This window comes from Lynx canadensis, chromosome C1, assembly GCF_007474595.2.
Source record: "Lynx canadensis isolate LIC74 chromosome C1, mLynCan4.pri.v2, whole genome shotgun sequence".
NCBI classification, from domain to species: domain Eukaryota; kingdom Metazoa; phylum Chordata; class Mammalia; order Carnivora; family Felidae; genus Lynx; species Lynx canadensis.
Window position 1 is genome coordinate 212,339,559 of NC_044310.1, and position 125,005 is coordinate 212,464,563.

General features: G+C 44.7%; 1 protein-coding gene and 1 long non-coding RNA gene across 9 annotated transcripts; one reads left to right on the plus strand and one right to left on the minus strand.

Moving 5' to 3' along the window:
* Positions 1-1,519: 1,519 nt before the first annotated feature.
* Positions 1,520-8,319, minus strand: LOC115521694. 7 transcript variants are annotated; one of them, XR_004344044.1, is made up of 5 exons: positions 6,263-7,043; positions 4,979-5,285; positions 4,267-4,690; positions 2,817-3,005; positions 1,523-2,508 (listed from the first exon to the last, which is right to left on the minus strand). It is a non-coding gene; the product is annotated as an uncharacterized LOC115521694 (long non-coding RNA). The 7 variants fall into 7 exon arrangements; XR_003971141.1 differs by having other exon boundaries at positions 1,520-3,005; XR_004344045.1 differs by lacking the exons at positions 1,523-2,508; positions 2,817-3,005 and adding an exon at positions 8,115-8,319 and having other exon boundaries at positions 3,961-4,690; positions 6,263-6,823.
* A 22,538-nt stretch (positions 8,320-30,857) lies between these two features.
* CAB39 (calcium binding protein 39) lies at positions 30,858-118,730 on the plus strand. Of its 2 annotated transcripts, none has more exons than XM_030327044.1 (9): positions 30,858-30,991; positions 67,823-67,978; positions 93,883-94,047; positions 96,187-96,305; positions 101,213-101,381; positions 108,492-108,551; positions 111,372-111,437; positions 115,394-115,537; positions 116,144-118,730. In XM_030327044.1, the coding sequence occupies exons 2-9, from the start codon at positions 67,865-67,867 to the stop codon at positions 116,330-116,332; spliced, it is 1,026 nt and encodes a 341-aa protein (XP_030182904.1). In that variant the 5' UTR covers positions 30,858-30,991; positions 67,823-67,864; the 3' UTR covers positions 116,333-118,730. The 2 variants fall into 2 exon arrangements, with proteins under 2 accessions (XP_030182904.1, XP_030182905.1); XM_030327045.1 differs by lacking the exon at positions 30,858-30,991 and adding an exon at positions 31,700-31,827.
* The last annotated feature ends 6,275 nt before the right edge of the window (positions 118,731-125,005 follow it).

Consider the following 125,005-nt stretch of genomic DNA (forward strand, 5'->3'; position numbering starts at 1 on the left):
AGGTTCCGACCCACAGTGTCCCAGGCTGTGAAGTCCAAAGCCAAGCTTACACGGCAGACGGTCAAAGCCCCAGATGGCCCCTCCTCGGGTCTCTTTTAGCACAAAGGGAATCAGCCCCACACTGTCACAGAGCACAGGCGGTTCACCACCGGGTACTCACTTCAGACTGTCCCCAGGCTGTCCCTGTACCCCTAGGAAGGGGCCGGAATTATCCAGGGAACTATCCAAGGGAATTCCTTCCCCCTTTGCTGCCATGGACTGGCCAGGGTGTTTCGCAACCAGCCACCGATGACAACGAGCGGGTGGCAGGGGCCACCTCTGCCTTCCCCATGACCCTGGCTGAGATGAGCACAGGGTGGCCTTGAAGGGGGATTCACACAGAGGGGATGGCCTCAGCTCCCCGATGGAGGTCGTTGGCGGGGGAGGCGGGAGCGAGCAGGAGAGGTTACCAGCCACACGCTCAGCAGCTCGGATCTGTGTCACATGGGTTGGCAGAGTTTCTGTCCTCTCCCCCCACACACTTCCTTCCTAATTCTCTGCCCAGTGCAAGGGGTTCGGGGGAACATTTCCAACCAACTACAGCCTGAGAAAGCACACGGCTTTTCAGAAAGCTGATGTGAGTTGCTGGTGAAGAGAACCAGCACTGGAGTGCTGAGTGCTGACCCCTCCTAGCTGAGGGGTCAATTTACTTGAGCTCTCTGAGCCTCAGTTTCCCGAGCTGTCAAATGGTGATAATATCAGTGACCATCTTGCAGTGCTGCTCAGAGGACTGAATGAGAAACTCTGTATCATGCACTTAACACGGGGCTTGGCAGCTGCCAGGACCTCAATTTTTTTTTTTTTAATTTTTTTTTTCAACGTTTATTTATTTTTGGGACAGAGAGAGACAGAGCATGAATGGGCGAGGGGCAGAGAGAGAGGGAGACACAGAATCGGAAACAGGCTCCAGGCTCCGAGCCATCAGCCCAGAGCCCGACGCGGGGCTTGAACTCACGGACCGCGAGATCGTGACCTGGCTGAAGTCGGACGCTTAACCGACTGCGCCACCCAGGCGCCCCACCAGGACCTCAATTAACGTGAGCCACTGCTGTTGTCCCGGCTAAGAGTGGCAGCTAAAGAGTCGTGGGCTCCCCACACCCTCCTCATGGAGAACCTGGCTCTCTGCGCAGACCTGCAGGTCAGCACATCAGCAATAACTGCTTTGAGGGTCACTGTCCCCAAAGCTGTCTTATTTCTCCTCCCTCCGTTGGCCTCAGCGTTGAAACTGCCCCACAGAGCGTCAGGCAGCGTCTCAGATCGCAGGACTCTGCACACAGCTGCTGGGAGCAGGGCGCCTGGGTGGCTCAGTGGGTTGAGCGACTGGCTTCGGCTCAGGTCATGATCTCACGGTTCATGGGTTCAAGTCCCACGTCGGGATCTATGCTGGCAGCGTGAAGCCTGGAAACTGCTTTGGCTTTTGTGTCTCCCTCGCTCTCAGCCCCTCCCCTGCTCACGCTCTGTCTCTGTCTCTTTCAAAACTAAAAAAATAAATATTAAAAAAATTAAAAAATTATTTTAAAAAAGTAAATATTAAAAAAAACCTGTAGAGCAGGTTGGGGTGTGAGGGGCTAGCACGGGCCTGTTTCGAGGTGTGTTTGGGAGTGGGGCAGAGGGACGACTGGCCTGATTGCCCACAGAACTCCAGATAAGGAGGGGCCCTTGTTGGGTCAGCAACCCGGGCTCCCCCACCCCAGCCCCATGAGGCCCAGCACCCCAACACGTAGGCCTCCTCAGGCCCCCGCATCAACATTTCCTGGCCTTAGTTTCTGCGTCTGCAAAGTAGGTACTATCTCTTCAGATCGTGGTTAAGATCAAATGAGACAACACGTACAAACCCCTCCAAACTGTGTCAGGTATGGCTGCTGTATCTGTGTGCTAGGGCCACCATAGCAAAGGACCACGGACGTGGTGGGTGGCCTAAACTACAGAGATTTATGTCTCATGATTCTGAGGCTGGGAGTCCGAGATCAGGATGTCAGCACGGATGGTTTCTTCTAAGGCTTCTCTCCTGGGCTCGTGGTTGGGCATCTTCCTGTTGTGTCTTCACATCGTCTTCCTTCTCTGCATTCTGGGTCCCTAATCAGTTCTTCTTACGAGGACACCAGTCATATTGGATCCGGGCCCACACTACTGACCTCCTTTTAACTTAACTACCTCTCCAAAGACCCATATCAAAATACGGTTCACATTCGGAGGTCCTGGGGTTAGGACTTCAACATGCAAACTGGGGGGGACACAAGTCAGCCCAGAACAGCTGGTGCTTAGGACACATAGCTATTAATTCCAGTCAGCAAATGCTTTCTCTATGCCAGAAATGCTTCCAGGCTTTTAGAAAGGCATTAAAGAACAAAGCAGACCCAGACTCTTATCTGTGTGGGGCTTCGTCCTGGGGGTGGGGAGAAAGGCATAGACATCACACAGCCAACACAACGTAAGTAAACCGTATGGTGTCCTGGAAGGTGATCAATTCTATGAAATTTTAAAAAAAGAGAGAGCAAGGTGAGAGGACTCCGGAAATAAGGGTTGAAATTTTGAACAGTCAAGGTAGGCCTTGTTCAGGCAACATTTGACAAAACCTTCAGTGAGGATTTGATCTGTTATTCCTAGGAAATCATAGCAGATTCATTGGGCTGTGAACCCCCTCATCTCTGCTCGCCAGCCCCCCACACCCACAGCTCTAGTATCAGAGAAGAAAAGGTGCCCCTGCGACAAAAGATCTGACTTTGGCCCTTGACTCTGTTCCTTGTTAGCTGTGCGATACAAGGCAAGTCACTCACCTTCTCTAAACCTGCGATCCCATACCTTCGGGCCATCACCTCCGTGCGGTGGGGTCAGGGAAGAGGCCCAACCATCCATGGGCCAGGCTGCTCTGGGGCTGGGGTAGGTGCTGAGATTTCAGAGGGAGCTACCAGACTTTGCATAGGAAGAGCTGTGTCTCAGTGAGGACTGTGTTCAGCTGCAGAGAACTGAAAACCAGAGAGTAACAAGGCCTTAAACAAAGAAGAGATTTTTTTTTTTTAAACTCACACAGCAAAGTTAAGTTTGGAGTTGGCAGTCAACAAACAGTTGGTGCTGTTGTGAAAGGGTGTCAGCCAGACTCCTTGTCCCTTCCTCCTCCAGCACACTTTAGCACCTGACTTCTCTCCTCATGGGTGAAAGATGGCTGCTGTGCCTCCAGGCATCCAATCTGTCTTCTAGGAAGGCAAAAAGGGATAGGGTGAAGTCAGCAGTCAGAGGCCAAGGGCTGACAAACATGCCAGATGAGTCATTTCTTTTTTTAATATCTCCCCGCCGACTTCCTTCTTATTCCATTGGGCAGAACTGGGTCAACGTGGCCACCACTAGCTACAAAGGATCCAAGGAAGCATTTTACCTGGGCACATGGCTACCCCCCCAACCCCAGTCAGGGTCCCGCTGGTAGGAAGAAGGGGAAACTAGACATTGGGTAGATGTCTGGCACACTGCTCTCAGCAGAGCTTGGTACGGTGAGGATGGGTGATGCACCAGACCCCTGCCGAGGCCAGGACTGGAGCCAACAGGCTGGCCCGGGACCACCCCCACCAGCAGCAGTGGCCCCAGAACTGGCAGGAGAGTCCAGAGTTGGGAGGGCAGAGCCTGGGGCCGCGGGTCTAGAGAGCCTGCCTGGCATGAGCAGGCCAGGGGTAGGTAGATTTTTTCCCTTCTCCAACAATGTGCCCTATCCTCCCATTTACACAGGGGGCCCCTGTGGGCCAGCGTCCACGGCTCCCATCCTACAGACTGGCGTCCTCTTATCGCTCACACATACTCGTCACGGGGGCTCCCTGATGCTGTGAGCATGGGACTAATGGGTGAGGGGTGGAGATCACCCCGGATCGCTGCTTCTCAAAGGTCTTCCCTCTCCATTCTGCCCAAGAAGGAATGCGAAGCTGGGAGACGGGGTCTGTGTGCTAGTTTTATTGTTATTCCTTGGGAATCGGGGCCAGCTTGCACTTGCTGAGGCCTTTCGCGGACAGGCCATTCTATGTTCCACCAATTCCCAAGGCTGGGACGTACAAGCAAGGCGTTGCGCTGGAAAGGGGATGAAGGCAGTTATGTAGGGAGAGGAACCCCAAAGTCATATATCAATGGATGCTGCTGCTGGGCATGTGGGCCACCTAGCAGGCTGCAGGGAAGGAAGGTTCTTGCTGCCGTTAGCTTATGCTGAGCCATTTATGAAAGGGCACGGGGAGCTCACCCTCACCACACCTTCTCAGGAAGCGCTCCGGAGCCCCCCTGCTCATGCTCATTGTGCTCCATTCCCCAGAAGGTTCCAGCACACCCGCAGTTCAAGAAACGTCCTGACCAGGCTTGCATTCGCAACTGTCTCAGAGACTGTGAAAGCCGGGGCTGGTGGCCCGGGAGGGAAGACCCCAGAGTGGAGAGAGATGAGAAGATGGGGCACCAGACAGGACATTCCGGGGACAGGGACTGTGTTAGTGGGCTAAGGCCACCATGACAGGCATCACAGACTGGGAGGCTGGAACAACTGAAATTTGTGTCCTGGAGGTTTACAAGTTCAAGATCATGTCTGCAGGGTTGGTTGCTTCAGAAGCCTCTCTCCTTGGCTTGTAGCTGGCCATCTTCTCCCGTGTCCCTAGATGATCTTCTGTCTGCGGGTGTCCAAGGACTCCTGTCATAATGGATTAGGGCCCACCCTCCTTTTAACAGAATTACCTCTTTAAAAATCCTGTCTCCAAATACACTCACATTGTGAGGTGCTCTAACACGAAACTGGGGGGGGGAGGGGGACACAGCTCAGCCCATAAGAAAAACCATCCGATGTGAGTGGGGTGGACACTGTGTGGGAGAGAGTAGGGGACACTGAGGAGGCTGCCCAGCTCCCCGGCCCCCGCTAGTGCCGCCACCTGGGTCCTCCCCGCTCCACCCACAACTCCCAAGGTGCCACTTTGCTCCTTACCTCTCACACCAGCCCCGGCGCCTTCTAAGGCAAGATTAGCTTTTCAAACAACCTCCAAGGCTTAATGTCAGCACCCGCTCTTTGCTTGCGGTGACTGATGGAGGGACCTTCAGGCAAGGTCAGCAAGGAGGCTGGCACGGGGTGCAGTGGGTGAAGATAGGGCTTTCTGCTTGCTCCTGCCCCAATACCCCAGGAAGGTGCCTGCCCAGGCCTCCGTCCCAGTTGGGTTTGCCCCGTGGCGGTCACAGCTTGCTGGCCCGGGGAATGTTCTGACCTGCCTCTGGCCACGCTGCCAGAGCCCACGGATCTGGAAGGGGAATGAGGAAGCAGAAGAGGAAGCAGTGTCAGGAAGGAGAGGGAGGGGAAGGGCAGGGGCTCCCCCTTCCCTCATGCCTGGCCCCTGCGGGACTGGGGAGCCCATACGAGAGACGTTATCTCTGCTGGGAGCCATACCCCCTGCCCAGCTCAGCCCTGGGTGACCTGCTCTGCCTCTGGTGACCCGGGCAAAGCACACTGTTCCTGCACACACTCGTGCTTTCTGAAATTTGAGGAGGCCAGGGGGGTAAGGGGGGGTGGGTCCTGCACAGCCCAGGCCCAGCTGGTCGGGCTAATTTTAGGTTTTTCCCCAGCCTGACAGAGGCCCACTAATCTCCATCCGCCTAGAGAATGCACATTGATCAGATGCTGCCTTCACTCATGGTGTCCCGCACACCCAGCCTGCAAGAAAGCACCTTCCTCTATCTAATTTCGATCCCTCTTTTGCCTGCCCCGACTCCACCCCTCCAAAGAACGTTGCCTTGACCACCACCTCCCAAAGAGCGCTCTCCTCTCCCAGTGCCTGGGGTAACTGCAGATTTGAAGGCACAGTGGAGCCCTGTGTTCGCAGCACTGGCACGTACCGGGCCCCAAACAAGCACTAGGTAGTGTGGGTGGAATGAATGAATGAATGAATGACCACCTTATTACACAGTGGCATCGTGTGCTATGTAGAGGTTAGGTCTAAAGTGAGAGAATAAGTTGTGAAGAGCTCAAAGTTTAAATCACCCTTGAAACTCCAACAGGAAGGCATAAATCTCTCGGTAAGTCCAATGGGACCATATTGCCTCCACAAGACCTGTCTCCTCAGACAAGCCCCCCCCCACTCCCCATAAAACCTAAGGATAGGGACCTAGTACTCCCCCGACTCCCCCACAGACCCCAAGATGTCTTCCCAAGGCTTTGGGGCTGACAGGTGCTTTACAGGGATTCTCAGGGTTTATGCGACATGTCCCCCAAAGAACTCACGTCTAGGAATCTTAAAAATAAGAGGCTCTCCATTCTCTTTCATGTTCCTCCAGGGGCTGCTCCTCCGTTGCCATGGCAGCCAGGGCAGGGTCTGGTAGCTCCTCAGAAGGTCCAACCGGCCGAGGATGAAGCCAGTGAGAGGCACAGAGGTGGCCCCAGGGCAGACAGCAGAAAATGGAAACCTGTCGTGAACAGCCACTATGCCCAAGTTTTAAAGAGCCCCGAGGTATAGGGGAAACACTGCACCTTGAGGCACAAGAAGGGAAGTCCTCGGCTAGAGCCCAAAACTGCCAGCCACGAGAGGACAGCTGTTCCTCTTACCTTACCCAGATAGTATTTTCCCCACCTTTTTACTCGACAATTTCCAAACATAGAGAACAACGGAAAGAACATACATACAACCACTTGTGAAGCCTCCATCCAGATGCAACAACTGCTGACCTTTTGCCCTCGTCTCCATCCACCCACCTGTATTTGAAACGTCTGATGACGTGTTGTAGACATGGTGACCCAGCAGCCCTCATTGCCTTACGTGGCGTCTCCGAAGAATTGTCCGTTCTCCTGCAGAATCGCAAAACCAAGTGTAATGGGTATTTGAATCACAACAACAACAACAGCAGCTTGTAACTAATGCTTTTTCTAAGTCAACAAGCTTGGCATGGCTAGGAAAATAAGGGAGGGTCAGTGATTGCGGAGTAAAATCATGCCAACCCAAGCCTGGGTTTGTCCTCAAAAACTTCTCAATCGGGTGCTCATCACAGAAGAACAAGCGAGCTTTTCAGCTCTGCCGGACGTCTACCCAGGAAGCCTCTAGGTATATAGTTAACAACAAGCCTGAAAGTCACGTATTTTACACTTCCCGGAATAATGTTTCGTGAAACTGGGGCTATTCAACAAATGTATGCTGATCACATAGCAGGTGCTTAATAAGTCCAAGTGCAAATCGCCTTGGGGAAGTGTCAAATCTTTGGAGCCCACCATCTGGGTCTGCAGGAGGCTGGCCCAGCCTCAGCCAGCCCCAACTGGGCCTCGGAAGAATGGCCTCTACGTACTCAAAGAGGGTCCTTTTGGTCCCATTGGACACCAGCTCTAGTGGCTCTAAGACCTCCTTAGCCATCCCCAATCCTTTCTTTTCTTCGTATCTCACCCCTAATTTATTTGTGGCCAGTATCTACTTTCTCACCATGGGTTAGTCTTACTTCCCCAACCGGAGTCTAACACCTTCCCCTCTTCCCGCTGCAGCTCAGAGCTCTTTAGCCAGGGTTCCTTACGGACTCCAGGCGGGCAAAGACCAGAATCACCGCAGAGTCCCTGACTCCTGGCATGCCACGTACTATGCTTAACCCCTTCCAAACTCAATCTCATTTAATCCTCACAAAACCCTATGGCCGAGTCCTAGCATGATCCCCGGTTTATAGATGAGGAAACTGAGGCTCAGAGAGATGAACAGAAGTCACACAACCAGTAAGGAGCAGAGGCAGAATCTGAACCGGCCACTCAGGAGCCAAGTCCCAGATTTTTAGCCACTAGGTGCCAGAGATGGGACGTAGGGCAAAGGGGACTGCGTGGGTTCCCATGCCGATGGGTGTGGCTTGGGGTGAGGGAGCAGCCGGTTGAGGCTCAGGTGGACAGAGCCGCTTTGTCACCGTCGCCATGGTTCTCTGTTCCGAGCGTGAGTCGTGCATCCTACAGAAAGAGTCCCACAGAGTAAGGGACTCAGTTTCCTCTGCTAGCTTTCCCTCTATAAATACTCAGGACACACGGTCAGTTGTGAGAAGTGCAACTTGCTTCTCCCTTATCATCGCCCCTCCACCCCACCGAGCAAATGTCCCAGGGGAGGGCCTCAACCCACCCATTTGTGTCCCCTGTACAACTTCAGGGATCACAGTCAGGTTGTGTCCTGAGATCCTGGCATCGTCTCCAGCAGGAAGGGCTTCTCCACAGCAGAGGACCGCAGGTAGAGACCCCACATTCTTCCACAATCTGTAGGACAGCTGTGTGGGTCACAAGGGAGGCCAGAAAAGGAGCAGAGCTGGTGGCACCTGAGAGGAGAGAATAAAAGGCTGCCCCAACAGACTCCTTCATTGTTTGACTCATTCGTTACTCAGAAAATGCGAAGAAGGAAACAAAGAGATCTCAGCCCTTTTCCTCAGACAGCCAAACCAAATCTCTTTTTTTTGTTTTTTTTCTTTTGAGCAAGAACTTTGTATTTGTACACGAGGAATGGATGCGTAGCAAAGTATGCCATTAGCTTAAAAAACATTAATAAGAACTTGAACTTCCACCTTGGTCTGTGCTCCATCTGCCTGGGGACACTTTAAGATTTCTTGTGGAAGTTAAATCAAGAAAAACATCTAGGTGCCATTCAGCTTCTATAGAGGAAAAAAATCGCCTTGCAAGTCAAGCTATTGCCTTGAAAAAGAGGTTCTAAATTACTTGATCTCTCCCTGCCCTCCCTCCAACTTAGCTTTTAACAAAACGTGCTCTCCCCATCCTGTGTAGAAACCCCCTCCAGCCCAGGAAAAAGCAGAACAAAGCCTGAGCAAAGCAGGTGGGGGTGGGAGGGAGGGTACAAAGCAACCTCATATATGTCCCAGTCAGTGGGAGGTGTATAGGGTCTAACAAGAGCCAGGTGATAGTAGAGGGGAACCCTTCTCCGCCACCAGCCCTACCCCACCCCTGCTCACTACTCCCTGGTCAAGTCTCTGGGGAGACGATACTCATAGCTGCCTGGGATGCGGCCACATCTATGTCACCCTGAGGGTTAGGAGAACCTCAGCTCCGGTTTCAGCTCTGAAAGCCACGCTTGGATCCTGGGCTGCACGTGGGCTGGACTTCGAAGGAACTACAGTGTAGACGGGGAGCTTCTCAGCGGGGGACAATGCAACAGGGGAGTTCGGGTGCAAGCAGACGCCTAACGGAACCAAGTGCAAGCTCCAGGCTGACCACACAGGGGCCCGTGGCCCCGGCAGGAGCGAGGTACGACGAGCCAGAGGTGCGACGCTGCTGGGAGCACTGCGGAGCCACAGATGGTCTCTGAGGACGCAGCAGCTGGTGTTCAAGGTCATCGCCCCTGACCCTGCAGAGCTGGCCTGGGGATGGGTGGGCATCTTTGCATAAAGGCCAAGAGGCTCCCAGAACAAAAGCAGCCCAGATCTTGGCCCCAGGGCTCTCGGGCTTCAGCGTCACATGAGCACCTCTGATGAGCTGAGGCTGTCCCAAATGAAGATCTGTGCGGGAAGGCGCTCAGAGGGAAAGTCACCGTGAGGACGGTGGGGACAGGTCTCAGGGCCCAGGTTCAACACAAGGGCTTTCAACAACCCGGCTTCCCCCCTGGAGTGGCTTTCAGAGACAGTGGCTGAGTATGAGGCTGTAAACTGAACATTCAGGAAGCTGAGGGTGGGGCTCTTCTGCCGTCTGAGCTCAAAGCGGAGTAAGGGCATCATCCCAGGCGAGAACAAGGAGGTCTTCTTCCACCCAGCGCCTTTTCCCAGCAGCAACTCCCCATGGAGGGGGCAGGAGCGGCGGCAGCCAAAGTGAGCAGTCGGACTGACGTCTCCATCCGCTTTCCCCTGACACTGGGGATCCTGTGCCGTCTGGAGTGCGTGTATCCAGGTCCTGGCCCCCTCTGTCCCTCTGCCGACCAAGATCCCGAGCCCCTCTCCCGTCACAGACCGGAATCCCAAAGTGCCATAGTTCTGCGGTCCAGTGTGAGTGCCCGCAGAGGGGCCTGGCTGTCCAGCTGCTGGGAGAGGGGGCCACATCCCCCCTTCTGGTCCTGTACTGAGGCCCCACACAAGAGTGAGCACCTGTGTGTCACCCTGCGGTGCCCACCCCCAGAGAGGGACACCTGTGGCTTCAGGCCCTTCATTCACCCGATCAGTACCCGCCAGCCTGGGCCCGTGACCCACAGCCACTGCAGCACACCCACATCCAGAAGCCTGCCCCCCCTGCGGGCAGGTGAGCCAAGCACACACCGGGCTGTTCTTCCCTTCCATCCTTTGCTTGCGATCCCCTCTCTCCTCTTCCTACCCAGATTTGCCTGGCTGATGCTCAGAGATGTAGCTTAAGCACGTCTGGACTGGCTCCAGAGAGCCGTCTCTGAATCCCTAGTGTGGGTTCAACTTCCGCACTTGCTACGACCTTGCTTCTAGTATGTCATTCGTTCCTCTAAGGGATACTTAAGTACCTACTACGCACCTGCCCCAGGTCCCGGGGATGCAGCGGTGAACAAAAGAACCGAAAGCTACCTTCTCGTGTGTGTGAGGGAGACAAAACAATAAGTAAGGAAGTAAGCTACGTGGCCATGTCAGAGTTAAAGTTCTATAAAGATAAACAAAGTAGCAAAGGGGATGAGGCCGGAGAGATCAGTTATGGGCGCGTCTCTCTCACCGTGTGCTCCCAGAGGAAAGGCATTTGGTTGTGTTTCCCTTCTACCTTGCCAGGCACCCTACTGAGTGGTCCTCTCTCCCAGCGTTGCCATACGCGTGGCCATTTGCCCCTTGAGACCCCAGAGATCCCTGGGTGTCTGGACCTGTGCCTCTCCCTCCCCAGACAACCCAACGAGTCTCCCAGGAGCAAGGGCCCAAGAAAGTCAAAGCAAGGCTTCTCCCCGGATCCCAGGACCACCCGAGGAAACTCTGCCAATTCAGGCCTTCTTGAAACCAACTCTGAGGATTGGGCCAATGTCATTTCTGTGAGCCCTCAAAGAAGAGGAGTTCAGGCAAAGAATCAATCCAAATTCTGAATCACGATGCAGTAGTGACAGCCAGATGACTAGCAGACAGCCCTGCCCAGATAACTTCAGAGGAACCATAATCCACTCAGAGACCCTGGCTCTGGTCATGGGGAAAAGAAGCCAACTTTAGTGCTGTTTTCTAGAAGTTTCTTTTTCATGGTTTATTTTTTTTTAATCAGTTAGGCTAGAAATGGGTATCATTTCCTTCCAGGCCACAGCTCACATAGGCAGCTTGTGTTTCAGGAGATCCCTCTCCAGTTTTCCCATGGATTGTCCCTGGCCCAACGTGACCTAATCATCTTCTCCTGGGGATGTGGAAGTGAGTCCCGAGTTCCAGAGGTGCTGCGGCTTTTCGGAAGCTAGCTCGTGGGCAGTGCAGCTGGGAGGTGACATGTGTCAGTGCCGCACGTGAGGCAAAGCTCCACAAGCCGTCAAGGGGACCGTGGCACAAGTGTGTAGAGAGGTGGGGGCTGTGAGAGAATGACAGACACAGAGAGATGGAGAGGTGGAGAGAGACAGAGAGAGGGAGAGAGAGACAGAGACAGACTGGGTCTGGTATGTGCTGGGATACGTGCAGTGGTAAAGGCACACCCAGAAGGGGGGCACGTGGCTCTGCCTCAGGACGCCAGACAGGTAAAGCTTCCTGGCAGAGAGGTGACGCCCGAGGTGAGCACTGAAGGTGAGTAAGAATAAGGCAGGGACGGAAGCGGAAAAGGGAGTTTCAGGCTGTGTGTATCAAAATGCAGAGGCATGAGGCATCACGCCATGTGCTGGGAAGCCCAGAGGGTCTGGAATGACTAGGCAGGGAGTAAGACAAAAGAAAGAGCAGGAACTGAGACCCGAGGGCACATATGTCATCCCGAGGAACTTGGCTTTGGTGGCCAGCCATGCGGCCGTGTTCATGGGGCAGCTAGAGATATAATCTACAGGTGATAGAATAATTTTTTAAACCTTAGAAGCAGTATCAGGGCTGAAGATATATATCAAAGCACTGACACCATAGAGGTCATAGAAATTCTAACGTGGATGAGAAAGGAGGCAGGGTGTGAAAGAAAAGAGTACCACACTGAGCACAGAACCCTGAGGAGTCAAGACTCAGGTCTCAAGACCCTGAGCCTCCATCAGGGAGTCTCAGAAGCACTGGTTAGTGAGTAGAAGGACTGCCAGACAAGACAGAGGCTACCTTGGAAGCCAAGGAAGTGGGAAGCCCCAAGAATGAGATCATGGTCACCATGTCGAATCAACAAAGCAGTCCAGAGAGAGAGGGAATGAAATGTGTCCAGTGGGCTTGATGATCTGGAACTCATTGGAGACCTCTGTAAACAGTCATAGAGGCAGAGTGGATGGGGAGTGACTGAGTGGTGAGGGACTTCTACCCAGTGGAGATGGCTGTTCTATTAAGCTCAGGGCAAAAGGAGAGGAAAGAGGAAGTACAAGGTCAAAGGAAGGTGCTTGTGGGGAGTGGGCGGGGGCTTGGGCCTGTTTCCAGGTGGAGGGTAAGTGGGGAGAGGTTGAAGACATCAGAGGGCAATAAGAGTGGATGGGGTAAATTCTGGAGGCACCAGAGGAAACAGGATCGAGTGTGTTGGTAGAAGGGCTGGACTTGACCAGAGACAAGGGAGGGTGGGGGGGCCTGTGTGACACACAGAGGAAACACATAGTTCATAGCAGGGTGAACACTGGAGAGAAATATTAATAAGAACTGGCCTGAAGAACCTGACCCTTTCCACAAGGAGTCCAAAATAACTGCCCAATTCCAAATCAATGGCTCCCTCTTACCACCACCCCAGGAATGAGGAAGGATCAGGGTTGGGCTCAGAATATGAGCAGTTTGTATCAGACATTTCAGGCATGGAATAGTTCTAGGTGACGACCAGATATTTTGGGCGTGGATAGTTCTAGGCCCAAGCTTTGGAGATGGTATGGTGCTGAAACGGAGCAGAGGTAAGAGTCATTGGAATTGAGGAGATCAAAGAAATCTGAGGCTAGGCTCCTGAATAGGCGTACCGGGTAGGAATGATATTCAGCTGCAAGCAATAGAAAATGACTACAGAGGCTTACGTGAACACAGGATATACATAACAGGAAGTCCAGAAGTGGACAGTTGTTAATGATGACAGGGTGATCTCGGTCATTTATTTCCTCATGGTTCAAAGGTGGCTGCCCCTGCCCCAGCCTTCACATGTGCAGTCAAGAAGAGAAGAAAGAGAAAAGGTGGTACCAGTCATAACAATGATAGGTGTTCCCTGTTATTAGGAAAGCAAAAGCATTTCCAGAAGACATTGCTTCACCGCCCCCGCCCCCCCCCCCCCACCCGGAGATCCCTGCCTAGCTCTCCTTGAGAAAACAGTCACATGGTCTTCCCTGGCTACAAGAGAACTGGGCCAACTGGGAATGAGACTGCCACGATAGATTTAAATCCTGGGGGCTGGGCACACGGCTGCATGGAACTAAATTCAAGGAAGAAGCAGGGACTGGATATTGGTTAGGCAAGGGTGAGCTCCATTGCAACGGGTCTTGTCCTGCTCCAGAGGGGTAGGACTCAGGCCAGTGAGGGGCAGGATCAGAAGGAGAGTAACAGGAAGGTAGTCAGAGGCCAGAGCTTCAGGGTCCTTGGACTCCATGCCCAAGTTTACTTTGTGCTCGAGGGGGAGCTCTCAGCAGGTGCACTCAGGGAGGTAGACGAGCCAGCCTCGGTAGATGTAGTGGGGTGGGGGAGGGGGGTGGGAACGATCATGGCACCCGTTTGGGTGCCAAACTGCCCTGTCCCCCGTACTCTCTTTAGGCCTCTGGGCCCCCCAGAGATGGGCAACACAGGATGCGTGTTATACTGCTCTGTGCGCGAGCAAAGTCAAGACCCTGTGGCATACCATGGGAGGGGGCTCGGGTCAGGTCAGTCCTCCGCAGGCTTCAGTGTCCCATCCCTCCAGCCCCTTCTGCATGCCTTGTGGTCCTCACCATGGTCCTCTCATTGGATGCTGGGCTTCTTGCCCAGCTACCCTGAGGCTCCTGTAACAGTATTCAGGTTCCATGCCCCAGCAATGCTGAGTAAGAGCTTCCCAGGACTCCTGCCTCCACCCCGTCCCCGGGGCCCTCGGGTCCCACTAGAAGAATAGACACAGAAACAGAGGGAAAGACCATGGGCGAGACACTGGCCGTGAGGGGCCAATGAGGGTGGGAGGGCAAAGCTGACTCCGTTTCCAGCCTGGGTGACCCATCCTGCAGGCCATGGCAGTCCAGGGGAGTTGGGAAGCGTTGGCATCCCAGTGTGTGGCCTGGACATGAGGCTTTGTCTCAGATCAGCCTGACAGCGAGTAGATGAGCCCCTCTTACTGAGCTCCTCCTGCCCCTCTGCCCTGTATCCATTTCACCAAATGTGTCCTGCACCCTCTAGCCACAGGGCCTTTGTACAAGCTGTCTGTCAGTCTTCCTGGAATACTCCTCCCCACACTGTTTTCCAAGTTAACTCCCACTCTTCCTTTTGACCCTGCTTAAATATCTCTTCCTAAGAATGTCTCTCCTGACCCTTTGATCAGTTCTTTCTCTGTTTTCCCTCATAGGAACATGTGATTCTATATTGGTTAAGGGAATTACCATCAGCTACTGAGTCAAATCTGAGGTCTCAGTGAGCAAGCACAACAGAGGTTTATTTCTCCTAACCATAAAGTTCCATGTGGGGCGGGTAGCCCTCCTTGATCCTGTAGCTATGCCGTTTGGAACACCCAGTGCCCAAGGTCATCAAGCAGAGCAAAGAGAGTTGAAACTGACATCCCAGCTCTCAAAGTCTTTCCACGGAGGCCCCACACAGCACATCTATTGAAGGTTCTTGACCAGCATTAATCACATGGCCCCAACCTAAACTGTAAAGGGGCTGGGAAAAGGAGGGGAAAACAGAATATTTGGGGAACACTGTCTCTGTGCAGCTTTTTCTAAGAAGCATTTTTTTAATGTTTATTTATTTTTGAGAGAGAGAGAGAGAGAGACAGAGACGGAGCATGAGTGGGGGAGGGGCAGAGAGAGAGGAAAACACAATCCAAAACACAACTCTGAGCTGTCTGCACAGAGCCCGACGCGGGGCTCGAACCCACAAACCATGAAATCATGAACTGAGCCAAAGTCAGATGCTTAACGGAATGAACTACCCAGGTGCTCCTTCCTGAGAAATTTTTATTTATTATTTTTATTTTTTTAATACTTATTTATTTGACAGAGAGAAAGAGAGCAAGCACGTAGGGGAGGGGCAGAAAGAGAGAGGGAGAGAGAGAATCCCGAGCAAGCGCTGCACTTCAAGCCCAACACGGTGCTCGAACTCACGAACTGTGAGATCATGACCCGAGCCGAATTCAAGAGTCGGACGCTTACCTGACTGAGCCATCCCCCCAAATTCCTGAGGATCTTTTGTTACCGTTGTCATTTCACATCTGGCTGCAAGCTTCTGAGATGCCATCGATGGCCCTTGCTAGGCTATGAACCCCACGAAGGCAGGAACTGTGTGTGTTGATTGCCGTTCGTCTTCAGAGCATCTGTACAGAGTAGCTGTTCACTAAATACGAATGAACAAATGGGCGAATAAAGCCAGACAAGCAGACGACGTGCGCCGCAGATGGGCGTTCGCATCTGGAGACACCAAGCCTCGACTCGCAGGGGTGAAGTTGAGGTAGGGAGAGGAGCAGCGGCTCATTGAGACAGAGAGGAGCAGGGAGATCTGATAAGCGGAGGCGTGAGTGGATTATCCCGGCAGCTTCCAGCTCCCTAAATCCGATTTGGTTAATCTCCTTGCTGTGCTGTGGCCCCTGGCTGCCTGGGAGCTGGGGAAGTTTGCGTGGCCTTTGCCGACACCCACTCCTTCCCCTCCGACGCAACGCCACCAAAAATAATGTAGCCGCGGCCAGCGGAATGGTCTCTATAATTAGGCGCCGTGCAGAGGGGAAGCGGTCACCAAAAGTCAGTTAGTTGTTTCAGCTCAGTTAGCTGTCAGGCCAACTTAAAGGGGAGACTCTGTTTTCCAGGACAGGTGGCTTAGACCCTGGTCCCTGACTACTGGCAGGCAGGGGTTGGGGGGGGAGGAAACTGCTCAGGGAAACAAAGCCTGCAAACCTCTGGAGAGGCAGTGAACCCTAGAACAATCTGAACTCAGCTCTGCCTCTTGTTAGCTCTGTGGTTCTGGCCACCTTACCCATCGTCTCCGAAAAAATCTTTGTCATCAGTTTGAACATGTACTCCCCCCCTCCCCCCGCCCCGCACTTTAACACCTCTGAAATTCAGATGCAATTTGCAATCAGTGACAGGTTACCCTATAGATGATTGTGGGTTGTTGTTGTTGTGTTTTTTTTTTAACGTTACATAAAGTAATGGTGAGTCTAACGCCAAGGTGTGCTGGATTTAATGAAATATGGTATTTCCGTTTTATTTTTGGATCAACAAGCACATGGGCAAAGCCTGTGGCACGGGACCTGAACATACTAGACACTCAAGAAAAATTTGCTATTTTAACCCTATTACTTCAGCATATGTAAAACGTCTTCGGGGGCACCTGCGTGGCTCAGTCAATTAACTCTTCATTTTGGCTCAGGTCGTGATCTTGTGGTTCATGAGATCAAGTCCCACATCGGGTTCTGTGCTGACAGTGCAGAGCCTGCTTGGGATTCTTTCTCTCCCTCTCTCTGCCCTTCCCTCACTCTCTCTCTCTCTCTCAAAATAAATTAACTTAAAAAAAAAAAGTCTTGGGGCGCCTGGGTGGCGCAGTCGGTTAAGCGTCCGACTTCAGCCAGGTCACGATCTTGCGGTCCGTGAGTTCGAGCCCCGCGTCAGGCTCTGGGCTGATGGCTCAGAGCCTGGAGCCTGTTTCCGATTCTGTGTCCCCCTCTCTCTCTGCCCCTCGCCCGTTCATGCTCTGTCTCTCTCTGTCCCAAAAATAAATAAACGTTGAAAAAAAAAATTAAAAAAAAAAAAAAAGTCTTCCAAGTCTCTGTGAATTGTTTGACTCCTAGCCTCAGGCTCTGTATGAGCCTTAGGAGGTATCCTTGCAAGACTTGGGTGATGTGCCCTGACTTTGCAGGTGAGACTAGAGTAAAGGCTGGAAGATTGAGGGAGGGGAAGGGCAGAGAGAATTTAGCAAGAGGAAATACTAAAGGTGAAATATTAATCAATCACCTCGTTGAAACCCTACAATGGCAATTTAAATGTAAAAGATGCTGGTTCCAAGCCCGGGAATGGCAAAGAATGAAGCCTGGTGACTGACTCAGCCAGGGGCAAAGAACATCTAGAACAATAATCCTCAGCCTCAGAGAGCCAGTCCTGAAAGAATCAAGAAACCATGAACTTTGATTATTGTAAAGTTGGCAGCTGAAAACATACGAGCTTTTCTTTTCTTTTTTCCTTTTAATGGGAAAGCTAGAGCCCATTGCTCGGTACAAAGCTCCTGACTGATTCTCAAAGAAATGAAAAAACACTATTAGGTTTATGGAAATAGATCTGGAAAGAATGCCTGAATTTACCTCAGCTTAGAATCCAGCCGGTTCCCCCACTTACTGCCACCCCACCCCCCTCCACAAGTGATTTGTTCAATTTGGGTTGTATCAATTTTATTTTTTTAATGTTTATTTATTTTTGCGAGAGAGTGAGAGAGAGGGCGCACGTGGGTTAGGGGCAGAGAGGGAGACACAGAATCCGAAGCAGGCTCCAGGTTCTGAACTGTCAGCACAGAGCCCGACGCGGGGCTTGAACCCACGAACGTGAGATCGTGACCTGAGCCGAAGTCCCGACGCTCAACCGAGCCACTCAGGTGCCCCTGTATCAATTTTGTTAAAATTTTGTTAGTGTGTGAATAGCTGGGTATTTGTACTTGAGTTTAACGTTTGAACGTTTCATTTGGTTTTTGAAATGCTTTTTTTTTTTTTTTAACGTTTTATTTATTTTTGAGACAGAGAGAGACAGAGCATGAACGGGGGAGGGGCAGAGAGAGAGGGAGACACAGAATGGGAAACAGGCTCCAGGCTCCGAGCCATCAGCCCAGAGCCCGACGCGGGGCTCGAACTCACGGACCGCGAGATCGTGACCTGGCTGAAGTCGGACGCTTAACCGACTGCGCCACCCAGGCGCCCCTGAAATGCTTTTTACAAAAAGATTTCGTTTCTTAATGGGGTGGGGTAATATTTAGAGTTAAAATCAAGGTCTGATCTGTATGGATCTGAGGAAGTTCTCTGCAGGATGCAAAGTGTTTACGGTTTTGCAGGTCTCAGTTACAAGAATCAGGGGAGGACGTTAGACCATCAAGATAAATAAGCTTACCAAGAAATTCGTGTAAGTAGTGACTCAGGATGCTCATTATTTGGAGGAAAGGGAATTATTAATGAATCACTCTAGGGGTAGAACTGCCAATTGTTACGTTACCTTTGTGGCTGAACAGAGCCCAGTGAAAATGCTCGGTTTTGTACATGATTCACCATACGGTTATGTAAGTGGGGCCAATTCTGCTCAAGGAAAGTATAAAGTTGTATGAGAGGATGATAGAGAAGACAGATCACACAAAAACGCAGAACTGAGTTTCTGATCATAAGATAGCTTGGCAAGTAAAAAAAAAAAATTAAAAAAAAAAAAAAATGGGGCGCCTGGGTGGCGCAGTCGGTTAAGCGTCCGACTTCAGCCAGGTCACGATCTCGCGGTCCGGGAGTTCGAGCCCCGCGTCGGGCTCTGGGCTGACGGCTCGGAGCCTGGAGCCTGTTTCCCATTCTGTGTCTCCCTCTCTCTCTGCCCCTCCCCCGTTCATGCTCTGTCTCTCTCTGTCCCAAAATAAATAAACGTTGAAAAAAAAAAAAATTAAAAAAAAAAAAAAAAGATAGCTTGGCAAGTAACAACATGTTTGTAAATATTTTCTATGATGTAACATGTGCTTTAATTGAATCAAGATGCCTTTTCTTTGGAGATAATTTGTGTTAAAACAGTCAGTCATGGAACTTACGTTTGAAATGCTGAGATGGAAAATGGGCTGTTTTAATGTAATTTTAATTGAAAACATTCCATGTTAGGGTTAATCTCCTTGGTAACTTTGATGGGCACACGCAATGATTATTGGTGAACTCAATGGGATTTTACGTATTTAGCTGTATCTCATCTACCCACAACCTGGCCTGTCTTCTGGGGTGGTTTGTGGTGAAATCACCATAAAATAGGCCTGGCCATCTGAACCCTTGGGATCGACCCAAGCTTACAAACAGACAACAGACACTTTTTAAAAACATTTTTTAACGTTTATTTATTTTTTGAGCGAGAGACAGAGTGTGAGCGGGGGAGGGGCAGAGAGAGAGGGAGACACAGAATCCGAAGCAGACTCCAGGCTCTGAGCGGTCAGTACAGAGCCCGACGCGGGGTTCGAACTCATGAACCGCAAGATCATGACCTGAGCCAAAGTCTGCTACTTAACCGACTGAGCCACCCAGACGCCCCGACAATAGACACTTTTAATGAACATGTTACATTGTTGATACTTTATATATTTTGAAAGTAATTTTTTATCTCCTTTAATTTGAAACTTGCTTACTGCTTAGTCAGTAGCTCTCCCTCAGCTCGTTCCTGTAACGGCTGGAAATGTACTGGCGGGATCCTGGGGGTGGCTGGGAAAGCGCGCAGAGAATTTGGAATTGCTCGGGCTGGATGCGCTGGGGTGTGCAGAAGCCGCGTGGAGACTGTGACTATATACATGGATCCTCAGCCTGGAAGAAATCAAGCTCCAGTTTGATCAATTTGATCTGGGCCATCTCCAGTGCATTTCACGCACCTTATATACTGTTACGTCCTGTTCCTCAGCCGCTGTGGCGATCCAAATAACATCTCCTGCATGATCTTAAAATAGCTGAAGAGATTCCGCTCCCTCTTGGGGGTCCTGCTGGCAGGTGGGGGCCGGATGCCAAGTCTGTGAGCTGCGTCCTCACTGCACCAATCCGGGCATGTGCCATGGTGCACTGTCATCCAGAGTGTGCCTGAATGGGGAAGAGCCTGTCTTCTGCACCATTCTAGGTCTGAACAATCCTTTCTGGAAGAAGTGAGCCTAACCCACAGTGGCTGGCAGCTTCCCCGAGCTCTCTCCCTGAGAAGGCTGAACTCCAGCCAAGGCTTCTGCTTGAGTGTGGGCCTGGATGGCCCTGATCCCTGATGCTTCTTCTCCTTCCAGAAGGTAAGCCAGGGCTCACACTGGGAGAGGCCACTGATCGCCCTTCCATGGGAGGTCGGGTATGCCTCCACTGGGGCTTGCCTCACCTGACACACTCAACTCATTGTTTTTGGTAGGGGATGGACGAGGCAGAAGACGGCAGGTTGATGGAGAGCTACGTCTCCTTGCATTCCTGACCAGCCCAGCATGAACTGGCTGGGGAAGGGGCAGTGGTTTCTTACGGAAGTATTATAGGCCACCTCCTGCTGTACCTTGCTCACATTTCCACACATTCATGCTTGCTCTCACACAGGCTCATTCACCTGTATGTGCTTCACACTCACACGTCCTCACCACCGAATGGGCAAGCCACCCAAGGGAACCACGCATGGCACATTCCTCAGCTTAATAGATGCTCCTTTGCATCTATCCCCTGTTAGCCCCCAAGGATAATATCATTCGTCAGGCATTAAGACCCATCCCTCTAACCCTAAAACCCAGGGCAGAAAGGATCTGGCTACCTCTGGAATTGCAGGTAACTATAATCTTTGTGGTGACGGATGGCAGGGTGTCCAAGAGACTTCTGAACTCTGGTCCACACCAATACGGGCAGACAGCACAGATGAGTCCTTGCGACTGGAGGCCCCACTGCTCCTGGCCCCATCTAACCATGAACCCCTGGCCAGTGCCCTCTCCCCCACATATATATTCAAAATACTTGAGGTCACCACAACCAGGTTTCTTCAGTCAAACAGCAAACCCAGGAATAATAAAAATTCTCTGTTTACTATAGGTATCCAAAAACTCACTTTTCCATTACCACCTTGTCAATGGACCTTCTCAAAATAAAAGGAAAATTATTTGGACCCCAAAGTGAGCCAAAATTCCTCAGGAAACCATGGGTCTGCTCTCCTCTGTCCTCAAGACTGCCCCAACTCAGGGGTGCCTGGGTGGCTCAGTCGGTTAAGCATCCGACTTTGGCTCAGGTCATGACCTCATGGTTTATGGGTTCGAGCCCCCGTGTGGGGCTCTGTGCTGACAGCTCAGAGCCTGGAACATGCTTGGGATTCTGTATCTCCCTCTCTCTCTGCCCCTCCCCTGCTTGTGCTCTGTCTTTCTCTCCCTCCTTCTCTCTCTCTCTCTCTCTCTCAAAAATAAATAACCATTAAAAAAATTAAAAAAGACGGTCCTAACTCAGCCCACCCATGTCTGCCTGACTTAGAAGCTTCCCAACCATGTATTTGGGCCACCATGTTGCTAGAGAACTTTTGCTCTTAAGCCTGTTTTTCGAAGACTCTAGTTCTACGTGCCGCCAATTTGTGTCCTGGGGCTTTACGGCTTGGAGAGATGAACTCAGTGGAAACTGGCATTGGTGGGCCTTGAAGGCTGACCACTGTGGCTTGAAACAACTCTAAGAGGCAGGCAAACTTAGCCCCGGCCACTTGGAGTGGGCACTTGACTTTCAGTGATGGGCATTTTCAAACAGCTAGCCTAGGCCATCACTCAACGAAAACCTTGTGGTACCATCCCAAACAACAGGAACCAGCTGAGGGCACCCTAACTTGAAAAGATCCTCTGTTGTGGAAAAAAAGGTGTGGCTAAGCACTCTTAGAACATGATCAGGCACCAGCAACAGAGTGTTGCCTGCAGCAGCCCCTGGACAAGGTCCTGCAGTACAGAATTCCAAGGTGCAGGGGATATGGGAAGTTTCCTCTGCCATTGCTACCCTTCCAGCATGTTCCTTGGGGAACAGAGCACAAGTATGTGTTGCTGCCAGGACCCCAACCCAGAAGGACCCAGATGTCAGGTCTTTCTTCTGGCAGAATATACTTAGGTCAAGGTGAGGCCCAGAAAGCCCCTAGAGCCTCCTTTATCCATCTCAGATGCCCCAGGCCCCAAAAACCTGAACCCCCATCATGTCTTAGGCTCTTGAATCGCTGGTGTTATGGGTGACATCATCAAGATAATGAGCATGATCTCCAGGACCAGAGCCCCATTTCCAGCCATCATAGCCCTGCTCATCAAGGTTGAGTTCCAGTTCACGGGGCCTCAGTTGGCACCTCAATTCTGGAGGCATCGGTCAAAGCCTAATATGTGCCAATCCATTCCTCTGTCCCTCACTTTTGTTAAAAGATTAAGTGAGCCAGACCCCAGAGAGGTCCTACCATTGTTCTATGCAGCCCTGATTTTCAGCCAGATTCCATTCTGCTCAGTGTGTGTTTGTGTGGTTCTAGTCATTAAATAGCTTTAATATGACCACTGGCTACATGTCATATGGTCAAGCATGACCCATTCTCTTACCCTGCCTCTGGTGAGTTTTCTGGCTCTGCCTGTCTCTATATAATACAGAACACACTCTGCCCAGTGAGTATAGATTCTCTAGCACTGTGAGATGCCTCCTGAGCACAGAGAATATGCAAGGGCCCCGAGAATTCTCAGGGGCTCCCTGGATATCACTGGCCCCGGGACCTCACTCCAGACATGCTCCCTTCACTGAGGGGAGTCCGATATCTGACACGTCAAAGAAAAAACTACCACACATGTCTAGAGCCTTCAGGCTACTAGAGAGATGATTCCAGAACGGTGGTTTCTAACCCTTCTCTGCGACATGCCCCTGCTGAAATTGGGAAGGCCACTTTCTGATTCCTGTAAAGTTGCAGAGGTGGCGAATCCTGTCGCATGCTGCCTTCAAACACCCCTGACTATGCACATTCTACCCAGGGAAGTGGAGCCTTCCCCGCCTGCCCCCATCCCCCAACAAGAAGAGGGATGGGAGGGGTTGGGGCTTGTTAAAGGCTTGCATTTTATTAACTTTTTTGGCCAGTCTTATCCCCTGGACTTTCCCTCTTTGGGGCTTCCGCTCCCCCCAGCTTATAGAGCTGCCCCCTGGCATTTGTGTGTTTCAGGGTCACCCCTGACCTTCATACTGGCCACCATGACAGCTTCCCAGACTCGAGTGGCTCTGCGCTCTGTCCGGCACCTGTCTGGACTGCGACCTCAGCTGCCTCAATGTCATTTCCTCTTTCCTTTAAAGGTGTAACTGGGTGTGTCTGCCCCTGGCTCAGCTCAGAAGCATGTCAAGCTGATTTCTTTCTGTCTCCCTTCTACAACTCCACCAGGACCCAAAGTATCTAGGGCCACGCGTCCTTCTCTCAGCTTACTCACATCTTGAACTGTTGAAAGGGTGGTTGTCAACAGGGTTAAGTCACAGTGGGGCTGAGTAGAGTCTCGGGGGTAGTCGCAGTAGTTGCTTCAGTGGGACAGTCAGGGGTGAGGCGCAGGCTGGCACCAAAGGGAGGTCTTCCTGGGGCTGCAACAGAGAGAAGTCACCTGATAATTAAGAAGATGTTTTTTATTCTGGCTATTGCAGTAAAAAGCACATTAACGAGGAACATCTCAAAGAAAAGGAAGGAGGCCTAGAATTTTATAGAGACAGGTAAACGAGGGGTCATCTTGGAATGTTATGGGAATCACAAGGAAGGATGGAGATGAGACCCCTTTTGGAAATTCTGAGGGGAGCGTGGCCCTTTGTGGTCAGCTGGTTCGCCATTTCCAAAACACAAAAGGTTGGGAGGTGGGGTGGGGGCGGGGATCTCTTAACCATTGTGGCTGAGGGCACACCGGGCTCAGATAAAGTTCAACATTGTCAGAACCACCTTTTGATCAAGATGAAAGTCATTTGGCACTGAATAACTCAGTAATCATACACCTCCCAAGCGGGATGAAGCAAGGCCTAAGAAAGAGTTCCTCCGAGACTCCTGCCGGGGTTGTTCCTGTAAAATCGGTGAGCCGTCTCTTGAGAGGTGGGGCAAATTGGGTCAATGGCTTCAGAGTCCTAGAGATCAGACATCTTCAAAAAGGGATGCCCCAAATAGAGAAATAATACTATAGTAGTCCTATTAGAGTTAGGAGCCAGGAGTTAAATCTTGAGAATTAACCAGCCCAGTGGACTCCGGGGGTCAACAGAAGAAAATCTAGCAATATCCCTTCTTGAGTTTCTCAAAGCTAAGATGTCCATAGTCTTCAAAAGCACATGGGACCCAAGCGTTTTGTCAGACTTCCCTCGCGGCTCAGCAGCAGCTTGTCAAGGGACAATTCCAGCCCATGCATGGTCTGCTGCGGTGTGCTGGACCCCTTGAGGTTGATGCCAAGTTATGGGGCTTTAGCTCACGGGCCTTCTTCAGATTCTGGAGGAAAGGCCAGCTACAAGGCAACCTAACGTGCCTCGAGGACATTCGCCCTACAATGCAGCTGATTGCAAGTACTTTCGGGGAAGCGTCAGGGAAAACAAACAACAAGAAACTATCTGCGATGACAAAATAAAATGTCTGTAGTTAACCTATTACTGACAATTTTCAAAAGTGTACTATCCCTTGGGAGTCCATAACAAGAACAGTACAACAGACAAGGACATTGGCTGTCGATGTGGCACGCAAACCAAAATAATAAACTCAATCCAGACAAACTTGTAGACAAAATATATCAATGAACATAATGCCTTACTGTATTCTCCAAAAGGAGCAGATGTTGTATGTAATTCATAAAAATGGAAGAACATCATCTTCACAGAGAAAATAAATCTGCAGATATAACATTGAATAATCCTGACATAATATTCCATGAATTTACTCAACATACAGATAGAATACACTAAGAACATATAAAGAATGTCAAGTAGAGATACTCTGGAAATCTGGAATAAGTTCTAAACATTGGCCTGCGAATATAACGCCACAGTTAAGTGATGTGAGTTCCTGTTGGAAACCACCACCAGAAGAGACGCTAGATTCAAATTAAGCAAGTTGTAAGCAAATCACCATTTGGAGAAATATCTGAAATTCTAACTGACCACATCGACCTTGGTCGTCTACTATTAGCTACAGCAGCACCAAAAATGTCAGGGCCAGCAAGGCCATTGGTAAAGTTCTGGGAATCCCCCGCACAACATACGGTTCTAGAAACCTGACCATACCGATTTAACCCAGGACAGGCTAAGCAGCATCTCTTCCTATACAACTCATCAAGAACAAGCATCAAGTAAACCCAACTCTCCCTAGCATTTCTCTTCTTTTTTTAATTTTTTTAACGTTTATTTATTTATTTTTGAGACAGAGAGAGACAGAGCATGAATGGGGGAGGGTCAGAGAGAGGGAGACACAGAATCTGAAACAGGCTCCAGGCTCTGAGCCGTCAGCACAGAGCCTGACGCGGGGCTCGAACTCACGGACCGCGAGATCGTGACCTGAGCCGAAGTTGGCCGCTTAACCGACTGAGCCACCCCGGCGCCCTAGCATTTCTCTTCTTAAGAACAAATGGAAAAGAACAAATCATTTGTGGTTTTTCCCTTGGGAAAGCTCAAGAGACCGTTTTAGGTGCAAAAGGTATCACTTAGATTCAACTTGGGGAAGGCAAAATATTAAACGTCGTCAGGAGATTTGAACACCTGAATAAGGTAGGATCATGCATTCCTAAGAAATAAGACCGTGGTGATCATTTTGCAACATACACATGTATCTAATCGCATTGTGCCCCTTAAACTTATGTATATGTCAATAATATCTTAATAAAGCTGAGGAAAAATTGCAGTGAAAAAAATTCTCTTCTAAACCTCTAAGCTCTTGCTAAGTGAAATTAGTCAGAGAAAGACAAATATCGTATGACTTCACTCATATGAGGACTTGAAGATACAAAACAGATGAACATAAGGGAAGGGAAGCAAAACTAATATAAAAACAGGGAGGGGGACAAAACAGAAGAGACTCTTAAATATAGAGAACAAACAGAGGGTTGCTGGAGGGGTTGTAGGAGGGGGGATGGGCTAAATGGATAAGGGGCATTAAGGAAGGAATCTACCCCTGAAATCATTGTTGCACCATATGCTAACTAACCTGGATGTAAATTTTTTAAAAAGCATAAAAAAGGAAAACTCTAAGCTCTGTATACTGAGCTATTCATATGCACTACCCCAAATTCACTGTGCTTTCCTGCTTTCATGGTATTCGCATGATTTTCCTGGAACATTCACCCCCATCTTCAACTGCCTAGATCTTATTTATGCTTCAGGTCTCAGCCTACTGTAATTGCCAGTTTTCTTGTGTGTCTCTCCTGGGCTATAAGCTCATTGAGAGCAGGGACCGTGGATGGTTCAGTGTTTCATTCCCATTGCTTATGCTCAGTAATTATATGCTTCCAAAAAGCCTTTGTTGAATAACTAAGGTTTCATTGAGATTTAGAGCGGGTTTGCTGGGTATGAGGGTGTGGAGAGGGTGGGTGGATGGGAGGAGCAGTTACCCAGGAAAGTCACAGAGTTCAAGTCTCAAAGGGAGAGTCTGGCCACTGCAGAGACTATGGTAGGGCCAATCAAGCAGTTGTTGAAGGGGAAGGGAAGTGAAGGTCACTGGGGCGGACCATACGAGGAGACTATGATCCAACATATTTAGATGAGTGGCACTTATGTTGCCCAGGAGAAGAAGTCAGGCATGGGGTGGGGTGGAGAGGAAGCTGTGAGTCAGGCTCCAAAGTCCTTTCACAGATGATATGATGAAGGCTAGGGAGGTGCCTTCATCTGATGGCCCAGCTTCAACAGAGGAGAGGAAGAGAAATGAAAGTGACAAGACATTTACACAGGACCGTCACTGACTGATTTTCCTTGAACATGATGACCCTGCCTTATGATCCTGAGATCTGTAGACACTGCACAGGAAGGTGGGGGTGGGAGGGGGAGGGGAGGGGGGGGGCTGTGAACGGGGTTTCAAGATGAAGACATAGAAGAATTTCCCAGAAAGAGGTTGTGCCTACAAAGAAATATATTCATAGAAAGGGCTTTCCAGAAGGCTCTATGGAAGGATTGAGAAGGTGTCTCCCAGCTAAATTCAAGCAGTCAAATGACATGACTCCTTCCACTTGGGCTTCGGAATTTGTTACAAACCCCTGCTCCAGAAATATCTGCCATCTTGCCACTGCAGTGGGTTTATTCCAGTTAAGAGATTAATCCGGAACCCTGCTCTGACCCTTGAAACAAAGGAATCAAACCCCTTCATATGGGATTATCCACCCCCCTACATTCTTTTATTCTGTGGGAAGTTGGGTCTTGAGTTGGTTTTGCAGAATGTGAGGACACCAAAGGCCTTCCTTTGGGACTCCAGTTAAAATCGCAAACAAACAAACAAAAATGCTATGGGGGTAAAGTCCTCATGCAACAAAGTTTCAAAATTAGATAAAACTTGAGACTGCTGGACACCTCCCTCCCACTGTTACCAGAGCAAAGCAAAGAGAGAGCTCCCGGAACCAGCCACTCCCCGGGTCCAGGGCTTGCTCTGGACTGCTTGTCAGCTTATTTCTCTGTGAGCAGAGACAGTCCCTAGACAGCTATGGCCTTTCTAAGGGCTTCTTAATTGTCTTTGGTTGGGGTGGACTCTGCTTTTAACATACTGTCATTGTACTTCTATTTCATACCTCTTTGTTTAGATTTTTCATATATATTCACTAGCAAGATTAGTATAGTTTTCGTGTGTGTGTGTGTGTGTGTGTGTTGCATTAACGGAGGTTTGGGTATCAAAACGATGAACAAGAGTAAAAATAATCGCCATCTTCACCCATTCTACCCCCAACTTGTTTGAAATGTAGGCTCATGGTCCCCACCCTAGACCAATGGAATCAGTGTGCATTTTGCCAAGATCTCCTGAGAATGCGTGTGGACGTTACCGTTTGAGAAGCTGCCCCAGGCCTTTTGCATGTACTCAAAATTGTCCCTCACGCGATCTCAGTGCAAGCAATCTGGCTTTTCAACCAGTACCTCCTTCTTTCCGGTTCACTCCCCTTACTGTGCTGATTCCGACAATCCTTTCATCCATCATTCCATTGATCCGACCACTTTTACAGGGTCCCTCCCCTACCACTGCCCCTGCCACCCCCACCCCAGTTTTCTCACTCCCCTCTTATCTGGTTTGGATTCAACGGCTGGCCATTGTCACTATTACTTCTTTGCATATATCCTCTCCTTTCTTTCCCTTTCTCTCTCCATGGAGTTAGCTGACGAAAACAGAAAACAACCCCGGTTGAATCCTACTCCCCACCTTCCTGTGCCTGCACCTTCCCAGCACAACGTGCCTGGTGAAAAACACAGAATAACCCTGCCGTCTGATCCTTGTTTACACCTTCTCCTCTTCCCTCCAGTTTCCAACACCTCCTCCCTCTCCACACTCCAAGCTGATGACCTTGCTTCCTGTTTCCCTGAGAAAAGAGAAGCTCTTAGAAGGACAAGTCCACATGTTCTGGCCCTTTGTCCAACTGGCTCCCTGCCCCTGGGCCCACACTCTGCCTGCCCTCTGTTACTGCCAGTGAACACCTGTCTCGCTGGGATCCAAGGCCAGAACTTCTCTTCTTGCTCGCTCAAGAAAGCTCTCCAGAAAATGCCCCCGGTCCCACATACCCATTTGGTAGTGAGGGAAAACTTGGTAATGCAAGTTTTCCCTCACTACCAAATCATTCCCATCAGCACGCAAACAGGTTAAATGAATTATGCAAAATGCAATAAAACAACAACAAAATCTGCTTCGATCCTATATTCCCTTCCAACTATCACCCTAATCCTCTGCTCATCCTCGGGGGAAAAACTTCATGGAAAAGTTGTCTATACGCGTGATCCCTTTCTACAGTCCCATTCTTTCCAGAGATCTTCCTAGATCTCATTCTTCCTAGAAACCACTCCAGTCAGACTTTCCCACCCATCTCTGCTTCAAGAGCGCTTACCAAGGCCACTAGTTACCTCTGTGGTGCTGATGCCCATGTCCAAATCACCAACACTAACCTTACTTGAACCATTAGCTGCTATGGCGGCATCAGTCCATCCTCTATCCTTGGGCTTCTAGCACATGATGCTTTCCTCAGTCTCCCATGGCACCCTTGCTCCTTTCTTCAGAATCCTTTGCTGGTTCCTTGTTATCTCCCCGACTGACCTCTCAGCATTGGGGGCCTCAGGCTCATCCCTGACCTTACGCTTCATTAACACTTCCCAAATGTTCTCATTGAGTCCTCAGATTTTACCTATTCTAAGGACTCCCAAAATTCTATTTCCAGCCTGGACCTCTCCCCCAAGCCCCAGACTTCTATATCCGGTTCCAACTTGGGTGTCTAACAGGCAGCTCAAAGTTAACATGCCCCCAAATGGATTCCCAAGTTCCTCCCTTCCCGTCTGCTTTTATTTAAGTCTTCCTCACTTTACCAATTGCATCTTCCAGTTGCTTGAGAAAAGAAAAACTTTAGGAATCAGCAAAAATCTGTCAGTGCTCCCTTCTAAATGTGTCTAGAACTTGACTACTTCTTTATTTTTTCAGTGCTACCACCCTGGACTGAGCCTGCCTTCTCTCTCTCTCTTAATATTTATTAATTTTGAGAGAGAGAGAGAGAGAGAGAGAGAGAGAGAGAGAGAGAAAGAAAGAAGGTCCCAAGCAGGCTCTGTGCTGTCAGCACAGAGACCGGACGCAGGGCTCCAACCCACAAACCGTGAGATCATGACCTGAGCCAAAATCAAGAGTCGGATGCTTAACCGACCCAGCCACCCAGGTGCCCCCTGTCTTCTTTTGACTAGATTATTTCAAAAGCCTTCTAACCAGTCTCTTGAAGTGTGCAAAATGAAATAAAACTTAAAAAAAAAAAATCTGCTTTGGCCCTATCAACTATCGCCCCAGTTCAGTCTCTTGGCTGAAACCCTCGGACCCTTTAGGCTAGTCTCTACAGCCGTCTGAAATGTCAGATCATGACTTTCTCTGCGGAAAACCCTTCAAATAGTTTCACATCTCTAGTAGAGTAAAAACCGAAGTCCTCACTGTGTTCTATTTGGCCCCCATTCTCTCCTTCTCTCTCCCCTCTCCCCTCCCTCAGTGCGTTTGCCTTGCTGGACTCCCTGTTGTCCCACCTCAGGGCCTTCATCCTTGCTGTTCCCTCTGCCTTTCCATAACACGAAGCCCACAGCATGCCCTGTCTTCAAGCAGCTTCTCCTTGCAGGAGTGCTGTAACAATATCTTCCGTTCTCTCCCCTCCTTAGCTTCTCCATAGCACTGGAAACATCCAATGACATATATGTGCTGGTTTATTTGTTTATTGGATGTCTCAGGAGCAGGGACTGTTTCGTTCACTGGCCACCATCGAGAATAGCGAATAACAAAGCTTTTAGCAGAAACAAGGCTTTGTGAAGAGTTGAGGAAGTGGTCGTAGAAAGCGGACGTAGGATTCCTCCGGGAAGAGAGCCGAGACCGACAAGAAGGGCTGAGCACCAACATTTAAAGTGGCAGGGGAAAGACCTCCGGTCCTCCGCTGCTGCTGTTTTTTTCTCGGCGTCCCCCTCTGCTTCGGCCTAGGGGCCGACTCCGGTGGCTCGAGTCCGCCCGGCCGCCCGGGGGCGCCCGAGGCTGGAGGGGGCGTTGCGGCACCGCCCGACGTCGCGCCCTCGGCGGCTGCGCAGTGCGTACGTCAAAGCCGGGCTCGGGCCGGGAGCGGGGAGCGGCGCGGCCTGGGAGAGACTGAGCTTCCAGAAGCCGGCTAAAAGGCGAAGGCGAAGGCGGCGCCGGGCCCCGCAGCAGCAGCCGCAGCCGCAGCCCGAGCGAGCGAGCGCAGCAGTGCGGCGGCCGCCGCGGGAGCCCCTGGGCCGCCGTCCGCCCGCTCAGCCGCCGCCGCCGCTGCCGCGGGAGCCCGTCGCCGGGAGCAGGAGCAGGCGGAAGACAACGGAGGGGCCGAGCGCCCGTGCCGCCCCGCGGGGACCGAGCGAGCAGCCCGAGGCGGCGGCGGCCGAGGACGGGGACGGCGACGACGCGGAGGCGGAGAGGGAGCCGCCCGGCGCAGCCCCGTGAGTGACCCCCGGCCCGGCCCTGCTCGCGGCGCGGACGCCCGCCCGGCTTCCGCCTGCCCCGGCCCGTCACCGGCCCCGGGCTGCCTCCATTTTCTCGGGTGGCGGAGGCGGCGGGCCCGGCTCGGCCCGCCCTCCCGGCTGGGCTGGGCTCGGCCCGGCCCGGCCCGGCCCGGGCCCCTCGCGGAGCCTTCCCTCCCTTGCTCTCGCCGTCGCCGGCGCCCAGAGGCCTGCGGCCGGAGCTCTGGGAGCCCGGTGCTCTCCTGCCACCCCTCCGCGGTTCTCTGGCAGGGATGGCGGGTGGGGGCGGCCGCGGCCGGAGCCGGGAGGGCAGGGAGGTGCGGGCCGGGCCAGCTGTCACTCCCACCGCGCACGGGCTCCTGGCCCCTGGTAAACTTCCTGTTATGGGGCGGCAGGCAGCATCTTTGTGATCTTCATTTCGGGAAAATGCCTAACTGATTTCTGGTTAGGAATTGTGCGGCCAGAGCCTTCCCGAGTTCGGTTGAACCAGGCTGAGCGCTGCACTGCGTGCAGGTGCCGTAGTCGGTCCGCGCCGGAGGGATTCAAAGGTGAACAGGGGCCCACGGTCCCCTCCCCCCGAGGAGCTCACTTTCTGGTGTGGGAGATAAGACCAGTACACAAATAACCTCGGTACCAGGAAGGAGGTGATAAGTCCTGTGAAAGAACTACAAAGTGCTAGGAAGGCACCCAGGGATGACCGAACCGATCGATCACTTCCGCCTAGCAGAAATCTGGAAGGCTTCCTGGGCGAGGTGGTGCTAAGCAGAGTCTTGAAGGCTTATGGGGTTTAGGAGAGGACGGCTGGGCAAGAGACGGTACGTGGAGGGGCAGCAAACTAGAGGACAAAGATAAAAAGGCATAGTCTAGAAGTAGTGGATAATTCAGTTGCCTATGACCATGTTGGGGAGTTAAGGATAGGCTAAAGAGGTATTTGGGGGCCAGATCCGTGAATACTGTAGACGAGCTGTTTGAACGGCATTCTAAGGTAAACCTGGAGCTCATTTCTCAGTGACTCATGAGCCCGGAAATGTAAGCTAGGAGATACTAAAGGCGTTCTTGTGAAAGAAAGAGGAGGCCCAGTAAAGAGTTGACATTCTGTGCCTTGAATGTAACGCAGTTTGAGATCGATTTTGACAGCTACAAATAAATTCATGTTCAAGCTAAGAGAAGTACCTTTTGCAGAAAGCTTCACTAGATATCAGGTGCTTAAGAGGTATTGGAAAGATGTGTATAAAATAAGGTTGTCTGCACCTAGGCATTTCTGTAGGCAGTTCACTAAGATGCATCAAAACTTCTTCCACTGTGTAGTATGAGGTGGCTACGCTTTGGAATTACTGAGCTGATCATAACGTCTTTGAAGTGGCATTTGTGTAAAGCAATCTAAATTGATATTTAAAAAAAAATCAGATTGTTACTAATATTCTGGGATGGCAAGTTGGACATAGAACCTATTTAGAAAAAGGTAAACATTCCTTTATTAGTTTTTAGTTATGAAAATGTAGGAGAGTGAGACGTGAAAATCTAGTGTGATTGTGTACATTTTTTCCCCAAATTACTGGCAAATAGCTGTATTTGAAGTCTGGAATATGATCTGTTGAAGAAGCTTAGGACCCGTGTTGGTTTTGTAAACACTTACTTGTTGTTTGCTTATAGGACAATTGAATGTCAACTTTTTCAGTTAAAAAAACTTGTAAAATGCAGTTAAGTACTAGAAAATTTTTAAAAATTATCTTCTGTAACCTTAACCACTTAGATTTGGTTACTGTTAACATTTTTGCATATTTTTTTCAGTCTTTTTGTGCTTGTTTTTTCTTTGTGTGATGAAATAAAAACTGCATATATATATAATAGAGAGAGAGAGAGAGAGAGAGAGATTTTATTAAAATTTTTTGTCATTAAATATCTTTATGTAAAAATATTTTTACCCAAGTAAGGGAAGTCTTAAATGTATTATTTTTTTTTTCTGACAAGTTGCACTATTTATCTCAGATCAAATGCAGTAGTCATGCTTAATAACTGCTACTGTGGGCAGAACTTTTTCTAAAGGCGTTTTGTTTGGAGTATATTTATTAACTTCTTTGTAGGATTTGGATCCTATTGTTGAATAAAGAAAGATTTTATTATTTGGGGTGTGTGTTGTCGTCAGATATGGAAGAGATCACACATCTCTGCTGTATGAGTGTATGAATTTTTTTTAAAGGCACTATAAAAAGATTATTTTCTTAGCTGGTATAATATCTCCCTTACACAGTGATACACTCCCCATCCCAGCACTGCCCCCCCCCCAAATAGTCTTTATGCTGGGTCTGTCCATATAAGTTAACTACTTTTTGATCATGATATCACAGAGACTTAGTCTGTATATATTTAGTTCTTCTGTTGGTGTTCTTCAGTAAAGTACAGAATTTGGTGAAATAATTTGCTGCTATAACAAAAGGGACTTTTTTCTTTTTTTTAATTTCAAGACCCTTCAAGTTAGTTCCTTTGCGTTTCAGACTGCAGGTTCTCGTTTAAAACAGTTTTTTTTTTCCCTTTTGCTTTACATTCTAAAATGTATTAATGAGGTCTCTGCTTCTGTTTCATATAAAGTGAGATGTTGAGTTGGGTTTTATAAATTTTCATAAAGTTAATATAAAAATAGTTAAGAAAGTCTAATGTAAGTATGGGGTTTTGTTTTATAACTTGGTTTTATTTGAATCTTTATTTTTATATTCCAAATGTATATACCACAAAGCACCCTTTATTACTTTTGAATATTTACTAAAGTTTTTTTTCTTTTGATCAACTTTGGTAGGTTGCAGATTTCTGTAATTACTGCCACGCTTACCAAAGAGTCTTTTTTCCAGGAGGGATTGATTTCTGATCATTCCCGGTTTTGCCATCTGCCGTAAAAATACAGACAAATCCAAATCCACACCCAGCACACAGAATATAAAATCCAGTATAGGGTAAAATTTCACTTCAGGAAGTGTCTTCTGGTTACCTTTCTGGTGGTATTTCTGTTTTAAAAATCCATTTTCTTTTTTTCCATGGCTCCTTTTGATTTGGAATTTCATGGATGTTGTCTGGTGTTACAGAAATAGGAATGTGTTAGGTGGATTAGTATGGATCATAGCAAAATGGTAAAACTTTGTTGTGTTACCAGATTGTGGGAAAGAGCAAATCTCTGAACCTCCAGGTTAGGTTGCTTGTGACTTGTTTTATTATTACTGAGGTGTGAAGATCTTGTATTTGTGTGAATGCAGATCAAGCCGAGTAGCCTAAAAATGGCATAAAGATTTAGTCATCAGTCTATAGTTTGGTTGTTACTGGAGAGAAGCCTGGTGTTGGGGCCATCCTTAATTAAAGGAGGAACTGAGCTGTACGAGCGCTCTTCCTTTGTGTGTCTCACCCTTCGATGCTATCTGACTGGACCCTCGTCACTGCCTTTATCAGTCCAGAGTATGGCGGCAGAGCAAAGTGAGACAAGCGTTTCCACCGCCAGCGTTTGTGGAGTAGACCCGTCCGGCGGTAAGCGTGAAATGTTTGTTCTGCTTCTGTTTCTCAGGCCTTCCAAGGATGGGGAGCAGAGTTACTATAGAATGGGTGACAGATGCTAGACTGATAGTGATAAAATGAAGCTTAACAGGTGGTTGCCATTAGCATTTTGTTTTGGGATTTGTGTGTGTGTGCGCGTGTGTATGCGTCCTTCTCTACCTTCCTGAGCTTCCTGGCTCCACTGTGCTTTTAACATCTCTCTTGAGATAGAAGGGGTGAGGGGATGGAGGAGTTGTGCCTTATTAGCATCTGTGATGTTAAGCTGGCAGAGGAAGGAAGAATGGCATGCGGAGAATTGCAAGAGGTCAGTCAGGTGTAAAGTGGCCCCAGAGGAGGGAGGTAGACGCTCTGGCCATTTAATTGGCAGCGTCCGGCACGTACCTCTTCGCATGATTCTTAATACACTGTGTCTAACTTCACACTTTGATACTGAAAGTATAGTGTTGTATATTTGGGTTTGCTTGTTTGTATGTATATATGCATTTCCATGTGCGTAGTTACAAAGACTGAGAAAATCTAGTTAACCAATGTTTAGTGGCAGTCTCATTTTTTTTTTTAGAATTGTTCCCTGTGAACATTACTCAGAAGATCAATTGTTGATGACTAAGGAAGTATGATCATGTTAAAACATCACATTACTTTGACTATTTTGATGAAATGTTTGAGAAACAAAATATACATTTTGTTGCTTGATCTTAATTAAGTTGCTACTTTATAACTTTGTCTAATAGCTTGGTCTTCTAGTACCGTTAACGTGTTACTCATGGTTCTCTCCCTCCACAGTGGGTTCCGTATCAGCTGTATCTGGGCACGAGGAAGAAATAGCATGAGCACATTTCTTTTTACATGCCTATAGTTAAAGCCCACTCTGGGATTTATGGAATTCTGAGAGGCAGTATTACTAGTGGTTAAAAGCACTGACAGACTCCCTGCAACCAGACTCCCTGGGTTGTTGAACCCTCGCCCATCCTGCGGGCTCTGTAACTTTAGGCAAGTTCCTTGACTTCTCTGTAGCTTAGATTTCTTGGACAGGTGTAATATAGCCCATACGTGAGAAAACCATAGGGGAATTAAATTAGGTACCGCATCTCAAGTGCTCAGAACAGGGCCTGGCGAATAAAAAGCACTGGACACAGTAAGTTTTGTGATGATGCTGATGCCAAACTTGTTGCAGGGGGAAGAAACCTGAGCATTTTAGAGACCCTGCGGTCAGAATAGTTCTTTCTGCAGACGGGAACACAGGCCCACTATAACTAGAGTCGTGTGTGGCTAACTTTGAGCAGTAACCCGTGGGGCTTTCTGCAAAGTGGAGTCACTTGCTCAGGGTCCTGTGACTTACTAGACACAGGGCTGATCCTGGAGCCTGGCTCTGTTCATTCTTTATCCAGTTTGCTTGAAAGAAACTAAGTTCTATACTTTATGCAGCACTGTCTTCTTTAAACCTTTTCACTAACATTTACAAAGATTGTATTCACGTATTACATGCTCTTTGGCGAATAATCCCTTTTCAAAGGTGTGTGTTCATGTTTAAAATTGTGATGCAGCGGGCAAGTCTTTAGGGGGTGGTTGTATGAAGTTAAAAGTTGGAATAGACAAAGAATCAAGGGAGATGGACAAAATAGATCGGGGGAGAAAATTACCATTTGAGTACCATTGAGTGTTGCACAAACCTCTGAGGTAGGTAGTGTTGTCCCCTAGCATCATTACAGATGGGAAGTGAAAGTTGAGGGCCTTGTCCAAGGTCGCACAGGCACTGCACAGTTGAGCTAGCATTCAAACCTAGATTTGCCTCACTTCAAAATGTGTGCTCCTTGGAATGCGGTATGACTCTCCGTTTTATTTTCTTCTACAGAGTCTTAGTTTTTTTGCTGACCATTCTTGATTTAGTACTTTAGAATTAAGTTTGTAAATATAGCCTAATGAGGCTTTTAATAGGTTTCCAGACAGTAGCCACCTGTTATAATACAAAATGAGATGGTTTGTTCTACATGCTCTGGTTGTATGGAGTTGTGAGTTGATTAGTGGTTTATAGTTTTAGTTAGGCCAGTAGGTGGTGTTTATTTTTCATGGTAGCCTTGTAGAGAGATGGGAGGCCCTTGTTACAGCGGGCAACACAGAAGCCTGGGCATTGGAAGGCCTGGGCTGGGTCCTGACTCAGTGTCTAATCAGTTCACTCTGGGCAAGCTATTCCACCTCTCGGCCTTTCCAGTCATGCCATTGTTACGCTGAGAGGATCAGACTGAGAACCCTTGTCTCTTTTGCTCTTTTTTTTTTTTTTTCCCCTCTTCATTTTAGTGAGAGGGTGGTAGGGAGAGGGGCAGAGGGACAGGGAGAGAGAGAGACAGAGAGAGAATGAGAATGTTAAGCAGGCTCCACACTGAGCGTGGAGCTTGATCCCACGAAATCGGGAGATGGGTACTCAACCGACTGAGACACCCAGGTGCCCCTCTTTGGCCCTTATTTTCAGTGATCCTATGTGTAAACTTTCTGACTTGCCTTTTTTTCCTGTACCAGGTACCTCTCCTTTTGCCTTTGGTCTTGAAGTCAGTTTCTTTATGAGGGCTTTATGGCATGTACCCACGCTTTAACATTTTTCTCTTCTGGTTGGTCAGGTGCCTAGTGCTATTTCACAGTACGGTAGTTCTCTGCTTCAGGTAATGTAACATCACAATATGTTTTTAAATTTTCTACTTTTGTACTTACAAATAAATGGCTAAGAACTAATGTTATCTGGTGGTAAAATACAAGCTTAGTAAGTCTAATGATTAACAAATTCTCAAGTGCTTCACATCAGATTTTATAGTCAACTTTTTTTTTTTTTTTTATTTTGGGACAGAGAGAGACAGAACATGAACGGGGGAGGGGCAGAGAGAGAGGGAGACACAGAATCGGAAACAGGCTCCAGGCTCCGAGCCATCAGCCCAGAGCCTGACGCGGGGCTCGAACTCACGGACCGCGAGATCGTGACCTGGCTGAAGTCGGACGCTTAACCGACTGCGCCACCCAGGCGCCCCTATAGTCAACTTTTAAATATATATGCTGTGGAGTTCTAGGAGCTCTTTGCTTTGGGAAAAAGAAAAATATTAATCAGAGACGATGGAGGTGGAAAAGAAAGGACCAAAATGTAGAATCAAATTTGAAGATGTGAAGAACAGGCTTAAGATAGTATTCTTTGGCTATAATCGATACTAAAGATAATATTCTTTGGCTATAATTGATACTAATCCTCTAAGAAAGGTGGTGTGCCGGTTTAGATCGGGGGATTACTTCCAGCCCAGGGTTCTATCATTGGCAGGAGATGGCAGACATATTTGCCACCCCTGAGCATTCATAACTCCTGAACATCTGTTATGAACTAATTTGTTCCACAAGAAGTTTCTGTAGCCCATTATGCTGGGTCCTGTTCTGTATACCAGTCTCAAAGTGTTCCTAGTCTAGGTAAACAACTCTTCCCCTCTTTGCCGGCATGTTATCATCAGCCAGTTCGTTCACTTCTAGATTCTCTAAGTCGTGAGACAGAAACTCAGGTCACTATCAAGACTTTTGCAGATCTGGACTGTCTCTTCACAGTATGGTTTTATTCTCTATTCGGTGTTCGTGTGTGAGTTTTAAGTTTTTCCTGTGTATGTAAGTTTTGTACAATAGATTGTAATTTATTTGAATTGCAGATTTTTAAAATCTCTTTTCATATCTCTTCTCTTCCTTCTTCCCCCACCCTGTGTTTTCATAGTGTAACACATTATTTGGTAATGTTTATTAAGTGATACAGCTGTGTGATATTCTGATAAAACTGTTCAGAGATGAAAGACTAACCAAAACACAATTTTCTGTGTATTTTATTTATCTCTGCTATGTTTGTGCTTATTTTTGAAGGTTTACGTACTGTAACAACTGAACTTTCTTAGAGATCGATCTCCCTTTTCCAGATCAGCTCACTTAAAACAGCGTTTCCCAAATTCTGTTTTGTAGAACACTAGTCTTATGAGAGAGTAGTAGTTGGGAGAAGTTTCAGAATGAAGTTTAAGTTTGGGAAAACACTAGGTTAAAAACAGTTAATCGGATTTTAATTTTTGGTAGTAATTGTGTTACTGTTTTTCTGCAGAGCTTGTCACAGTTTTTAGTAATGTGCATTGTGGCTGTCCACAAAGGAAATATAATGTGCAGTATTTCCCAATTTGCCAAATTTGTTTACAAGAACCCCCCCCCCCAACCTCCTAGGAAATACTCCCCTCAAAGTCTTGAAGGAGGGTTCTTTTGGAACACAATTTGAGAAAGCTTCTTATATACATACTTTTTACATATCCATACATAGTATGGAATTCAAAGCATTTACTTTTTGATTGGGATGATTACTTATATGAGGTTTGGAATCCAACTAAGATTGGAATAATTTGATTTTCAGTTTTGTTAAGTAAAAGAATAAACACTCTAGATAAGTTTTTGTTTTTTTTTTTTAAACCTCAACCCATGTGAGAAATTACATTTTCGATCAGTGACCCAGTACCATACATGAACACACTGTCAAAACTGAGAAGGAAGTTTCATGAAACAATACTTAGGCCTTCCTGTGTATGATGTGTTCGAATATTTTTCATTCTGCTTTATTTTTTAATGTATGCTATGAGCTACTAAAGTAATGTACCATGTAATTTGAGAAACACTGTGAAATGACATGAGTTTATAAATGCCTCAGATGCTGTTGTGAGAAGGCAGTGGAGAGACTTAAAAAGCTAAAGCTCGGCATAGAGATAAGAAGAGGGGCTCTAGCCTTGGAACTCCTGGATTTAGATTCTGGTTGTGTTTTCTTGGGCGGGGTGTTTAATCCCCATGCTGCTTCAGCTTTCCCATCTGTAAAGTAGCAAGAATAGAACCCATGCATTAAGTAGTTGTGAAGATTCAGGGAGGAATGCTCTGCAGCATGTGTTCGATGTGCTCCGAGTGCCCAGTCCATTTAGCTTTTCTGATAACTGAAGCTCTGAGACTCTGCTACAACATACACGTTCTCACAAATATTTTAAGCCTTTGAACGTGTTAAAGCGGACTCTATGTGAACATCGACTCTTTTGATCTGTAGCTAGATGTATCATTCATTGTGATATCAACCTTCTGGAATAGTTTTAAACTAGTCAAAAGGACCCACTTAGAGTTGTTTTGCCTCATAGTTGCAAATGGACTCATAATTGCTGAACTTTATGCTATATTACTGTTATTTTTTAAACCATTCTTTTTAAGCAATATCTTAAAGGTAGAATACGTTCTCTTTATAACAGGTCATTAAATACAAATATGAACATACCCACATCAATGATTAATTTAGCATTCCTATAATTTTGGTCACTAACGGAAGAACAAGGCAAGGCAAAAGTTGCCTTTTCTTGTTTTATGCCAGTTTTTAAAATTCTCCATCCTTAATATTTTACATTGCTATTGGGAGTTTAATTTTGTGTCCTGACCTAAGAAAAGGGGCATTTATAGGAGATTAACAATGGTGGGTGCCAGATCTAGTTTGCAGACTGTTCACTGTTCTGAACATAGCTGGCTGCCTCCTACATTTATGTAACCTGCTGAGACATCTGCATTGTCTGTCCCTGTTTCTTTTATTGCCTATTTGTCCTGAGTAGGGAAATGTCCTGGAGTTGCTGAAATGAGAGGTTCTGATTGGCGTCGTTGAGGTATACCACCAGTTCAGTGTTAGGCAGCATAAAGATTATCTACTTGTGTAAGCAAAAACGAAGTAAAAAGAATAAATAATTGCTAACATAACACACCTATGTTACCTGCTGGTATCACGTTGACCTCTCTGTTAACCTAATTTAATCCCATAATAACCCTGTTTTCATCCCCATATTTTCAGGTGAGTAAATGGAGAAAAAAGAAGCTAGATAATTGACCTGAAGTCCTACATCTAGGTTTGAAACCCTGGTCCCAGAGTGTGCCCTTGTAACCCACCACTATGTTGCCTCCACCACAAGGTACTGGAATGTAGAATTATCCTGGAACACAGGAAATTTCTGTAACAGAAACATGAGGTCAAGTCTTCTGGTCAGGATGTGTGAGATCCTAGGACGCTGAGAGAATGTTCACATCACTGATTGGCTATCAGTTGTCTTTTTTTTTTTTTTTTTTAATGTTTTATTTATTGAGAGAGAGAAAGAGAGAGGCAGAGGCAGAGAGAATCCCAAGCTGGCTCCAGGCTGTCAGCACAGAGCCTGACACAGGGCTCAATGACCTGAGCCGAAGTCAAGAGTCGGATGCTTAAGTGACTGAACCGCGCAGGTGCCCCTGCCTGTCAGTGACCTTTGAGGACTTGTGAAGACAGGGAGATTAGAGAGAGGAAGATTAGAGACACTAATGTACTGTTTTTCCAAAAAAGGGAAAGGTGGAATCCACAAATCATAGAGACCGAAATTGATGTTGATTGCTGACATATTCCAGAAGGGAGTGAGTCATTAGCAAAGTGTTGATTTCTAGAAGCTACAAAACAGAGTTTATTAACTATTTCCTTTTGTAATAGAATTCTAAGTGTCTTGGATAAGGATGTAGGCAGGATACAGATGTCTGTAAAGATAGTTTCATTCATATTTGAGATTATCTGAAAAATGTACAAGTGTATAAGTTGGAATATTTTCTAGGATTTGAAGTCATTTTGATGTTTTTCCAAGATCATTTTACTTATGTTCGTTGCATTAGAATATAAGCTGTATATTATGCTCTTCTGAAGTACTGTAGAGCACATTAGGCACAAATTCAGTGGCCCACATCCTCTGTGCCTTGCCTTCTCAAGTAGACACAAAGGAGCTAGAACTGGTAACAGCTTCCTGGGATGTACACACAGCAAAGTAAATACTTTCTAGCTTTATATTGTTAAGATTATTCATCCCTGTTCTTTACAGTTGCTCATAACCCATTTGTTTACTCAAGAGCTAGTCTTGCCCTTATTCCTGAACACTAACTACATGGTGTGTGATTAGAAGCTGCCTCCTTGGGAAGAGGGCTGGACAATAGAGCATTCCTCCTCCACACAAGGTAAAACCTTATGGGGGATGGTGGTGAGGGTGAGGCATGTTAGTTTTTCCTTGTTTATGTTATTTTACACTTAAATATAGTGAAAGGAAGACAGAGAGATGAGGGTGCTTAGCATAGGATGTTGTATACAGACGCTCTGTGGGTGTGTGAAAAGGGCAAAACTATCTTTTACAGAGGCTTTCGTTGTCGAAAGGAGGAAGAAATAAGAAAGAGGAGAAACAAGACAGAGGAGTGCCTCCAGAAAGAATTGACCAGAGAAACTACTGGCTCTCAATGAGTGTGTCATGTGTGACTTTGAAAGATCTAATGATGAAAGTGGAACTGGTTGCTTTTCAGAACTGTCTTAGGAAGTAGAGCACTTGAATAGGTTATTAATCATGGAAGGTATTAGATACAGGTTAAAAGGCCATGGCCTCCGAACCAAAAAAGGGAGTGGAGCTCTGGACCTGGATGATACAGAAAGTGTAAGTTCTCTTTAAAATTTTAAAGAGATTTTTCAATAAATGATCTCATTTATTCTAGATCCTAGAAGAATAATACCAAAAGATAAAAAAGTCATGTTTCAAAACTGGCAAAAACTCTTACAAACCTGATAGAATATAAGAATGGCAACTTGATAAGACATTGCAAAGGAAGGATACTATGTTTCAATTTCACCTAGGGAAGTAGTCATGAAAATCCTAAGTAAAACACCAGCAAATTATTAAATAGGCAGTTCTCTTCCTTTAAGAAGATAGGTAACAGGTAACGCTTGCTATTTACTGCGCGCCAGGCATTTTTCTAATTATTTCAGTCCTCCCAACAGCCCTGACAAAGAGGTGGTTATTAGTGTTATTAGCCTCATTTTACAGATGAAGGAATTTAGACCAAGAGGTAAAATAATCTGCCCGAGGATAAATGGGTAGTAAGTCACACAGCCTGGGGTTTCAAACCCTCAGGGTACGTTGGGGTCCAGCACCAGTGTATATGGCACCCTTGTGCTGTGTCATCTCAGTATGCGCCAGGATACCAGTGCTAATTTACCAGTTCTTGATTATGAGCTCTTCAAAAGCTGGTAGGAGATTAAAGAGTATCTGTCTTAAACCAACAGCAAACAACCTGCCAATGGGAAAACTGTGGTAGAATCCCCCTTGAAATAAGAAGGTGACATAGGCATGTCCAGTAACACTTCTGATGCTCAGTATCAACCGGACCGATGCTGGAAAACATCGAGTAGAATGTATAACTGTTAGGAAAAACCGGCAGAAAATAGCAATACATGCAGATGTTACAGTCTTAAACCTAGGAAAACCAGAATCAACTGAAAAACTAAGTTTGGTAAGGTAGCTGTATACCACATAAAGATATTTAAAATTGGTAGCATTTGTTTTTCTTTCCTGCAGTATCCAGTTGTAAAAATATTAGGGGGCTCCTGGGTGGCTCAGTCGATTAAGCATCCGACTCTTGATCTTGGCTCAGGTCATGATCTCATGGTTGTGGGATTGAGCCCAGTATCGGGCTCCACACTGGGCATGGATTGCTTAGGATTTGCTTAGGATTCTCTCTCCTTCTGCCCCTCCCCTGCTTGTGTATATTATATATTAGGAGAAAAATCTCATACAACAAACAATGAAATGCCTAAGATGGGCAGGATCTCTATGAAGAAAACTACAAACTTAATTGAGTGGAAAGAAGATGTAAGAATGGAGAGTTACCATGTTTTTGAATGTGAAGACTGAATGAATGTTAGGAAGCAAGAAAATTGCCCAAGTTAGCTTACTGTTGGCCAGAGAGTAAAGTCATATCTTTAAAAAGTTAACTTAGGGAGTTTAGTGAAAGGTGTATATGTACCTACTAGGTGAGTGAGATCACACATCAGTGGGGAAAGAGGAAGGATTATTTAGCAGATTTTTTGATAATTGGTTATTCTTTGGGAAAATCAATCGGAAAATTGATGGAAGAATGAGTTTAAAAACATAAATTAGAAGAACATTTATGTGAATATTTATAGACCTTTGGATGAGGAAGTAGGCTTATTTCCATTGCTATCAAGTGATCAAAAGGCAAACAAACAAACAAACAAAAAAACACCAAGATAAATGTGTGAAAAAAAGTTTGCATGATCATAGACAAAGGGTTAATATTTAGCTCAGTATAGCAAAAGCTTGTTCAAACTGGCAACTGCTGTTTACTAGTAAATGCTACCTTGGATGTTTAATCATGTTAAAATTTTAAGTCATGCTATCATTTTATAATCAGGGAAATGTTTTGCCCAAGAGGTATATACCTCTCTTCTAAATGGCAGAACTGGGGTTCCAACTTGGGTCTGGTAAGAGCCTATCCTCTTAACCCTTGAAGCATGCTGTTTTTCAAACATGTCAAAGACTCAAACACTGGATAAATAAACAGCCAATTCAGGTAGTGGCTAAATAAAAGAAATACAAATAAACAATGAGGGGGATGTTAATTGAGATTTTTTTTTTTTAAGTGGTAATGCTTATGTTAGTAGGGATGCATTGAGAGGGAGAGTAAGGCAATTTCATATGCTGCCCATTTGGCTTTTCTGTGAAATATTTTGGTCCAGCATATATCCAGATTCTTAAGATATTCCTTTCATGTAAGCCAGAAGATAAAATAACACGTATTTGTTTTTCATCCTCACGGCAAGTGATCTCCAGCATCTCGAAACAGACAAAAAAATCCAGGTATTTTATTGGTTGTGGTGATGGCTGCACAACTCTGAACTATTGAAACTATTGAATTGTATACTTCAAGCGAATTGTGTGGTATGTAAATTATTGTCAGTAAAGCTGTTATTTTAAATTAGCTATTGGGTGAAAGAAGAAAATGGAGTTTGCTTCTCTGAATCATTGAATTGTTAAAGATATTCAAAATTAGATTCTTCCAATTGATGTTGCACTGATTTATTGGAATGCCCTATCTGATGCAGCACCATAAACCTAAAGAAGGTGAAATTAGTGCTGAGGATATCCTCCTAGTGGTCAAAGTAGAGACAGCTGGAAGCCTAGTGAAGTCATCTCTTAGCAGGGAGCTCAGAAGGTTTATGGTTTCAGGTTTATCAAAGTCATTCCTAAGATCATGTGCTTGGATGTTAGGAGACACATTACACCTAACCTTTATTTAAAACTCATGTGTGTGCACAAACGCACCTCTCACTGTTGATTTTCCTTTAGTATCCTACCTTGTGAAGATGATGTGAAGATGGCCCTTGTTCTGTAGGGGCAAACATGAACTGTATTTCTTGTAATTTTCCAATACAAGGGTACATAAGCCAGGGTAAAATAGCTCAGAGGTTTGGGCAGGGGTATGGAGATGGGGAGCTGGGCTCTTGCGGAAATTAGATCAGTTAGATCAGCCTGTTCTGATCCCTTCAGCAATGACAGCATGGTGGGGTGAATCAGACTAATATTTCAGCTTATAAGGGAACTGGCAACTTGTTGACCACCTGGCCTGGAGCAAAGAGTATTTGGTGGGAAGTGAAGAGTTACAGTTACTCTGTGACATGGGCATATTCCTTCATCAACCTAGTGAATTTTGATGTTTACTGATTTGAAATACCAAATATTGCCAAGGGAGACATATTTTTATCACCACTAATAAATTATTTACGTGCAGGTGACTCTGCTAAGCCCTGCCGTAAGTGGAGGGTGCTTTCCTTAATCGGGAGAAATGAAATAGAAAAGTTGGGTGGTCATAAGGGAGGCACGGTAGCCACAATTTAGTATTGGTGACCAAATGTCCTGTTCGCCAGGGAAAGTCCAGGTTTATGCCTCTGGTCCCCACATAATTATTCATTGCATCCCCCTTCATTCCCCAAATTGTCCTGGTTTGGATGATAAATTATGTCATCTAACATAGCAGTTGCAAAAGTAGTTGTTTCTTGACCCTCCCCCCCCCACCCCCATTTTTGGTGCTTAGAGTACAAGGCTGTCCATCAGATCCTTAAATAGCTTGATTTCGAAGCACTAGTTCTGGAGCATAGCAGCTACGTGGTCCCTCTGGAACCCAGAGGACTTTTCACTGGATTGGCTTGGCTTCCCTTTGAATGAGAAGCTGTGATGTTCTAACTCTAAAATGTTCTGCTTTGCCTCAGGTCAGACATTGAGACACTCGAAATGTAAACACCTTGTTTTCACCCAGATTCCCTCATCTGCTCTCCCTCCAGTTCTCAGGAACTGCTAAATAAGAAGAGAAGGTGTGGAGTCCTAGTTTTTAAATGGTTGTTCTTGGGTGCCATATAACAGTTTAGGGAGATGATATGCCACTATTCATACATTTTAATTTATGTAATTTTTTAGTCTTTATACTTGTCCGTATTTCTTCCAAGTTTTAGAGCATCAGTACCTGAAGGGAAAGATCAGGAGTTTTGCAAGATCATCCTGACAGTTCAGTTTAGGATGGCTGGGGGAAAAAAAATTGCATTTCATTTACATTTGCGTGTATAATCTTGAGCTTTATTCTCAATTTGTGATAATAAACAGACCTATTTTCACATTTTTGTTCATGTTTCTTCCACTGTCATTTAATGACACATTTCAGATATTCAGCTCTGAATGGAAGTGTGTAGGGTACATACAGGAGTAAAAGTGCCATTCTCAGTCTTCACTAGGTGGGTTCCGGTCCAGTTAAGAGGAGAAATGTCTGAGCCCTCCCTCTGTTAGAGCTGCCTTTTTGGGGCACAGGACTGGAGCAGCGATACCCAGAAGGTAGCCCCTGTGCTACTTGGAACTCTCTTGTTTCTTCCAACAAGGCAGGGATTCAGTGGAAGCTTATTTCAGGAGGAGTGTGGGAAAAGGCAGTAATGCACCCGGGCCTTCAGCAGTCGGAACCAGGAACGCAGACTTTATTAAGACTCTCCATTTGCTGCTGCGTTTCTCTGCTCTGCTTGCTCACCACATCCTCTGGGCAGACCAGCCTTCTCCACCTGATAGCCTGGCCACCTGCACTTCGTAAAAGTCCTTTCACGGAGCTTCAGCCCTGCAGTTGAGACTTTCACTAAGGAGAGGTCTACCTGCCCCTCTGCGTTACTTTGCTAGGGCCAGGGGGAGTATGGTTCTTACAGCACTTGGAGCACCTCCCCTTGGAGCCGTGTTAGTGGTGGGGGCGGAGGGGGGGAGCAGTTGCCAGAAGGAGATGGGGGGGGGCATCTTCAGAGTGACCCTGTGACCTTCCCAGCCGTGAGGATTGTTAGGGTTCTTATCCTCCTGTCTGCTTTGTTCAGGTGACCAAGAATAAGTTCAGATGAACTGCTTGGTTATTTGTCTGCCCCGAGGCCACATACCCCTTCCTGTTCTCATTTTGTCCTCACATTTTAGTCTGAAAAGCCGGCTCCTTTGTAGCTCCTCTGCCCTTAGATATCCTCAGGGCCCAGAGGAGTCTATAAAGGACTGGATCACAGAATCCCAAAGGAATTCCAGCCCTGACTAAAAGCTACTGCACTGATACTCAGCAGTCCCAGAAATACACAAGGAGGGACTGGAATGTTTGCTCCCCAAGGGTGGAATGTTCGGCTTTGTTAATCTGCTTTAGTCTAAAACACCAGTATTTGACTAGGTGGCGTTTTGGTTTCTCTCCTCATTTGCAGTTTGTTTACATTTTTACCTTGTGCCCTTTGCCTGTCCCCTCCCCGCAAGTTGTAATCTTACTGCTTTTACTAATTTGTGAGAAGAGCGTGGAATAGAGTATAAAAGTTTGAAAGTACAGCTCACCCATTTAAATTTATGAGTGGTATTTTATACACTAGTTGAATAGAATACATTTTGTATAAGTGGTTTTAAAAAGTATTTTTCTAGAAAGGCAGCCATTTAGACCTTAACGTCTGCGATGCCTCACACATAATAGAGACTTGAAAAATATGTCGAATAAACTTGGAAATATTTTTATTCATCCTTACTTACCAGAAAGGAGAATGACAGGGCCTAAATAGGCGTTGCACACCGGAGAAGGTGCTGTTTGAGAGATGAGCTTGTTCCGACCACCTCTCGAATTACAGGGACGCCTGGGCCACTGTTATCACAGATAGGAACTATTTGACTCTGAAGAAAAATGATACAAGTACCTTATTTTAACGTACCCCGTACCTGTTGATTGCCTTGATACACTTTACCTGTTTGACTTAATTTAGTCATTTCTCCCAGACAGGATGTCTGTCCCCTTAGCAGCATTACCTATTTTCACTTGAACAAGAAAATCGACACACTAGATCTTGCAGTATTTACCCAATTTATCCTGTTGGTAAGGTTAAAAGCCACACCCTCGTGCTAAAATTAGCTGTTCTTTCATGTTCCTTGCCTTCTAATTTAGGGAAATGGAAAAAGTTAGGGGTGTGTTTTCTTCTCTTTTCTTTCCCCTCGTGTCCCTTCCCCCTCCTCCACCATCACCCCAAAGATTTACATAAGGAGCAAAGGAAAAATAAAGAAAGGCAAATAGAATGATTCTTGGGGCAGGGTAAATACACAAATAAATGCATGTCTTTTACACTAGATACTTAGGCACCGGACCTGTGGCTCTTAAGTTTTAGTGGCCAGAACAAAGAAGAAAACAAGACCAATTGCAAAACCGTTCCTGAGATAAAAAACAAGCCAGCTGCTTAGGACAAGTGTAATCTTTCCAGGAATGGAGACCCTGTGGATCCTTTATTAGCAGGCTCTGAGTCCATACTACATTTCTCTCAATTCTCTACAGTGTCTGTAAAACCCAAGTTCAAGTTTAAGGTATCTTAGTATAAAAACATAAGGAATAATATTAGGCCAGAGTACAGTTCAATTAAATCATTATTTTTCTGATGCTCTGGAGCTTTGGGAGCAGCCCTCTATAATCGTTCATACCACTGAACTTTTTATTAAAATTGGGTACCAGAGAAGTCCAAGGTTGTAACTTTCTAGTAACCACTCTGCCTTAACAGTTGGCTAAGCTGGCCAGAAGTAACCAGTATCAGCCTTTGAAAATTAAAGAGCTTACGGGCACCTGGGTGGCTCAGTCGGGTTAAGCTTCCGACTTTGGCTCAGGTCATGATCTCCTGGTTCACGAGTTCAAGCCCTGCGTTGGGCTCTGTGCTGACAGCTCAGAGCCTGGAGTCCACTTCAGATTCTGTGCCACCCCCCACTCTCTGCCCCTCTCGCACCCTGTCGCGCTCTCTCAAAAATAAATAAACGTTAAAACATTTTTTTAAGTAAAAGTGAAAAAAAGAAAAAGAGCTTAACCAGGACTTGATTTCAAATCTAGTTATATAAATTGGCTTGGAGGCTAGGTCAGTGTTTTCCTCAGAAAATAGTTCTGTGTTCAACGTGCAGACATGTTTATTATAAAGTAGTAGTTTAAAAATTTTTGTTAAATTTCTGACACTGAAGTTCAGTATAAAAAGCCGATAGGAATGAGGTGTTTGGGCTGGAGAAGAGATGGCCCCTCACCTGCCTTCCTTGGACCTTAGAGTTAGGTTTAGAAGCCACTGTCCGACTCATGACTAATGTCATTTTAGTCTGGAAAAATTAAAAAGCCTGCATCGTCAAGCACCCACCGGAACAGGCTCACCCTGTGCAACCTCCTACTCCCAGGAACACCTGTGGAAAGCCCAGTTTTCATTAACATTAACTTCCTGTTTGAACCACTAAAATTTTGACAGATTGGCGATATGGTTAGCGATAATCCAAGCATTTGGGAGATAAAGTTAAAAACCGGGAATGTTAGGGTATCTGGTGGCTCAGTTGGTTAAACATCCAACTCTTGATTTCGGCTCAGATCATGATCTCACGGTTCGTGGGATCGAGCCCCATGTCAGGCACTGTGCTACAAGTGAGGAGCCTGCTTGGGATATTCTCTCTCTCTCTCTGTCCCCCTCTCCCGCCCCTCCTCCCGCCTCCACCCTCTCTCCCTCTGCCCCTCTTGCATGCACGGGAATCTCTCTCAAATAAACACTAAAAACAAACAAACAAACAAACAAAAAACCCAAGAAAGTAGCTTTTGAAGCCTGCACAGAAAGGATAATCTCCGTATGGGTTTTTTTGCAGATTGTATAGCACTTAAACGAATACTTTAGTCCCCACATTCACTTGAGTTAGTAGATTCTTCTGCTGAAATAGTAAAGGAAACATGGAATCCCATATTCAGAACTTTTGTAGAAGAAAATATGTTTTCAGTGTTAAGTAATTGCATCCATCATAGCTCTTCCTGGATGCTTGGGATCTCTACCTAAAACTTAACTTTTTGTACTCCCTTGGATATAAGATGTTTTTGTTGTGTGTTTTAGATACAGCTTTCAGATTAAAAAGCAGTTTTCCATTGTGACTGTATTGTGATGTCAACACTCACCTGGAAAGCACCACTCCATCAAGCGTGGAATGTTCTTTGGGCAATAAAAGAAGGCATGTGATTACTCTGTAAACAGCACTTGGGTTTACAGTGAGTTTTTTACCTTCTGCCTTCCTCTTCACTTGATACTTTATTTCCTGCCAGAGCTTGATGAAATTACAAAATAATTTTTGCTTTCTTACCATAATTCAAATTGCTGCATAAAGCCTCCCAGTATATTGTAATACATTTTCTGACTCTTACCCAGTTTTATCCTGTCTACAGAACACAGCTCAGGAAACATCCCCTCAGTTGAAGTCTGAGGTCTTCAGCACAGGGTGCTGTGTCTGTCCTCTGAACTTGCTGCTCATGTCACGTATCTGGGTTTTTCATACAGGGTCTGACGGTGTATGTTAGTCCTCCATAGGTTTCGGTCATCCCACGTGGGTGTGCCGTGGCTCCCCCCGTGGTAAACGGAGTCCTGGAACAACAACTACTGAATGTGCACCACAGGAGGAGGCATGGCTACATCTTTTGGTCCATGAGCTGAGTCTGGGCTCTAGGATCAGGAGCTTTTTCCCAAGAGTTTTTCTATTGCATTGTGCCAGTCAGTTGACAAATGACCTCCAGTTACTTCCTCTGAAATGAATTGTTTTTTAGCTTCATTATCTCACCTAGAATTTTTCTCCCAACCCAGGATCAGACATCTGCATGCCACTTAGTATGTTGATGTGGAGGGCTGGAAGGGATCTGCTGACTGGTTCGGAGAGATCCTCCTTGAGTATAAAATGTTCTACACCATCCTCTGAAGGGCCATGGAACTATATATTCTGTGGCTCCAAATACTTGTGCTGGAAAAAGCCTGTTTACACTAAATACCACTATACGGTGGTTTAAAAAGGAAATAAACCTTCAAATCCCCAACTGTGGTGCTTCGGCTCAGGCTGGTTTTGTGGCATGTTTGTGCTTTCGTGGGCATTTGGCCAGAACAAAAATAGCAGTGCTGGACCCTGAAGGAAAGTGATTTTCCAGGTTTATATCTGATCCTTTAGATAGAAGTTCGAAGGGTGTACATTTTCAAAAGGAAATTGTTTTTTTCGAAATATAGGAAATTGTTTTCTCTAAAGAGAAAAATGAACATTTCACCCCTCTCAGGTATACCTTTTTAGAACCACAGCATTTTTTTACCTTTTTTTAAAATCTCTCTTTTCTTTGACACAAAAATAATTTTCTAAAAGGCTTTTTTCTTCATATTTGAACTTTGTTTCATATTCTCCCACTTGTTTACAGTTCCAGTTTGAATTATACATTCTTTTTAAGGAATTGCCGGCTTTTTAAAGGAGCAGGATTGGCTGTTTGCTTTTCTCGTTTACTAAAATATGGGTGAAGCCATGATGTTTGCCCATGATCAGATGGACTATGTTTCCACAACCCTGCAGCAAAGGGAGTAGTAAATTTAACTAGAAGAAAAATGGATTTGTGATTTCATGCTTGAGGACGAGTGGTGTCACATTTTAAAATGTGAACATTGATTAACCTTCTCTATTATTGAAATACAGTGTTAGGTTGTAAAGAAATAGTTGTGCAGTTCACATTTTCCGGAACGAATTCTCAAACTGTAACAATGTAACTCCTCATTCCTTAAGACTATCTGTAAATGAGGGGTGCCTGGGTGGCTCAGTTGGTTAAGCGGCTGACTCTTGGTTTAGGCTCAGGTACATGATCTCCTGGTTCTTGAGATCTAGCCCTGCGTCTGGCTCTGTGCTGAGTGCGGAGCCTGCTTAGGATTCTCTGTCTCTGTCTCTCTCTCTCTCTCTGCTCCTCCCCAACTAGCACACCTTCTCTCTCTCTCTCTCTCTCTCTCTCTCTCTCTCTCTCAATAAGTAAATAAACGTTAAAAAAAAACAAAGCAGCCTAACATTAAAAAAAGAGACTATCTGTATATGAATCAATGTAGATAAAATTAAAGATAACAGATCATATTGATAAAAGGCCTTTAACATATTCATGGAATCGGTCATGTATTACAGATGTTTCTAGATAAGGCTTTGTAATATGTAATTGTAATTTCAAGTCTTAAACCAAGTCATGAAATCTTTTTGCCATATTATGATAATTTGAGAAGTTCAACATTGTAAATAAGTTAGCTGTCATTAGTAAAAGAGCGACCCTAATTGATTAGAAGTCTGTTTTACAGACTGCAGGTTCCATCCTGTCACTTGTTTGTGAAATCAGCTCAGAGGGCTCTGAGTAGCATTTTAAAGGGAGGAAGGGAGAAAGGGACTAGGATGGAATGAAATAGAAGAGAGAATATCGTTGCAATCTTAGTTCTTAAGGATAAGTACTGTTCGGTCATACTATGTGTGTGATACTTTTTTAATGTATGAATATATGTGTGTTACAAGGTCAGAGAAATCTGTAAGCCATCACCACTAGTGGTAATACAGTTAGGTGGCCTGGTGGTTGTTTAAACTTATAATGCAGTTTGGTGGCCTGCTTTAATTGGAAAGCTTCAGTATACGTACTTTTAATAAGTAAAGAAAGACCTGTGTGACTTACTGGTCAGGTTTGTAGTTGACAGGAATCTGGTAGGGAGAAGTAATAAGATGGGGAACATGTGCAGAAGACCTAGGGCAATTAAATTGCTTAACAGAAAACAGCCATGTACGTTACTATCAAAGCTCTTCATGGAGCCCAAGATTATGTTTATGAAATACATGGATGGGTGATCTTAGCCGGTCAGAGCACATATGGAATACAGGGTTCAGTTTGAAACACTACATTTTTTGTGGGTGAAATTTTGTTTCAAATTTTTATTTAAATTCTAGTTAACATATAGTGCAATACTGATTTCAGGTATAGAATTTAGTGATTCATCACTTCCATATAACACCCAGTGCTCATCAGAACAAGTGCCCTCCTTAGTACGCATCACCCATTTAGCCCATCCCCCTCCCACCTCCTTCCATCCACTCTCAGTTCTCTATCATTAAGAGTCTCTTATGGTTTGCTTCCCTGTCTCTCTTTTTTTTTTTTTCTCCTTCCCATATGTTCCTCTGATTTGTGAAACACTGCACTGTTAAGGACAGTGACAGGCTGGAATGCTGGAGAATACCTGAGGGGGTCCTCTGAGTCACCTCCCCCACAGTTCTCTGTAACAAAACCAAATCCGGATAAATTTTATAGGAATTTGATTGCCACCTGTGCTTAATGTAGTGCAGATTGGACGTGGATCTATGGCTTTTGCACACATACAGCTCACAGGCTAGTGTGGTGATGGTAATTTACATAGCAACATGCCTGATTAGGCTGCTCAAAAAGCTTTGAGTTTCTTCTACAGGAATCTCTCACTTTCCTTTTACTCTAGTCCTGGATGCGTCAGTCCTTAGGACATGAGGATACATGTCTACTACAAAATATTCCTACCTGATGCTCACTGAAATTGCTACCGCGGTTTGATGGCATATTGTCAATTTCCTTCTAATCCTGGTATTTGCCTCGGGCTTGCTTAGACTGGGATAAAGTGTAGGAAAAGGAAGTTTGTCACATCATGTTGGAATCCATGACTAAAAGGCATGTCTATAGATTCATCTTAAAATATTCTCAAGTCATACATCTATAATTTTGAAAAATACCAACTTTCGTGTTTATTTAACGTTGTACTTAACATGCGTTTTAGTATAGTTATGTATAAAGAATGCATTCTGTGCTCCCTCCCTCCCAACTAACTTAATTAGTTGGTGATTAACTGGAGAAAGGTCATGAATTCGTGTTACAGTAGATTTCTTGACCTTTTCCCCACTGCTAAGCAGTGCTAATGTAAAAGTTAACATGCTTTGTCAAACTGGATAATGTAGTGAGGTTTGTTAGATTAGATTCTCATAGAACATTATTTCAGAAAAGGATATTCATTGTTTAAATGTAAATAATGTCTGATACCTGTAAATATGGAATCTTACATTCGTATTCAGCATGCAGTTGTAAGTCTGGTAGAAGCTCTGGAATTCATTAAGAGAAAGGTTGTCGATAAAGCTGTAAGAAAATGATTTGTGCATTAAATTTAAAAAGTTAAAATGACAATGTAGGATAACATATTTGCAAAAAAATAATAGCCAAAGAGATAATATTCATAATTATACAATATCCTACAAATCAGTAGGAAAAAGACATATTCCATACCCAGTAGACTGACGGGCAGTAAAGATGTACAGTTTTACTAAGAAAGTGCATGTGGACAGTAGGCATGCAAATGTGTTCATTGTTATCAGTTATCAGCAATTCAAATAAAAAGAATTGCACTGATGAGAGGGGAAGGGAGAGGAGGAGGTCAAGAAAATAGCATTTTCTTTTTTTTTTTTTTTAATTTTTTTTTTTTTAACGTTTATTTTTGAGACAGAGAGAGACAAAGCATGAACAGGGGAGGGTCAGAGAGAGGGAGACACAGAATCTGAAACAGGCTCCAGGCTCTGAGCTGTCAGCACAGAGCCCGACGTGGGGCTCGAACTCACGGACCGCGAGATCATGACCTGAGCCGAAGTCGGCCGCTTAACCGACTGAGCCACCCAGGCGCCCCATATGAGACATTGCTTTCTAAGGTGGGTAGGTCAGGGATCATTTCTTCAGAGTTGATAAAGATGAAGAACTGACACTTAATGCTCAGTGTCAGTCCTGAGTCCAGTACGTCTGGCTAGGAGAGGGAAGACAAGGAGTTTCTTTACCGTCACTCGTTTTACGTGACTTCCAGGGACAACTGGCCCCGGTACCTTAATACAAAGTAAAGCTGGGCAGATCTGAACACAATGGGGGGGGACATACAGGCGCCCAATAGAAATAAGACCTAAAGGCTGTGACATGAGTATTTCTGCTGAAATAGTTACAAAGCAGCCTGTCCTTTGGAGAAATGCAACAGTGACACCCTGCTGACTCAGTAAAGAGTTGTGTTGATCCAACAATTTCAGCTTTGAAATGTGTGTTTACTTTCGTGATGAATTTAAAAGACATTGTTAAAGGTGTATTTTGCATGGAATTATTTATATAAAATATTAAGTTTGCGAAGCTGTGTTCATGCAGAAAATTGAAACAAAAAGACATGGACCTTAATTTTTAAAACTCAACTTTATTTGTAATATTACTAAGCTGAGTTGAATTTGATATTCATTTAGTCACAAGTAGAAGAAAAACATTTTTTTTCACTGTTTATTTTTGAGAGAGGGGGAGAGAGCATGAACAGGGGAGGGGCAGAGAGAGAGAGAGAGAGAGGGAGACAGAGAGGGAGATGCAGGACTTGAGCTCAGGAGCTGTGAGATCATGACCTGAGCTGAAATCAAGAGTTGACGCTCAACCAACTGAGCAACCCAGGCGCCTCTAGAAAAAAAAAACATTAAAAAAAAATTTTTTTTTGTTTAAGTTTATTTTGAGAGAGAGAGGAAAGCAGGGAGGGTCAGAGAGAGAGGAAAAAAGAGAGGAGAGAGAGAAAGAGAAGAGAGAGAATCCCAAACAGGCTCTACACTGTCAGCGCAGAGCCTGACATGGGGCTTCAACCCACGAACCGTGAGACCATGACCTAAGTGGAAACCAAGAGTCAGATGCTTAACTGACTGAGCCCCCACCCCCACCCCCCCAGGCATCCAAAGAAGAAAACCATTTTTAAGAGTACTCCCATTCATGGCATCTTGCTTTAGTCCTGAGCAAACCACGTTTCTTTTAATCAACAAAAGACATTTGAAAACTGCTACTGGGGCCAGTATTCAACTGGGGCAAAGAACAAATATGTATTCAAAGAGCAAACTTTTTTCTGCAGAAGTGAAGTTACTAGTGTGTGTGCTGAAGGAAGTCCCAGAGCTCTGATCCATGATGCATTCTGAACTCCTAAGAGTTAATTTAGCTGTGTTCAGTTAAAATACTTCCCACTCTTTTAAGTGAATCCTGGAACTGTTTGAGTGATGTTCCTATATGCCCCGCCTTTGTTTCAGAAAGGATTTAGCTTGAAATATTCTATTGTACTTAGTTGTCTTACTTTAATTATCTTATTTTAGTCTTGAAAGTCCATGTTGACTGTATGCTACTCTGGAATTACCACAGTACAACTTACCACAAGTAGTATGATTCTTTCAAGAAGTGTTTGAAATTTACCATGAGGTTCCTCTTTGCAAAATTAACACAGAGCTCTGTTGGTTTGTTTTTGTTTTTTTTTTTAAATAAGATCTCATACTTCAAAGCAAGTTCTTATAAAATTACTTTTCTAAAAATCAGCTACTTAAAGCAGAGCCCTCTCCTATAAGTACGTGTCTCTTGCTTTGTTACTCAAATATAGGATGAATTTTACCATTAGAGAATATTTCACAAGCATTCATAATTTGACATTTCCATGTTTAGTATAAAAGAAATTCTCAAGGATTAACAGCCTGTTTTAGAAGAACACAAAAGTGAAATTATTTCTAAACATCACTTTTACTAAGCCCATTTCATTAAGTACTCATTGTATAATTAGAACAAAGGATGAGTGGATGGAGAAGCACATGGTCACTCAGACGTATGCATGTGTTTGGGATACTAGTTCAAATTGGAGAGGAGTATACAGTTTTCATAGCCTGGCTCTCTATGCAGTGCATTTCTGATATTTAATAGAAAAGGAACTTGGGTTTTCAGTAATGAGTAGTAAAAATCTTGTCCAAACCAAGTGAAACAGAGATATGGACCAGTTTTCATTTTGTGTGTTTTTTAGGGCTAGGGGACATTCAGGGGTATTCTTTTCACATTTATTTAACTCTGTAATCTTAGAGATTGCCTTTTGCCTATTTGATCAGAATTTTAAAAATCAATATTTTGTAAAAAGTGACTTGGTGAACATTTATTTCTAGATACTTATTAATTTATTACCGTTATGTTGTACATTTTTGTAATACTTCATCTGTGTGTAAGATGAAAGGACAGATAGGGGTGCCTAGGTGGCTCAGTCAGTTAAGCGTCCGACTGGTTCAGGTTGTGATCTCATGGTTCATGAGTTCAAGCCCCGAGTGCTGATAGCTCAGAGTCTGGAGCCTGCTTCGGATTCTATGTCTACCTCTCTCACTGCCACTCCCCTGCTCATGCTCGCTCTCACTCTCTCTCTCTCTCTCTCTCTCAAATAAACATTAACAAAAATTTTTTAAAGATGAAAGGACAGGTAAATACAAAGAGAATTTGGAATCAAGACGCTTGCCTTGTATCCTGACTGACACACTCATTATAGGATCTCAGGGATAGCCTTTTCTGTGACTCGAAAAATGTATAAAAGTATTTACCATAGGATTCAAGAAGGTGGGAAGAGATAAAGTGTTTGTAGTAAGAATACAAAAACACTGATTCGAAGGAATAGATGCACCCCTGTTTATTGCAGTGTTGTTTACAATAGCCAAATTATGGAAGCAGCACAAGTTTCCATTGATAGATGAATGGATAAAGATGTGGTATATACGTACAATGGAATATTATTCAGCCATAAAAAAGAATGAAATCTTGCCACTTGCAACAATATGGATGGAGCTAGAGAGTATAATGCTAAAGCAAAATGCTTAAGCCAGTCAGAGAAAGACAAATACCATATGATTTTACCCGTATGTGGAATTTAAGAAACAAAACAATTGAACAAAGGGGAAAGGAGAGAAAAACGAAAAACCAGACCCTTAACTATACAAACTGGTGGTTACCAGAGAGGAGGTTGGTGGGGGGATGGGGGTAATTAGGCGAAGGAGATTAAGAGTACACTTGATGAGCAGTGAGTAATACGTGAAATTGTTGAATTGCTATCTTGTACACCTAATATAACACTGCATGTTAACTACACTTGAGTTAAGGAAAAAAATGTTTTGGAGAGCCTGGCTGGCTCAGTTGGTTAAGCATCCAACTTCGGCTCAGGTCATAATCTTGCAGTTCGTGAGTTCGAGCCCCATATCAGGCTCTGTGCTGATTAGCTCAGAGCCTGGAGCTGCTTCTGATTCTGTGTCTCCCTCTCTCTCTGCCCCTCCCCTACTGGCCCTCTGTCTCTGTCTCCCAAAAATAAATAAACATGAAAAAAAAAGTGTCTGTAGACATTGGATTAGAGAATATACATCACAGTATAATGCACAAGTGATCAGTGCTGTTAAGTTCATTCTAGTTTAATGTTAAAGAAGCAATCCATGCAAAAAAAGTTGTGTGAATCAAAACAAGATAGTTCTACAGTTGTATCACCATCTTGGGAGCCCAGCAGTATTCCATGTTGGTTAATTATACCTTAATCCGTCACACTTTAATCAGAATTTTGTCATGTTTATATGGTAAATTAGAGTTGCTCAGTAAGTAGGGGTCCAGCTTTGTGCATAGCAACAGGTAAATTATAGGGACTTTCCTAGGATTTCCTGCTCACTTAACCTCCCAAACTATTTAGGTGGTGGCCCCTAACCCCTTTCAGGCTGGGTTTCAAATTAAAACTTTTTAGTTAACTCCTGGTTGTTTATGTATCAGTCATTTCTGTGGCCTTATTTGTTTTTGTCTTGAGAAGTGTTATTTTGGTTCCCTGTCAATAAATTTATCTGGAGTCTTGTACAAAGCATGTAACATGATGGGTAATACTCAGTTGGCCACCACAGGGCTTCCTGACTCTTTGGGGGTGATACATATATAAATAACAACAGCACAGCATCATCCGGATTTTAAAAGCTTAGAGTGTGAGAAGGGTGGGGACCTCCACTGTGGGATCTTCCTGGAGCGACTGGCATTTATCTGTGGTAGGGGGAGGGGCCAGGTTTTGGGCAAGTAGAGAAGTAACTGTGCTCCCAAGGAGGGGCTGCCCATGGTGGTATTGCTGTAGTTTTCCAAGGATTATTTCAAGGAAGGACACTGCATGTCAGCTTTTGAAGTCATTGCCCATGTACTTACTCTCTGTGAATGTTCTTCCTCCTCCTAGCTGCCTTCAACAGGAAAGTTTACTTATTGAACTGCAGGGGACAAAATGAACACGTGTAGATGGGAACAGTGCAGTAAGAGAGCTCTGAGGCTCTGTAAAGGAGAATGTGTTGTTTTTAAGTCAGAAACATGGATTAAGGTGGTCGTCTGCAGTTAACATATACGTTTTGGATGTTTTGGCAAATAAGAGGGGAAAAGCAAAGCACAGTAGACAGGTAGTTCTTCAGAATAGGAACTTTTCCTTATTACTCATCTTTTTAAAATTATGAAAATGTTCAAGCATATACAAATAGGCTGTAGTATAATGAATCTCCTGTTTCAACAGTGATTAATACTTCGCTAGCCTTGTTTTCTCTATCTGCCCCCCCCACACCACCACCACCTTACTCTTAGCGAATATTTTAAAGGAAATCTCAAATCACTCAAACTTTGGTATGTGTGTCTAACTGAGGATATTTTTTCCTATCTACTCTTGTCTGCTGTACACAAACAAGATGAGCCTGGGACATGTTGGTTAGACTGTCTACTATAGTCCAGTATGATACCTGACAGAATTAACAGTGATTCCTTAATTATGTCCAGTGTATAATTTTTCTGATTGCCAATATATCATTTTTTTTTTTAATTTTTTTTCAACGTTTATTTATTTTTGGGACAGAGAGAGACAGAGCATGAATGGGGGAGGGGCAGAGAGAGAGGGAGACACAGAATTGGAAACAGGCTCCAGGCTCTGAGCCATCAGCCCAGAGCCCGACGCGGGGCTCGAACTCACAGACCGCGAGATCGTGACCTGGCTGAAGTCGGACGCTTAACTGACTGAGCCACCCAGGCGCCCCAATATATCATTTTTAAAAGTTGGTTTATTTGAATCAGGGTCCAGAGAAGGTCCATATATTTGACGATGTCTTGTGAGTGTCTCACTATTTAATATTCTCTGCTTCTCACCTCACCCTGCCTTATGCTCTTTAATCTGTTGGAGAAAACCAGTTATTTGACTTGTCCCTTGTTCTGGGCTTGACTTACTGCTTCCTAGTGATGTTGTTTAACTTGTTCCTTTAGGCTGGTGGCTCTAGAAACTTGGTTAGATTCAGATTTTTTGTTTCTAGTAGGGGAAAGGAAATCAAATTTTTATAGATGGAACTTTGTATTTCCTATTGCATTATGTCATGAGACAGATTGATGTCTGGTTGTCCTATTTTTAGCAATAGATGAGTGTTTTCCAAGTTGTCAGCTCCAGTGTATCCATTATGAAGTTCTCCCTCACCCTTCTGCTTGTGATTTTAATGGCCATTGATGTTTGTTGCCTAGATCCATTATTTCATAAGGATTACAAAATGGTAATTTTCAGTTTTTCTTCCTACGTTTAGTACGTTTATGTGAATCTTCTATAAAGAACTTTTCCTTGCCACCTATTTGGTTACCCTCAAATACAGGCTATATAGAAGATAAATGCGCTGTTCCCTTCATTTACCAGTTTTGAGGGTATTGTGGTTTTGTTCTCACAGGCTCTAAGGTGACTACTAAATTTTCTTTTTTAGTACCATAATTTTCATAGATTTTAATGCTTTACTTCTATTAATTATATATACTTATAGTACTATTAAATATATACGCAAAGGTTCAATTTGTGTGCCAATTCATTGTAGTCATTTTCCCTTTTTATGCCCCAATTGTATCATCTTTGGCCTGTGGAAGCCTACTCAGATTGGCTCCTGTGTCTTTTTCTGTATGAACCCATTCATTCATCTTTGCTTTCTGAAGTAACTAACATGTCCCAGGCTCCTCTTGTGTATTTCCTGCTCCTTCATGGAGACCTGATTCCTCTATGAGAAATGATCTTGTATTAATTTCTTTTTTTTAATTTTAGAGAGCATAAGTGAGGGAAAAAGGGCGGGGGGGGGGGTGGAGAGAGAATCTTAAGCAGGCTCTATTCTCACTGCAGAGCCCAATGTGGGGCTCGATCCCACAACCCCAGGATCATGACCTGAGCTGAAATCAAGAGTTTCTGGGTATACAGCAATGAATGAGTGAAACCAGTGAAGTCCTTGTCTTCATAGGACTTATTTTAACAGAAAGGAGCAGATAAACATATGTCAGTTTATGGTGATAAGTACTGGAAGAGCAATGAAGCAAGATAAGGAGATGAGAGTAGGGGAGAGGTGCTATTTTGGAAACAGTGCTCTGGGAAGGCCCTATTCATACGGTGTCATTTGAGTAGAAGTGTGGGTAAAATGAGGGAGAGAGCCACAGGGATTTGAGCTGAAAGCTCTCCTTAGACAGGCCAATGTACATAGGCCTGGCCCAGGAATTCAAGCCAGGGAGTGTAGCTAACGTCTGGGGTGTAAGAGACAAGAATAGAAAGGCGTGGATCACAATGAACCTTATATGCCTTGGTCAGGAGTTTGGATTTTATTCTGAGTGAAATGGGAAGTCATCGGGGGAAGTATTGAACAGAGAAGCGACAGTGCTTTATAAACTGTGAGTGCATGAGAGATCATACAAATAATTTAAATACTATTACAACTACAACCCTCTGGTTTACCATCTAGGCTATAAAAGAGTATCAGTTTGACTCCTGAATAGTACCCAGTTTTGAACACTGTTGGCCCCTGCAAGGTATATTAATTGCAAAACACACTCCAAAGTCTTGTATCTCTTGGACACTTAATTTTGGTTTTGATATAGTTAATGATGATCTATGTATGTATTTGGTGGCTTTGGTAATTAACCAAAGGTCCAAATGCTTCTTAAAGCTATTCATGGTTTATTTTAATGGAGGTAAGTAATTGCATCTTATTTACAGCTAAGAAGGGCCTGTAGCCTTTTCATCCAAAAGCAGAATCAAAACTTGGAAGATGCAGGTTTAAAAAGACGAATAAGATCACTCATTTTATATTGCTGTCCAATCTGTGTAGATACCTTTTTTTTTTTTACCCATTTTTCATTCTAGAAATGGTCACGAATCAGATTTTATTTATTTTTAAATTTCTTTTTAAATGTTTGTTTATTTTGGGGGGGGGGGGTGTAGACACAATCCAAAGCAGGCTCCAGGCTCTGAGCTGTCAGCACAGAGCCTGATGCAGGGTTCAAACTCATGAACTGCGAGATCATGACCCGAGCCCAAGTCAGACACTTAATCAACTAAGCCACCCAGGCACCCCACAAATCAGATGTTAGGAGAAACAAAAAACCCCGCATAACTATCCTTTATTACTATTTATTCAAATTTTACCGTATGCAGATGCTATGCTAATAAGCATGTTCAAACATATAATTTAATTCTTGTGCTAAGTTGTAAGGTAAGCTATTTTTCTCATTTTAGAGATGTGGAAAAGGGTCTCAGAAAAGTCTAAGCTAAGGCATGAGGCAGTCAGGATCTGAACCCAGGTTATCTTTAAAGCTGTGTAATTATGCAAGCTGGTGCAGCCACTTTAGAAAACAGTGTGGAGTTTCCTCAAAAAATTAGAACCAACTACCCTTCGACCCAGCAATAGCACTAATAGGAATTTATCCAAGGGATACAGGAGTGCTGGTTCATAGGGGCACGTGTACCCCAATGTTTATAGCAGCACTTTCAACAATAGCCAAAGTATGGAAAGAGCCTAAATATCCATCAGCTGATAAATGGATAAAGAATATGTGGTTTATATATACAAGGGAATACTACTTGGCAGTGAGAAAGAATGAAATCATGCCATTTGCAGCAACATGGATGGAACTGGAAGGTACTATGCTGAGTGAAATAAGTCAGAGAAGGACGGATATCGTATGTTCTCAATTCATATGTGGATCTTGAGAAACTTAACAGAAGACCATGGGGGAAAGGAAGGGGGAAAAAAAGTTACAACAGAGAGGGAGGGAGGCAAACCGTAAGAGACTCTTGAATACAGAGAACAAACTGAGGGTGAATGTAGGGGTGGGGGAGAGGGGAAAATGAGTGATGGGCATTGAGGAGGGCACTTGTTGTTGGGATGAGCACTGGGCATTGTAGGTAAGCAGTGAACCACGGGAATCTACCCCAAAACCAAGAGCACACTTTACACACTATATGTTAGCCAATTTGACAATAAGTTATGTTAAAAAATTAAAAAAAAAATAAAGCTGTGTAATTAACCACTGTGCTTTATATACTTGCCCCACACTACTATATGGATAGTCTGGCATGTTTTAGATATTGAGTATTAATTTGAAGTAAGTAACACTAACTGTAGAAGCAGGAGGTGAGGTCTCAGAGCCAGCTGTCTAAAAATGGGTTAAGTGTGCAGTACATTCCACACTTCTCACGACTGGTTGATTTACCTTAGCAGCCATGTGTGCAAGTCTTATTGTATGTGGGACTATTTGTCAATTTTCAGTTTTTGCATTTGACCACCAAGTTTATGAGTCAGATCTAACAGTATGTTAGTATAGAATCCCATTAACTCAGCTGTCTAGGAATGTGTTGTCATTCAGCAGCTTCTCATTATTGTCTCTAAACACATACACCCACATCCATACACACCAGAATGCTGTCTTCTGTAGAGCAGGTGCCCTTGATGCCTTTAGCTTGTGGCGTATTGTGAGTGCATAGTTGGTATTTAAATGAATGGATGTCCTAATCAGTGGCTTATGGACCATTTGACTCCTTTTCGGTATTTGTCAGTACACAGGTGAATAGAGTTAGCTACAGTTAGGAGGGTGTCCGCACAAGCCAAAACAGATTGCCTAAGAAGGGCAGTGCCCAGCAATGCTAACTCTAATTATGTTAGACTTTTATTTTCTAGGTGTTCTGTATGTTCTCCAGCACTTTCTTGGGGGTGGAACATTGTACTTTTCAGAGCATTCACATAACAGAACAGTGATGTGCAGTTTTTGTTCTTTGTAAGAAATTGAGTGACCGTTTCTAGTATCATCTGGTCTCTGTTTGAAGAAGAGAGTAGACTCCCAGTACGAACGACCACAGACATGGAGCAAGTAATAAAAAGGAGAATGTACGACAGACTGTTAATACCTGTTGTCTCTATAGGCTTTGCAGGTGATTTTCACTGTCTGCCTTGTGTAGTGCTTCAGTGTTTGCATTTTGCTAATGAATAATGTAACCATTTCTTAAAAACTAGAAGTTTGACTCTCTGTGGCTGACATAGATGCAGAAGTAGATAGAAAGACTTTCATTATTCTGATCCCTAGCCGAACCCCACACCCCCAAGAATATATAGAATCTAGCTGAAGGCTATGCTTATGTGAACAACAGCACAGAAATTGTTTTTGGTTTTGTTTTTTTTGTTGTTGTTGTTATTTGTGTGTGTGTGTGTGTGAGAGAGAGAGAGAGAGAGAGAGAGAGTGATTTGTGGTCCCAATCATTGTGTGAACGAGATTTCCCAAAACATCCCCTAAAAGTGATATATTGGCCCCATTGACAACCACTGCTCTATGTGGAGAATAGTGAAGATCTACATTTGGTGTCTGTAGGATAGAGATTTAGAAAGTAGAATTGACCGAAACTGTGAATTGATCACATATGGAAGAGTTAACAAGTGGAAAGAGTGGTATGATGACTGGGTTTTGTGATTGGGTGAACCATGGATTCATTCACTGTGAAGGGGAACTTAGAAACAGGATTTGGGGTGAGGTTTGAGTTGCCTGGAGGACATTTATAGAGAACAGTAGTTGGAAATGTAGTCCATTTGGTTGGAGCAGGAAATGGGTTTCAGGTTATTGAAACCGTGGGTAGGTGAGATCAATCAGAGAATACAGAGTAAGAACACAGCTGAGGGTGGAACCCTGAAGGACATCAACATTGGAGTAGAGATGAGTCACTGAATTAAATGCAGAAAGAAAGAACATTCAGAGAGAAAGGAAAACAACAACTAAGGGAGAGCAGTGCATAGAAGCTAAGGGGTATGCAGTGCTACATGTTCACATAGATTCCTTTCGTGCAGCTTTAACACTAAAGCAATTCCATAAATGTTAATTTTAATATGAAACTAGTATGTTTAATTATTTCCCACCCTACCCTTCCCCCAATCCCTCAAAATTTCAAGCTAAATTTCCCCTCCAAGTCTTCTTTATCTTTGGGATTCAAGCATATACCGCTGCTTGTTTACCATCAGGAGCAAGCTTATCTCCACTTTGAGATTTGTAGGTATGGGTTTCCACAGCCCTCTTTAGAATCCTAACAGTGGTCGGTTTTCTCCCAATCGCAATAATAATTTTGACTCAGTCCAAAGAATCCTGCTGAGGTGTATTATGAGCCAAAAACATACATACACATATATATGTATTTTTTTTTTGAGGGACAGAGTAAATTTGTATTTGAAAGCTAAATGAATTTTTCAATTGTAATATATATTTTTGTCTGTCTCTTTCATGATCTCCAGTTTTGTCCAAAACATAGTTTAGGCAGTTTTAAAACAGTATTAAGAAATACTTTGAACATACACAAAAGCTGAGTAACAATGAAAATCCATATATCCACCATCTAGATTTAAAAATTAAGGTTCTTACCATATTTGCAAATGTGGCACTCGGGCTTAGTAGCAGTTGGCATCTTCTGGGAACAGAAGGGACCTCAGTGTGGCTGGACCTCTATGATAAAGGTCGGGATGCTGGGCCATGAGTTGGAGATGGGCAAAGCCTAGGAGGGCCATGGTAGGAATTTGTATTTTATTATAAGGGCGGTGAAGAGTTATCGAAGGGCCTTCGCCAGTGAGCTCTTGTTACTGGTCCCTAAAACTCCCTCAGATATTTGTAATGAAATACTGCTGATGATAAAGGAGGAAGAAGGAAAACAGGAAAGATAGGTAGATTGTTACGGTGAAAGGTGTCTCTTAACCATGTTAATGCTTGTTTAACCATTGCTGCTTCCAGCCTGGTTATGTCCATACTCTTGGGATTGTCAGTTCCAAAACTCAGACATATGCCTGTGTGTTTCACATCCTTCAAGGATCTTGCTGAGGAGTGTCCACTTCTTGTTTTTAGTACAGGAAATACTAACTGTATTTCCTCAAAGCACAGTCTTACTAGTGTATATGTTCTGCAAAATCTTGGCTGCATAGTATACTAATTAAAAAAGGAATGATTGTGTCATGCTTCCTTTTTCCCTCACAGAAGCACTTTATATGTGTTATCTTCACCAGCTGTACTCTTTCTGCTATGATGAGTATTTGGTTTATGGTAGAACCTTTTAAAACCCCCTTTGCCCTGGAAAGTCACTTCTTCCACCATTGAGCCCAAGCTGAAAATATCTCTGTTGCATAGCACCATAACACTTCCTGCAAAATACCATTAAACTCTTCCCACCCTCCACCCAACATTGACTTGTAGCATCGTTGCTATTATTTGCAGAGTACAAATAGGAAAGATTGCATTTTCAGAGGATTTACTGTGATTCTGAGTCCACTGTGTTCATGGAAAAGCATCTGCATTACTCCCTACCCCCTCAAACAACAAAAGGTTAAAGAGAAAATAATGGAAAAGAGTGACCACGATTTATGTACCATCTAGCCAGGTAATCAGATAATGTAACAGCCACTTGGGATAACTCACCTATAAAATCCAAACTTCTTATCATAGAAAAGATATTTAGAAACGAATGTATTCATCTTTGGTTTTTGAAAACCTGTGTTTGAGGACATATCTCTTTTGTTAATGGAGATGTGGTTTTAATGCGATCAAAGAAGGATTTACAGTCTGGTAGGAAGTGAGCTATATAGGTGATATTTGGGTGTAAAGATTGGTCAGGACAGATCATATCAAAACATGTCAAGAATTAACATACATGTTCATGATTTAATTGTAGGCTTAACATTGACCTTCATTTGCATGCTGTTTCCCCCTATATGTTTATTTGTAAACAGGTCACTGTATCTCAAACCCTGGAGAAAAAAAACATTTAAATACTTTATTCAAATAAAGTCTTAGGCAAAGCTCAAAAGAAGTGTTAATGATGCTGTGCAGTGGAGATATTTTATGTTCACATGTGGGAAAAAAAGTTATCTTTTGGTATCTCCATGAGGTCGTTTAATGTCTGTGAATATAGCTTCTTTTCATTTAGTAAAAGAAATTGTAAGTTCTGACTGGTTCCCGAGTTACTTTCCATTGTTTGTCTTGTTAACTTTGTTTTTTCATGGTGACTTCTAGTGGATGTCCTCCTTTTACGTGATATAATATTGTGGTTTATGTGGTTGGAATGTTGTTTTCTGCTGCCCATAAAAAATTAAGAACTTCCAGAAGTTCATTACCCCAAGGGTTTTATCCAGTGAGTTCCTTCACCGGAGATAGTCCTATCCAGGCAGAAAGAGTACATGATGAAACTGTCACATAAGGGACTTGAGGATCCGCTGGGAGATTTGCCCAAGGCTCTGTCCAAGATTCTCCAACTCAGAGACCCTGACTGACTGAAGAGAAGGTGGTGGGTGCCCCCGGGGTGCTTAGGAGGAAACAGCATGAACACAGGCCAGGGCATATCTGGAGAGACCTAGATAGTGAGCCTGTTGCTAGTGCTGTTTGGCTAAGCTCCTTACCTAGCTTTTTGCCTCAGTTTCCTCAACCGTAAGAGATACCTGTTAATTAGAGGGGCCGTGTGGTGATTAAGGACACTTTGGATTGAGAGAGACCTGAGCTGGTTTTACTGCTTGGTACCTTGAGCCAGTTTCTTGACCTCATTAAAGTTCACCTGTAAATGGGAGTAATAATGTCCCTCGGGGAATTGTTTGAAAAGATCCCATAAGATGATGAATTAAAGTGCTTAGCGTGGGGCCCGGCAGTACGAGTTGCCCTGCTCACCAGCACCAGCATGTTCCTCCTCAAATGGGTGGTTAGGGGAGCAGGTGATAAAAAAGGTGTTTCGAGAGGTACGAAACATTCTGTAATTCTAAGATCTCTCTGCATTATCATTTTCTGCGTATATTTGTAGGTTTCCTCGTTCCTACTCACTTTGCAAGTCTTGTCGTAAAATGACTCTCTCACACAGTGGGTTTCTTCCCAGATTAGGGTTTAGAAAGTATGTCTTCTGTTGACCTCACTTCTTCTCACTTGTGCCTTGTGCTGTGCCCCCAGGTGAAGCAGGCAGAGCGCAGCGAGGCATCTGTCGCTGCCGCCATGCCGTTCCCATTTGGGAAGTCTCACAAATCCCCAGCAGACATTGTGAAGAACCTGAAGGAGAGCATGGCTGTTCTGGAAAAGCAAGACATTTCTGACAAAAAAGCAGAAAAGGTATGCATTTGGTTTTATGTTATATTTTCAATCTTTTGATTATGAAGTGATTTTAAAAGATCAGTAAATCCCAATTTGGGTTTATTTGGGGTTTTAAAATAGAGTCCTCAGATGGCATTTGCTGCTGCCAAAACACCACATACTTTCTTCCATACTGCCATCCAACAGATTGCTTTCTCCCTTTTCTCTCAGTTTTTCATTTCAGGTTCTCAAATTTACTTAATTTGGTGGGAAGGGGTGTTCATTGTTGAAGTGGTTTATCTGATCAGTGTTTCCACCTGTGGTCTTCTTGGAGCAGCATCTCTCCCAGTTTCCTTTCTGTGTTCCTTGTATCCATGACAAGTGTCTCCCTCTGTCCAGTCACCATAGTCCAAAACCTGGCTTTTATCCTGATCTGTCTCCTTCCCCCTTTTTTTTTTTTTTATGTTTATTTATTTTTGAGAGAGAGAGAGAGACAGAGCACGAGCCGGGGATGGGCAGAGAGAGAGGGAGACACAGAATCTGAAGCAGGATCCAGGCTCTGAGCTGTCAGCACAGAGTCCGATGTGGTACTTGAACTCACAGACCATGAGATCGTGACCTGAGCCGAAGTCAGATAAACCAACTGAGTCACCCAGGCACCCCTTCTCCTCCTTTAAAATGTCATCTTCGTGAAATACTGTGAATCCTACTTCCTAAGGGATTAGGAATTGATCCTGACTGCCATTCCCACTTGATGAAGATCCTCATGACCTCTCTTATGGACCTTAGCAGTAGCCTCCTTAATGCTCTTTCTAAAATATCTCCCCTGCTTTAAACCTTCAGTGCAGACTCCTCGCATAGCACACAAGACCCTTCATGACCTGGTCTCTGCTTTTCTAGGCGATTTTCAACCCTTCTCCCCACTATTCTGTGAGCTCTAGCAATCTCAGCTTGCCTCTGTCCACTAGAGCAACTAAAGCAAATGATCAGCTATACCATTTTTAATGCCTTTGTCTTGTCCACCCCCTTGGATTTTCACCCCAGCCCCCATTCATCTTTCAGAACCACCCCATACCTCTCTTTTTCCTAGATGGCTTCCCAGAATACTCCCTTTGCTTCCTCATGCTTGCCCCCTAAAACAGATCTCTACCTTTTGGTCACCTCCTTTGGAAATGCCAGCACTGCCTCCATCTTTGAACATGATTTTATTTGTGTTGTATTTTTTCTCTCTTATTAGAACATGAGCTCTTTGACTCCAGTGTTATTTCTGGCCCACCTATGCCCTCCACAGTACCTGTCTACCATGGGCTGGATACCTGCTGTCTCTTGAATGAGTATTTGACTGGAATGACCTCTTCCACCCTATTGTTTATTTTAGGAGGTTGTTTCCTCTCTTGGGTTGAATAGTAGACTGCTTAACTACTGCCATCTTTTTAAGATGTGGTTTACCTGTGTTCCTATAAAAAAACGAAGTTCACACCCATGGGATTAAGATTTGTTACAGGCTATTGAGTTAATCTATCTTTCTGTCATTGGAAGCAATCTAGGAGTACCTGGGTGGCTCAGTCAGTTAAGCATCTGACTTGGGCTCAAGTCATGATCTCATGGTTCATGAGTTTGAGCCCTGCATCGGGCTCTGTGCTGTCCGTGCAGAGCCTGCTTCAGATCCTCTGTCTCCCTCTGTCTCTCTCAACCCTTGCCCCCACCCCCAAATAAATATTTAAAACCAAAGAAGCAATCTAAAATTAGTAAATTTTTTTTATAATTCAACTTTAGATCTTTCATGGAAATTCTAGACAGTTTCTTGCATTCCCATTGTAAGATAATAGATAAATGTTTATGATATGATAAAACTTTTTAAAAAATTCGGGTGTAACAGATGATAGCTAGATTTTCATGTTTGTGTTTGCATTCACTCTGATGTCATATGTTCCTTGGTTGAAGTTATAAAGTCTGGCCTTATACAGATGTATGGGTGGAAAAAGGAGGTGTGTTTTAATAGCCTTTCAGATAATTCTGAATATTTTTTGATAGCCACACCAAAATGCAACAATTGATAGTTCCTTGGGGCACCTGGGTGGCCTAGTTGGTTAAGCTTACGATTCTTGGTTTCATCTCAGATCATGATCTCACGGTTTCATGAGTTCAGGCCCCACCTCAGGCTCTGAACTGGCAGCACAGAGCCTGCTTGGGATTCTCTCTCTCCCTCTGTCTCTTCCCCTCCCCCACACGTGCTGTCTCTGTCTCTCTCAAAATAAATAAACAAAAATCTTTAATAAAAAAGGAAAAAAACCCAATTGCTAGCTCCTTGATTGTAATAGAATCTGAAAGTATATAAACTTTTCATACTCTGCATTTTGAAAAGATTTTTTTTTTTTTTTTGAGAGAGGGCGCAAGTGAGCAAGGGGCAGAGAGAGAGAGGGAGAATTCCAGGAGAGAAAGAGAGAGGGGGGAGTGGGAGACAGAAGCAGGGCTCACCCTAAGCGGGGTTTGAGCTCACCGGAAGCAGGGCTCATGCTCACCCACTGTGGGACTCGAACTCAGGAACCGTGGGATCATGACCTAAGCCGAAGTCAGGTGTTTGACTGAGCCACCCAGGCACCCTGAAAAGATCTTTTATCCATGCATGATTTTGTAACATGCATTGATCATTTAGAAAGTGTTGGATCACTGATGTATACACATCTTCCAAATATTGACACATTATACAATTTCAGAAATTCACATTTTTAAGTATTACCACTAATCCCATCAGAAAAGTCTGGAAGTACTGGAAAGTGGTCAGACTTATGCATGTTGTATTCAGATTTCAGAATTCAAATTGGGCAGCAGATACTATAGGGTGTTTTCCTTAAAGTGACAAGCTCTCACTTCATTCATTTTTGAGAAAATGTCTGCCAAATATCTAAGCCTGAATGATTTGTCAGTTTTTCTTTCACGTTAAAATGATGTTCCATTAAAAAAGTGGCTTATTCAGCTTGTAGCTCTGTCATACAATTACTTTTCCTTAAGACAACCCATTTACTTTATTTTTTTTTTTTCCAACGTTTTTTATTTATTTTTGGGACAGAGAGAGACAGAGCATGAACGGGGGAGGGTCAGAGAGAGAGGGAGACACAGAATCTGAACAGGCTCCAGGCTCTGAGCTGTCAGCACAGAGCCCGACGCGGGGCTCGAACTTACGGATCGCGAGATCGTGACCTGGCTGAAGTCGGATGCTCAACCGCTGCGCCACCCAGGCGCCCCATAACCCATTTATTTTAATAAGGGGCAGAAGGTGTTTTACGTATACTCCCTGCATTTATCACACCAAATGTTAAAAAGATGTGTACTCAAATATCAAAATTTAATAAAATGAATATTTTTTCTGCTTTCCCATGACATTCTTAAGCAAAATTTTAAACTGAGTACATGGTGATGAAGATGGCAATGATGGCCAGTACAGTTTGTTGTCCCCGCCTTGACTCAGACTAGAGGGTCAGCACTGTCAGTGCAAATGGCAATTCAGCAGAAAAAGGCAAATGTGTTTGTATTGATTGAAAACAGTTCTGACCTCCTGGGCCTCTTGAAAGGGTCTCAAGGGTCCACAGGAGTCCATGCTTTGACATCTGTGGTAGTCGACTGAAGGTGTGTGGGTATGTGGAGGGTGGCAGCAGGTAGGGGGAGTGTCCTAACTTAGATGGGCTATATGAGGAGGTGGCACTGGAGGTGAGTCCTGTAAGTTATAGAAAGCATGCTTAGTCTCCATTAGAATCCATATTATCTACTTGACTAAACCAGCGGTTGTCAACCAGGGGCAGTTTGCCTTCTGTGGGACATTTGGCAATGTCTAAAGACATTGTTGGTTTTAATCTGTGTTGGAGCACAGGCTGCTACTGGCATCTAGTTAGGAAAGGCCAGAGATGCTGCTAAACGTGGGACAGCCTCCCACAACAAGGAGTTACCTGGCCCCAAATATCCATAACACCAAGGCTGAGAGCTATTTCTTTAAACCTTAGCAAGAATAGACCTCCTGCTATTAGGATAAACAAAGCAAAGGAAAATAGTTGAATTTATGAAAAATAAATTTCATTTCAGTGGAAAGGGACAGCTCTGAAAGGCAACTTGTGGAAATTACTTTTTCTGAAATAGATTAAGAAGAGGGAGGAGAACCCTGCAATTTCCCAATTCACCTTGTTATCAACATTCAAAAGGTAGTAGCAACTGATGCAAATGGCAAAAAAGGGAACAGAGACCTGAAAATAAATGGAAAGGTGAAAATCTAACCACTAAATTAAAAACCGTGAAAAACAACTTTGACCTCATACTTAAGACTGAAAGCTTGAAGGTAGTCCCATAAAACCAGAGTGCTTGCTATGACTTATTTAGCCTTGTTCTGGAAATCCAGCCAGTGCATAAAGAAATGGTTTGGAAAAAGGAGGGAGGGAGGGAGGGAGGGAGGGAGGGAAGGAAGGAAGGAAGGAAGGAAGGAAGGAAGGAAGGAAGGAAGAAATGGTTTAGAAATAAAAAATACAGCTATTGCAAATAAACAGGGAGAATTACATTATTGACATACTCATATATCTGTACAAAACACAAGCAAATCAACGTAAAAATGAGTTTATTTACAAGGCAGCTAAATCCATAGAAAATTCATAGCCTCCCTAAATACCAATCAAAACTATCTAGAAATTGTAGTTTTTTTAAGCAAGTATTTCATTTACAATAACAACAACAACAACAAATAAGATGTTTGAGAATACTTTCATCAGGAAGGATGCAGAACCTGTTTGAAGAAAACTATAAAACCTTGTTCAGAGGCACCAAAGAATACCTGGTCCACTCTATCAGATGGAATATAGTTAAGATGTCATTTCTTTTCAAATTAATGTTGAAGCTTAAAGTGATTTCATTCAAATCAGAGCAGGATCTTTTTGTAAGTTGACAAATAATTATTCTGAAGCTTTAGAAGAATAAATAAATGAGACACAAAGTTGTAGCCGGATTGAAGGAATATAAATTCTACTTTGTTTGGAAGCAAAACACCCACTTCACACATCGATTCACAGTCTTTCCAAGCATGGTTAATGAAATTTGGTCCTTCTGTCCTTGTTGTTCAGGCCAAAAGTCTTGTGTTATCCATGACTCCTTTCACACTTCCCAAATCCAATTCATGAGCAAATCCATTCACTTTGGTTGGGGGGATTTAAAAGCCAGACTCTAACCATGTCTCCCATTTTGCTACACGCTCTGGTGTGGTCTACCCTTGTCTCTGCTCTGAAATACCATAGTGTCCTTTGAACTGGTCTCTCTTGCCTCCCTACGGCCATGTTGGTTCCTTCAAAACATGACTCAAATGGGACACCTGGGTGGCTCAGTTGGTTAAGTGTCCAACTCTTGATTTTGGCTCAGGTCATGATCCCAGGGTTGTGGGATTGAACCTTGCATCGGGCTCTGCACTGAGCATGGAGCCTGCTTAAGATTCTTTCTCTCTCTGCTCCCTTTCCCGTGGTTGCTCGCTCTCTCTCTCTCTCTCTCACTAAAAAATAAAAACAAAATTAAAAAAAAAAAATACCATGAGTCAAACAATATTTCCCTTAGAGTAAAAGTCCGAGTCCTTACAAGGACCTGAACTAAGTTCTACAGACCAAATCTTTGCTTAGCCCTGTTTTTGTAAGGCTCGTGAGCTAAGAAAATGATTTTTACTGGGACGCCTGGGTGGCTCAGTCGGTTGGGTGTCCAGCTTCAGCTCGGGTCACGATCTCACGGTTCATGAGTTCGAGCCCTGCATTGGGCTCTGTGCCAACAGCTGGGAACCTGGAGCTTGCTTCAGATTCTGTGGTCTCCCTCTCTCTCTGCCCCTCCTCCATTCATATTCTGTCTCTCTTTCTCAAAAATAAACAAACGTTAAAAAAAAAAATGGTCTTTACATTTTTAAAGGGTTGGTTTAAAGAGCAAATAAGAATATGCAACAGAGACCTTATGTGGCCTGTGAAGCTTAAAATATTTACTATCTGCCCTTCAGCAAAAAAATAAACAATGACCCTTGCCCTGGACGGTCAGACCCAGGGCTTCAATGGGCCTTTCTCCAAGTGCTCCCCCCACATCTACTTCCTTTCCTGATATACTTCAGTCATGCTTTTGCCTTTAGGCCTTTGCATTTGGCTGTTGCTTTTGCCTAGAATGTTCTTCCCCCAGCTCTCTGCTTGGCTTTACTCCCTTATCACCTTCAAATCTTCGCTCAAATGTCACTTTTCACCTAACCCCCTGTTTAAAATGCAGCTCTCCTCCCTGGCTTTCCTGTTCCCCTTGATCTTATTCTATTTTCCTTTGTAGCACTTAACATTTTTAATATACTAATGATGTTTGTTTACTTTTTCTTCCTCCTGTTAGAATATAAACCTTCCAAAGACAGCTCAATAACTATTTGGATTTATTGAAAATGGAATACAAAGCAGAGTTAACTTGAAATACTGTCACCTTATGACTCTTCTGAACTCTTAATTCCTTAAAACAGGTATTACTGAGAGTGTGTAACAATTTGTATTTTGAGTTTGTGACCAATAAGAGGGTATAATAGCCAGGTATCTTACAGATTTTATGATGGTGGCCAAGGATCACATTCCCTTTAAAGCTACCACACACAGAAGTAGTGAGATAAATGACCCTTCTTGGGAGATCTACCCTGTTGGGCCTAGTATCTTCCACATAGGTTTATGTTCATTAATTAGTTCAGGATACTCAGAGGACATTTTTAATGATTGGATGAATAATTATACCTAGTACATGATTAGTGGATCACTCTAAGCTTCTAGGCAGGGTTCTAGTGATCTGTTGTAAGATACTGTCCTCAACTCTAAACTGTTTGACATTTATTGTTATTGATTTATATGAAGAGAATTAAAGGGATTATTAGCAGAGTCTGTGAATTACAAATATTGTAGAAGGATAGTAAACTCTATAGGTAACTGAATCAGGCACCAGAGGGTTAGCTGTTAGGGTTGGTAGGGTAAGACTTGAAGGAAGGGCATGATCCTAACTGATAAAATGCAGTACAGATCAAAGTATAGCTTTGTACTAGAATCTTAAAAAACAACAACAACAATACAACAGACTAGATTCCAAAGGAGAAAATAAAATATTTGATTAAGCCAAAAAAAGGCAGAAAAAGAGGAAAAGATTAAAGAACAGATGGGACAAATGGAAAACAAACAGTGAGTTGATAGACTCAGATGTACCATATCAATAATCACATGAAATATAAATGGGCTGAATAACCTAGTTAAAAGGCAGAGATCGTCAGATTGAATGAAAAAGCCCTAACTTTATGTGCCTATGTGAAATGAACTTTAAAGATAATGACACATTTAGATTACAAAGATGGAAAAAGATATACCATGCTAATACTTGTGAAAAGAAAGCTGGAGTGTCTCTATTAGTATCAGACACAAGTAGATTTTAGAGCAATGAATATCACCAGGGATAAAATCATTTCATGATAAAATAGAGTTCAACTAATCCAAGGGACATAACAATCCTAAATATTTATGCACATGGTAACAGAGCCTTAAAGCAAAATAAAACAAAGCAAAAACTGATAAAACTGCAAGATGAAACTGTCAAATCCACAATTATAATTGGAGATTTTAGTGCCCCAATCTCAGTAATTGATAGAACAAAGCAGAAAATCAGCAAGGATCTTCTAGTAGACCATAATGATACTGTCAACCAATTTGACCTAATTGGTATTTATAGAACACTGTATCCAACAACAGCAGAACACTCCTACACCCTTTTGACATATGACACATTTTTAGTAAATGTAGACTATATTTTGGGCCTTAAAAGAAGGTCCAATACTTTAAAAAGATAAATTTATATAACATATGTTCTGTGACTACAATAGAATTAAATTAGACATCGATAACAGAGCCTGGGAAAAATTCCAAAATATTTGGAAACTAAACATCATACTTATGAATAATGCGTGGATCAGAGAAATTAGAAAATTATTTGAGTGAAATAAAAATAACACAACATCTGAATCAGTGTGATGTTGCTAAAGCATTACTTGGGGAAATTTTATAGCACTAAGTGCAAATACTAGAAGAGAAGAAAAGTCTTAGTGTTTACCTTAAGAAACTAGAAAAAAAAAAAGCAAATTAAACATCAAGAAATAAAGATCAAAGCAGAAATCTGTCAAATAAAAATCAGGAAAACCAAACAAAAACAAAACAATCAGAACCAAAACTGGTTCTTTGAGATGAATAAAATTTATAAACTCTAGCTAGGACTGATGAGGAGAAAAGACAAATGACCAGTATGTGGAACAAAAGAGTTGACATCACTACAGATTCTACAGATATTAAAAGGGTAATAAAAGGATATTGTGAGTTGAGCATCGTTATACCAATAAATTTGACAACTAGATGAAATGGGCAAATTTTTTGAAAGACACAGCGTCCTGAAACTCACTCAAGAAAAAAGTGCGTAACTTTAGTAGCCGTATATCCATTAAAATAATTCAAAATTTAGTTAACAGTTTTCTCACAAAGAAAAATCTAGGCACAGATGGTTTCACTAACGATCTCTACCAAACATTTAAAGAGGAAATGACACAATTTCTGCCCAAACTTTTTTAGAAAAGTTAAGAAGAAATAGTTCTTAACTCATTCTGTGAGGCCAGGATTATCCTGATACCAAAGACATTACAAGAAAACTATAGACTAATATCCCTTATGAACATAGATGCGTAAATTATAAACTAAATATTAGCAAATTGAATCTAATAGTAGGACAATGCATCATGACCAGGTGATGTATTATTTCCAGAACCCATGGCTGGTTTAACATTCAAAAACCAATCAGTGTAATTCATTGTATTGACAAACTCATGTCAGTACATGAAAAGAAAGAAAAAGAAGAAGAGGGAAAAACAAAAAAACCAGCCTCTGATCCTGATAAAACTCTCAGCGAATTAGGAATAGAAATTCCACAGTCTACAAAGGGCATCCACAAAAACCCTCCAGCTAGCACTACATATAATGGTGAAAGGCTGAATCATGTATGTCTAAGATCAAAAATAAGAAAGGAGTAAAAAAAGAAAACAGGATGTCTGTTTAGTTTCTGTTAAATAAAAGTACCACTTCTGTTTAACTTTGTGCTTGGAGTTTTTAGCCTATAAGTCAGGTAAGAAAAAAATAAAAAGCATGGAAAGGAAGAAGTAAAACTGTCTTTATGTATGGATGACACAACCTAGAAAAGCTGAAGGAATTTACAAAAATGCTAGTAGAACTAATACGTAAGTTCAGCAAGGTTACAGGTTACAAAATCAAAATGAAAAAAAATCATTTGGAGTAGTATCAAAAATATGAAACACTAGGAATAATCTTACAAATCAAATGAAAGATCTGTGCATTTGAAAACTACAGTATATTGCTAAGAGTTGAAAGACCTAAATAAGTGAGAGATATATACCTTGTTCATGGGTTGGAAGCCTCAGTATTGTTAAAATGTCAGTTCTTCCCAAATTGATTTATAGATTCATTGCAATCCTAACAGGCTTTTTATAGAAATTGGCAGACTGATTCTAAAATTTGTGTGGAAAGCAAAGGACTTCGAATAATCAAAACAAGTTGGAACAAAAACAAAGTTGGAAGGTTCACACCATCTAATACCAATAATTCTAAAGGTACAATAATCAAAATAGTGTAGCATCAACATAGACAAATGGGACAGGGAAGCAGAACAGGATCTAGAAATAAATCTACACATATATGGAAAGTTTTTGACAAAGGAGCACATGCAATTCAATGGAGAAAGGGTTGTTGTTTCACCAATTGGTACTGAAACAATTTGATAGCCACATATGCAAAAAAATGTTGAACCCATAACCTATGCCATATACAAAAATTAACTCAAGATGGATCACACAACTAAATGTAAAACCTAAAACCATAAAGCTTCTAAAAGAAAACAAAATCTTTGTGACCTTGAGCTAGGCACAGCATTCTTAGATATGACACCAAAAGCATACTCTATTAAAAGGAAAAATAAATAGAAATTCATCAACATGAAAACTTTTTGCTCTTCAAAGGACACTGTTAAAAGACTGAAAAGACAAGCCACAGAATGTTGGAAGATCTTTGCAAAGCATATATCTGATGAAAGATTGCATCCAGAATATGTAAAGAACTCTGAAAACTTAACAATATGGAAACAAACAATCCAGTAAAAACCAGGCAAGAAATCTGAATATACACTTCATCAAAGAAAATATACAGATTTCAGATAAGCGCTTGAAAAGATGTTTATCATTAGGGAATCGCAAAGTAAAACCATGAGAAGATGCCACTACACACCTATTAAAATGGCAAAACTTGAAAACTTGGGCTATAGCAAATGTAGATTATTATGTAGAACATCTGGAAGTGGTGAGAATGTAAGATGATAAACCACTTCTGAAAGCAGTTTGACGGTTTCTTAAAAAGCTAAACTTACATCTAGCCATCCCATTCGTAGGTATTTACGGAAGAGAACAAGAAATCTACGTCCACACAAAGACTTGTGTATAACTGTTCATAGCGACGTTATCTGTAATAGTCTAAAATAGGAAACAGCCTAGGTGTGTAAATAAACCAGTTGTGGTGCTTCCGTACAATGGAATACTACTCAGCAACAAAAAAAGAAGGAACTGTTGCTGTACACAACAACATGAACAAATCTCAAAATAATGAGGTCGAGTGAAAGAAACCAGACTATAAAGAGTACATAATGTATGCTTCTATTTATACAATACTCTATGGATAGCCATAATGACAGAAAGCAGATCAGTGGTTGCTTTGGGATTGGCAGGGATGTGGAGGGTTAGAGTGAGGTTGGCAAAGTATGGGACTACAGAGGAATCTTAGTGGTGATGGATATGTTTACTGTCTTGATGGTTTCATGGGTGTATACGTAAGTCCAAACTTCCCAAATTGTACACTTTAAATCTTTGTGGTTTGTTGTATGTCAGTTATAAGTCAGTAAAGAGTAAGAAAAGACTATCCATGGACCAACTGAGATAGAGTTGGCTTACAAACCACATATGTTTGCCCTGAGAATAGATCATGTCATAGAATACCCAGAAAGCCTGTTGAAAGCCTAGGTGGCAATAATAGAAATACACTGTTTAAATTCAAAGTGATCATCTGCTCTGAGTAGACAAATCCTTACTTGAAAATGCAGAGAAACTAAAATGTGTTGAGAGAGGAGTGACCAGCTGACACAGAAATCGAGAACTCTGCCATGAGGAATAATCGAATGAACTGGAGATGTGAAGTAGAGAAAGAATAAAATGTGGGCCCTAGGCTCTTAGTAAAATGTTTTTAAGGGAATATCTCGTATGAGGAAAGGGAAGGTTCTAGATGGTTGCAGGAGATAGAACAAAGACCTGTAAGTGGAAGTAAAACAGGGAGTCCAATTTCATCTTGCTGTGAGGAAAAATAATAGGTGGAAATTGTCTTCCTTATGAGATAGCAGATTTCTGTCTCCTAAGGAATGGGAAAGGGTATGTATTTGGTGTGGGCTAAGAGCCCACTTAGTTCTTGTAAAAGGAATACAGGCTTTCATGGTTGACACATCCTCACGTGCATACAGCACTGTATTTTGCAACGTGCCTTCGTAGAGAATAGGCATCCATCTTATTTCGAGGTAGAGCAGTTTCCTGTTGTTATTCTCATGATCCACATGAAGAAAGCTATTGTTTCTAATATAACCCATTGTATTGGAGTCAGAGATGGAATTCACTCCCAGTTCTGCCAAACCCATTGTGAAACTATGCCTGTTTCTGATTTACTCATTACATCCAAGTGCATTTTCTCATTCATTTCTTGTGATCTTGTGGACAAAATGATAAATACAACATTTGAGTGCTTATTCCCCTATTTGTAACGTGTTGGTATTTTTACTTGTTTTATATTGTACACAGTTGCCATATTATGAATTGTGTATAATACAAATAGATTAATCCCTTAGGACCTGTGTCACACCTTTTTAAAAGAATTTAAAAACTACTCTCCTTATACCTTTAGGAAAAAAATGGTTTATCTTACCATCCTTATTTTTAGGTAACTAGGGCATGGGGGTGGAGTGGGATGGAGTGGAATTTTTTCTTTCATTGCTAACAGCCACATAAATCTGTGTATGTAATGACTATTTACATACTCTTTGCCCACAGCATGCTATATAAAGAAGGTATGACTGCCTTGTTCAGCTTATACTTGGGTCCCTTCATCGCTGTGAATGCGTGTGTTCACAGTGTTGAATAGCTATATTCACTCATTTCATGAGAGGAATAAGTTTGCTCTATGTTGGCATATTTAAGAGGGGCAGAGGGAGTAGCCTTTCCTAGCATGGCCATTTAATAGTGACTCATGGTTACTAAACTTGTTTAGAGTAATCTTTGACACCATAAGGTTATTAATAGGTTATTCTTAGCCCATGATCTTTCCGCTTAGAAGACTCAGACATTTTCTTTAGTAGAGAGGTGCACGTGTGTGTGTTTATAGGAGTTTTTTTTTTTAATTAACACAAGAATTACTGTGAAAATAGAATTGCTTTTATCAATGGCATCAACATGTTTCAGTTTACTTTTAGATTTTATCTCATCCTTTATCTTAATTTACTTTGCTTTAAGAACTTACTTTTTTTCAATGAGGTCATTTAATCCCTTTTTTGAGAATGAATTGATATTTAAGGTATTAAGTATAGATTGCTACGTGTTTAGAAGACTCTGGTTTGCTAAATGATTTTTTTTTTTTTTGCTAAAATGGGTATAAAGAAATGCAAAAATATAAAAATATAAGACAAAATAATAAATTATTTAAGCCTCCCTCCCCAGTCCCCCAAAAATCTGGGCTCTTTTGAGACCTTTCTCAATAAAAACTAGTCACATGTAAATTATAATAAACTCGATTATATAAACTATTGGTGAACAGAAGCATGGAAAATTCTGCTTAATAGATCATTTCAAAATTGTTTCTCAAAAAGAATGCTTTATAAACAATGATTCCCATCTGAATTATGTTTCCTTATGCCAAGTTTCATGTGCACAGTGGTTGGAAGGACAGTCTCTGGCAAAAGATGACTTCATTACCTCCATTGTCATCTTCTGCAAAAGATGATTCCCAACTTGATTGAATTTTAGACATTTTAGTGCCCTCATATATGTGGGCAGATAGATGGGCACATGGATCAAATTTTATCCCCATTCTTAAGGAGTTTATAATCTACTAGATGAAATAGGTATATAAATATTATAGTATACAGAGGCTTGGAGGTAGGAATGAAGTTCTGTGGGAACCAAGGGGATAAAGCAGTTATGGCCTCTGTCAGGGAGAGGTACATGTAGAAAGTTAGGTTTGAAGTGGTATTTGAACTGGATTTTAGGGCGTTGCCAGGCAAAGTGTGAGAGGGAATGGAATGTCCAGAGCATGGTGACAAGTTCAGGGTGACCGGATAGGGGTGACTGGATAGAGGATTGTGGTGGGAAGTGAGGCTACAGATGTAGGTTGTGGTGGATTGAAAAAGGCCTTTTGTACAACCTAAAGATATACCGAGGGAGCTGGAGAAATCTTTGTTGTCGTTGTTTTGCTCTGTTTTAAATTTATTTTTAATTTTTTTTTTCAACGTTTATTTATTTTTGGGACAGAGAGAGACAGAGCATGAACGGGGGAGGGGCAGAGAGAGAGGGAGACACAGAATCGGAAACAGGCTCCAGGCTCTGAGCCATCAGCCCAGAGCCTGACGCGGGGCTCGAACTCACGGACCGCGAGATCGTGACCTGGCTGAAGTCGGACGCTTAACCGACTGCGCCACCCAGGCGCCCCTAAATTTATTTTTAAATAATTATTAATTTACGGAAGTTGCAAAAACGTATACGGGGTGATGCCATGTGCCTTTCCTCCAGTGTCCCCCAGTGGTAACACGGCACATGACTGTGTCCAATATCAGGACCAGGAAATTGACATTGGTGGGGTCCACAGGCCTAGTTCACATCTCACCAATTTTGTCTGTGTAGCTATGTGGTTGTTTTGTAACCACCACCACAATCGAGGCACGGAACTGTTCCATCACCGCAGTGCCCCCCCCTTGCTACCCCTTTATAGCCACACCCATCTCCTCTCCCCCTTTCCCTAACCCTTGCTGGCAGCCACAAATCTGTGATCTTGTTATTTCGAGAATATTTTATAAATAGAATCATGCAGTGTATAACCTTTTGAGACTGGCTTTTTTCCATTCAGCTTAATTCCCACGAGATCAACGCAGGTAGTTTTGAGTAGCGATAATTCCTCCGGATTGTTGAGTTTCAGTCCATTCTGTGGATATACCCCAGTGTGTTTAGTCATTCACCCATTGAGGGACATCTAGACTGTTTCCAGTCTTTGGCTGTTACAGATAAAGCTGTGAACATTTTTGTACGGGTTTTGTGTGAACATAGGTTTTCATTCCTCTGGGATAAATGCCCAAGAGTACAAGAGTCGTAACCGTTACGTTTGGTTTTGCAAGAATCCGCCAAACTCTTTTCCAGAGTTGCCGTACCACTTCCCATTCCCACCAGCTGCGTTTCAGTCAGAGATGGGGCGAGATGGGAAGTGTGTTGGAGAAGATGGACGTAATGGCAGAAGATGCACTTCGTGAGAGTACTCTGGTGAGAGGGAACATGAAAGGATAAGGAGGATTGAGATAGGAGACTAGATTTCTGAGGGAGAATTGAGAGGATGTGATGCTTGTCTGTAGCCAACTCTAGGGTCGTGTACCCTTCGGCCTATTTTCTACCCACCAGATATTTTCCAGAGCATGAGTCAATAACTGCAGCCCAGGATGGCCCCTTACCTGGTTTAATAAATAAAGTAGTATTATTAAACACATGCCCATCCATTGACACGTCTGTGGCTGCTTTCCTGCTGCAGTGGCGGAGTTGAGTAGTTGTGACAGAGACTATATGACCCACAAAAAGTTTGCTACCTGCTTATCTAGAGGAACTTGATACTTCTAATGAGACAGATTATAGCAGGGAGTTTTAGTGTGGTTAGAAGTGGAGGCATGTGAAAATGAGTGTTTTGTGTGTGCGTTTGCGTTTAAGCCTGACGTTCCAAGGGTGTGTGCTCGAGATCGAGAAGCAGGCCCTGGTGTCAGGCGCTCCTCCCTTTGTACATTTTTTTAGTTTTCCTTTATCCTCATTTGTATATTGGGATTCTACATAAGATTTTTATTTTGAAAAAATGATTATGGACAGAGTAGAGAACAGAATATCAGTGGCCCCGAAAGGATTTAAAAGCCACTTATTTGGAGGATTGCTGATGTCTCTTTCAACACTTAAGGTGCTCTGATTGCATACTGCAGCATCACTCAAACTTGACAGTTCATTTCATGATTTATTTTCGCCGAGAGAATTGGTCCCTCTCCTCCTGACTGACTGGTTTAAGAAATGCTGCCTTGGGGTGCCTGGCTGGCTCAGTCAGTGGAACATGCTTCTCTTGGTCTCAGGGCTGTAAGTTTGAGGTCCACATTGGGTGTAAAGTTTACTTAAAAATAAAATCTTTAGAAAGAAAGAGAGAGAGAGAGAGAGAACGGAAGAGAGGACGAAAGAGAGAAAGAAAGAAAAGGAAAGGAAAGAAAAAGAAATGTTGCCTTTATATTCCTGGCTCACAACCTTAGTCATCAGATTCTTTCTCCTTACTTTAGCATCTATCTGCCACAGTCCTGTTCATTTGAAATCATTTGGGGGGGGGCAAGAGGAGGATGACATCGGCACCTTCTGTTTTCTCTTTTCTGAAGCACTCTGTGGGTAACATGGGGGTGCACGTGTCTGAGAGAGCTGTGCTCCTTTCGTTATGTCTAATAGTTGTGATTGATTTCTATACGTGTATTTTTATCTTTAGGAGCTTTATCCTCCTAATTCCACTACTACATGAAATAACTAGTGTTGACATGGTGGGATATCCTTCTAGATTCTCATTCTTGTTCTAGTGTCCTCCCTCTCACTCTGTCTCTGGGGCAAATAAGTAAATGAATGTGGGATCATACTGTTCTGTAACCCGGTTTATGTTTTCATTTTAATGTTAACATCTTTGCATGTCAGTAGAGATCTACTTATTTTTAAAGCTTGGTCTTCTGTTTTATGGGTACATTATAATTTAACCAGGTCAGTGGGATAACTTTTCTAATTCTTTGCTATTGTAAATCACACTGCTTATACTTACATCTTTGCATAATTCTCTATTTCCCTTGGATAGATTCCTAGAGGTGTAATGTGGGATTCATAGAGATTGCACCTTTTAAAACTTTCTGCTACATTTTGCCAAATTGCCATCTAGTGTGTTGTTTCATTTTATTTTTCACCACCCCCCCCCCCCCCAGTGTATCTTTTAGAAGTCTTTGCCTCTGGTAGGAGGGAAAACATATTGGACCATTTTAACTTAATTATCGTTATGAAGTAAAATATCTTTTTTTAAAGGGTTTTTTACCTTTTAATTTTGCAGTCAGGCATATCTGTACTTTAAACATACTACTTTAGCTGTGTTTATTTTTCAGTGTGCTTTGTATCTTAACATTAGGCTTACCTAGTAACAGTATTAAAAACTGGGGGTAAGAGAGTGGGCAGACCCAGTCTTACACCCCACCAGATACAACCCTGTGCCTGCACCTATGAGTAGCTACCTTGTCACCTCGCATTCCTACTGTGAGGCCACTTTGAGATCTACTGAGTATTTGGGCCTGGATCCAGACGAGGAGGGTGAAAAGGGACATGAGCACTTTAGGGACATGGTCTGCAAGCACTCATGAGTGAGTGAGTCTCTCCTCTTCTAAAATGGTATTTTTGTATCACTACTTTGTGCCTAGTGGTTGCCCCTGATGACAGTAAAATAGTACAGTGATGGGTGCTGTGGGAACGTTGGGCTAAGGCAAGAGATTTCACACGAAAACTTCTGAGTTGTTGGTGGTCTTGAGATAGGCCATTTTCACCAGTGTTTGGCTTACTAATTATTTTGCCACTTCACTGTACTTTTTTAATGGGAAACCAGGTGGTGCAGAGGCTCCCAGCCTTGGTTCTCATTGGAGAGGTTATCATATGGACACTACACTTAAAAATTTGAAGTAGTTCCTGTGTCCTCACGCTGGGAGGGAAAGAGGTATGGATCTGATATCGTTACTAGTGAAGTGAGCGTGGGAGGTGAACTTCGGAGTATTGGTGGTTACTGCTTTAGGTTGATCCTGTAATTTACATTGTTAAATTTTAAAATATTTCTTGAAGATACTAATTGGAGACGAAGTTGTTACCAGTAAGCTGTAGGTGGAAGTCAGCGAGGCTTCTGGCATAGGATTAATATGCCTCGCCTCTGGCAGTTAGCAGCAAGGCTTCTCACCTTGGAGCCTCGATTCCAAGAAGCTTTACCAAGCCCCGGACTCTTGTCCCTGTGACTCTGCTCTGTGGGGTATCCCCAAATTCCCACTATGTGTGGCTCAAAAGCCTCGAGAAAACAACTAAGAACTTACAGTTCTGTGCTTCTCACCCAGACAGGGCAGCAGCACGATTAGTGAGGCATGATCCACATCATTTTCCAGTCACATGACTGGCTGGTCATGAGGGGTGCTAATTGTTCCGCATGGTTTTCTTCATGACCGTGTATTTGTAAAACAATTGGCTGCTGTTAGTAGTCTGTGCCCATGAAACTTAACGTGATGCTCAGTGGACACCCGAGGGTAGCATCTGTGTCCCACAACACCGTGTTCGACTAACTAAAAGGCTTGGTTTAGTCAGTTAACAAAATCATGAAGTCAGGCCACGTGTAAGTCACCATCTCAGACATTGGAGAGGGGAGGGGATAAAAAAGTGTAAGCAAGCCTTTTCTGTAGCCCGAGGGTAAGTTAGGGAAATGCGAGGTAGAGAGGAGAAGATCTAAGGCTACAAGGCCAGGGGCCGAAACAGCGTAGCAACGGCTGTGGCATCAGAGGACGAGAGTGGGGGAAGTGAGGGAAGGCTTTGTGAATGTGGGGGTTCCGAGGGTGGAGAGGAGTAGTGTGAGCATTCAGGGTCACTTGAGGAGACACAAAGATATCAGGGCAGGAAGGTGAAGAGAGGAGAGGGCAGTAGAGAATAGGGAGAACCTTTATTTGGAATCTCAGGTCTGAAGGTATGGAATCTACACCTTCCACAAGGCCACACAACTGGCAAAATGGCACATGGGGGGACTTGAGGAAAGACCAGACTCCATGTTTAGGAGCCTTTTCTCCAGCACACATATATTGAGCCATCAGCCTTGAAACTAAGGAGAGATGCCTCTCCTGTGAAGAAAAAGCAAAATAAGAGAGTAGATGAACTTTTTATTCTTACAAAATGATTGCAAAGAGAGTACCTTTCACCCAGCCTCCCTAAATGTTAACATTTTACATAACCACAGTCTAATGATCAGAATCCGGAAACTGACATTTATAGGATCCTATTAACTAATCCATGGATCTTTTTCAAATTCCATCAGTTGTCCTACTCATGTCCTTTTTCTGGACCAGGATGCAGTTCAGGATGTCACTTTGCATTTAGTTGTGACGTCTCCTTGCTCTCCTTTAATCTGGAACAGTGTCTCAGTCTTCTGTTGACTTCTGTGACCTTGACACTTCTGAAAAGTACTGGCCAGTTATTTTGTAGACTGTCTCTGGGTTTGGCCGATGTTTCCTTATGATTCAATGCAGGTGAGGCCTTTTTGGCAAGAAAATCACAGAATGCTGTACCCTTTGCAGCGCCTCCTCAGGAGGCTATGAGCTCAATGGTCTCGTTGCCATTTACTTTGATCTCATGTATGATGGTGTCTGCATGTGAAAGTACTATTTTTCCTTTTGTCATTAATAAGTCTCTCGGGGGGATGGGGCATCTTTTTTCAAGGCCCCAAGTGATTATGGTGTGTGTCCAGAGTTGAGATGGAGCATGGCAGAAATACATCAAGATGGATGGAGGAAGTCAGGGATGTTTTCATTATGAAGTCTTATCTCAGCATGGAAGGTGTGAGGCTAGATGTTCAGATAGGGAGCAGAGAGAAAGACTGAAGTCTCTTGAGGAAAGTAGAGCAGTTTTGAAACATCTGCTGCTAGGAGTTACTGGTTAGAAATAATCCAGTTTGTAGAAATGTTTCTGACTGGATTGAAGGCAATTGAACAGCATGAACTTTGGCAAACCAAGTGTCCGCAGGTTCCGGCACTTCCTCTACGGTGCTCAGAACCCTGGTTGCTGAAATAGAGAAAGTTCCAGTGAAGAACATCCAGCGTTTAGGGGGGCAAGAGACCTGGAGCTGTGGGCACGGGCAGCACTAAAACATGCAGTCTTAGCAGGATAGGCCACGTGGTCATTAAGGAGCCCAGTGGCTTAGGTGACACGATGATCTCAGCAGTTTGAAAGGGTATAGGGCTTGGAGAAACGCAGGTGTGAGTAGCTTACTCATGAGGTGTGAAGGGACAGACCAGGAGGTGCAGGTAAGGAGGATGTGGTCAGAGAGGCAGAGAACATGTTGACTTAATGCAAGCAGGTCAGAGATGGGGGGGCTAGGCGGAGTCACCAGTGTGAATGCTGATGAAGAGAACCAAGCCAAATCTACACAAGAACAGACGAGGGTATCTGTTCTCTCTTGTATCTTCATTCAGTAAACACCCGCCACATCACCTTTTCAGGTGAAATACTTAAGGTTTTCTGATCATGTTTTAGTAAAATTTGGACAGGTTTCTTCTTCTTCTTCTTTTTTTTTAAGTTGTAGTTTAATCAGCTTATAATTATCCATGTCATATGGAACAGACATCACAGAAGCAGTTGAAATATGCATCAAATTAAAAGTCCTTAATTGAAATATGCACCTAATCTCTCATTTATCAGGACTGCTAGTAAATAACAAGGTTGATGAGGTTTAGTTTTTTCATATCATGCTGCTGATTATCCTCTGTAGATGCTAACTAACCATGGATTTCCTCATTATGAAGTCTTATCTCAATATGGCAGGAGTGAAGCTAGATGTTCAGATACAGAGAGAGCGCGATATGCCCAGGTTTGGAAGTCTCCTGTCCCCAGTGCCACTCTGTGTTTCTGATGAGTTCAAGTTAGCCTTTTGTTGTTAAACTCATTCCAGTCTTTAGCTTTTCATTTGGCATTGTTTGTGGCACTGTTGATTTTCAAGGTGTGATTAGTTACTACTTACATATGTAAACTACTTACATATGTAATACTAGTATTTGTTAGAAGTTTTAGAAATTTAGAGGGGATATCTTCTGGGGAGGAGTGAAAAAAGTGAACAGAAGCAGAGATAAGATAAATCAGGAGCACCTGGGTAGCTCAGTCGGTTGGGTGTCCGACTTCGGCTCAGGTCGTGTTTCAACCTCACGGTTTATGGATTTAAGCCCCACATTTGGCTCACTGCGTCAGCACAGAGCCCACTTTAGATCCTTTGTCTCCATCTCTCTGCCCCTCCTCTGCTCACACTCTCTCTCCCTCTCTCAAATACACATAAACATTAAAAAAATTTTTTTTTAAAGAAGATAAATCAGCACCAGTGTCGTAAGCACTTTGATCTATTTATCTAATTCCCTTTATTTTTTTGCTCCTTTAAAAAAAATAAAATGTGAATTGTAAAATATACAGATCTGAAATAGAGCAAGTGAAAAGTGAAAATATTCTCCTTGGGGTGCTCAGTTGGGTAAGCATCCAACTCTTGATCTCAGCTCAGGTTGTGATCTCACAGTTTGTGAGATCGAGCCCCGAGTCAGTCTCTACGCTGACAGCACAGAGCCTGCTTGGGATTCTCTCTCCCTCTCTCTGCCCCACCCCTGCTCTCAAACGTGTGCGCACTCTCTCCCTCGATCTCTCTCTCTCTCTATCAAAATAAATAAACTTTAAAAATATATATATATATATATTCTTCTTACCTGTTGCCATAGGCAGACTATACTCAGTTTGGGGTGTCTTCTTCCAGATTGTTCTCTGTGACAACACAGGGATTTATGTTCATTGCTCACTGATGTAGCTCTGTCAGGTAGATTACCTTTCTTGTATGCACTACGTCTTAGGAATTCGTTGGCTTCATGGTGTGATAACATCATATTTCCCCATGTTCGGTTTTCATTTGGATTTTTTTTACATCCCGATGATCATGATGCAGATGTTGAGCCATTCATCGACCGTGTATAGCACACTTGCAAGCACTGGGCTCCTGACAGAGCAGAAGAAAACACGTTAATTAGAAATCACAAGGAAAAGCAGAATTACATGCAACCGTGAGAAAAGAAGTACGTGGTGGTGGTGAATGTATGATGGAATTTACCTAGAAAGATCACCTCTGAGGAAGTGAGCATTGAGTTGAGCCTGAAGGAAGAATGTGAGGTGGCCGGGAGGTGGGGGCAAGGCATGGGCCTGGCAGACCACATGCGCAGGGATCCTGAAAGAATTCCGGTGTGACCAGAGTATTGACGTAGAGATAGTGGGGGAGAAATTGTAGCCCAGGGTAAGGTAAGACGGGGTCAGACCATGCAGAGTTTTACAGGCCACGTTAAGAAATTTTCTCCATCCCGAGACCAATAGGTAATTGGAGCATTTGAAGCAAAGGTGATGACAATCTTATTTGTGCTAAGAAAGGATCGTTCTAGGGGCGCCCTGGTGGCTCAGTCAGTTAAACATCTGACTCTTGATCTCAGTTCAGGTCATGATCTCACGGTCTGTGAGTTCAAGCCCTGCGTTGAGCTCTGCGCTGACAACACGGAGCCTGTTTAAAATTGTCTCTCCCTCTGTCCCTACCCAACTCATGCTCTCTGTCTCTCTCAAATTAAATAAATAAACTTAAAAAAAAAAAAGGATCATTCTAGTTGTGATACGGAGAATGGATTATAGGGAATTCAAGAAAATTAGTCAGTAAACTATAGTCCAGGCAAGAATTATGGGAACTCTGACGTGGGTGGTGGTGGTACGGGGATAAATGGATGGATTGGGGAGACACGGTGTTGAATTAGGTATTGGGATGGGGTGAGAAAGAGGAAAGGGTTGAAGATGGCTTCTGAGTTTCTGACATTCACGAGAGCAGCGGGAGTGGTATCATCCCCTGAAATAGAGAACAAGAGAAAAATGTACCAGGCATTAGGGCAAGATCAGGAGTTCTGTTTTTGGTAGCATTGGGTTTGCGGTACCTCAAGACATTCAAGTGGAGACATTTCAAGTAGGCTGCGGAATGTACTAGTAAGAGAACTGGATTAGAGATAGGAATCTGTGAGGCATCTGCATTTAGGTGTTAATTAAAGCCGTGGGTGTAGATGACATCACTGGGGGAGAGATGATAGAACGAGAAGAAGAGGCCTTGTACCCTGCCTTGAGGAATTCCCAATATTTAAATGGCCTCTTCGAGAGGGACGAGCCAAGAAGGAGCAACCAGGGAGACAGGCAGGAAAAATTAGGGTGGTAGTGAGTCACAGAGGACAGGGGAGGAGCAGTTTTAAAAGAAGGGTGTAATCAACACCTTTAAATGCTGCCAAGAGCTGACATGTACTAAAGACTGAGAATCGTGTTTCCTGGCAGGCAGGTCATTGGTGACTGGCTGAAAGCTGTAATGTACTCAGTGGAAAAGCCACATGGGATTGGGCTGGAAGTGACTAGGAAGGAGATGTGGACTGTAGCACTCACAGGTAGTAGATGCTTTTTAGAGGCTTAATTACGGGTGGGCAGTAGCCGGGAAGGTTCTGTGTGGTTGGTCAAAGGAGAGCTTATTTGATTTTGTTAATGATTTTGGTCATATTTAAAACCTGATTGGGGGAAAAACAAGTGAGAGGGAGTTGACTAGAGAAGGAGGTGAGAAAACAGACATGTTGAGTTCCTGAGAAAGCCAGAGAGTGAGTGGAATCCAGAAGGATCAGCATAAGCAGATGAGTACAGTGGTTAGCAGATGTGGGAATGCCATTGGTGCCCCCCCCGGCCCCCCGCATCCCGCCACCACCCATAATACAGGTGAGAGGGAAGAAGAGTGGGTCTGGGTTGCCTTTCATCTCAGAAATCCTGTAAGTTGCTTTCTGTTTCCTTGCTTCTCTCCTCCCTCTTCTTTTAAGTAGCATTATTGAGGTAACTCACACAGTTCCGTGGTTTTTAGTTTATTCACAGTGTGCAACCATAACCACAGTCGATTTTAGGACATTTCATCGCCTCAGAAAGAAACTTCATACCTTTTGACTATCACCCCCCTCCTTCTTATTTGTCTTTTGCTGTCGGAAGACAGCACAGAGTATGGTCTAGATTCAGATCTAAACTCGTGACTTCAAAGAAGAGCATTTGTAAGCTGAGGCGTATGAAAGGTTCCCAAGAGCCTCACAACGGTAAGCTGGCCAGAGGAGCACAGGGGGCTGAGGCCTACTACTTAGGGTCACTGGTACAAAACCCACAGATAATACACTCCAAAAGCCTGCTGAATGTCAGGTTCCTCCCTGTCAAAGAAAATCATCTGAAGAATAAAGATGAATAAAATGAAATTACAGAGGTCACACATGTACTTAGTTTGTAAGAGAACATTGGCTACTGATGAATGATTTTACCTACCGGCCCCCAAAAAGTACATTTTGGGATGCTTAAAATTGATGTGTTGGACGATGAACTGCGATCAGAAATCTAAGGCGTTAACAGAACAGGGTAGTAACAGCAGACTGGAAAAGTTAGAGATTCTGTTTATCATTGGTACTGAGTAAGGTTTTGTATGGGATTAACAGGATGATTTTAAACATTTAGAAAAGAAAGTAGTAGTCCTTAGAAATCAACATAGGCCGGGGCGCCTGGGTGGCGCAGTCGGTTAAGCGTCCGACTTCAGCCAGGTCACGATCTCGCGGTCCATGAGTTCGAGCCCCGCGTCGGGCTCTGGGCTGATGGCTCAGAGCCTGGAGCCTGTTTCCGATTCTGTGTCTCCCTCTCTCTCTGCCCCTCCCCCGTTCATGCTCTGTCTCTCTCTGTCCCAAAAATAAATAAACATTGAAAAAAAAAAAAAGAAATCAACATAGGCCTAATAAAAAGATCACACCAAATTAACTTTACCTCGTTTTCTTATGTTCAGGAAATGTGGAAGAAGTAGTATCCAGTTGACCCTTGAACAACACGAGGATAAGGCCACTGCCTTCCCCCCCCAAACAGTCAAAAATCCATATACAACTTTGGACTCCCCCAGAACTTAACTACTAATAGCCTGCTGTTGACCAGAAGCCTTACCCATAAAATAAACAGTTAACACGTTTTGTATGTTATATATGTTTGATGCTGTATTCTTAAAGTAAGCTAGAGAAAAGAAAATGTTACTAAGAAAATCATAAGAGAGAATACATTTATAGTACTGTCCTATAAAAGATGCGTGTGAGTGGACTAGCATAGTTCAAACCCTTTTGTGGTTCATGGGTCAAATGTTTTCGTATTTTATCAAAGTATTTAACAGAAAGTCGTTTGCATATGATTTGGAAATAAGTTTATATGTAAGTCACTGAAGACCACGCCCAAAGATTATTAGTAGATTGTTACTGAAAAGAGTATGATGATTCAAAGGCATAACGGTGGGTTCCATTCAGTTATTTCCTTTTCAGTGTTGTGGTTAATGATGGAGGCCGTGGGAGGTGGCCGTGTCAGATCCGCGGATGATTGCAAATATGAGAGTGATAGCTGATATGTTGGATGTCCTTCAGAGTCTAGAGCTACCTCCACAGAGTTGAATGATGGGCTGTTAATGAGGCCAAATTAAAGCCTTCATTGCAGTGTCATTCAGAGACCTGGCTTCAAATGAATTCTCTGACTTAGTTGCAGAAATTCTTGATGGTAGCCTCAGGGTACATTAACATTTGTGACATTTACAGAGAGGTTGTGGTCTAGTGTTATCTGCATCATTCCATTCTAGATGGGATTGGGACCTTAGCCCCCCCCCCCCCTTCTTAAAGAACAGTTACAGAAGCTGACAGGGCGTTTTCTAGAGAAGACCAGAGATGGGCAGGCTGCCTGGAAAGAGCTCCATGGCTGTTCCCTGACTTTGGGTGTGTTCCTCCCATGCACCTGCTTATCAGTACTCCACTACAGAAGCTAATCTCTCTCCTCTCTGGTACCCTGCCCTGCAGTTTCCCAGCTGTCTCCTCGACTTGTGGAGACGGCTGGTTCTGCCTGCCTTCTCCCCCCCCGTGATGTGGCCTGGAAACCCTCTCCAGGCAATAAGCTGGGGCAGGTGTGAGCCTCACTTCATTCGTTTCCCTCCTCTCAAGCATCACTGCCCTGTGCTGTCCGAAGTTCAGGGTTTAAAATTTATTGTTTCGTATAATTTCTATTTTTTCATCTTGTTCATGGAGGAAGGTAAATTGGCCGCTTGTTCCTCCGTCTTGGCCAGAAGTGGAGGCTCTTTAGTGATTTTTTATTTATTCCTAACATTTTAGCTCTACGTTCAAAGCCCCCTTCTGTGTCATTCCCTTATTTCCCCCATGCCTTTTCTTGGACAGACCCTGTGCTCTTCCCGCTCCCTCATCCGCATCTCATGCCTCCCCTTTGTCCTCAGTCTCCTTTTCCCTCATTCTTGCTTGTCAGTGTTCCCCGTTGTCTGGTCAGCTCAGGTGCCTCTTCCGTGTTGTTTCCCTGCCAGGCGGGGCGGATTAAACTTTCCCTCCCTGTTCTGTTCCTGCTACAGTACCACTGTCGGCAGTATTCAAGGGTGCATGTTGTAACCTGCCGGCCCCTCCTCGAACACATGTGTCGGGGCCCACGTGTACACATGTCCACAGTGCTCAGCTCCCAGGTCAGGCACAGGGCTTGCACACTTTTGTGTCTTTTACGTAGCTTTCTGGGCAGGTAATGTAGAGAGAAGGTGTTTAACAAGTGTAGGTATGTTTCATATATGTATATATATATATATATATTTTTTTTTTTTTAATGAGTTGTTTCTCTCCTCTCCCCCCAAATCTAGGCTACAGAAGAAGTTTCCAAAAATCTGGTTGCCATGAAAGAAATTCTGTATGGCACGAATGAGAAAGAGCCACAAACAGAGGCGGTGGCGCAGCTCGCTCAAGAACTCTACAACAGCGGGCTCCTGAGCACCCTGGTAGCAGATTTACAGCTCATTGACTTTGAGGTCAGAAATCAGTTTCTTATTTTTCAAAAACAGTACCTTATTCACGGTCCTTTTCCTTGTGTTCTGTCCTTTGAAACATCCTAAGATTCCTGTCGAGCTCTTGGCCCAGGGGTTACTGACCTGTAAGCGAGCCCAGGCTGCCCACCTAATTAGCAGAGCTGGGCAGGAGCTCAGGGGCGCCCCAGGCTTGGGCCAGGTCTCTCTTCTCCTGTTCCACCACGTCGTGTACGAAGCTTCTTAGGTATTCACTGTGCCCTTTTGTTTACATCATATTTAATAAACACCTGCTGTTTCACCTAATTCACTGGCCTTTCGTTCTCAGAGTATAAATCTAAAGACTGTGGAATGTTAGAATTTTAGAGGTAGAAGAGATTTTAGGAGACATCCAGTTATATATTTGTGTTTTTTGTTTTTTTTAACCTGTTGAGAACTCATTACAGCAGAGATCACGCGTTTTGTTTGCTTGGCACTACTTTTAAATGTTTAAATTAGGATAATGGCTAAATAGCAGGAGATTTTATGCACAGTTTTGAATTTCTGGCTTCCCTTGAAAATCTTAGCTCTGGCAACATTGAGCCTGTGGGCCCACCCGGCCCCTCAGCTGGAACAGAGCAGCCACTACACCATGACATGCTTGGGTGTGCTGCACACAGCAGCTTGCTGTTCAGTCTCAAGGCCTGCTGGGCCCATATGCATCTCCTGCCTGGCCCTGGGAGGCACTTGCTATTACTGCCCAAGCTTATGTAGCTGAATCGTGCCATTTAGCTAGTGAATTTAACGGTGAGAAGAATGGTCCTTGACAGCAGTCTGAAAAGTAGTCCGCAAAGTATATATGGTAATGAAGGGCTGTGGCATGGTTAGCAGGTTCCTCTGAGTCTTTGTCACGGGTGGGCTTTGTTTTAAGCCCCAGTGTTTATCATCCTGAGTGGTCGATCAGATGTCTGTGCAGGTGCCTGAAAAACCAGGGGAAAGAATGGCAGATACATAGCCAGATTCAGTTTTGAAGAGTCATGAGAGAGTGTGGTTCGTAGGTTGCTTGAATAATATTGGTAATAAAGGACAATAGAAAGTATTGCTATCCTGTAGAACACATAAAAATGATACTTCCATTTAGGGAGCCGGTTTCATGTATTTTTAATAGTGTATCAAATTCCACCAACAACAGTGTTTGTTTCCTGCAAAGTGGGGAACGCACTGGAACATCCAGTTCCTTCTCCTTTGTCCACACATCTCATTCCCCAACGTGGTCACTGAATTTAATGTTCACTTGGGACTTTAGTGACTTAAATTTACCAAGAAGTGTGTGCCCTTGAGATGGGTTCTTAGAGACTGCCGTTGCCGCTCCTGATCTAGCACAGGCCCCAGGATGATCTCTGGCACTGGAAAGCTAGCATTTCACTCAGTGCCCTGCAGGCTCGTCAGCCTCGTAACAAGTGGCCCTTCTGAAACCTCTCCTGGGGTTCAGTTCTCCGTTTGTTAATTTCTTGTGCAGTTTCTGATTATAAGGTTCACTGTATAGCAGTCACGTCCTTCTATTGCGTTTTGTAAAGCACAGTTACATAATTCTGGTCTCTGAACTGCTACATCATGTGGTACTTAGAACCTTCATGATTAATCTATAGAAAATCTCTCCTGAACAGACCTAACTAAATAGGGGGTATGTCTACTTGCCATGAAAGCTCAGCTTCTTACAGAATTCTTTCATTTTTATTATACTAGCAGCGTGCAGCTTCTCCTCATCCATCAGTATAAGAGGAAATTACGTGTATTGTTTACAACACGAGCATTTTATTTGAGGCTGTTTGTTCCCTATGGGTGGGAATCAGATCCCTGAACATTGTAAGCATATAGCAAGGTTTTATTTTTCATATCTGAGTCTGCATGATTTTAAGGGTTAGAAATTATATGTAGTAACATTTCACTTTGAATACATTGCTCATGGTAAATATAGTATAGTATTAAGACTTAGAATTTGAAATTATAAATAAAGAAAATTTAGTATCTATGAGCACTTTAAAGTCAGCTATTCAGTCATAATTATATAAATATGCAATGCCTTAATTTGAGTTTATTTGGGAGGGTGGCTGGGCTTTTTGGTGGTTAGTCGGGTAAATATTTTAATGATTGTATTCCTAATAGGGCAAAAAAGACGTGGCTCAAATTTTCAACAATATTCTCAGAAGACAAATTGGTACAAGAACTCCTACTGTTGAATACATCTGCACTCAACAGAATATTTTGTTCATGTTATTGAAAGGGTATGTACAATATAACAAAATTTATATTCTCAGTTGAAAAATAAAAAGGAAAGATGGTCTTAGGCAAAAACACAATGGTGAATGTGGGAAAGTATTTTCTCTGTAGTTCAGTCATTTCATTTTCCCATAGATCTTGAACACATTTCCCTCTTTTTTTTTTTTTCTTGTTTATTTAGAGAGAGAGAGGAAAAAAAAAATGAGCGGGGGAGGGGCAAAGAGAGGGAGAGAGAGAATCCCAAGCAGGCCCCACACTGTCAGCACAGAGCCTGACACAGGGCTTGAACCCATGAACTGTTGAGATCATGACCTGAGCCTATATCAAGAACTGGACGCTCAACCGACTGAGCCACCCAGGTGCCCTGAACACACTTCCCTCTTAAAATTCAGCCAGTGAGTTCAATTGAATTTGAAAATACCTATGGGAGTTTAAAGGTGGATGAATCGTGAGCCCTTAAAGTCTCAGATCCTATGCAACTGAAGAAAAAAGTCTTCTGTGGTCTTCTTTCTGTTCTCTAGATTTTAGAAGTTTATTTATATGAAATATCAGTTAAATCATGTGCTTAAAGACATCTTTGGCAGACATGCACACTGTGAGGCTGTGAAAGCTGCCTAGTAAATGGAGCTTGGATGCTACATAGGTTGACTCTGTTCAGTCAACAGAGGACACGCTTATGAAGTAGTGCTCTTTGCGTTGTACTTGTTTGTGTCCACTCAGCAACCGACTTGGTTAGTAATTGACAGTGCATTTAACTACTGGGCTAGTAAGCAGGTATTTGTGGTAGTCTGTCAGTGTGAAAAAAACAAACAAACAAAAACCAGAAAAGCCTAAAAACCGAAACCTCAAAAGAAAACCAATCCTCTTCTCCCTCATCAGTGAGCCTCCCCGATTGGCAAGGTCACCTTATTGCTTCACACAGGAGTTGTTCGCCAGCTCTGGGTCTGGTGTGTATCTGTTTGTCCCAGCGTTGGTGCTGTTCTATTAACTTGGCGGACAGGCGTTTTAGTGGCATGACTGTTGGCGTGAATCAGCTTGCTCTCCTACCGCTCGCATTGTAGCTTGCCTCCCTCTGATTCACATCTCTGTGGTTTAACACTTCCCCCAAGTTCAAACTTGTTTAGACAAAGCATGAGTCAGTGCATGTGTTTGATGCCAGCATTCTATTTCCTTCATTCTGTTTCTAAATCTCTATGTTGGTTGCTTCTTCAGATGTTGCCATACAGAACTTTTGGCATCTCATTTTTTGTTGTTACCAATCCAGAGTTGTGTGTGTAAGCATGTAGTGAGTAGTTTGAAATTTTGGTGTTCTTAGAGCACCTTCCAGATGCCTTTGTGTATTTTTAAACTGAGTATTTCCTTTTCCGTAGAAAGCAGTGGTGGTTAAAAATCATAAATTAGTTTGCCTGTGTTTTCGCTTAAGAGTAGCCAAAAGAACGATATAAACGTTGTTAAAGTAAGAATTTTAAGGTACAGTTTATCTTTAAATTATCTTTTTCTTAAAAGTTGACAGCTCTCACGTGAGTGGCTGCAGCAGAAACGTCCTCCAGGGAGGTGAGGAGAAGCCCGGGCGGTGCAGCTGGTGCTGGTGCCCGTGCCCGCCAGCGCCTGTCTCCCCGTCCCGTGTAGCCCTTAGAGTGGAAACTGGGCAGAGAACTGGAGGGAATAAAATAGCCATTTCCTACCCGTCACCCAGTGTGGATGGTTATTGACATTCTGTCGTTCTTACTTCACATGCTTTGCCTCCTTTTTTCCCTCCTCACACCTGAGATTCCTTCAGCGTGCATCCCCAGTACATAGTGCACCCCAGGATTTTTTTTTCCCCTACCATACTCGCCATACTATTTACAGACCTAACATTGTCTTGTACCCAATGTTCAGATGTCCCTGATTTTCACACACAAAAATGTCACTTTTCAGTTAGTTTGTTTAAATCCAGTTCCACGCGAGGTGCACAAACTGAATTTGGTTAATATGACTCTTACACCTTTTTTTTTTTTTTTTTTTAATGCCATTTACTTGTTGAAGCAACGGGGTCATGTTTTGTAGAAAAATCACATATTTTGAATTTTACATCCCTGTGGTTTCATTTAACATGTTCCTTTGTCCTCTTTTCTCTTAAATTGGTGATCAGGTCATTATGAACTCCAGTTCTGGGGTTTTTAAAAATATACTTGGTGTGTTTCAATCCATCACAGTCACGATGTCCAAATTTTTATATCCAAATTGCGTCATCTTGGGCCATCGGGAAGCTCCTTCAAATTGGCTCTTGTGTCCTTTTGGCAGGACCCCATCAGTCTTTGATAGCTTCCTTGCTTTCTGGCACAAGACATCCCGTGCTGATTTTGTACAGATTCCCGCCTCAGACCTGGAAACAGCCATTTCTTCAAGGAGCCTTGTGAGCTACCTTTTAAGGTTTTTGTACTTCACTTAACGAGTCTAGACTCCTCTCCTGCAGTGTGACCACTGCGTAGGCCGTAAGTGCTTTGACATTAGCCATCCGGTGGAGTCACTGTGCGTTTCAACATAGGCTTGTCGCTAGTGTTAGGCTGCATCTGGAGGCAGCAGTTTTTTCCCCCGGTGACTTAAATGTGAATGTGCTCTCCACTCTAGTGCTAACAGGTTGTACGGCATAACTGTTTGCCTTGTACTCGATAGTTTATGGCTTAGTCATTTAAGACAAGCTTGAAAAACCACTCAAAACCTGCCCAGCTTGTTGTACCAAACTGTCTTACTCTTGTCTTTCTGGTCTCCTGCTTGTTAAATTCAGATCAGCGAAGGTGAATTGTTTGACCAGCCACTTTGTGGGCAGACGCTGTAGTCACCCAAGCGCCAGTCAGCCTGCTAGAAGCTGTGCCCTAAGTGATCCAGAGGAGTCCTTTCTTGAGGCTCTGTGATGACCCTGTGTGTAACAGAAGGATAACACTGCAGATAACGATTAGGACTGTGGGATAACAGGGGGTGCGGTGTGGGTTTAGTCAATAAGGCAAGGGTTGGTGGAAGAGGTGAGACTAAGGATTGAAGTTCCAGAGGGTTTAGAATTCTAATAGGAAAAAGGGGAGTGGGTCCAGGGACAGGAATGAACATGGTGATTGGCAGCAATAGGGAGATAATTGGAGTGCTTGATGGCAGAATGGGCGGTGACCTTTTACTGAAGGAGCGGATCTCATGAGCCTGGACGTTTAAGCCCGGAAGTTTGTCTTTATTTGATGGGCAGGAGAAATCATTTTGAACTCCTCAACTGGAAATGCTGTTGATCTACTTGTGTGCTGGGTAAATTCGTTAAGACAGAGCTTAAGCAAAGATGCTGGTTCGGGAGCACTTACCTTTCTCTAGGTGTGGGTTAATGCAGCAGTGGGAATGGATGAAAGGGAATGAAACTAAAATGTTTCAAAGAAGTCTTACAGAGGACCAGTGGTGGCTCTAAAGATAGAAGCGTTGAGAAGAGACGGAGGCGGGAGGTTTGAACTGTTCTGTCCAGTGCAGTTCTTCCAAGCTGCAGGCGATCATTTCATTTTGCGTTAACTTAACACGTAAAATTCAGTCCCTCGGTCAAACTAGCCAGATTTGGAGTGCTCAGTAGCCACGTGTGGCTAGTAGTAACTGCAGCTCTAGGACGCTTCCGTTAGCGGACGAGGAGGTTCTGCAAGACCTGTCTTAGACCCGGTTTCTGAAACCACATCATGGTGCCAGAAAACAGAAATGAGGAAGCAGGGGAGGGCGGCTGTTCTGTGGAGGGAGAAGAGATTCGAGTTTTGAGATGTAGTGCTACGGTAGACCTTTCACTGAAAGTGTCCAGCGGCAACAGAAAATGCCTGACTAGGGTCCAGGAGCAGACCTGAGCAGGGATTTAGGAGTCACGGGGGGCGGGGGGGGCATGCCCCACCACCAGCAGGCTGGCGGCACCAGAGGGATGCCCTCGGCCAGGCAAGAAAGAGGAACAGTCCGAGGGGTGGAAAGGAGAACTGAGAGAGCTTTTTCTTTCCTTTTCCAAAGACAGAGATGCAAAGGTCAGCACCGTTGGGACACTAAGTAGTGGAATTTATGTCATGAGAGAAGTCTGTTTTGGCCAGGAGGAGGTCCTTGCTAGTTGGATGTGGGGAAGTGCAACGAGCGCAGGAGGGTAGAGGGGACGCCGCGTGGGAAGGACACGTGGCCAGCACGTGCAGCCCGAGAGGCAGTGGGAGGGTTGGGGGCGGTGGGGCTGAGAGGAAAACGGGGCTCCTTCCTGACAGAGGGGAGACGCAGCCATGGGTGCCGAACAGATGCCAGGGCGTCCCCAGTACCCACTGCGAAGTCCCGCAGGACCTCCTCGACAAGCGCTCTGTGACCGCAGGGTCAGGCCTTCGGCTTCGTAGGCTTGGCATTGCCAAGAGCCTTGGAGGCGCTGTTTTGACTATTGACTTGAAACAACGAAGTAAAAATGCTGCTTATTTGATAGACCTATGTAGATACTCTGAGTTTGGGAAACGATTTTGTTTGTTTCCTGTTGTGTTTTTTTAATTCAGCTTTTGGGTTTTCTGAAGTCTTGATGGCACCCCACGTAAAACGAATTCGTTTGGGGGTGTGACCCCGAATACTTCTCCTCAAGTCTTTTAGCTTCAATAAGGAATGTTTATTTATGTGATCACTCCCATGCCTTTTATTTTTCTTTGGGTTGAAGCAGTTGTTGCCAGCTAGGTGTGTGTGTGTGTGTGCGTGTGTGCACGCACGTGCGTGCACACACCCTCTGGAGTAAACCCACTTGAGCTCACCACACCCTGCTGTGACAGAGATGCCTTTTGTAACCCACTCTGGTCACTTAATTAAGACACATCTCAACTTCCTGTTCTAAAAATGTGAACGGTTTAGTGATAGGGGTTTTGAAACAGCAATCATGGTTGGTGTGTTGTTTTTTTTTTTCGTTTTGCAGGTATGAATCTCCAGAAATAGCTCTAAATTGTGGGATAATGTTAAGAGAATGCATCAGACATGAACCACTTGCAAAAATCATTTTGTGGTCAGAACAATTCTATGACTTCTTCAGATATGTCGAAATGTCAACGTTTGACATAGCTTCAGATGCATTTGCCACATTCAAGGTAACATAAAAACTGTAGAATTCTAAATATACTTGTGAGATTAACCAGTTTGCTGTTCTTTCCTAAACGTCTAACCTCTGAGTCTATACCCGTCTGCCCTCTAGTGGCAAGGGAGAAGATCTGTTTTCTGTGTGTGTGTGTGACTTAGGTGTGTGCAGTAGAGTCACAGCTTCGACAGGGTGGGAGGGTTAGATTGCAAACTCTGTCAAAAAGTACGGTCAGTTTGGTCACAAGTACACTTTTCTGTGAACATACTCATCAGCTGTGGTATGTTGAAACACAGTGTGTGGGACAAACGAGTTTTTCTCCTGTGTTGGAACGTACTGTCGCAGTTGCTTTGGTTAAACACCAAGCCGTTGTCTTCTGTTCAGGGCCATGCTAATTTGGAGTATGCGTGTCTTGAAATATTAGAAGCACAATCAGGGCAGAATTTTCCACACTGTGGACAGGCCCTGGGGAACAACGGGCTTAGCTCTCCGTCCCATGTTCATGCCAAAGCTTATTTATTGAACGCTCGGGGCAAGAGGAGCAGAATTGCCTGCCCTGTTCACGTTTTTATGTGGCCTCCCTTCCCAGTATGCCCTATCGCCCTGTTCTATATTTGTATAAATTAAACGCACCTAGGATTCCATAGAACTGTACAACGTGCAGATTTTTGTTTTGAATTGCAAGGTTCTGTGCTGTTTACGGTAAATAAAGCAGTAATATTTATTAGTGTTCCTTGCAATGAAAGTAAGCCTTTATATGTTACGTTCCCTTATATAAAATGTCTGACCTCATAGGTGACTATTTAGAACCTCTACTTTAATCAGGATTTAACATACTAACCTGCAGACCGCTATGCTCAGGAACCATGGACACTCTTATGGTGAGAAGTAGCCACTTCCTCGTGAGGGTCAGTTTTATGAGGGTAAAGAGCCCTTGAGATAATGAGCCTTGGTCTCTAGGTAAAATATGTCCCTCACAGTGAATGAACACCCTTAAAACAGGATGAAAACCTGGGCACCTGGCCATTAGGGTTTCACCTGGAATGAGAATAAGGTAATAGCGTGAGAAGTACCCGAGGATTTATTTTCCTGAAACTATTAAAGAGGATGTCAGGAGCCTTAGGTAAGGTCTCAGATATTTATATGTCAATTCATAAAGCAGAATGAAATGAATTCGAGATTATAACATAAAGTGACAAATCTGATGTCTTTGTGTCACTGCATTTTGGGGCTAGGACTCATAATTAGGATATATTGGTGGAAGGGAATGCTCCGTTGAAAAGCAGCAGGCCTGTTATGAAGGGAGGTGTGGTAATACCACATGTTGGGAAGAGATCCTGTGTAGAAAGCAAGCCATGAGCCGCGAGCGGCCACTCTGGGAGAGGTGGGGGTGGGGTGGGAAGGAGAGGAGTGGGGGGGGGGGGGGGGGGGGCACAGTCGTACCTCCCAGCCCAGCGGAGTGCTCGATGCCATGCGCCTGGCGCAGGTGGCACGGCTGGCTGACGGGAAGGGAGACGTGTTAACACTGTGCCAGAAATGTGATTCACAGAATCTGACAGTCTCGATTGGCCTTGCTGATAATTTCATTATCAGCCCTCAGTTAGGGCTGCTTCTTTGAATTCCATTCTCCCCAAGGAGAAAATGGTGGTGATGGAATCACTGTGGGTAAATCAACCCTGTCAGCTCATGTTAAGCCAGAGAGGAAAAGACTGGGCAGAGCCAGGCAGGTAGTGTCTCCCTGAAGAAGGGAAGCTTTCAAAGATGGTTCAGGATTCGAAGGATGGACTCTGGAAGAGACCGTGTTTGTTGGGAAGCTGGCTTGGCTTCTGTATCTCAGCCGCTCCTGATTACGCAGAAAAGGCAGCGCTCTCTAAAGAGGCCCCTGAACAGAGAGCTGCCCAAGACAAAATCAAGCAGAGCCCAGACCAAGACGACATGTGAGAGAGAGGCAGGGGACCTATCAGAACACACCTTCCCTCCCCATCCTTCCGAGAGGGAACCCGGTCAGAGCGGTGAGAGTCTGATAGCCTCACGCCAAAGGTGCTGAGGGGGAGGAAGAACTCTCCTGTCCTGGTTTGCTGGCATCCTTTTTGAGAGAATATTTGCATCACGGAAAAGGAGGGTAGATCCGGGGCTCGAGCTCTCCTTGAAGGATGTGACCAGACCTGTCTCCCCAGAAACTGCACTGTGCACAAAAAAATTTGAAGAAATGCAGCTCATCCATAGACTTGAATTTACAAATCTGTGGAACGGGTGCTGGGTCTCAAAAGGAAATTAAAACTACCCCCTCTAAATTAAAACTAACAAGATCCGTAGCTTGAATGAATGTGTACTAAGATAGTAACTCAGTGGCCAAATATTGTTCATGATTTCTTTTTTGAGGACTTAAGGAGACGGGAGGGGCATCAGAAGGCCAACGAATATATTTCCAATTTTTCCAGAGTAAAAGAAGGTAGATTCCCCAGAGAGGCTGGTGGAGCTTGGAGCTTGATGTTTTACCTGTGTAAGGTTCTAGAAAGTGTTTCTAAAGAGATGATATCTGAGCATTTTGGAAAGGAAACCGTGTACCCACAGCCAGCATGGATTCACGAAGAGTAAGTTCAGTCATATTAATCTCATAGTTGCCAGTAGATGAGGGTACTCAGAGTGTGGCTGCCTGGGTTCAGTTCCCGGCCCTGCTGCGGATTTAATCTCAAGCTCTTCATCTGTTAAAATGGAGGTAAGAATGCTAGTATGTCAGGGTAATATTGTGTCCCCACACAGTATGTGTGGAGCAAACAGTAGCTATTAGAATTACTCCTTTATAACTATGAGGATATACTGGATGTTGAATAATTGTACAGATCTGTTTCGATGGAATCAATGAAAAGACAGGAGCTAGGTAGAATTCCAGTGTAGTGATTTACATCTAACTAAAGGTCATGTGCATAAGGTGCTGCAAAATGGATTGCCATCACCCTGGAGAGAAATTTCTAGTGGATTTCCAGTGGGCTTTGTCTCAGTCCAGCTGAACATTTTTATTAATGACTTAGATAAAATGTGACAAGGCCTACAACTTCTCAAATGTATAGGTGAGAGCTACAAAGGGAAAGACAGCAGACCGTGGTAATCCTAAAATAAGGCTTCAGAATGATCCAGAGAGGCCAGAATGGAACAGAACAAACTGAAGACTTCCACTTGAAGACCCAACTCTATAAATAAGGGATGTGGGAATAAGGCATAATAATATAGTCAATACTAAATATAATAGTTGCTAAGTATAACAATTACTAAAGTGCAGGCAATTTCATACCCTACTCAACCAACTCTCTGGGGGAGGTATTTTTACTATCTCCTTTACAGAGAAAGAAACTGAAGCCTAGAGGTATTGGGTGAGGTCAGGCAAAAAATGGGAGGCCAGAATTTGAACCCAGGCAGTCTGCCTACAGAGCCCACTCTGAGTACACAGAATTCTGAATACGTGCAGTAAAATTAAACAGTATGATGCTGCTGCCCCAGAGCTACATGTGACCACGTAGTGTGTGACCTAAGGAGCTGTTGACGGTCTGGCCCCACTGTGAGCCATTAAGGTAACAGCACATAAATGTGTTCCGTTCCAGGCGCTACACTGTAAGAGGCACATAGACAAATAGATGGCTTTCAGAAGACAGTAGATGGTGAGGGGGACTCAGATCCTGTCTTTCGAGGAGTGGTTAAAGGAACTTGGACGTATTTAGCCTGGAGAAGAGAAGACTCGGTAGGGACTTGCCGTGAGAGCACTTCATGTATGTGGAGTGGGGTCCTATAGAAAGTGGGTTGAACCTATTTCTGTCGGCTCTGACGGTTTCTGGAAATAACCTGGGGACAGGTTTGACTCTAGCACAGGGAGAACTTTCTGTTAAGAGCTCCAAAAGTGAACCACACACATTTGGTAGAGTTGAGTCTCTCGTCCTGGTACATGGTCAAGCATCGAGGAAGAAATTGGGCCAAACAACTTGCCAGGGCTCTGTGAAATCGAGCCCCGGGGTCAGCAGCATTTCTTCAGGGATCCCAGGGCTGTCCTTGCAACATGCTGTTTGAGTCCCAGACCCACTTTTAGGAATCTTTCTAAATTCAGTGTACCCTAAAGGTTGGTGCTCAATCTGCTGGGCTCAGGAGATGACCCCTGTGTGCCAGTGCTACCAGGGCCTTGGATGTACTGGAATTTAGGGAGGTGGGAAATCAGATCCTGCTTCCCCTCCCCACTGCTAGCCGACCCAGCAGTTCGTGGTCTGGGACCATGTGGCACGCTGGAAATTTTGCAGCTCACTGACCACTGACTGCATGACCTTTCCCCCTCATCTTCTCTTCTGTCAGTTTCTGTCCCCGACCCTGGGGGAGCCCTCCAAAGCATGTGGCTCCAGCTCCTAGGGTGAGATTCCTTCTCATCGCTCAGTAGGTAGAGGCTCTGCCCAAGTCCCCACCTCCTCTCTTCCCAGCTTGGAATCAGCCTTTTTCTCTGTGCTGGCTCTCGGCAGTTCTCCTCTCCTACCAGTGTTTCACTCTCCTCTCCAGGCCCTGGTGTGGCCCTCTTAACAAGGGGCTTTCGTCCTGCTGTGCATTGGGGTCCGTCTCCTATGTTAGCCGTCTCAGAGCGCCCCTTCAGTCTCTCCTGCTCCAAGGCCATTGAGATTTGGTTCCTACATTGGCAGTGGTTTCCTGAGTTTCCTGGTCTCTTTAAACCAGATGATAATGAAGAAAATCTTTCCTAGTTGGGGAAACGTTGGAGGTCCCCTTTTCGTGTGTGGCCCAGCTGCGAGGCTCTTGTTCCTACTTGAGATCTATCCTTCAGAGTAGTTTTCTTACTCAAAACTTCAGTAAAAATGTATTGCACAACGTGTCTAGGAATTTTGCTTTCTAGAGCAATATCTTCTACCTTCCTGTTCCTGAAATTCAACCGTAGTTGAGAGCCATTGTCTCTAAGATCCCCTCCTTTGCATTCTCTTCTGTCAGATTATGGCAGAGCAATGAACACCAGGTTCTTTTCTCTGTACTTCCTTCTAGTGGTCTCCAGAATGATTTAGCCACAAAAAAAGTAGAAATGACACATAGTCTTATATGGATCCTGACACACTAATCCCTTAATCCGTTTATTCATTTGTTCATTCGGCTCATTCCACGAGTCTGCCTACCCTGTGTCAGGCACTGTTCTTTAGGTGCTGGGGTTCAACAGTGAGCCAGACAAACCCCTGCCCTTGAGGTTCCTACACCGGGGGGACCACCATAAGCAGATTGCAGTAGCTATAGAAGGGGGAGGTGCCTTTAACAAGCATGCCTCATATATTGCCCTCAAGTTCTCACGTACCTGTCTCCCTAATAGCTGACCCTGTGGGCCACTACACTAATATAAATTCTCCTCTCCCCGCCCCCGTCTCCTCCCCCATACTGGGAAGCTTCATGGCATTTCTCTTCCAGCTTCTTGAGGATGCTCAAACTCCAGGTTTTCTAATTTTGTCTATTGAATCCCCAAGGGGGATTTGGAAAAAATTGCCCAAGAAAGGCATACGATGCGTACCCTATCCAGCAGTTTGAACACCTGTAAATCTTTGGGGTGGAGTTAGAAACCTTCTTAAAAGCATGCTTTAAGGATTGCTTGATGTGATGTTTTCCCAAACCTGTTTCCTGATTTTGTTGGTTCATTCATTTATGTATTAAATATCACACTCTTCTATGTGCTGGGCACTGCATTGGTGCTGGGGATTCAAAGATTCGTAAAAATAGACATGAACGTGGTATTTATAAAACTTACAGTCTAGCATGGGAGATGGCAGTCATGTAATCTCACAGACGTAAAGACAACTTTGTCCATGCTGGTGACCAGTCTGGAAGCTATGGCAGTGATATGGGGGCGAGATCCGAAGGTGGTCAGTAGGTCAGCAGGCCAAGGGGAAAGCCTGTGTGAGGAAGGCCTTTTGGGAAGGGCAGTAACAAAGTACATGACAGAAGAGCTCCCTGTAGGGTCTCTCGAGACCTGCCAGCTCCCCACAAGGGAACCAGAGCTATAGCATTTTCCACGTGCATTTGGCCATGGGACGTTTCCTTGAACGTTTCTCAGGACCGATCTTACACTTGGACATACCTCAGGAAACAATGGTTCGTTGTGACCTGGGCCACTCAAACATAAACAGCTAAGAGAACAAGGAAAGTTGGTTCGGAGAAAGGGGATTATTGGCACTAACCTCTCCAGTAGGCCGCTCTAAAGGAATTTTATTCCATAATTCACAAATATTGACCATTTATGCTGTCCTGAGTTCCCATTCTCTTTCCCACGTGGTGAGAACCAGGCTAGTCATTGCTAACTTTTAGGTCCTTAAAGGCAGGGGCCACATCTTTTTGTCTTTGGAGCCCCAGCACCTAGAACTTTACCTGGCACATAGTATATGTTTTCTGAATGAATGATCCTGGAGTTGTTTTCTGGGAAAGCCACGTGGTGAGGAATGCAGCTGGGCTCCAGGTCACTCTGACGTTTGATCCCACACTTTGGCAGCCTTGTGCTTACTTAGGAGCTAATGTTTACACCACAGTGGGGCTTTTTAAAAACAGTCTGTCTCCGGCAGCTCTTTCTGCCCACGGGTCCTGTCCCTGAGCCTTAATAAAATCACCTTTTTGCATCCAAAAAAAAAAAAAAAAAAAAAAAGACTTCATTAGATATGAAACTAAATATAACAGAAGTTAGGAGGAAGAAAATGGAACCTCCAGTACTTTTTCTAATGAAAGAAATTCCCTCTTTCTCCTCCAGAAGCAGTATTCTCTTTGATACTTTACCACAATCATTTACTTTTCTTTCACTTTATTGCCATGTTCCCTTTCTTTGAATTTGTATTTCTCTTGCCTTATGTGTTTGTTTTTAAATTTTTCCTTCTAAGAGCTGTAGACCCGCGACCAGTCATCACCATCACAATCACAGTTGCCAGTTATTAGTGATTTTATTTGCTCTTCCGTAGAATCCACATTTTCAGTACAACTCATGTGCAACTGTTTTTAAGTATAGTGAGTTTTAACAACAGTTTTTATCAGGTAAAATGGCGTGGCATGTTTTAGGATTCTCTTTCTAAAAGAACTTAAATGCAGAATCGCTGTAAAATAGTGTATTTTCTTTCTCTAGGATTTACTTACAAGACATAAATTGCTCAGTGCAGAATTTTTGGAACAGCATTATGATAAAGTAAGTATATGAAATTCTACTTTAAAACTGTAAGTTTTGTACCAGAGATGAAAGATTGAAATTAGATTGTATCCCGGATACTTATTTTGCATATGTAATGGTTTTAGACGGTGCTGTAATCATTTCTCTACTGAACTAAGGTATTGACTGTTACTTGGTCAGAAGCAGAATTTTTATCTTTTGATTGACACGCTACCCTTCTTTTCTTGCTTTAGGGGAGGAAGTAAAAGCCCTTTGCTGCCAAAGGACAGTATACATTTTTTTTTAATATGAAATTTATTGTCAAATTGGTTTCCATACAACACCCAGTGCTCATCCCAACAGGTGCCCTCCTCAATGCCGATCACCCACCCTCCCCGCACCTCCCACCCCCCCCCATCGACCCTCAGTTAATACATTTAAGATAAAAAGAAAATTATTATCAAACTTTAAGTTTCCCTTCCTTTCCATCGGCTGCCCACACTGCTGCCACCTCCGGGAGAGAGAGGGGGGCGGCAGCTGTGAGGGCGAGCAGAGCACTTGCCTCGGGAAGCCCTGCTCCTGCCGCTGGCTCCTCGGGGCCATGGCCGAGGCCATTACCCCGGGGATTCAGAAGTCCGTCCTCTTTGTAAAGTGAGGACACTGGGCTAGCCCAGCAGTTTGAGTTGGTGTCCGACATCCTGAGCGACATAAACAATTTTGAGTGCCCTTGACCCGCACAGCAGCCTTCAGGTCCCAGGGTCAGGTGCTCGCCCCCACCTCGCACCAGCTCTGCCCCCGCCGTGCCCACGGGCGCATCCTTAGGCCGGACTGGCCTGACTTACACGCCGCCCACAGCCCGACGATGGGTGTTCTTGGAGAAGTCAGGATAATAACAGTCCGCTTGAAATTCCCGTCTGACCCGCGAGATTTGGCGTGGGTTTTCGTTCTTCACTAGTCGTTCGAATTTTTGAAATCTTAGGCACTGCTGATACTTCATTGTTCACTTTACTCTTCAACTAAATTTCAATTGTAAGCTTCTCAGAAGCAGAATCTACGCTTTCGAACTGTGTGTTCGTCTCTCCCTCCCACTCGGTAGCATGCAGTGCTGAGTGCATCCCGGTCCCTCAGAGACAGTCTCAGGAGGGGCTTAAACATTGCCGGTCAGGTTTTTTGATTTTCCACCGGGATGTGGTGTGTGTCTTTGTGCGTTGGTTTCAAACGGCAGCACAGTCACCTCACGGGTGCCTTTCTGCAGCAATTAGAAGTGTGGGCTTCGGGCGCCAGCCCCACCTTGTGCTGCCAGACCTTGGGCGGCTGCCTTCGTTCACCCTCTGCCTTCAGGATCTTCAGCCCTAAAAGAAGGCTCGTGATCGCACCTAAGCGCTGTGGCTGGTTGTTGTGAGGATTAAGTAAGCATGTGTGTTGAGTGCCTGAGGGCACTGCCGGAACTCGGTGAGCGTCAGTAAACGTCAGCGGGATTGTTTGTGCTACGACATGGCCTCAAAGATTGGAAAGAATCTGACATACCAGTATCTTAGTTTAAAGCCTACCAAAGATACAAACCAACTTCCAAGACGTTTAACTTCAGGCAGTGACGTCAGTTTGCTAGTAATTAATATTACTACAATTATTAACCTTCAGCCAGGTTATCAATAGATGACACTGGTCAACAAAATTTCAGGAATATGTGAGGCAACTAACAGAAATGTGTAGATAATGCAGTCAGATCTGAGGGAGGGAGAAGGAAAGTGAGGAGGCAGGTAATTTAAATTAAACCGGGAGGATCGCTTTTACACAGAATTACAAAATCACACGATCTAAAATCCGGTACACTTCGGCCCTGAGCTTTCTAATAACCGAAAGCACTCAGGGGAACAAAATCAACCGAAAGATGACAACATCTGTAAAACAAAACACATTCTCGCAGGGGCATTCTCAGGGGGATCTGATCACGGTGGCCTGTAGCGGATGCAGCCCTCGAGGTGAGGTGACAGAAGTGCAGTTCCCTGAGAGCAGCTCCTCGAGGAGTCCCCTGCTCTGCATCACAGCTGAGTGGCTGAGCAGGACCCCTCATGAAGCATAGGCCCCGTTTTAGCAACTGTGGCCTTGGACCCTGTGTCCCTCCTGTCCGTTTCCTACCTCCTGCTTTGATCGGCTGCCACGCCTCACCACGCCAGTGACACCGTGCTTGTTAGTGAGCAGCGCTGTGTAAATCTGGTGGACATGTGTCACTTCCTAAGTATGTCACGTTGTGCATTCTCCAGCCTTCCCTCATGCTGTGTCCTTCCCATTTTATCTCCTCCCCTTTTCTAAATGAAATCCCTGCTATTATTCAAGATTGAGCCCAAGTCCCACCTTTTCTAAGACACCTACCTATTTGAGAGTGTTGAATTTCTCCTCTTGTCTGGTTTTAATTATTTTCTCCTCTTGCCTGATGCATTGAAAGAATAGGTGACTTTCTCTTTGTCTATATGCTTTGGACTCACTGAACTATAAAAAAAAAATAGGAAATTTTCTAACCTAAAACCAAGAAATGAGAGCAGACTCCACCTTGCGCGGACAGCTGGAGGGTAGGAGTTCTGTTTTATGCATGTGGAGTTTGGATGACAGAGGAGGACCAGGTTCGAGCTCTGTGGGCCTGGCCAGCCCTGGGCGGGACTCGGTCCCAGGAGCCCCCCTCCTGGAGGTAATCCTCGGGGCGGGGGCCTGAGGGTCTCTGAGCGCCACTGAGGAAGGCTGTGTGAGACAGATGGGCAGTGGTTGGCCTTCGTGGTGTTAGAAGTTTGTGCTCAAGCTTTTTAAGGTCCGCTACCAGTCTTTAAGAAAATAATCCCTGATACATGTTTTCTTGTCTTTTAGTTCTTCAGTGAATATGAGAAGTTACTTCATTCAGAAAACTATGTGACAAAAAGACAGTCACTCAAGGTATGACTGATTATTTTACGTATTTTACTTCTCTTCACCCTGCGCGTGAAATTTGTGTTTGGGGAATGGGAGATATGCTGGTGTGGGTCTTAGACCCTTGAGAGGAAAATACATTTGTCCTTGGTCAGGATTTTTGTGGAAACGAAGTTCAGCTGTGGTCGGCCCGGGGCACCTGCCCACCTGCTTGTAAGTGGAGAAATCAACATAGAACGTGCAGAATTTTGAAGAGGTCTCTACCTCTTAGCAATGCAGTATTTTAGATTTGGAAGCCTGTTTTTGAAACTTAGAATCACACCAACTAGATGAAGTCTTGGTAGCTGTTGTGCTTCCGGGATGACGCAGGCTGTTGCATGAGGAGGGGGCGGGCGGCCGTGAGCAGTGAAACCTTCAACCGCAGGCAGGTTTGGCCGCTTTGTATCAGACCAGGACACGCATACTTCCATTTGAAATTTAAATTCAAGGGGCGCCTTGGGTGGCCTAGTAAGTGCCGGCTCTTGATTTCAGTTCAGGTGAGACTGAGCCCTGTGTTGGCCTGGTCCATGCGCTGACAGCACGGAGCCTGCTTGGGCAAATTCTCTCTCTCCCTTTCTCTCTGTTCATGCACACACGTTCTCTCTCTCTCTCTCTCTCTCTCTCTCTCTCTCTCTCTCTCTAAATATATAAACTTAAAAAAAAAAAAAGAGTTAAAACTTAGGAATAGGGATTGGCAAACTAGAGCTCATGAGCCAAATCCAGCCCAATGCCTGTTTTTATAAATAAAGGTTTATTGGCACATAGATACATTCATTTACTTCTATATTATATAAGACTACTTTAGAGTATAACAGCAGATTTGAATGGTGGCCGCAGAGACTCTATGGGCCTGCCACGTCTGAATGGACTCTGGTCCATTACGGAAAGTTTGCTGACCTCTGCTCTAGAAAATTCTCATTGCAGTTAACAAAAGCATACCCCTCACTCTGTCAGTAAGTGGCGCTGACAGGAACTGTGGGTACAGCTCACAAAGGATTGGGGCTGGAAGGAGGAATCCTAACTCCACCTGTACTTTTTGCTGGGTCCACTTCAGATTCTGTTCTGCTCCGAGTTGTTCCTCTCAGAGGTGTCCAAATTCATTTTGATCAGGACTCCATTCCTGCTTGCCCTCCTGCCAGAGGGAGGTCACTCTTCAAGACCTCACCTTTCTCTGGGGATTGACTAAAGGACCTCAGGAGCCTCTTTTATACTTTGTATCCTTTGACTAGAACACTCTCTACCATCCAAATGTCCAAAAGAATCCTTTCCATCTGGCCAGATGCTTCCTTCTTTTCTCTTAAGACTAACTCCTACAGTTGGGGACCAGTAATAGCCACAGCTTGGAAATATATCACGGCCGAAATGGCCCTTCAGGCTGGGGTGCCTTCTGCTCATTGCCGCCGTTGGGGCCTCGCCACCCAGCCCATCCTGTCCTCTCTCCAGGTGCGCTGGCTGGGCGATGGCCGCCGGTAAGGCCAGTCCTTTCATCCTCAGGGGTGGGTGTGGAAATGCTGGCAGCTGTTTCAGGAATTTTTCTTCCCTGTACATCAGTGTACTATAATGTCATGTATACTTGTAATATTTATAATATGATGTAGGCTCCCCTGTGAGTCTCAACACAGTGAAGTGATCTCTTCATATCTGAGGGCCAGGATACCCTGTCTCCCCAGCAGTCACACAGGCATGAGCAGCTGGATGGAGCCAGTGTCTTCCAAGGCCAAGGAGGCCAGGCAGGACTACCTAGGATAGTAGCTTCCAGGGCCAATACGTCTCACGAGACGGGGAGGAAGGTAGTGTGTCCGCAAATCAAATTCTGAATCTTGGGGTTGCTTCGATAAGGAGAAGGGCATTCAAGACCTTCTGGCCACTTTGCAATTGCCAACCTGAAAAGGACGGTTAAGACCGCGTGTGCGAGCCCTCGGTCACGGACATGGGGCCGGTCCCCGGCTCCCGCGGCTCTGTGACACCTCAGGACGCATGCAGCAATTGTGAGAACCAGTGGTACTTTAAACATGGATTTTTACTTGTGCTCTTTTTTTCCAGCTACACAGGCATTAAGTATTCCTATATTTATTTTACCAGCAAATGTGTATTCCCTGTGCAAGACCTCCAACTTTTTTGTTTAGGTCTCAAGAAATTTAAAGAACTACCAGTTATCCTCCTCCAGATAACCAAGTGAGCCATGCTTGGTATTTCTTTGGTTTCTGTGATAGAAAATGAACACCAGGAAAGCTGTACCCCTTCACATGCTTAATAGTAACTTTTGAGTCTTCGTAAGAGTAAATACTTGTTGCTTCTTACCTTGAAAGTTGTATATTTTGGGTTTGTGGGTTTTTTTCTTAAAGTTTATTTTGAGAGAGTGCATGTGTGCTCACGCATGCTGGGGAAGAGCAGAGAGATGGGGGGGAGAGAGAATCTCAAGCAGGCTCTGAGTTGTCCGTGCAGAGCCAGACTCGGGGCTCGACGCAGGGCTCGAACTGATGAACCGTGAGATCACGTCCTGAGCTGAAATCAAGAGTCGGACACTCAGCCGACTGAGCCACCAGGTGCCCTGATGGTTGTACATTTTGTGATTCAGATTGATGTGAAACCTGAGCTTGAGCTTTTGAATTCTTTCTAGAATTTCATTATAAATCCTAAGTAGAATAGATTTGTTCTCCTGCACATCAGGTTATTTTTTATTTAATATTACATATTACTTATCTAGAGATAGTTGTCTGGAAATTTTCAACTATCTAGGACACAGTCAAGAATCCAGAAAGGAATTAACCAGAGCAATTAATCCAGGGCAGAATAACTCTACTCATGCATTTTCCTTCCCTTAGAGCTCAGTCCATGTCTCTATGTAGACTCCAGTCCCACGTGCCTTGCACATATTCGTGCTTTTATTTCCCACTACACATGTATCTCATGAGGTATAGGTACTGTCATCCACTCCCACTGTGGATGATGAAACTGGGGCACCAGGAAATTAATGTGCTCAAGGTTGCATAGCTTACAGGCAGTGGGGAGCCAGGATTCAAGCCCAGGTGGGCTGATGCAGGGACCCAGCTTCTGCCTCTGCCTCTTCCTCTGCCCCTGCCCCTGCCCCAGCCCCAGCCCCAAGGACTGCAACTCTACTCCTCCTCCACGGCGGGCACGCTAGACCTCACCTAGAAGCTGACTCACTGACATGAGGAGGTGACCACTGGCTTCAGACGAAGAGAGCTAGAGCGAGCAGGGACGGTTGGAAAATCAAGGACCGATGTGGTATAATGACTCTAGACCTCAGTAAGCCCTGGAGACACAGGCATTTTTTTAGCTTAATGTCATTAGTGATGATGAATCATTAAGAAAAAACTAGAGTATCTTCAGGATAGTTTGCTAAAGAAAGAACGAACAGAGAAATACTCATAAACTTTCCTGAATCAGGTATGATAAAAGCATAACTTTGGCGAGTTCAAGGGTAAGTGTGTGGAAAACTTTGGCCCTGAAACACTCTTTCCTGGGAAATCCAAGTAAATAAAATAATTTTAATTAATTACACTAAGATTTGTAGTTAAGTCAAACAAGAATTATCAATAACCTATCTTCTAACCATTTTCTTTGATAGTTTTTTGTTTCCGTTTTTGTTTTTTAATGAGACGACAGGAATGCTTATGTGAAAAGTAGGCTGTGACAGTTGCAGATTCTGGGCCAAATGTGCGCTGGCACATGTCAAGACCAGGGAGCAGTGTTGGACTCCCCATAGGTTAAGCCCCCAGAAGAACCGTGTACGTGTCGGGTGGCAAGTGGTGGGCTCTCGGTAGCTTGTAGGTCGTAATTCGGTTCCACTCATCGGTCTTTTGAGTGCCTATGTTCTGGGCTTAACAGTGATGATTATAAAGTGAATTATTTTTTTTAACTTTGGATTTACTTGAAATCTTGATGATAATGTAAGAGTAATTGTTTAAATGTCTTCTCAGCTTCTCGGTGAACTACTGTTAGACAGACACAACTTCACAATTATGACAAAATACATCAGTAAACCAGAGAACCTCAAGTTGATGATGAATCTCCTCCGAGACAAGAGTCGTAACATCCAGTTTGAGGCCTTCCACGTGTTTAAGGTACAGCATGGGAGCCACAGACAGGATTTCCTTCTCCAGTTGTTCATCTCACTGCATTTACCGCTAGCTGGAGTTTTACTAGCTTCGTGTTGGTCATCTGAGCTCCTATTTGTGTAGCACAACATTTGACAAAAACAGACCCAGAAAGGTCTACCATCTGGACTGGGGGACAAGGGGAGAGGCCTTCATTTCTGATGTAGACTATTACTGATCACAAAGTAAAGCATTTTTTAGTGCATTTTTTAATGCTTTTCATGGAGGTTGTAGTACTTGGAATCCATTCTGACTTTCCTTGCCCAGAAATAATTTCTGCCCATTTTATTCTAAAATCAGTCTATATTTTAATACCAAGCTGCAGAATTTCAGAGCATGAATGAATCTGTCAGTCCTTTTTGTGCCGAAACATGTAATTCTCCACCTCGCCCCCCCCACCCCCCACCCCCCCCACTTGTGAAATGCAGTCTTCCAAAACAAAATCCTCTGAACCATGACTTGACCGCAGGCCCTGGGAAGCATCGGGCGTGTGCCACGCGTGCCCTGCTGTCTGTGGGCGGACGTCTGGGTCTCATCCCTTCCTGCGACTGATGCTGCTTTCTCTCCGTGCAGGTGTTCGTAGCCAATCCTAACAAGACGCAGCCCATCCTAGACATCCTCCTCAAGAACCAGACCAAACTCATAGAGTTCCTCAGCAAGTTTCAGAATGACAGGACCGAGGACGAACAATTTAACGATGAGAAGACCTATTTAGTTAAACAGATCAGGGATTTGAAGAGACCAGCTCAGCAAGAAGCCTAATTTCCAATCAACACCTAAAATAGTGAATCCAGAGTCAGCGTTTGCTGTTAGCTATTCAGCATCAGGCACTCTTCTCGGTTCATGAGGAACATTACTGCTAACCTGCTGTTAAGTGAACGGTTTTTCATTTTACCTTTTTTGTTTTTTTTTTTAGTCCAAGTTGGAGAACGTAGCTGCTGCTTTCTTGCCCACTAGAGCACACGTGGACTTTTTCTTGATCTGTGTGTCGCTTCAGAATTCGAGGACTCTGTTTGCTGTGGGAGTTCTGAATGTGGCTGGCTGGGCTCCTGCAGGCAGATGTGTAGATGACGGTGTGGTTTAGGGAAGAAGGGGGTTGGTGTTTTCAGATTCAACCTGCATGCTTGCTTTGATCTCTGTGAAAGATCTGAGCGTGGGTTCGCGGTGAGGTTGTACGCCTTCGCTGAAGGAAGATCGAGCAGAGCTGTATTTGAGATCAGAGGGGAGCTGTGTCGAAGGTAGGAGCTTTTGGGGTGGATAAAGTTGGCGTGCGAATGAATCGATAGCAACTTTTCAAAGGCGTGAAGCTTCATAAGGTCATGAGGAAAATGTATATATGCTTTTCACAGCTTTCTAGAATTTTTTGACATTTGATTTTCTTGAGACTTGTAAACCTGGATATGTTGAAGGGTATTTGTTAATTTTACTTTTTGGAAGGTATTTTAAACCAGTAGAGCTAACAGTGACACCTTGCGTTTCATTTCGACAATGCTTACAGGTTTCTTTTGTATATAATTCTTAGAATGCTCCTTTCTTTTAAATGATTTAATTTGTACAGCAGAGGAATGTTACTGTATTAGTATGTAACTATTACCTAATATTGAGTTTTTGCAAAAAAAAAAAAAAAAATGAATGCTCATATGTAATTGAAAGACTTCCGATCACATGAAAATGCTGATTTAACTTTTAAGTATCACAGCATTAAAAGACAAAATGGAAACCGATCCTTTGTATTCAGCTATCTACTGGGGTGCCGTTCGGTAGGCCTGGCACTCAGCCAGCCACGCTTCCCTGCGCAGTATCGGCCTTATTCATTTCAATGAGTCATGAGCTCGCCAGACATGAATGATGCTGATTATGCTAAGTTCATGCTGATTCTTCGTGGGGGGGGGGGGGGAACCTCTGTAGAGCACCTTTTCTTTCTTAGAGTAAGTAATCCAGTACAATAGTTGTGAAACTGAATAATTAAAACTTTGGCTTCTCTTAGGAAAAGAAGAGCCCCTAGTCATAGGTGTCCTATGGGGAAACTTATTTTTTTTTTAATGTCCTGTTCCTTAATGCTGCAAATTATCAGTATTTATAAAGTAACTGATTTTGCACCACTTTTTGTTACTGTGACCACGGCAGAACGTCTCCTAGAACATATCTATGTCAAGTTCTTAGAATGGTATCTGTTCATCTTAGTGATACAAAGATCACAACTAACAACTTAACAAATCAGAGTTTGCCAGTTTGAATTCAGCATGGCTGTAGCTGATTAAGAAATTTATATAATTACTCTTTGCTAGCCTCTCTTACTAATTGAATTATTTATCAGCCAGCAACATGAGACTCCCAATTGATGTTTTAAGCATCGGCAGGTTTTCAGACCTCCTGGGAATACCGGCGAGGAAAATAGCTCCAGAAGATATAAATGTGTTTTATCCTATCTCAGTCAAAAGGCAGTCTGCATTATAATTGCTTTTCCTGAGGCTGTCTTTTCCAAAATCTGTGTAAAGTAAGTCACGTTTTTCTACTGGGAGTCGGGAAAGCGATCCAAACTCCCGGAAATGAAAAATACCCAAGATACTTAGGAAGGGAACGGGGGACTCGACCCCGAGGAAATGTTCTGGGTCTCGCGGTCCAGTGCTTGGTGTCTGGATTTGGTGCGAAAACATCAGTTACACCAAGTGGAAGAAAAGTTTCCCCGCCAAACTGGCTCTTAGAACTTGAAACAACAAAACAGCTTCCACTTGGGCGGTGGCACCTGCACTTGTGTGTGGGAGACAGCGAGGGTGCAGCACGTCACAGAGATCAGCGATGTGCCACCATTGCGTTGGGAGCCGGGGATAGTTAAGGCTCGTTTTGTTTTTGTTTTCTAACAAAAATGTGAAAACATTCAAAGGTGAAAAGTTACGATCATTTAATATATTCATATCACCAAAACTATTATACTGGAAGTGGTTTCTTTTTGTGTTACAAAGGTTTAATTTTACATGAGTCAGGTACAGTTACTCAATGTGATTTTTAACCCTTAAAAAAAAAAAAAAAAGGTGGAGATGTATACAGTTGTTAACAGTGCCCTGAAAGCATTTCCTTTCTCCTGAGGAAACGTAAATTTCTTATCAGAATATCTGGCTGGCCCTGTAATTTAAATTAAAAATAAAATTTTGGAGAAACAGCGCTGTCCGTTTTTCTGGTGTCTTCCAGAGAGTTGCATTTGTGTCTCCGTGAACAGCCCCGTCAGGAGACACCCCGGCCCACATTTTGTCACAAACTAACGGGAAACAGCTAACACACATGCCTTTCTAAGTCTTTTTTCCTACTCAGGGTTTGATTTTTGGTGTCTGGTGCGACTTTCCCTTAAAAGTTACGCGACTTTTGGAGTGTTATGCGACCTGGCTCCCGGCTCCCTCGCCCTGCCTTTCACGTGCAGTATATTACTCCTTGTTTGATCGCTTTTTTAGACCCTAGCGTTTGGGGAGCGGACCCTTCGCCCATGGCTCTGTGACCCTTTATTATTAACGTTCGAGGGTAAAACTACATTTGGCAGGAGGATTAGAAGTTACAAGGGTGAGATCACAGTGAGGGCAAGAGAGCCCTCTGTCCCCAGGCCGCCTGTGCTGTGGGGTGCACAGCCCTGTCCTCGCTTTTTAATTTAACCCTTGTCTGTAAATGGGATCGCCACTCTCTGGGGCCGTGGCCTGGGACGTGTCCTTGCCACAACCCCGCATCCGAACACATCTTATTCGTTGCCTATTTCTTCCAGGTAGTTCGGTCCCTCGTCTCCAGAGATGACACGGCCCCGTGAGGTCACACCTTGTGACTTGGCCCTTTCTCTGATCAGACAGGAAGTGGCCACGCTGAGGGCTGGACTTGTGCGTTAGCTCACATTCTACTTCCCACCGGTCACCTGTCGGTGTCACTTCCCCGCACCAAGAAGAAGCGAGTCTCGGGCTGCTCGGGGGTCAACGTGTAGCCCTTACCCTGCCCTCCTTATTTATATATATTATTTGTAAGGGCCAAAGAAGATCATGACTCTCCAAGCTCTGTGAGGGCTCAGTGCCCGGTGGCTTTTTCTGCCATCCCGAGGTCATGAATGAGTGATCCCCTGAGAATTTGCCAGAAATGCCCCCAGACACACTGCCCTTCAGCTACTGCTCGGTTTACAAGGGACGTTCTTCCTCCCTGGCCCTTTGCGGCCTTCCCGCCACTTTCAGAGCCTCGTGCCATCTCTCCAGCCGTTTTGTTTCTGGAAGGTGTGAGGGACGAGGCCAGACGCCCCACATACTACAATCTCAAAGGCCTGTGCGCTGGATCCCAGGAACTAACCCCACAGGGAAGCCTCCCTCAGGAGCCGTCTCAACACCTCTCCACGCTGACGGTCAGCGCCTGCCCGCCTGACCGCTTGTGGTCAGCCTGCGATCCTCCGCGGGGTCTAGAACCCAAGACACGGTCAGTAGGGACAAAGGCCTTCACAGCCTGTCATGGAGACTCGTCCCTGCCCCGGTTCACGCCGACCGAAGAGGTGGTGATCTTCACACAAAGCTGTGTCCCCTCACGACTGGCGTCACGCCTCTGCGCGGCGTTTGTTCACAGTGACCGCCGCGGCCCCGCTGGTGTCTGGTTGCCCGTGTGATGGTCCGGTGGGAGCCGACGACCTCAGGCCCCGAGGGCTAGTGCTGGGCTCGTCCCCGGGGACCTGGGGCTCCCGGTACAGGGACGGCCAGGTTTCTAGGTAGGAGGTCGTGTCCTCTATAACTTGTGCAGTACTTTTTTCTAGGTAGCCCTTCCGGAAGACAGCCACTAGAGATTTAGGGGGAAGATTTCAACTTTTCAGCATTCTCTACCAGATGAACTTTAGCTCCTCAGGACTCCTGTTGCTCGGTAACAAATTTTTATCACCTACGTACTTGGTGATCTGTGGAAATGACACGGTCCTGTTCTGTTCTTCAGCACCTGGGTCTTCGGTTCGGTGGAGATGAAGCAAGCGGGGGCAGCGGACAAGGCTGTAGGGGGAGCCTCGGGGCCAGCCCAGGGGAAGCTTCCAGACGAGGCCGTGCCCCAGCCGGTTTCCTCTCCTTCCTCCCTGGTGAGCTGCCCCACACACCCCCTTCCACGCTTGAGAGAGATTGACATCTCCCCACCTGACGGTGTCACCTGTGTGGAGAAGGGATGAGGGTCCCCTCGTCCCGGCCCCACTCCTAACCCAAATAGTACCTTCTCGTGCTCCGTTGACTCTGTGAGGGGTCCTCTCCCCAGCCCTCGGGCAGCCCCGCCGTGGACCTCTCCCCGTGGGGAATGAGGCGGGTGGGGTAGGGTCGAGTGCCAACCCCAACACATGAACACACAGAGGACCGAGCGGTGCCCCGAGCCTCCCCGTAGCACCCGCTTCTGCCCTCTAGAAGCTACTTACCGTGGGCCAGGGCACCAGAAGGGTGGCAGTTAAGAGTCCCTGGAAGCAGCCCTCACCCCAGCGTCCTCAGCCGTCAGCTGGGATGGGCGGGGGGAGGGGGGGGCTTCCCAGCAGGGCTGAGCCCCAAAACCACAATGTTAGTGGTGTAATGACATACCCTGTATCCCATCTTTTCCCTCCCCTGGCTCCCGTCCCACTCTGTACAGGGGCTGGCGGGGATCAAGTTCTGAATAAATGACCAGCGTTCGAACCCTTGTCCCAGGCTCTGCTGCTGGGGAAACCCAGACTAAGGCACACTCTGTTCCTTTTGCTAACCCTGAGGCATGAGCAGCCACGCCTGTGGTCAGCCGCTTCATGGGTGGGGCCCCTCTTAGAAGAGCAGGACGTGGAACAACCAAGCTGTGCCGCCCGCCCTTCAGGTCACACACTTCCCGTCCCTCTCGCCTCCATATTCAGGAGGGGCTGTGGCCACAGCATGTGTGGCAAAGCCGGACACCAGGTACCTGTGGCCCAAGACAGGCCGCAGACCTGGGCCTCCCGTCGGTGCCCCGGGGCCCCCCAAGCCCCGTCAGCCGACGCCCCTGCCCCCAGACACTTCTCTTTCCAAAGCAGCTGGACAGGCCCTGCCACTGCTCCGAAATTGTTCTTCCTAGTCATGAAAAATACTAGCACAACTGGAAAGAAGACTCCCGGTTCCCTCATGCTCTACCTCCTTCCAGAAAAGACTTTTTTGAAAAGTGTAGTACGCATAACCCTACGAAGTGGCTGCGCCATTGGGAACTGGGGCCAGAGTTGGCAGACGTCCGGGTCTAGACTAGAACTGGCCAAGGGGTCAGGGGTCCTGCCTTGGCCCCCAGCCAGAGGGGCTCCCTGCCTTGCTGGGCCTCCTCAGCTGTCCCTCAAGCACTCAACTTTCATTTCTCTAAGTATCCATTGGGTGACAGTAGAGTTCTTTGTTTCCAGCTACAGCCGAGGCTGGGGACAGGGCATTCCTAGAGCGTACCAGACTCGGAGACGCGGAGACCTGGAGACCCCGAGACCCCGTGGCATTGAGAGCCCACCTGTCCCAGCTTCCCACGTGCCGTCTTGAGCAAAAAAGAGAGGGCAGTCAAGAGAAGTAAACAGAGACGGATAGATGCGTGATACACACGTAATGTCTGATATGGACGGTAAAGTGTGAAGGGCAGAATTTAGGTGGTGGGTGTATGGCTGTTTTGTTTTGAAGCAGCTTTATTGTCTGAAAGAATTTTGGAGTTGCAGAAAAACAGGCAAAGGTGGTACAGGGAGTTTCCAGATCCACCCTGCACCTGGTTTCTCCCATTATTAACATCGTAAATTAGCATGGTGTATTTGTCATAATTAATGGATGAATATTGATGTCCTATTATTAATATGTGAAAGTATCATTAATACTTAAAGCGCATCCATTACTCAGATGTCCGTAGTTTTCCCTTTCCCTGTGCCGGATCCCATCCAGGACCCCACGATGACACTTATTAGCCATCATGTGTTGGTAGGCTCCTCTTGGCTGGGCAGTGTCTCAGACTCTGCGTGTTTTCCATGACAGGCATTTGGTAGAATCCCCCACAGGTGGGATCTGTCTGATTATTTCTCTCCTGATTAGGAGACGACCCAGAGAGAGCGCTGCCCTCCACAGCTTATCAAGGGTGTGCGCAGCCCCGTGACTCAATCCCTTGATGTTGACCTTGATCACCTGGTGGAGACGGCATGGTCTGGTTTCTCTGCAGTAAAGCTGCTCGTTCGCTTTCCCTCTTTCGAGTCTGTCCCCGGGAAACAGTTGCTATGTCTGCCCACACTCGGAGTGGGGATTAGGCTCCACTTCCTTGAGAGCAAGTATCTACGTCGATTATTTGGAATTTTTCTGCATGAGGCATCTGTCTCTTCTCCCCATCAGATCATTTTCCCCTGTAAAATTCCCTTGTGGTATCTTCTGAACACTTGAAATGTTTTGTAATACAATGGTGGCAACAAAATAAATGATCCAAAAAAATTGCCCCAGGGAGGGAGATATACGCCCAGCAGATACCGCTGAACCCCAGGGCCACGTGGCTTTGAGGGATGTGAGGGGACCCAGCAGCACCCACAACCCGTCCTCCGGAGTTCACTCTCCAGCCGCAGCCACCCACAGCCCATGGGTGTCCAACAGCAGTCCCGGATGAGGCGGGCCCAACCCGGAACTCACGTCAGCCCACCTGCCAGGGCACCCCACCCCCCCACCCCCTCCAGCCCTGGTTCCTTAAGTCAACAATCATCCTGGACGTCCTGCCTCATCGGCTACCCCCTCTTCCCATCCAGTCGACAGCAAATCCTGCTTGGCTCCGCCTTGAGATGTGTTGGTCTGGGACTTGCAAATCAGTCGTCCTTACGATAATTATAACAAGCATTCTCAAATCAGGAAACCTCTCTTCCCTTCTTAGGAAACAGACTTAGAAATTCGATTGCGTGATGATGCAATACGGAAGAAGTATTGATGCGGCACCTGGGTGGCTCAGTCAGTTGGGCATCGGACTTTGGCTCAGGTCACGATCTCCCGATTCATGAGTTCGAGCTGTCAGCCTGTCAGCGCAGAGCCTGCTTCTGGATCCTCTGTCCCCCTCTCTCTCTGCCCCTCCCTTGCTTGTGCTCTCCCAAAAACAAATTATTTTTTTTTTTAAAGAATGAGTATTGATTTAATTTCTGTTTTGTGGTAACTGGCAGGTAAATATTTGCTGACCTCCATGTGCTAAATCCTCCGAAACCACCCATGTCAACAGAGCCCCACTCTTTCAAGGTTCTCTGTTAACCGCCTACAGCCCTCATTAATATTGACTGAGTGATTACCAAGTGTCTACAAGGGCTCAGTCCTCACGACACTCCGATAAGTGGGTCCTCTGGGATCCTGATTTGACAGATGAAGAAACAGGCACAGAGAGGTGAAGCAACTTGGCCAAGGCCACACAGCAGCAGAGCCAGGAGTGGACCCGGCAGGCAGTACCTCTTCTTTAGTCCGACATTCCACACGCTCTTCCAGCTGCCTGCCTTCCTCCAAAAATCATCAGTAAGCAGATAATTGAGGCCCAGTTGTCACCAGCTGCAGCCCAAGACCTAACCTTTACTGCTCACCTGCTTATACCCATCAGCCTCTCTCCCACATGTTTGCCTTGAGCCCTTCTTTCCAGTTTATCTCTTAACTCAGGCAAAGGACCAGATGGGCACAGCATCCCCTGATGGAAACCCACACTACCTTCAAGCCATAACCGCCCGGACGGACCAAGAGCTCAAGCGGCCCAGACGACCCAGACCAGTTTGAGCTCAAGCCCTGACTTCCACCTGCACAGATGGACCGTGGAATGGCCCACGAGTGACCCAGTTACCTGTACCTCATGACAATACTGAAGTCCCCACCTGAAGACAAACACGAGTCTCACATCACACTGTGTGAATAGGCACGTTTCCTCACGGTGCATGCGCGGCCCTACGCCCTCCGCAAACGATGACGCCCTCCCCTTTCTAAATATTCATCCTAACCCTAAATAAAGGAAACCCACTCACCCCTGCCGGGGAGTCAGAGCTTCAGAAGTTATTCCCTGTGATCTCTTTATCTCCTTTGCAAGACAACTCACCTAGTGTACTTTCTACCTGTGACCCCCCCCCCCCAGGAGCAAAATGAACAGTAGCAAAGGGGGGGTCTCAGAATCCCTCCCACTCTGATCGCCTGTTTAACAGCAAAGCAGCTATTCGTCTGGCACTCTCCTCGTACGTTAGACTGGAGTGTTTTACCGTCATAGGCTCCTGGAGCCCTGGGACGCTCCCAGCCCTGAGGTGCTCCCACCTCCGTGATTCTCCCAGCCCCGAGGTGCTCCCACCTCCCTGGTTCTCCCAGCCCCGAGGTGCTCCCACCTCCGAGGTGCTGCCCGGTCTCAGTGATGTGCTTGCTGCTCACCTAGGGGTTTTGATAAAAAGCTAGTTCTGGTCCGGAGGGTCTGGGACGGGGCCTGAGATTCTGCTCTTCTAACCAGCCCCCAGGTGCTGCGGCCCAG

What these genes read in the sequence shown, in the direction of transcription:
- CAB39 (XM_030327044.1), top strand. Translation starts at nt 67,865, where the DNA reads ATGCCGTTCCCATTTGGGAAGTCTCACAAATCCCCAGCAGACATTGTG. An exon ending in CTGACAAAAAAGCAGAAAAG is followed by an intron (nt 67,979 to 93,882) that starts GTATGCATTTGG and finishes CCCCAAATCTAG; the next exon opens with GCTACAGAAGAAGTTTCCAA. An exon ending in ATGCATTTGCCACATTCAAG is followed by an intron (nt 101,382 to 108,491) that starts GTAACATAAAAA and finishes TTCTTTCTCTAG; the next exon opens with GATTTACTTACAAGACATAA.